The sequence below is a fragment of the Polyodon spathula genome, chromosome 2 (assembly GCF_017654505.1).
Source record: "Polyodon spathula isolate WHYD16114869_AA chromosome 2, ASM1765450v1, whole genome shotgun sequence".
Lineage (NCBI taxonomy): Eukaryota > Metazoa > Chordata > Actinopteri > Acipenseriformes > Polyodontidae > Polyodon > Polyodon spathula.
Genome location: NC_054535.1, coordinates 79,738,813 through 79,882,991, shown reverse-complemented (window position 1 = coordinate 79,882,991; position 144,179 = coordinate 79,738,813). Strand labels below are relative to the sequence as shown.

Genomic DNA, 144,179 nt, shown 5'->3' with positions numbered 1-144,179 from the left:
GTTTTTTGGTTTTTGGTTTTTGGTTTTTCATCTGCGGTACAGGGCTTCAGCATACACCATCAAAGTTTAGCTTTTTTTTTTTTGCTGGTGGCTTAGGTAAAGTTTACCATAGTGAAAGCACAGCAAAGTGCAAAACAGCATAGTAAAAACCTGGTAATAAATAGGTAAGCATTGTAAAGAATATGAGACTGACAGTCGGCAATTCACCTTTCAATTAATTAATTCGCAGGTCAATCGTGGAGCAATTGATTCACCCAGAAGCCCATCAAGCCTTTCGTATGGATGAATTGACTAATTAATTGATCAACTGCTGCACGAATTGATTAATTCATTGATGGATTGTCTAATTCATTTCTGAATTGATGGACGAATTAATGTCTGAATTGATGGAGGATTTGATGGATGCATTGATGAATGAATCTATTAATTTATGCATGAATTGATTAATTAATTAATGGATTAACAAATGAATTGATTAATTGTTTTGGCACAAATGGCGCTCCATACCAGACAATCCTTCTGTATCAGCAATGGAAAAATGTAGATGTTTTTTGTTTTCAGGCACTACTTATATACAAACCACCTCCTTCTTCTTCTTCTTCTTCTTCTTCTTCTTCTTCTCTGCATTTAAATTTTACTGTTTTAACTTTGTTATCAAAAAATTGAAAAATATATATGGTATCTTCCAAAAAATGTGCAGGGGTGCATATCATTTTGTTTGGGAGAATGACCTTGTCTGTTGTATGTTTTATTATTTCGATTTTATAGGCGCTGAAAGAGAAGCATGTATTTTCCCCTCCAATATTTTTTTTTTTTTACATACTCTTTGCTAACATCATAAGCTGGTTTTGGAATCAGAATCGTGTAATTATAAAAATTAGACACCTACTAACCTTAATAATGAGCAAATCTAAACACATGGCTTTCATGTACCAGTGTAACATCATTTTTTTGCTACTTTGTCATAATTTGCTACCTTGCAAAATCTGCTACCTGTACCAAAATTCTGTCTGTAGCTATAAACGTTATTTATTTATTTATTTATTTGGCCAAGTTAAAACAATTCATCTTGGTGGTTACGCAGACAGTAGGTTGAAAAGATAAAAAAAAAAAAAATAGCAGAACTAAAATAATTAATATTACTTATTTTTAAACTAATATCAACAAGATGATTGGAATCTACAACAGGAAATGTCTCTGTGAACCTCAGTTCTGGCAGGCAAGGGTTTCTCACAGGTGGAGGTGGGACCTGGGACCTCCTGCTATAAAGCATAACGCTGATACCGCCGTACAAAAGAGCTGGCTCGCTTGCAGGAGGTGGTATCGGGCCATGTCTTCATATTTGATTGAGACACCTACTGGCCCTGACCCCTACCCCCATGCACACTACAATATTAGTAGTAATAATACCAATAATATTAATAATACTACATTTGCAAAACAATTTTACAAAGGTGTACTTAAGGGTTACGTTTAGCGTCAAGAAAACGCTATGCTTCAATGTAAAAAAACTGGCGGTCGGCATATCGTTGCCTTTTTTATCTTTTGCTTTTTTTTATTTTATAGTACACTTTACTGTTCATTAACACCAGCTGTCTGTATTTAATATAAAACCAATTCTGTTACATGTAGAGTAAAATGTAACTTTACAAAACACATCGTTTCTCACCCAAAACAATAGGTAGCAGTTTTTGATGAGCTTTGTTGGTCTTAAGGAAAATAAAAAGTCTAGGCATGTGCAGTGCAGGCTGGAAATAGACTGGGCATGCGCAGTACACAAAGTAGGAATATTTGATAAGCAGCATAAATTGACATGACACCAGCACTGTAATATCAAAGCCAGACTGTTTTTGCTTCCAACTTTGAATTTGGGCAAACACAGAAACTTCCTTTATTTAGTTCCTCAGGAGAACGATAATTAGTAGACATTCCCTCCATTTAAGTATGCAGATTGCTAACACATAAAAGCAAATCTCAAAAAAATTAACAGGATCTGTTATTTACCTGAAATGTTTTGATACTCGCTCTATAAATATCCTTCTGTTACAACAAGTGTAATTAAGAAAGATTGCAGTTTTCTAAGAATCTTGTCCAAGAGCAAAAGCATAGCATTGGTATCTCTCAGTGACAAGATTTGTGTTTGAAGATTATATTCCGCACTAATAGTAATGAAAGGATTTCTCCTAAAATTTGTTGTCATGTTGTCAACTAATGTCTGCAACTCCAATATCTCCGAAGCAAATACATATTTTCTATTGATTCAGCTCATTAGTATCAATGCTTCCAGTATGTGTTTTCAGACTGATCTCTTCGTGACCACCCAGGGAGCCAATAAATAACGCAAGTGATGGCTGCTGATGTTCACACCTGCTTTTATAATGTTTATTTTACAGAGAATACCAGTGCTTGTGGTATGCACAAATGTGTTTCTATCACGTATTCATGATTCACAACTGGAGGAGAGGCATTTTTTATTTCTATTAAATACTTTAATATTGATTTTTCTTTATGGGTAAAACATAATTTAAATAATTAAATATGCATCAATGCATTTGCAGTCTTACCTTTAAAAAAAACGAAAAACGGCAGTTGGGAAAAACAATTGCTATCAATTATGGAACAACCCAGACTGATATTTTGTTTTTCTGTTTCTAACAATTGTCCCCTTGTGACTGACAGGATGCATGTTCGTTACCTTCTCCACAGGGTGCTTCTCTATTTCAGAGTTAATTACTTGGATGTGGGTTCATAGCAGGCAAGCAGTTTAATAATTTATTTGTTTGTTTAACCTTAGGAAACTCTATTCCAGGCCTGTTCAAATAACAGAGAATGAAGAGTGGAATTAACAGAGAACCAGACTGTCACCTGCCCAGTCTGAAATAATGAAAGTAAATGAGACCAATAACTGACCATGCCCAGACTGAAAGTAAATTACCTGACACCACAAACAAAGTATGTGCCAAATAAGAAATGTGTAGCAAGGCCACAACAGCTAGCACAAGAGGGGTTAAACTTTACGAATGTAGCGGGGGAAAGGGTTTGTGCTCTTTTTAAAATGCATCCCAGAAAGCCTTGGTAGTGAAACGTCAAGCTTGGCTTATCTGTAAGTCTTGCATATATTATTTTCAGTGTTATTTAAAAAGTCACAGGTTTTGATTTGTTCAAACAGGGCAACCACAAAACAATTTAAAGATTCCAGATGTCGGGGGAAAAAAAAAGTTGGTTATATTTAAAGCTGGTTCCATTTAAAGTGAGAATTTTCCTGTTTGTGTGAATGTTTCACTGTAACCCAGGAATAATTGCATTACAGTATTTGGGCTTCAATCCAGCACAATTTACATTCCTTTAAATCCTCTGGGACAATAAGCACACACACACACACACACACACACACACACACACACACACACACACACACACACACACACACACACACACACACACACACACACACACACACACAACACACACACACACACACACACACACACACACACACACACACACACACATACACACACAGACACACACACAAACACACACACAGACACACACACACACAGTTTCCCCAGTTTGGAGGAGTAAGTAGGGGAGAGGGGGAATCAGTGGACAGTGAAGCTGAGGTAAGTAACAAAGTGGGGGGCATACTTGCATAATGTTGTCATTCTAAGTTACCTCTTTTAAAGGCAGGGTCCACGTGGGGCAGAACTTCAGAGCTTTTCAGTTTTAATCAGTTGAAATGGAAACAGAGACCTCTGTTGACGACTGAGGACACTGCTATTGAGTGGCCAAAGATTAGATTTATAACGTCAATTAGCTATTTATCCTGAGAATTTGGATGAATGGCTGCTGATGATCACCCCGGTAATGTTAATATGTGCAGGTTAAACATTGGTGCAGTACACTGGGGTTCAGCAAGTGGAAGCCTGGATTAAACATTATACAAGGAGCTTCCAGGGGTACACTATAGACAGCATCCGTGATGCATGGCCATCTACAGCCAATTATATTAGCTCTGGTTGGGCTCATTTCTATCCACCCATGGGCACCCAACGAGTCCAGACGGAGACTTCTCAGACCAGTCCTTGCCTGAAGGATTCACTATCTTATTGACTAGCTAAGGAAGTTGGGGTTGCAATGCAAAGGTTATAAAACATTCTGCATTTCAAATGGGAAGAAATATAGTGGTAAAAAAAAAAAAAAAAAAGTCAAAAAACCATAGAACGTACAGTGTGCTCTTTTCAAGTGCCCACCCCCTCCCCAGGCCACACTTTTGCCATGTTTACTATATTCTGTATTGTGCACAAACACATAGGCCTTTTAGGTAATACTGATGCACAGTATATCAATACAGGGTTCCTGTGCAGAACAGCTGAATTTGAGCATGACTGTTCACATTTGATCATACTATTTTTGTCTGTATGACTGACTGCTCCCTTGAGGATCATAATCTGTAACTTGTTTTTCTGTGTATCTAAAAGAAATAAGGCTTTCAAGTGATTGAAAAAAATTATCATGATTAATCTTGCAATTAAAAAAAAAAATCTTTGTTAATCTCGGTTTTAAACTGATACAATTACTACATCTAATTTAAATGTGTTTTATTACTGTTAAATGTGTTTTATTACTGATGCTAGTATTATTATCCTTAACTGTAAATAAAATTGTTTAAGAAGTACATATTTATGTATTTATTTAACCAGGGCATTTATCCACTGAGACCATGACCAAAATTTACTAGGGGCAATGATTTAGAAATTCCAAATCCAACCAACACAATAAAACATGTGGTTCAAACTTCATCAGCAGCATACAGAGATCAGAAAACAGAATAAGTAGGATATCTATTTTTAAATGTGATTGTGGACTGAAATAAATATATTTTTTTTAAATAAAACTATAACTATGTAGCTACAGTAAGCACTTCTAGGAAAATAACTGTTAATTGTGAAGACACATAAAATAAAAACGTTTGTCATCATATCCAAAAATTGCAAACTAACAAGAAAATGGTAGATTTTATGAACTACGAGCAAAAAAAAAGTAAAAATAATAATAATAATAATAACAAATATCTAAATGTACTTAAACTTGGCATTCACATAGGCGCAGATTTGTTTGGGCCTATGTGCTAACTGGGTATGCCCCTGGCGTACTCTTTTAAAAAAAAAAAAAAAAAAAAACTCTTACAATACTTAGCTTGATTCATGGGTTTGCACTGATTCTGAATTTCTGTCAAAACTGGTGGGTTTAATTTGTTGTTATATTGTTGTCTGTAGCAGAAGAGCTGCTAGTGTATTTTGAAAAGTGAAGGAGTGTTCAGCATGCAGCAGACTAGATGTACTTGTGTGTGATACTGTGTGTGATACTGGAACTTACTTTGACTGTATATAAGTAAGCATCTTTCTGTCCAGTGAGCCGTCAGAACATTTAAAAAAAATAAAATAAACCTCCCATTCGTTTTTAGTGCTTTGCCTCATTACGCATTTCAGTGACTAACTTGCTATTTATACAATAACTGTACTCAGACATTCAGTCCAATGTTGCCACGGTCAGGATTAAAGTACGTTGTGCTGAAAGGCTGAAGACACAGCAATGCGATTAACGAACGTTAAAATAAAAAAATCTCCAAAAAGACGCTAACAGATGAAGAATGTGATTTTCGGGCACGCCTCAGGAGCTAGCTCGACCTGCTAGTAGCTCCGCAGGTCGAGGGATTTGAACCTAACAAAAGCCTGTAATACAATCCAGGGCCTCGGCAATCCTGGGAAGGGGGTATGAGTCTTTACAGGTCACTGCACTGAGCTTCCTGTAATCCACACTGAATCGCAGAGGCCCATCTTTCTCTTGCACCAGCACAGCAGCACATTTCCTGTATGACAGCCTCTGCCACGTCCCGTTTAGCAAAAGAGTCCTGCCTCTTCACGACCGATGAGCCCCGATGCGATGATGTTGGCTCACTTAGCCAGTTCTCCTCCCCTAATTCCCGGTCCATAGAGAGCCGAAGGCAGTCTTGGCCGATGAACACAGCCCCAACAGCCAGGTGGGAGGTTTCCTTGCTGAACTTTAAGGTGCTGCTGTCCCAGCATGGGGGCGACTTGCCCAGTTACTGTTTGGAGACGGGGGGGCCCTGTCGTGCTGTTGTCCGCTTCTGCCATCAGGAAGGACTCTATAATGCATGATGGAGATGGTGGAGCTGGTATCGACCTGGGCATTGCACTGGACCTCATTGAGGGAGCAGTGTGAGTGCAGGCTGTTACCTTGGCCTATGTGGCTCACCAGTGCCAACACATCGTTGTCTCGGGGGAAGGAGGGGAGATTGTGGAGCGGCTGTCTCCAGTCTATGTATCGCCACTTGTTTGATAGGTCACAAGAATCAAAGCCAGCAGACACAGGGGTCCTGCAGGACCAGGATTAGGAAACCCTGCCCTAATTACTGATATGACCTATTACATATTCCTCAACACTGTACCTACATGTGCACCAGTTAATTAGCAATGTGCTGAAGTAAAACTCAATACGTTTTATTGGTTTTCAGTCAGCGTAAACATAAAACTGCAGAACTAGAATACAGTGAGTAACACTGCAGCGACTTTTTTGTGATGACAAAATGGGTCTTATGCATGAGATGCTGGGAGTCAACATGTGCTGGTTCTTTATTTAGTAGAAAATGAAGATCACAATCTTTATCCAATAAAAAATGCCGAGCTACAGGAGAGATTAAAAACGATCAAATCATTCCCTGGATTGCTTATTTTGTTAAAGTATCCTGGCACTCAGTTTGCTTGCAAAACCTAATCCAAGAGTAATAAAGAACAATTTACAGCTTGTCATTAGAACAGTCCTGCTGACCTCAGACATGAGTCATAAAAATAAATAAAAAATAAACCTTCACGAACAGAAGTGTATTATGGAATTCAGAATGGCACAAGTACTGTGCTGAAACAAGTTTAATTTCCAAAGAACCGTATCTAACTTGATTTTCTTTTTTAAATATATTTTACTCATTGTAATGAACTTCCCATTGAGGTGTACAGAACCTGGGATTTACTTCATTGCAGCTCTGAAATAGCACATGTTATGTAAGACTGAGGGTCTAGCCAAAGCGTTTGTCTACTTGTCTTAGTTTCGTATAAGGTAATTTGTTTACAGGACTTATGTTTTTATCAGACTTTCAATCCAGTTGAGCTGCTTTTCTTTATAGTGTATTCATAACTATTTAACATGTGGACAATGGGGTAAATGTATTCTATTATCACTCCAGATAAAAACAGCGATGGTAAAATGACAGTCTGTTTATATGTTTGACTCGCATCGTAATGGCATAAACCAACATCAGCAGAGTGCCCTATGTGTTTCAGTTACCCGACACTCATTTAACAAGCATTTCAATTTGTAAAAATCTCAGACAGGTATCTCAGTAATGACTGTACCGGGTATGTAGTTGACATGTTACGTGGAGATATTAAACACCTTATTTAGGTTATTCTATTTATAGATTTCATAGAATGAAATTATTTTATCGGAAACTTCTGTTATATTCTGGGGGCAAGCGCGAGGGCTCCTCCCAATACTTCCTTCCTACCAATACCATCTCTTAAATCCCCTGTTGAAACCCCAAACTTTGAGTTACTCTCCATCTTGAATTTTCTGTTTCCACCATCACTCCCCTCCTCCCCTACTAAGCTTCCCCTTCATTCAGCTACACCACCTCTGCAAGTGCCATTCCACCTCTGCAAAGGGTATCCCTCTTGGGTGTTAGTGAAGCTCACTTCCTAACCTTGCCACTGGCTTTGTCCTCTGCGAGGAAGGTTCTCCGCGAGTCAAGGGGGACCCTAGGCAAAAATGTAGATATCACTGTCTTCTTCCCATTTCTCTCCTCTAGAACCCCTTTAGGGGAAGTATTGATTGCTTCCCAGTCTTGGAGACCGAAAGGTTCGGTCTCACCTCCATGAGGACGGCTCTCCGCGAGCCAAGGGGAATCTCCTTACTCTTCTCTGCTTAGGCACATATCTTCTATTATCAAATCCCGAGGTCTCTTCCTCTACGCAGCCCTCGATCATGCCTAGTTAATGTATTATAATGAAGTATGGTTTGTGGGACATTGAAGAAAGGGAGCCTAACACTATTTTTCGGATTTCTCACATTCATTTTTTAAAAGCAATATTAGCTTGTTCAAAGTAATATAGTTTCAGGGCATTATTATTAGAAGGTTTATCAGGGGCTATAAAAAACGACAGAGAAGAAAAATTATTCCTCAAGTGAAATGGGTAAACCCTATCTCTATATTTGTCCTGCATTGCTTCACTGAGAGGTATCACAAAGGTTATAGTAAAGTGAATACAAATAGGTCAAGAAGAGATAGAAAGCACATTTTTTATCTTTCTAATACTGGATTCCATGTGACATAGTTAGGCAGCCTACACTTATCGGCAAATGCAGCAACCTTGGCAAATGGAAAGATGATGGTATCCTTTCCAATGTTCCTCAGTATATAAATCAGATAAGCAGAATAAGGTTTCTGATTTATATTATGCTTCTGTTTCAGACTGGGCTAGTGATACTGTTGATAAAACATACCATAAACCTCATACATTATGTATAGATCTCATAAGTAAATGCATCCTGACTAAAGCAATTATGAATATAAAATAAACATTTATTTGAGATAATGGCAGAATAGTCAAAGAGATAAGAAAATGTGTCTCACATATATGAAGATTTCAAAATCCCCAAGCAGCGAATCAGATACAGATTTGTTGGTCGCGTGCCACAAAACATTAGGCGATAAACAAGAACCTTCGTACGGTCTGAAAAAAAGTGTGGTTTCTTAAAAAACTCAAAGGTGTTTTTGTGTTCTGACTCAAGATGCTTTTTTGTTTATTTTGCAAAATCAAATCAGGTAAATCAGCAGTTCCACTGAACAGAGTTGCTGTATGTTCTAGAAGGCTGACTTTCTGATAAGTAGATTGTGGAGAGATCTTTTGAAGTCATTATTTGTGTTGGCTTGGGTAATATTAGACAGCTCTTTCACATTCAACTCAACACTTCCTCTTTCAATTTGAATGCTTTGCTTACATGAGTTGTTCGATATGAAATAAAAGAAGAAAAAAAATTAACATGCTTTCTTCAAGTGTGGAGTTCATGTTAGCCCTAATTTACATGACTGAATAGGGAATGTAAGAAAATGGATGAACTGAATGAACTATAACAGAATAGACAACACAACAGAATGAAATATCTGTTCAAGCAGAGCAGAAATCCATTCATCGAAAATTATTTTATCAGTCATTTACAGAAAGCTCAGGGTCATAGGACTGTGTTTTGTTCTTTCGTGAATCTATTCAAAGACCCACAGTTGTCAGGTACTTGTTAGCATACTTAGTTAGACATATTAAATGGTGCTTGCTCAAGAAATTACCTGACTAAATCTGGATTTAGTGAAGTTGCCACATGCATATAGTAATTTGTCACAAACCACTTTCTTAATATTAATGCTCACGAAAATATCTCTCTTAATATTTATCACTCAAAAACCTTAACATGTGTCAAACAATAACTAATATCTTCTGATACACTTTCATTACCAGTTTGCCCATAGATTCCTAGTCCAGGGCCTGTGTTTATTTTGAGTTTTTATTACAAAACAGCAAAGTGTATATTAATAAGAAAAGGTCTTGTTCTCAATGTGGGATCATCCTTTAGAATCCAATTAGCCTCTTCAAGGCCCCAGTATACTTGTGGGGATGCTGTTTCATATTTTGGAGCCTTTAATCCTTCCTGGTTTATGACTGGCTTTATTCTATAGATTATGGATGTTGGCAAGGGTATCTTATTCCCACTTAATATACAACCCCTCTGTGTTTGCTATATTATCTTTTCCAGTTTATTTGCAGTCCAATGAGTTCAAATTCATTTTTACAAGGAAAGTCTTATTGAACAAAAACAGAAAGGAATAACTGCTTTAACGTTAACTTTTTTTGACACAATTATGCAATTAAAGTTGTCCTCCTAGAAAACGTGTACATTACCGTCATAAGGAGAGAAGGAATTTGCCAATCTACCTCTTGATCAGGAAGGGGGCGCTGGGTAAGGTTGGTGGTAGGTACAGATGGATCGACTTGATGGTAACTCTATTGTGATCAGCTGTGGTGTGGAAGTGATGATTGTTGCTGGTCCCTTGACATTTATACCAATGCTAGTTGCTGTATCTTGTTATTCTAAATATGCTAAATATAATAGAAAGGGATAATCATTGAACAAAGTAGATGCTAACACATTTAAATCTTTTAAAAATAATCAGTAAAGATTGAGACTGCTGGGAGGGTGGTTTGGTAGTAGAGGTGAAAAGAGTTCCCACAACTTTAAAAATAATGGTAAGCAATCCTTATCAGTACCTTTTTAACTATCTTTTTTTTTGTTTAATACACAAAAGTAAACATCAATTCTTCTATTTATATTTGATTTATTGGTGGCTGTCACTTCAATATACTTTTGAGTAGCTCCAAAACAGTCAGGCAAAACTCGTTGGCTGCTGATCCAACTACGCTCGCTGCTTGCAGGGCCTGGCTACAGCTCTGCGATGCTTGAAGATTTTAGCAGGATACAAGACGAGATCGCTACACTTCGTACTGAAATTCAACTAGCAATTGCTCCCATTCTAGCCATGTTGTCCGAATGCATCGAGAAAGTACGGGAGGACGAGGATTCCATGAATGCTTTTGAAACTCGCATTGCTGGGATTGAATCAACTTGCAGCTTGCTTTCCTCTGAGAATAACAAACTCTGTGAAAAGACTGATAATCTGGAAAACCAAAGTAGGAGAAACAACTTACGAGTTCTGGAGGGGATGGAGGAAGCCAGACCCACGAGTTTATGTGCCACTTCTTTAACAAATTGTTTGGGCAGAATGGCCTGGACTCCCCACCTGGCACACCGCATCGCCTTCAAAATCTTGGAATCCTTGACTATTCGTTCATATCTTGACACATATGGGGTTTCTGATCCATGGCGCTTTCTTTTTCCAACCACTTGGCAGTACTCATTTTTTTCACCTGTCCATCAGACATACTCTTGTATTGATCATTTTTTTTCTGGATAAAACATTGTTGTTCCCATTGTCTGCTCTTGTACTTAACCATAGTCTAGTTATATCAGATCATGCACCTTGTTTTTCCCAGACAGGCGGCATCTTGCCATTCTTGGAGACGCAACACCCCTCTTCCTCTCAGAGCATAACTTGATCCTGTTTATTTCTTCCCAAATAGACCTTTTTCTCGACACCAACTCGACTCCAGGGATATCATCAGCCACATTATGGGAAACCCTAAAAACATATTTACGTATACATTTGTTTTATTTGTATTTTGCTACACATTTTAGCATCACAATGGACCAGTCAGAAATAAGGTCAAAGGTAGTGGCTGTCAGTGTCTCGCTCATGCAGAGATTACCACAGAAATAAAAAAAAACAATGAGAATTTAACAATAAAAAGAAGGACGCTACATGTCAAGAAATAGCAGAACAATTGGAAATTTATGGTATGTCTATCTCTCTTTATTTCACCTTAATTTTAGTCAGAGTGATGAGGAGCACCACACACTGCTTTTGTGTATCTGTAAAATGAAGCTTCTTTGTTTTAATAATGTTGACAAATAATAATAATCACATTAGCTGTTTAACAAGCTGATGGTATTCCCTGAACTGTTTCCTTTTTTCAGTGTGTGGTGTACCCATGCTCTTTTGTGTTTTCTTATTTTTTATTTCATCTCCACAAAAGGAGAGAAGGGAGAAAGCCTTTTCTTTTCATGACTAGCTATATAATTTCTTTTGTACTTGTGCTGTATTCGTGTCTTTCACTTCGCTCCCGGTGTGCAAACCCAAGATTTAATTGCTGAACGATAATATTTTTCAGATTTATCTGTCAGGTAAAAGTATAAACAAACTAACAAAAAAAGATTTAAGTTACATTTAAGTGTATTTTTTTTTACTGATTTATTTGTTAGAAATCTTAGCTAAATGTTGACTTGCCAAGTGTAAACAAAATACTTAAATTCACTGATTAATTTGTTAGAAACTCAGGTTTAACATGTCAGCTAAATGTTCACTCACTAAGTGAAAAAAAAAAGATTTATAGACTGATTTTAAATGTTGAATTTGTGATACTCGTGTGTACAGTATTTAGCTAAATCTGGACATTTTGGGATTAAGGAAAAATATGCGATTTACATGGAATTGGGAAAAAAAACACCTGTTAAAATAAAAAGTTAAGGTTAAACGTTACACTGATCTACAGCACACAAATCAACAGACTCTGAGCGGGACGGCTCTCAGACTGAACTGACCTTATTTTATAGCTAGATCAGGAACATGCTAATTCTCCCACTCTGAAACAATGTATGACTTTACAAACTGAATTTGACCTTCTCTCCACTAAACAGGGGGTAATTAAGGATTAGATCACGGCATGCAATGTAGGAATACGGTGACAAAGCAAGCAAAGTTTTAGCACATTAGCTGCGTCAGTCTGCTACGTCACATTTGATCCCACAAATTAATCTGCCTACAACTGACTTGCCTAGTGTCCATTGACCCTATACCCCACTCATTGCACTTTTCGATACCTAACAATGTTCCCTTATCTAGGCTACAGTCAGACACCGTGGCCTTTGGAACCCTTCTGGCTAGATGCCTGATTTTGTTTGGATGGAAGCAAGCTGCCCCACCCTGTTATGTTTATTGGATCAGGGATCGCATGAATTCCCTGAAACTGGAAAAAATCAAGTTCACACCAAGGGGATGTACTGGAAAATTTTATAAAGCATAGCAACCCTTTCCTTCCCATGTTGACAAATTCAGATGGGTCCTCTCCTGTAATTTTCCTTAAAACAAAAATAGTGTAACAATTATTTGTTTGTAATTGTCTAACCTGTTAATTTGTAAACAAAAACAAACAAAAAAAAACAATAACAAAGTTTAAAAAATAAAAAAAAGAACTGCATTAATAAAAAATATAATTGTGTAAAAACAAACAAACAAAAAAAATAATCAATAAAACTCAATGGAAAGTTCTGTAGACCTCATCTATGGTATACACAGAAATGATGTACTGCAGTACTATGGGTTCAAGAAATGATGCATTTTACAGAACACATTTGAAACCATTTTCTTCTTGTAGGGACTGATAAGTAATTGTATTTTTAATCTGAAACAATTGTCAGTTTTAGCTCAAATTGGAGTCTTTAGATAGATAATCAATAAGGCTCTTTGTATTTGATGTTAGAGAACTCGATGGAATGTAAGTGTAGCTCTCTGCCTAAATAGATTTGTGGTGGACCCTCAGGCCAGTAGGAAGCCATTTACTGATAATGAAGTCAACCCCATACCCCCAGATAACCCAGTTATCCCGATGACAGACTCGTTAGCACCTTGTGGCGCCTTGGGGGCTGCAGTGGGAGGAAGGGGATATTCTACCTACATACCTTTATTAATATTTATTTCCATTTTTACATTGTCAGCCTGACTGAAAAAAAAAAATAATAATAATAAGGTAAAAGCTCTTTGAAAGTATGGTTGAGATAAAAGTGGTGCCAAACAACAGTTTAAAATGACACACTGTGGCAGGCTGGCGAGTGGATAGAGGCCCAGAGACAGTCTGCAGTTCAAAAAAATAACAATTTTATTATAAATAAACAAAAATAAAGTGCACAAGGGCAAAATAACAGATACTCAAACACAAATAAAGCAAAAACAAAACTCACAAAAATAAAATTTCCAGGCTGGGCAATGCCTTCACTGGATTTAGAAAATTCAAAAAACCACAAAACAAACACCAACCTGCTTCCTCAGCTCCCTTTTCCAAATGAGAAGCAGAGGCCTCCTTTTATATCAGGTGGCTGGGCGCTGATTGATCGTTAATCAACCTAATCAACTAATCAACCCCAGCCACCTGAACATAATAAACCCAGGCAGGTAGGGGAAGTTAACCCCATCCCTGCCAATTTAAAGGGCAGAGCTTTGCTCTGCCACACACCTCCCCCCATGTACAACGTACACTGGCCGCAATCGGCCAACTCCCCCCTTCACCCCACCCTCCCCACCCCCCTCCCCCCAAGAGTCCAATTATGTCCCTTGGGTGGGCTGTTATGGTGGGTGGTGGTGGGCGGGGTTGATGTCGGAGCCCCCAAGCCTTCTTTGGTTGAGGGGGCCCCGAATCTCCAAGGTAGCACGGCGACGGCGGCCCGGGTCCCTCTGGTGGGAGAGGCGGCGACGGCGGCCCGGCTCCCTCTGGTGGCGGAGGCGGCGACGGCGGCCCGGCTCCCTCTGGTGGCGGAGGCGGCGGCCCGGCTCCCTCTGGTGGCGGAGGCGGCGGCCCGGCTCCCTCTGGTGGCGGAGGCGGCGGCCCGGCTCCCTCTGGTGGCGGAGGCGGGCCCGGCTCCCTCTGGTGGCGGAGGCGGCTCCCTCTGGTGGCGGAGGCGGCGGCCCGGCTCCCTCTGGTGGCTGGGAGCGACGGCGGCCCGGCTCCCTCTGGTGGCGGCGACGGCGGCTCCTCCCTCTCTGGCTCTGGGAGCGACGGCAGCTCCTCTCCCTCTCTGGCTCTGGGAGCGACGGCAGCTCCTCACCCCTCTCTGGCTCTGGGAGCGACGGCAGCTCCTCCTCCCTCTCTGGCTCTGGGAGCGACGGAGGCTCCTCCTCCCTCTCTGGCCCTGGGAGCGACGGCGGATCCTCCTCCCTCTCTGGCCCTGGGAGCGACGGCGGCTCCTCACCCCTCTCTGGCTCTGGGAGCGACGGCGGCTCCTCACCCCTCTCTGGCTCTGGGAGCGACGGCGGCTCCTCACCCCTCTCTGGCTCTGGGAGCGACGGAGGCTCCTCACCCCTCTCTGGCTCTGGGAGCGACGGAGGCTCCTCACCCCTCTCTGGCTCTGGGAGCGACGGAGGCTCCTCACCCCTCTCTGGCTCTGGGAGCGACGGCGGCTCCTCACCCCTCTCTGGCTCTGGGAGCGACGGAGGCTCCTCACCCCTCTCTGGCTCTGGGAGCGACGGCGGCTCCTCACCCCTCTCTGGCTCTGGGAGCGACGGCGGCTCCTCACCCCTCTCTGGCTCTGGGAGCGACGACGGCGGCTCCTCTCCCTCTCTGGCTCTGGGAGCGACGGCGGCTCCTCACCCCTCTCTGGCTCTGGGAGCGACGGCGGCTCCTCCTCCCTCTCTGGCTCTGGGAGCGACGGCGGCTCCTCCTCCCTCTCTGGCTCTGGGAGCGACGGCGGCTCCTCCTCCCTCTCTGGCTCTGGGAGCGACGGCGGCTCCTCGCCCCTCTCTGGCTCCCGGGAAGGCGGCTCACCCCTCTCTGGCTCCCGGGAAGGCGGCTCACCCCTCTCTGGCTCTCGGGAAGGCGGCTCACCTCTCTTTATTGGAGTGACCGGTGGATCTCCCATGTCTACCGCCAGGTAATTAACCACCATGAGGGCAACCTCTGGGAAGGAGGCCGGGTGGTGTTGTTCCTCCCACTGTTCCCACCTCTCCCCATCTCGACGCCACAGCGTGTTGATAACTATGGGGAGATCGTGGACGAGGTCTGCCTCAGGGTGCATCAACCAGTCCCAGATCTCCTGGGACGGTGGTGAAGGTGGTGGTGCTGGAGGTAGTGGGGTGGCCCCTGATGCCCGGGGTGAACACGGCACCTCTTCCTGGGCCTGGTTGTAGGGGCATCCTGCCCAGTTGTGGCCGTCCTCCTCACACCGGCCACACCAGTTTGCCGGTGGCACGTCTGGGCAGGACCGCCAACGATGGTCCTCCTTCCCGCACCAGGAACACCAGGGGAAGAGGCTGGCCGGGTCCTCCAGCAGTGGCTGCAGCAGCTTACATTTCTTCAGCTGCTGCTGCTTCTCCTGCCTTTGCCGCTGTCTGCTCTTCTTTCCCATTTTTATTTTTTTTTTTTTTCAAAAAAAAAAAAAAATTATCCCAAAAATTCCACAAAACCAAAAATACTGCTCTGAGCCTCTAGGTGGCGCTATCCCACTTCTGACACCAAATGTGGCAGGCTGGCGAGTGGATAGAGGCCCAGAGACAGTCTGCAGTTCAAAAAAATAACAATTTTATTATAAATAAACAAAAATAAAGTGCACAAGGGCAAAATAACAGATACTCAAACACAAATAAAGCAAAAACAAAACTCACAAAAATAAAATTTCCAGGCTGGGCAATGCCTTCACTGGATTTAGAAAATTCAAAAAACCACAAAACAAACACCAACCTGCTTCCTCAGCTCCCTTTTCCAAATGAGAAGCAGAGGCCTCCTTTTATATCAGGTGGCTGGGCGCTGATTGATCGTTAATCAACCTAATCAACTAATCAACCCCAGCCACCTGAACATAATAAACCCAGGCAGGTAGGGGAAGTTAACCCCATCCCTGCCAATTTAAAGGGCAGAGCTTTGCTCTGCCACACACACTTTTTTTTTTTTTTTACTATAGTTAAAGAGTAAGTAGCAGGGTTCTGAAAAATATAGCATTATACATCCCCACGTGTTACTACAACCATTTAAATAACACACCTGTCATTTTTCTTTTCATTGTTAACATCCTGACAACTTTTATACTTGAACCATAACAAGACTGCAAGTAAAGTAGTTTATGTTTCTATATATGTTTTTTTTTTTTTATCAGCTTTGTACTAAGACACAAGTTAATATTGAAGCTTCTTTGGGCTGTGCACAGTAGCTGCATAGCACAGTTTCCATGGTTAGTGAGCTGTGTATACCTTTCCCGACCCTTCCCAGAAATGAGAGAGAGGAAGGAGAAGAAGGAGCTTGAAACACGTACGGCCTGCTTTAAAATACACAATCCCTCTTTTTATTTTCAGAGTTTTGGAATGTTCCAGAGGAATATTGGATTGGAAACACAGCTTCTCTTTCTCCCTTCAAAAGCTGTTTTAAAGAGTTAATATTAATATTGGTATGGTAATGCTTCAACCCTGCAGTGCTTAAGAAGAAAATAGATTTGTATGTGCTTCATCAAAAGACAACATGCCCTGTAGTTTTATGATTTCTTTCTTCATTTAAAAACTAAAAGAAAAACTGTTGACAGGAGCCCATCTTTTTCCATGCCTAACGACTTTTATATTTTACAAAGTGAGCTGGATTTATTTCATAAAATAATATTCAAAATGAAACATCAGTTGTCAGATCAGCAAAATGTATTATTGATCTAAATTTGTGATCATTCAAATTGGACTCTTTCTGAGTTTTTAAAAAAAAAAAAAATTACAGACAGAAATGCACTAATGTGATTTGTGTGCACTGTTAAATGTTTGCTTAAATTGACTTGGTACCCAAATATCCCTATTTTAATCAAACAAACAGTAATGGTATTTAACTGCCACCGATCATTCAAATAGTCACAGTTTAAGCAATAATATATGGTTGACGAGAGACAGATACTTGTCCATATTAAAATAATGTCAAAAAGCCTACATGGAATTTCTACCATTTTTGACAAAACATTCTATTTGAAAAAAAAAAACAAAAAAACATTTGACTTGTAGGCCTGGTAAATTACATATTTTAGATATCTTAGTAAAATGCCTGTCTTTATGTTTATGTCCTCATACAGTATTGAACATGTCCGATTTACTAGTGCTAATCATACAGTCTTGAACAAAGGTACAGCGTGCCTTCTACTGTATGTTTTGTTCACACAAATCTAAGACCTATTATCCCAGTAATATTAAAAGAGAGTCTCAAGATAGGTAACAAATTTTAACATAACTAGATGCACAAAATTAATTGTATTTTTCGATGGTTTTTTTTTTTTTAGCTTTTTTCGAGTTTTATGTAAATCATTTTTTCGGGGCTTTCGTGTTTGATATGCTGTACGAAATTAGTGTTTTTGGTTAGTTTCCAAAATGCTTGAGCGTTTTTTTTTTTTTTTTTTTTTTTTTTTTCCTGTCAAAATTATATAGTAGTAACTCGACAGTAGTTGTACATTTAAGTTGTACCTTCTTTCCTTTGCTGTCTTTCACAACTAAATCCTTATGGTCACGGGTACATTCTGGCATTTTTGTGTGGAGACATTTTCGTACATTTCACCACAATTCTGTTTTAAATCCTCCGTATCTCAACTGTAATACCGCTTTAAATTCCGCTAACAAGCCTCCATCCTGATTGTGATCTCGTTTTAAATCTCACAAGCGGAGTCTCCAATAGAAATGTAGGAATGGGCTGTCACTCACTCATTGGGGCTGGTTTAAAGTATTCAGAACGAATCAATGATAGATGCAAGTCAGGAAGGCGGGACATTGCCCAGCAGCTGAGAAATATATTTAATATTATTTTTGTAGTAGGTTTTATTTTTTAATGGATAACGGTAAAATCAACGTGAATTAATTAACTATTTCCACTGTTTTTCCGGTGTTTTCCAATGTTTATTGGCTATCCACCGATTTCAATTTTGTTTGATGTGTCTTACCGGGTTTTATCGGTTAAAACCTGAAATCAGAAGCCCTAGTTATAACGTAACAAAACAGCTATAAAATGGCTTCTATGGGATAGCTTAAAAATAGGCTGTGTTAACTAGTGATGATTATTAGTAGCATAACTTACTGTCTATTTTAAAACTGTATTTTAAACTGTTTATTCTCTGCCCTTAAAATCACAGTTGGAGTAGAATTTGCTATTGACATTCTTCAGACATTTACTCAGAGAGCTACAGAGGTGATAGTGCCACCCAGTGGATTAATGTATCAGCATTAACTCTCATAAGTGTATAATTTAGTCTTTAATGTAGAGACAAATGCTGTACTATAAAAAGCTCAAGAATGGGCTTCATGTGCTTGCCTGATTAGTTGACCCCAAGAGTACATCCTCTGGCTCCAAAAGACTGTGTGACATAATGAGAAACCCTCCCCCACCACTCCCTAATGGAGGGTCAGCTGTCAGGAAAGTGTTGAATTATTCAGGAGCCTTGCTGTACTTTATAACCCCATGGGTGCTGTAGGAAGAATCGCCCGAAGTGCATTAGTACAGTTTCACTAGAGCTAAGCCCTTCTTTACCAGAAGAATCAATAGCAGCTTTTGTGTTTCAAAATGTGGTGCATTCTGGTCCACTGGCACAAAAGATATCCTTACAATCCCTATGATAATTACAGTAACTGTGCTGTTTTTCTGTGAATATTCTTTTTATGAAATATATATGTAATGGAGAAGGAAACTTCAGAAACAAAGGTGCTTGTTTAGCACACCGTGTTTAGTTGTGGTTATACTCTGCATCCTACATAAAAGCGAGGCACTAATGATATCACATAAGAAACTACGTTACGATCCCGATGTCTGATGCCACTGCTTACAGCAGCTTTTTGTGCCTTCGACAGCTGAAAACATACCTGTGATCATCCACAACTAAAGGCCTCTACGCACCAGACACGCTGCGACAAGCGAATGTGTCATATGACACACCGCACCACGACAAAAAAAAAAAAGAAAACCTATTTTTTAAATCACATGGTTCACACTGCCTGCGATGTGATGGGTGGCACTGAAAAGTCACTGAAGCGATGGGGGAAAAAAAAATAGGATGGGTGTCTATTTTTGTGATTTTGTCGCACGGCTACTGGGGAACTGACCAATGAGGAACAACTTCCCTTGTGCAACTCCAGTAAACAGTGGCAGAAGAAAAGATCATTCTTGCAGTATAAAAATACAATAAAGGACATAATAATTATAAAGACATGGCAATGAGGGAGAACATCTGGCAGTCCATTTCCAGGGAACTGGATAAAGCTGGTGTGTATGTTTCATTTACCTTTACTGGTATTCAGAAAAGCTATTATGCATTCTACAATTTTATTAGCTGTATAACAGGACTATAATACGTGTGATTTTTTTCCAGCTGATGACACAATCAGAGGAGAGTAGCCTATCACATTGCTCGCGTTTGTCGCCACTGGTGTGAAAGGTAGTGTTGCAACGAAAGTAACATTTTGTTGCAGGACAAATCATATCACGTCCGGTGTGTAGAGCCCTTAAGGTTGTATTTTTTTCACGATAATAGCAGATTTCATGTTTTCCGATAATTGTACCCATTGCCATGTAATATATAGTTAACCATGAAAATTCCCATTTAAACATATTTTTGATCACTTCAAATAAATACAGCAAATGTTTGTCTTACTGACGCACTACCAGTTACACTGAATTTGTTAACCTGGCAGCTGGTTTAGTTTCCTTCAGCAAAAAAGACACCAGCTGCATCAAAGATCAGAAATATTTCTGCTGAAGGTCGCTCTATCCAGTATAAAAAGGGGACATTTCACTTGTCTGTTGTTATTTTTACATGTTTTTGTTTTGTTTGATAATTCACTGATGGGAAAAATATTCTGGAATTTAACATGTACTGTTTTTCAAGTAAGCATTTAAATATTTAGGAACATTTGTTGTGTAATTACGCCAGAGAGAGTTATACATTTTGTAACAATGCAATCTGACTCATTCTATAGATGTTATAAATGTTTTTTGGAACTTTTATGTTGCCACTGACATATGGCGTAAGTTTTATTTGGGAAAGATCTGAAAACGTACAATCCAGCATGCATAAAGGCTTCATGTACATTGTCAAAACCTGTATACTGCAGTTTACTAACAGGCTGTGCCTCTGTTTGGAAAACCAGTTGTGTTTGTGTCTGAACAGCAGAGTAAATTCTTTCAAGATCAAAGCAACTCTTTAGGTTTTCTCAAAACATTTCAATGCTGTTTTTTTCTTTTAAAGACATTGGGGAAAACATGAATTTTGTAATGTGGTTATTTATTTTTGTTTAACTTCGTGAGATGTGTTTGTTTGAAACAAAAGAGCATTCTCCAAATAATATTTTCATTTATTTAGAAACACTCCAGATCCGTTGCAATGAGCATCATACAGAACATTTGTATTATTTATAATTATAAGTGTTTCCTGCTGGGTACATTTTGGCTGAATTTTTCAGCACAGCAGGATGCTACATACTGTATGTACAGTACAGTTAATTTAACATTTGGGTGGTCTGCCAACTCATTGAGTTGTACTTCAACTCATTCTGTTGATATTCAGTTTTCTTGTACTCTTTGTTCCGGGCTTAGAAACAGCACAGTGATATCAATAATCTCACCTGCAAGGCCTCTGCTAGCCATTGCAACACCAAGCCAATTCTCCAGCATATCACAGAAGTCAATGACCATGTTGGTACAGCATTTGAAGCAGAGTTAGATCAAGGAGTGCTGGAGGCGCCACAAATACTGTAATGGAAAGTGATACAGGCCTTTCATTTCATTAAGAATAAAACAGTGTAGTGGATATGGATATCCTCTTCACATTAGTATAAGTGGTACCGGTGACATAAGTTAGTTTAATGAAATTAGAAATAGACCTGCAACAATCGTAAACATGTATGCTTGACAACTTCCAGCTGCTGGGGTGAAATCAAGTATGCTAAACACTACTGCTACTGCTGTAGTCCAGTGATGTTCTTAATGCATTTCAGTAACGGTAGCATATTGTTTCATAAAGACTTTTTTTCAAAATTATTATAGAAATGGGATCAGACTAATGTCAGGTCCCTTAATACTCATATTTAGTTACATGGCAGATGGCCTCTTAAAGGCACATGCTAATGACCATCTGCCAAAGGTCATTTTCTCTGTAAACTTAAAATGTATAAGACATTTGTTGTTGTGTTTTTGCCATTAATGAACATTTTCTAAAGTATTTTTCTTAACAATAATGGTGTGTTTTATGTAACGCAACTTCTTTGTATAGCAAACATTCAGAAATAAGTAATTATTATCACTCTGCAAAGAGGCAGATGGTTAGATAAAATACTCAAAAAGCCATATGCAATCTGAATGAAGAATGTTTGCCTTTGGTGTGTGAAACATTATATACAGTCTTCAAAATAGCCTGTATTACACGGATACAATGATGTGCTATTCTCTAGTCCTTCACCTCTGGGGACCTGGGTTCAAATGTCATGATTACATGAGTTTAGGGGTCTCCAGCCCAGGTTTATATTGAACCACATTACAAAATCACCACACAGTTAGGCACAATCTTTGTGTGAGAGTGATCCAGGTCTGAATGGCAAGGGATGTTTAGATTAGGAGTGGTAAACCCCCATAAAATTTAGTCTGCAAACAGAACTAGTAAATGAAATGTTAATAAACGTAAACTGTTACATGCCAGTCACATACAAGTAGGATTTAAATACCAAATAGGAGGTAAAGACATAGAACCAGCCAGCCACAAGAAAGATCTTTGTTTTGTAGTGGTTTAAACGCTTGGTCACATAGTCAAAAGTGTACAACTCAAGGGAGTTTATGATGGGGTTATATAATGCACTTGTGAATACTGTGTTCAGTTCTGGTCCCTGCATGACAAAAAGTAAATTGTGGCTTTGGACAGTGTCCAGTATAATTCCAGATATAAAATGAATGAGTTTTGAAGTGAACTGAACCTGTTTACCTTGAACAAAGGAGGGTTAGGAGAGACTTGAAAGATGTTTTTAAAATGGGCAAAGTTAATTAGCCAATATCTGAAGCACAACACGGAGACCTGGACCAAACAATACAGTTCCTGTATGGAAACAGACTGGTGCAGTAGGGGACACCTTTTACACAGAAAGTGGTGGTGAATCATTGGGATCAAACAGCTAGGAAAAGGATGAGCATTAATGGTCTCAAGAACCTCCTCTCATTCGCAACATATTTTTATTATATCTTATATCTTTAATATCTTATTTATTTGACAGGGACAACGTACAATTTTTAACATTTATTACATGTCATAAGATGTATTGCACCCAGATTTAGCTATGAACTAATTTTCATTGGCAGTCCCTGGACAAACACAAACAGAAAAAGAAAACAATACACATAAAGTAACATTTACAAAAGGGAACATGATCGCACATCAGATAAATAACCCAAACAGCAGCAACCTCACATCTCCAAAAAACTTCTTCCCTCCAAAAGATAATCTCATCACACTCCCAATCCAGGACCAGAAACACCCACGCCTCCATAATTCGGAATCACTATATACTATACAAAAATATATATTTCGATAAAATAAAATAAATCTTCTCCCAGTTATATATTTAAAAAAAAGATATATTAACTTAAATTAAACTAACATTCACATGCACACATTGCTACTGTGGCGGCCATTTTGATTGTATAAGAAGGAAAAAGAAAAATAAGAATACAGGGATGAAAAGACACAGCAGACATATAAAAGCAAATGAAGAATTATAAACATTTAAAATACACAACTAACTAATAAAATAACACAACACATAACAACACAGAAACACCCAGAACAGCTTGCGTCCTTTCCCGATGTCCTTGCATGTTTGCCGCACACGCTACCGTGAAGATGAATCAGTAGCAATCCTTAATCGGAGGCAGCAGAAACAGGTGTATAATTGACACAGGTGAAAACAACAAAGTCCAGTGATGCGCTATGACACGCAGAGACCACTTGCAAATACGTTGTTAGTGTTTTTCTGTTTTAATAAACAGAAAAACACAACTTTTGCTACCTGTCAGTACAGCTCCAAAACAGCCAGTGTCCTTTCCTGATTTCTTTATGTAAAGCATGCTCTCAGAGCAGTGATGAGAAGCTGTAGACAGTGCATCACCTTTCATTTGTAAAGTATTGCTGTTATTAGCTGCTTTATTGCATAACTAGTGCTGTTGAATAGCAGAGTGTTGATTTATTTGACAAAAAATGGCAATGCATTATGATGAAATCACTGTTCATTTTTGGTTTCCATAAAACTGTACGATTACTGATTGATCTAAAACAATCCTAAATCTCAGAAGTGAAACATGAATATCATGGAGATGAAAGAAGAGAGCGAGCTGCTTCCACTGCTGATGTATACGATTGCATCCTGGAAATTATAAAGTAAGTGATAGGGGCTTGTGTGGCTCTCATAAGTCTTGATACTAAATGCAGACTAATGCTGCTTATCCAGTAGAAATAACTAATTTGACCTAGAAAATAAACATAAACTCACCAGCTGCCCCAGGATTATGCTTCCTGTATGTGATTCATCATGTGATTTGTAGAGAAGCGTATCACTACAAATTAACTGTTGGATGATACCATAGCTACAGCTAGAGAGTATACCAAGTGACTCAGGGTTTTTAATAGTATGCGCTTATGTTATGTAATTAGAATTCCTGATATTAAGTTTACCAATGTCAATCACTGGCAGAGAAGAATGTCATAATTAGCATTCATGAACAACACCACCTGCATTCTGACTGACATTTCTCATTAATTGCCCGTGAAGAGTATAAAGTTTAATTACACAACCAAATATTTTGCTAAACATAAGACAATTTACAAGCATTTCAATCAACAGGCCTTTTTCATAAAAATCCAAATAATGGATAAGTCAGTAACTTCCACAGCCGTTGGTGCCAACCAGCTTCTGTACCAATATATTCCTACTGGCTGTCAGTTTAATGTGACGAGGACACCTGAGTGTGAGGCCCTTTAACTGGCTTGGAGTTCGCTTTCAAGCTGGTCTGGAGTACCGTCATTTTACATTACCAGTCTTCTTCAGCCACTCGAATCATGTGACAATATGACCTGTCATCTCTGCTAGCCTTACCATCGATCCCTGTCTTTAAATATAGCTGGCAAAGTGGAGGTCAAATTGCCTGTGTCATGTGATTTTAATGTTGTTCAGTTCCTTTACTTTGGATCATCCAGAGAAACTCAAATATATAAAAGCTCAATATTGGAGCAACAGAACCCATAACAAATCAGAATTATTGCAAAACACCATACAATAGTAGAATAATAATATTATTTTTTTTAAATACAATGATATCTGAAGTTACTTTCATTTGAATTATTTTATGCATGATTGAATTCATGGTTCTCCTTTGCCTGCATGAGTCTCACAATGAACCTGACGTGATGGTCAGTTAGCATTTTTGTAAAGTAGTCATTATTCACTTCTATGTAAACAATATTGTTTAAATAAAAAGGAAAGCAACGTCTATGAAGTCTGGTAGAGATTCACTTTAACAGACATGGTAGAAGTCTTGTGAAAAGGGTTCAGTCTAAAACTAGTACCAGACTACACTTGGTTATGTGAAAGTAAGTAAACACTGATATGAATTATTCCACAAATGTGGAAGTGCACAGAAAATAGGTTACACATGAGCCAGCTAGGGCCCTCATTTCCACGCAGACCTGGAAGTATAGAGAAGTACAGTAGCATACTTTTTTGTTTTTACTATACTCTTAACATGATCTAAAGGTCTAAGTATGCAGTTGATCCTGATAAGATTAAAGAAGGTTTTCTAAGAGCGGATGGCAGGTCTGTCTATAGACAGTTTATTCCTTTTCTGCAGCTATAAATATATTCTATTCACAGTTTTGTCCTAGAACAGTTTCAGTGAGCAAGCCTTTGTTCTCCTTATCAGTAATACTTACTTGACCATTGAAATGTCACGGCAGATTAGTCCGTGCCTGAAATCAATTAGCATCACGGGATAAGGATCATTACGAATCAGTGCAATTACATGCTTCAGTAGCTATGATGCTAAGCCTTTGTTTCGGTTTAGCCTCATCCATTATTAACGCGGCACATGCATCAGAACAGTCTAATGAAGGTCAGGACAAGTGTAGATTAATATTCTGTCTTTATGTGGCAACCCACATATGTGCAGACTCGACTACACCACCCTCTATCTGGTTACACTAGAGTATAGTGCACCATGTCCATTTTAAGAACAGTTCCCCTGTAATGAATGGCCAGCAACAAATGTGAGTTTCCACTCATTGAGATGTTATTACAAATTGAGCTATTTAAAGCTTTACAAGACATAAGTTAACTAGGAAAATAAAATTTACTAATCACAACTAACTTTTTGGGCCAGGAGACAAAGTACTGTTGCTCCTTCCCACGTCGGAACCAAAACTGTTTGTTAAATGGCAGGGGCCATATGAGGTGATTCAGGCTATAGGAAAGGTAAATTATGAAATGAAGCATCTCTGAAATGAATGAAAAATTTACCATGTTAATCTGCTGAAGCCCTGGCAGGCAAGGGAGACCTTTTTTATAGCCTCAGGCAAAGTAGAAGATGATTTAGGCCCCTGTCTAGAGGCTCCTAGCACCAGAGACATTCCAATGGAGGTATAGTTACTTACAGATCAGCAAAGGGAGCTGCGTAAGTTAATTGAGGAGTTAAATTATGTTTTTTCTGACTTGCCTGATAGAACTAACCTTGTTGAATATGCTATTATCACTCCTCCAGGTGTCACAGTATGAGAGAGACCTTATCGGATCCCAGAAAGTAGGCAAGGTGGCGTTAGCAAAGAGGTATGCTCAAACTTGGTTTGATTGAACCTTCCAAGAGAGAGTTGTGCAGTCCAGTTGTGATAGTCGCCAAAATGGATGGCACAAACCGATTCTGCGTTGATTTCAGTAAGGTAAACGCTATTGCCAAGTTCGATGCTTACCCCATGCCTTGTATTGCATTTCAACACTTGCATGTTAGCACTCACTCTGGACTTGTAATCTTGTGTGTGTTTTTATGTGTGTTATACCGTGTTTATTATTTCGGGACTGTAACCCGTTGTTTGAAACAGTGCAATACACATTGCTGTACATTGACTGGGATTATTCTTTGTGGTCACCAGACCAGGATTACAAAATAAACGTTTCTTTGGATCGTGAACTTTGTTGTCTGTCTTCTGGTTCGTAATCACATCACCTCTACACCTGCGCATTGGAAACCACTTTGCCACAGTGACACATGCACCACTGCCCACAGCAAACACCCTGGCACCTCTAGGACGGAGATGTGTTGGTAGATACTACTCAAGTCAGTATAGATAGAATTAAAGCTATATAATAATAATAGGTCAATGCTTAAAATACAATATATATATATATATATATATATATATATATATATATATATATATATATATCAATAATATATATTTTAATATCATAGTAATATATATGAGAATCAAAGCACACGCAGGGAAATGTTTAGTAATCACATACACTCTAAAAACAAAAGAAAACTAAGTTTAAAACCAACTGCTGCAAAATAGAAGGGAAAGAAAAAAACACATTGATCAGCGCCACAATGCTCAGTCAAGTCGTATCTTTATTTGTCAGCCCAAGTTAGAATCCACAGGGCTCACCCAGGGTCCCATCTTGTACTACAATGAGGCTCTCCTTTAAATCAATAAAAACAGCAACACGTGAAATTTCTCACTTTTCTTCCCTACATCTCACGCTGGGAAAACCTACCATCCCTCTGCTACCAGCCAGCTTAATACTATCAAGCTGCAGCTGTGTCTCTTTATACACCTGTCAATTTAGGTTAATAATTACCACATTAGATAACCCAATTAAAGAATTTATCTTTCCTAGCCTTTCATGGTCCCACCTGCTAAATTTATGTACCGGATAGTCACCACGTGAACAAAAGGTTTTTTCACCTCCAACAGGAGTTACCAAAAGCAGTGTATGACTGAAAAAGCCTGATCAAGCGTCCCATAAAAAAGCAAAAAACAGATTTTAAAAATCTTCACTATGATAATATTTTTTTGTATAGCACCTTTCATAGTGGACCGCCATCACAAAGCGCTTTACAAGATAAAAGACTAGGGTGTGTGAACTATGCATCACCTGACTTGTTGTTGGCTGATTCAATATTAGAGGAATTCTAGGAAGTCATTTATTAGAAATAATTAACAAGAAAACAAACATGGAAATCTGCTTTTGCCAACTTTAAATGAGATATTATGTTGCAACTTGCCTTGTTGAACTTCCCATGATATTATTCAAAACATTTAATTAAAAAATTATTTTGGTCATTAGACAATTTAATGAAAAAAAAAGACAAAATCTGAATGTTTGAAAAATGTTTGAAAATCATGTGGTTTCTAAGAAAACAAAGAGGGAAGTACAAGCACAATGTGTTCAGCATTGTTTTATAAGTGCTTTTTTGAAAGACGTGAGCACACAACCCAAAAATTCTAGTGAAAATTGCCCGTGGAGCCAAAGTAATCCACAATACAACACACTCCTTGATTTACTGTGGAGACGGCCACTTTTAACCCAAACTTTCTTTTTCAAAACAAACCCGAAGCTGTGAGGCTTGGACTGCGACTGTTCTACACAAAGCTGTAATTGATTGAGCTGGTCGTTATAAGAAGGGCGAGCTGTGGTAGGTGATTAATTGCGTTGACCTCCAACTGGACATAATAAAGAGTTTATATAAGTTATAGTTATTTCAAACACCCAGTCTCCTTGTAAATGAAGCACTAAACTCTGACAGTTTAATTTGGATGAGGCTATTTACCCATGGAGGTAACAAAATAATTTGAAAACTATTGACGTTTATGTCTGCTTTGAACTCAGAGTGGCAACTTTTGATTAATTGATATAGCTGTGACAGGGCAGAAGCCATGTATTTAAATAAGTGTAGATGTGTTCAATGTAAATAAAGATGTATTACTTCAAATTTAAGTTTGGTAGAGATTGAGTTGATTCCAGCCCTGCCAGATTCACGTGTGGAATGTGGCTGGGTCTTGATTGACTAATTGATGTCCAATCAAGCCGCAGCTACATGGTATACAGAGGGAGCCAGACCTATTGTTGGTTGGAGGTAGTTAGGACAACACACATGTTTCCTTGTGTATGCTGGATTTTTTAAGGATGAACCATGAAGAACCTAAACAAGTTACTGTATCCTTTTAACAAGAAGTCATGTAAAATGAATGTACAATTCATGTAAAATTCTGTAATACAGAGACTCATTATACACTTAAATGTTTAAACAAATAATAACAGAAACACAATAAGAGTGACTGGTTCATATATAGACCATAAAGAGATAGATGGGCACTTAATGACAACATAACAACTTTCTTGCTAGTGCAGCCTGAGGTATGATTGGTTGGATGCATTCTGGTGGGAATGTAGTTAATTTAATCAGGTACCTTTGTAGATTTGCAAAGCTAGAACATGAATTAAAATGATAGTCAGGTTGCCCACACTGTCATATATTACACAGACATTTTGAAAAGAGCTTTTAAAACAGACTTTTAAGTTCTAACTGTGTAAAAATGTCAGAATGTTAAGAATGAAAAGATAAATTCCAGGTACATTATTGAAACAGCTGTGTAAAGCTATCATTTTCAGAACTCCGCTACTTACTCTTTAAGGCATATTTATACTGTATTTCTTCAATTTGGCGTGGCTCTCAAATTAAAGACGCCCTCATATTGGCATCGCAGTCATATATCAACTTTATAATAGAGGCCACCTTCGAATAAACACCTCTATCAATAAAGAAACATTAAGGTGTTTTTTTCTCCCCCTACTAAAAAAAGACACACAGTAAACAAATAAACTCACAACACTGACTATGTACATGTAACATCCCCCGAAGAGACGGGAGCCTCAATCTAGCACGTCAATTACAAACTAATGTACACACACATAGTAAGCACATCTTATTTTATCGTAGTACAGTTCTGAAAGAAAATGCAAGATAAACTACGTACAGAACAGCAGTCCTTCTGAAGTTCTTATAGGTGGTTTCGTTAAGAACATGCCCCTTAGCAACCAATACACACTCCTGATTTGCTGGTACAGTACTGCCCTGACCGTCCATCTTCCACCTAATAGGCTCTCACCGATAATTGTACTGTAGTCAAAGTAGGTTAGCCACATATGCTGCTACATACAGGTAGGCTACCGTATTACAGAAAATAAGCAACCACGAAACTTCTGAAATGTCATAAATCATGTAATAAAATATTGCAGCGTTTGAAAATTGTAGTGTTCTTAATAAAGGTCTCCCTCGTATAAAGGTCATCCTCTTTTACGCGCCGCAGTCATTTTGATCAATTTAAAATAAATGCTGCAGTGCCAAATTGAAGTAATACGGTATATATATATATATATATATATATATATATATACGGTATAGCTATTTATATCTAATGATTACAAAATTTTTCTGTTGGTATAGATGTTTAATATAACAACTTTTATTCAAATAAAATAAAAAGTTAATGCTGGATATTGAGTTTGTGGCAATTGAATCCCTGTTTTGGTGTTTATTTGGTGGGTTGATTCTTAAAGTAAAAAGAACATATATATAACAGACTTTGCATTACTAAGAAATAGCTCTATATTATACCCTAAAATTATATTAAAAAAAAGATAGAACATAAAACTTCAATGTGTTAGTTCTTGTTGCTATATAGGTTTCATATAAATAAGCTTTATTTTGGGTCTAAAATGACCTGTAGTCCTGTAGTTTAGAATACAGCGAGCTCAGATTAGTACCCCGAGGGTTAACATAATGATAGGTACCACTCATCAAGTTGCTAATGCTAATAATACCTAAGGAAACCAGTAAAAAGATTATAAAGCCTTGGTTATCGCTATTTAAAGGAATACTTTTGTATTATTTTCTAGTTCATATTTTGAGGATTTAGATAAAAGCGAAGGGTAAGATCTGCTGCATATGAAACTGCCACAGGGTTAAAGTGACAGGCTGGCACAGCACTCATTTCAATAGCAATGCTTATTTACCACACAAGCCACACTGGAGATTATTGAAAGGGGTCTTTAAAGACTGCAAAGGGCAATTTTGTAACCTAGCATCTAAGAGTTTTATAAATAGTACATGTGGTTTTTAGATATGTATTTGTGGTTTCTTATTTCTGAAGACATGAAATATATTCACGTGGACTACATATTGCCTAATTTAAATATAATTTTAAATGGGCAGTTCTAATATGATGAAACTAACTCTAGGTGTTATGTTTCACATTACTGAAAATACAACTAGTTTGTAGAATTTTTTATATATACAGTATATATACATGTAATGTAGGTACACAAAAATGTGAATAATTAATAGAAAAATCAGTTATATCAGGATGTTTTTCTTCAGCTGGATGGAAAAAGGAGCATATTGTTATTTGTTATTGTAATTTTGTCAATATATAGTTAGAATCCAGGTTTACAGTCATGCCAAAAAACTAAAAATAATAACCTAGATCAACAAACTCAAGGGTTTGGGCTGTTGACAGAGGATATCCACCAATAAGAGACATTTTGTCCCATCTGCCAAACCCAGAAACAACAGGTATCAATTAGAAGAGCGAGCCCCATATAAAAGGTGCTGTATCCCTGCAGGACATTTTCCCAGCTGGTATTTTCTGGAATTGACAGTGTTGTTCTTTCAGCACCCTGCAGTTTAACAATGCTGCCTCCTCAGCTACAGTATGGGCACTTCACCATACTCTTGGGTGTGATAATGCCGCTAATACAAATACGCTATCTTCACTGGTTATACAGTACTAATCCTAACCTGCATTGTTTTATAATTAAGTACAGGCTCCAACAGTAAATGATACTTGTATTTTACAATTCTAACACCCATCAAGTAAACTCAGTGACTATGAGGCTTTAAACACCACCATGTTTTCAGTAATCACATTCTGCATTTCTGAATGTAGACAGTCACAGTTACCAGTCATTGTGAGGAAGGACAAAGAGGAGAGAAGCTAACTGAAGTGAGTCAACTTACAAAAACAGGTGTATCGTTAAACAAGGTTTTTATTTAGGTTTGTTTTGGTCATGTGCTGTAATTAGGCAACACCTAAAAAATATTGTCAGGTTTAGCTACTTACTTTAAGAGCAATAAGGATTTGCATTTAAGACAAAACAAGTATAGTATCTATTAGACCGGCTTTATCTAAGTTATATCCATTATGAGCTGTTTATTGCAGTCTTTTACATTTGCGTGGACCTTTTATGATTACAAATCGCTTTAAATATTTTTGAATATCTTGGCGCAATTCATATTGTGACTCTCATGTACAGTAACCTGGAAACTGAGATAAATAAAAGACAATGTATCCAATAATATTTCCCAATAATTGCTTTATTATGTCTAGAGTTAAGCAAAGACCATAATTTGACAGAAACATGGAGTCACACTTCCCAACTGTTATCTTCCACAATAGCCACATTAGTCTTCTTATCAATCAGGAAGACCAACCTATGCCTATCAAATCAGGTTTCCCATCTTGAATTAGTGTTTAGTCTAGTTTTGTTTGGTCCTTCTGTAAGTGCCAACTGCATTTCACACTTGACAGTGAAATCTGACCTGAGCAACTGGAATCCTTGGTATCTGTGTCTCTGGTATTGATTTCGTTCCTACCTTTTAGGGAATAGTCAGCAGACTTAAAAAATAAACATCAAAATAAACATCCCAAAAACAACATACTTCCTTACCTGTTGTCTATTATTAGCCCTTTGCGGTCTTATGTCGGACCAGGTTTGACATTACAATTTTCCCTTTCCAAAAAGAAATAAAGCACAGGTCTTTAGTCATTTTTTCTCTGGAAAAAGCCGAGAAAACCTTTCAATGGCCGAATGAGACTGATAGGAGCTGAATAAAGCCAAAAAAAGGGCGTATATGATAGCCCCATGCACCACAAGATAACACGGACAAAAACAAAGGAGATAGCTGCTTCTGCATCCAGCACTCAAACAATATCACGTACATTTGCAGAGTTTTTTGAGATGTTAAAATAAAAAATAAAATAATGACTTGGATCACATTATTGAGGAGTTTGATGATAAAACCAGCAATCAGGAGAGGATTTATCTGTATGCAAGTCTATAAAGAGGTATGTGAAAAATTCAGTGTACAAGGAGTGGGGCTTGGCTGGAGATGCAGTACTGAGTGTCCTTTTGCAATTCACTTCCTTTTAAACCTGTTTTACTCTGAAAAAAAAAAATGTAAACAGCGTGTGTAAAATAAACATTGTGTGTGAAAATAAATTGGACCCGACGCACCTGACAATCGCTGAATAAATGGATCACAAAAGGTTAGTTATTAATAGGAGTCAGTGAAACTGGGCTTTGAACGCTTACCTGTAGTATCCCTCTTTCTCATAATTGGAAAATCTCCACCGATGTAGCATATGTCCTACAGGAAGTCTTCCCAAGAAATTAAGCAAAGCGGTGTTCTGGCAGGGAACTCACCTTAACCTTAGCTTAAAGCTTAAATCATATAAACCTCAAATATATTTCATGTGCTTCCAATACAGATCAAATCTTCATTCGAATAGCTAATATCTTCTGTCCAACGATCGGCAAGGAAAAGATTTATGTCTCAATCCATTTCACCTCCTCCTCCCCAGCCTCCACCTGCTTTTTGGCTTCATCTAACAGGGAGGACAGCTACCCTGCCCCTGCCCATGGCTTCCGTATAACCAGCCTTTGCACTTACCTGCAAGCTAATTTATGGGCACTGGTACCTCTGACTTAAAGTGGGAGTAAATGAAGATAAAAGGTCCAGAAATGTTCATTTCTTTTTCACAGCCCATTGCAGTCCTTTTGTCAATATTGATGTCCTGTAGCTTAAAAGAACAGAATGTAATTTACTTTGAATGTATGTTTGCTGGTATTAATAAACTTTCTACTAAAATATTGATTATTTGAATATTTTTGCCATTATGCAAAAAACTGTGTAGTGTACCAGTTTCAGAAAAAAGGATGCATTGTTTGTGCTTTACATTTGCACAAATATGTTGCACTGTAAAATGACCTTGCTCCGACAATTAAGCACAAAAACAGTTTAAATCAGTAACAGCTTGATAGCTTTCTAGGACTCCTGCCAAGTGTGACTATGTTCTTAAACAAATACTGAATGGTTCAATTAACCTAACTATTTCCTGATTGATAACGCATGGCCTGCTTAATCTTTCCTGTTTTGCTGCTAAATTTAGTTAAAAGTTGCCTGGCAAACATCAGAGCACTCATTCCTGCCAGCCCAGCTGTCACTGAACTAGGAGATTTTAAAAGAAAAGTTAGAAAACTGTCATTCTTAAAATTCACAAAAGGGAACATATTGTATTAGTTTTTGTCAAAGTCGATGAAAATCATAGAAACTAACACTCTTAAAAGACATTTTAATGAATGTTCATATAGATGAGGCAATTTTGAAACTCCATTTTGTATCGTCAATAAAGGAAACTTAAAAACTTTGAAATCAGAGCCTGGTAAAACTACTGAAAAAGTGAAAAGTACCTAATACTGCAACTACAAAATAGTGCAGACTCAGCAAAACTGATACGGTAACGCCATACATATTTGCGAGTCTTTTATTATGTGTTTTTCGTGTCAGTGAAAAAAAAGCAAACATTTTTGGCACGAGTATCAAATTCCACTAACAATGCATACTTTGTATATTGCAACAGGTCGCCAACATTTCTGGAGCAAAATACGTTTTATGGGTGTGATTTGCCAAATATTTTGGTCGCAAATATTTTGGCTTTACACTATGTAGTGATATTGTTCATACAGTGTCTGGAACATATTCCTTCTTCTCATTTGGTGTTTTGCGTGCTTGTGTGCAATATACTCACAGTATATACTCAGTAGAACGGGACTCTCTTGTTCTGCTCTGTTTAAGACGTGATTCTGGTATCTGGCTATGGCACGTCTTTGCTGTATGTCCCTCCATCACCATCTTGCTTTTATTTATTTATTTATTTTTTAAATTTTCCTTTTATTTGCTTTCAGAGGATCCCATCTTTGTCGTCAGTATTACTGTGTCATATATTGCATGTTCAATGGGGACCCCCTGTGGCTGTTGGTTTTCATTCCAACTGAGTCTCAATCACTTAATTAGACCCTCACTTGAACTAACAATTTGCTTAATTAGACCTTTTTACTTGTTTTTAGCTCTTAAACAGTTGCAGAGTTCAAGTTACTTATAAGATGTTATAGCTAATTGGAAATATGCAACAGTTTAAGAGCTTTTGTTAATTTTTTCAAGATTAAATTCGTTAATTAAGTCAAGTCAAAACACAGATCAATTACAATCTAACTTAAGTCATTTGAGGCTTACTTTGTGGTCGTCTGTAGTCCCCCAGACGTCCTGGTCCGCAAGGCCCGGTTACGAAATCCCCTTTTGTTATGTTGGTCCTATGTGTACAAATTGACTTCTTTTTTCCTATGGAAAGGAACAATAATTGCATGTGAGTGAAAATCGTTTATACGTTATGATTGTGATGTGTGTGATTGTGTGTGTGTGTGTGTGTGTGTGTGTGTGTGTGTGTGTGTGTGTGTGTGTGTGTGTGTGTGTGTGTGTGTGAGCGTGTGTGTGTGTTTTTAAAGTTGTTTTTTGGTTAAAACCCAGCTGTTAGGTGACTTTCGTTTTGTATTTTTGTTTACCATCTTTTATCTTTAATAAAAGTGTGCACTCTGTTCTTAAAATATAATACTTTTTTATAATACCACCTAACAGGCCCATAACCATTCTCCTGGGGGTTGAAAGTGTACTGTAGTTTATTACTGAACGTTGGCGGTTTTCTGATAATCTCATTGAGATCAGCTTACTGTAGCTCATTTAAAGTGGTTGTCGCTAACAAAATAATTCCATGCTATTGTGCACTTCTATTCATTACAAAGGTCTCAGATGTGCAGCTTGAAAAAATGATACAATAAATGGGTTTCTTTCTATTCAAAACATGATATCTGCTAGACATTGCTTTTATCCACAGTAGCTGCACTACTGTGGATAAAAGCAATCTTTGCTTGCCAGCCTTACTTTCAAATAGTGTTGTACTTCCTAGGTAATTTCACCTGAAGTGAAATTGCCTCACCCCCTTCAACACCTTTTTGTTCTGTCACTAACCAACCAGCTGTTTCGCCTAATGACAGATATGCCTTGTAGCCAGTTGCAAGCTTTGATCCCAGCGATGCTGCTGTGGTGAAATGACCCAGGAAGTGTAAATAGTAACAGATTTCCTGAGAGGAAACTAAGAATTGTATTGAACCTAGAATAGTACCAGCTATCACATGCTGTTACTAAAATATTAGTTTGCAATGAGCCCTATGTAGCAAATGGAAGTGCATGACAGGTACATTGTATGACCTTGTTTTGAAAGCTACAACCTTTTTAATGTAGGTACCCAATAGGCAACATGTCAAACATATTTTTATAGATAAATGATCAAGGATGGAATTGAACTGTAAATGCTCAGATTGGTGACTTGTTTGAAGTAGTGATTTTGATAGGTGGAAATGCTTTCTGCAGTCTTTGTTTTATGATTACTTATATTTAATTAAAAAAATATTTAATATCCCTTTGAATACAACGTACAGTGACAGCTGTAAAAATGTTACACAGTCATTGCATACAGTAAATAATATACTGTACAGTATTTCTACAGTTCATATCAGCATGGATTTCATGATTTCATTATGATAGCATGGTTCAGATTGTGGGTCAGTGTGATCTATCAGGGTTCAGATTAGCCAGAAACATAAAAATATTAATTAACAAAAGATATAGTATATGGGCAGTTAATGTGATCCAAGCATAAGACAATGACTAGTACTGTATAATACAATAACATTGAATTAGTAAAGTAGGAACAAAAAAAAAAAAAACACATGGAAGAACTGTGAAGAGATCTGAATCATGTGACTCACCTAAAAAACTGAGACACAAGAATGTGACACAAGAAAAAGTTTGTGAATCCCAATGACAATTATGGAAATTCCATAGTTTTACCATGTTAGCCTTCTTGAATCAAAACCAGTCTTTTCTTAAATATCTAATAGGGTTTATATTAACCATGTCTTTTGAAACAAAATGGTGTTTGAATTAGACAAACAAAGAGTAATTAAGATTCAGGGTATGTCAAAAAGTAATTGAACCCCAGGTTTTATCAGCTCAATTAAGGGGATAATTAGAATCAGGTCTTTAAATAAGAACATAAGAAAGTTTACAAACGAGAGGAGGCCATTCGGCCCATCTTGCTCGTTTGGTTGTTAGTAGCTTATTGATCCCAAAATCTCATCAAGCAGCTTCTTGAAGGATCCCAGGGTGTCAGCTTCAACAACATTACTGGGGAGTTGATTCCAGACCCTCACAATTCTCTGTGTAAAAAAGTGTCTCCTATTTTCTGTTCTGAATGCCCCTTTTTCTAAACTCCATTTGTGACCCCTGGTCCTTGTTTCTTTTTTCAGGCTGAAAAAGTCCCTTGTGTCGACACTGTCAATACCTTTTAGAATTTTGAATGCTTGAATTAGGTCGCCACGTAGTCTTCTTTGTTCAAGACTGAACAGATTCAATTATTTTAGCCTGTCTGCATATGACATGCCTTTTAAGCCCGGAATAATTCTGGTCGCTCTTCTTTGCACTCTTTCTAGAGCAGCAATATCTTTTTTATAGCGAGGTGACCAGAACTGCACACAATATTCAAGATGAGGTCTTACTAGTGCATTGTAGAGTTTTAACATTACTTCCGTTGATTTAAATTCGACACTTTTCACAATGTATCCGAGCATCTTGTTAGCCTTTTTTATAGCTTCCCCACATTGTCTAGATGAAGACATTTCTGAGTCAACAAAAACTCCTAAGTCTTTTTCATAGATTCCTTCTCCAATTTCAATATCTCCCATATGATATTTATAATGTACATTTTTATTTCCTGCGTGCAGTAACCTTACACTTTTCTCTATTAAATGTCATTTGCCATGTGTCTGCCCAGTTCTGAATCTTGTCTAGATCATTTTGAATGATCCTTGCTGCTGCAACAGTGTTTGCCACTCCTCCTACTTTTGTGTCGTCTGCAAATTTAACAAGTTTGCTTACTATACCAGAATCTAAATCATTAATGTAGATTAGGAATAGCAGAGGACCTAATACTGATCCCTGTGGTACACCGCTGGTTACCACACTCCATTCTGAGGTTTTTCCTCTAATCAGTACTTTCTGTTTTCTACATGTTAACCACTCCCTAATCCATGTACATGTGTTTCCTTGAATCTCAACTGCGTTCAGTTTGAGAATTAATCTTTTGTGCGGGACTTTGTCAAAAGCTTTCTGGAAATCTAAATAAACCATGTCATATGCTTTGCAATTATCCATTATCGATGTTGCATCCTCAAAAAAATCAAGCAAGTTAGTTAGGCACGATCTCCCTTTCCTAAAACCATGTTGACTGTCTCCCAGTACCCTGTTACCATATAGGTAATTTTCCATTTTGGATCTTATTATAGTTTCCATAAGTTTGCATATAATAGAAGTCAGGCTTACTGGTCTGTAGTTACCTGGTTCAGTTTTGTTTCCCTTTTTGTGGATCGGTATTACGTTTGCAATTTTCCAGTCTGTCGGTACCACCCCTGTGTCAAGAGACTGCTGCATGATCTTGGTTAGCGGTTTGTAAATTACTTCTTTCATTTCTTTGAGTACTACTGGGAGGATCTCATCCGGCCCAGGGGATTTGTTTATTTTAAGAGCTCCTAGTCCCTTTAACACTTCTGCCTCAGTTATGCTAAAGTTATTTAAAACTGGATAGGAACTGGATGACATGTGGGGCATGTTGTCAGTATCTTCCTTTGTAAAAACTTGTGAAAAGTAATCATTTAACATATTTGCTATTTTTTTTTCTTCCTCTACGATTTTGCCATTTGTATCTCTTAAACATTTAATCTCCTCTTTGAATGTTCTCTTGCTGTTGTAATATTGGAAAAACATTTTGGAATTGGTTTTAGCTCCCTTAGCAATGTTCATTTCTATTTCTCTCTTGGCCTTTCTAACTTCCTTTTTGACTTGCGTTTGCAGTTCTGTGTACTCTTTCTGCATACTTTCTTTTTGGTCATTTTTTAATGCTCTGTAAAGTGCCTTTTTTCGCTGAATATTTTTTTTAATTGATCTATTAAACCATTTTGGCAATTTAGTTTTACATTTAGATTTGTCTACTTTAGGGATATAATTGTTTTGCGCCTCTAGTACTACATTTTTGAAGAACAACCATCCTTCTTCTGTGGGTGTTTTCTCTATTTTACTCCAATCTACTTCTGTTAGTCTTTGTTTCATACCTTCATAGTTTGCTTTTCTAAAATTGTAAACCTTAGCTTTAGTCATTTCTTTTGGGGATTTAAAAAACACTTCAAATGAGACCATGTTGTGGTCTGAGTTGGCCAGTGGTTCTCTGACCTCTGTTTTAGTTATTCTATCTTCGTTATTTGAAAAGACTAAATCAAGGCATGCCTCCCCTCTAGTGGGTGCCTTCACAAATTGTGTTAGGAAGCAGTCATTTGTCATTTCCACCATTTCTATTTCATCCTTCGCGCTACCCACCGGGTTTTCCCATTTTATTTGGGGGAAGTTGAAATCCCCCATTAGTATGGCTTCTCCTTTGCTACACACATTTCTAATGTCATTGTATAACAGATTATTGTGCTCACCGTCTGAATCTGGCGGTCTATAGCATGCTCCTATTATTATGCCTTTTGAATTTTTGTCTGTTATTCTGACCCATATTATTTTCTTTGTCCAGGTTTAACACCTGGGCTTCAAGACTGTTTCTTATGTATAGCGCTACCCCTCCTCCTCTTCTGTCCTGCCTGTCTTTCCTATACAGTGTATACCCACAAATATTATATTCGTCCCCATCACTCTCAGATAACCACGTTTCTGTAACACCTATCACATCATAGTTACCTGTTAGTGCAGTAGCTTCAAGTTCTAGAATTTTGTTTCTGATACTTCTAGCATTTAGATAAATACATTTAATGGTTGTCTTACCTGAGTTGTTGTTCTTGTTTTGATGCGGTCTCCCTTCTGTTTTTTTGTTGATTTCTCCCCCCTTCCTTTCTAGTTTAAATGCTTCCGAACCTGCTCGAGGATCTTTTCTCCGAGTAGACTAGTTCCCTTGTTATTTAAATGCAGTCCATCCCGTCTATACAGATAGTCCTCGTTGTAGAATGTGGTCCAATGATCAAGATAGGTGAAGCCTTCCCGTGTGCACCACGTCTTCAGCCATTCGTTTTGATTAATTATTTCCAGCTGTCCATATGGTCCTTTGCAAGGTGCGGGTAGTATACCAGAAAATACCACAGTTTTGGTTTTCTCTTTTAATTTCCTTCCTAGCTCTCTGAATTTGTTTTGCAGGGATTTTGGTCTGTCTCTTCCAATGTTGTTTGTACCGATGTGGACGACTACTACCGGGTCGTCTCCTGTTCGTTCTAGGAGCCTGTCCACGTTTTCAGTGATGTGCTTGACCGAGGCTCCACACTGTTGTAGTAAGGGGGTCCAAACTGCGAATTGAACTTGCTGTGTTTCTCAATATGGAGTCCCCAACAATCATGACCTCCCTTCTTTTTGCTGTCTGGTCACCACTGTCAATAGGGTCCTGGATGTTGTTCCTTTCATTCTCTTGTTGTTGGTTCTGCTCATCAAAATTCTGAAGTGACTCAAATCTGTTGGTTGTTTTGATTTCTGGTGGTTGTGTTTGACGAAGTTTCTTTTTTTCCCTGCTTCTGCCTACCTGAACCCAGCTGTTCTGACCTTCTATCTCCCTGGTGGCTTTCAGTCTGTTAGGGGTGATGCAGACTTCCATGAATTGTGGGTGTGCCAGTTCCTCAAGATCCTGTTGCTGTCTCACTTCTTCCAGCTCCATTTCTAGCATACTTACTAGTTTATGCAAATCCTGGATCGCGCGGCACTTTACGTACACTTGGTTTAGCTCCGCTGGGTTTTCTCGGATTTCCCACATCAAGCAGGTGTCACAGATTACTGGCTTGAAGACCATGTTGAGGTTTTTTTTTTTGAAGTTTAGTTTCTTCTGCAGCTGTCAACCTGCTTTCAAACTGCTTCGAAACTGCTCTGTACTTTTCCACGCCTGTACTTCACCCACTCGCTGTCGCTGGAAAGACTGCCTCGTTTAACTGCGTTGTTCTGCTGTGCTGTTGGCTCCTCCCCTCGCCCGTGTCTCAAAACGGCGCTGAATTTGAATCAGCTGCTCCGAGTTTCAGCTTGTTTGTTATCAGAAAAACACACGCGGCTGTTTGACTTTGAGCTGCTGCTGTGTTTCCCCAATGTCCTCTGTTTTCTGATTAAAGCAATTCAAGATGCAATTTCTCCTTTCTGCTTCGAAACTGCTCTGTACTTTTCCACGCCTGTACTTCTCCCACTCACTGTCGCTTCCACTCGCTGTCATTAAGTAGATCTTCAGGGGTGATTTTGGGAGGCCACAACCTATATAAAGATCAGAAACTTTGTATGTTTGGTCTTCACCATACAGGTGTGTGGAAACACTTCATGCCACGATCAAAAGAAATCTCTGAGGACCTCAGAAAAACAGTTATTGATGCTCATCAGTCTAGAAAGGGTTACAAAACCATTTCTAAGGATTTGGGACTCCACCAATCCACTGTCAGACAGATAGTCTACAAATGGAGAAAGTTCAAGGCCAGAATCACTCTACCCAGGAGCGGTCGTCCTACCAAAATCTCTCCAAAAACAAATTGGAAAATCATCAAGGAAGTCACAAAGAACCCCAGAGTAACATCCAAGGATCTTTAAGCCACTCTTGCCTTGGCTAATGTGAGTGTTCATGACTCAACTATCAGAAAAAGACTGAACAAGAATGGTGTTCATGGACGGATAGCCAGGAAGAAACCACGGCTCTCTAAAAAGAGCATTGCTGCCCATCTGAAGTTTGCCAAAGAACACATAGATGTTCTACAAGACTTCTGGAACAATGTTCTCTGGACAAACGAGTCAAAGGTAGAACGTTTTAAAACGTTATGTTTACCGAAAACCAAACACTGTATATGAACAGAAGAACCTCATTCCAACTGTCAAGCATGGTGGTGGAAGTGTGATGGTTTAGGGCTGCTTTACTGCCTCAGGACCTGGACGGCTTGCCATCATTGACACAACCATGAATTCTGCATTGTAAAAGAATATTTTAGAGGAGAATGTCAGACCATCTGTCCGTGAGCTGAAACTGAACCAAAAGTGTATCATGCAGCAAGACAATGATTCAAACATGCAAGCAGATCTACAAAAGAATGGCTGCAGAAGAAGAAATTCCATGTTTTAGAATGGACTAGTCAAAGTCTGGACCTAGACCCCACCGAAATGTTGTGGAAGGACCTGAAGCAAGCTGCCCATGCAAGGAAACCCTCAAATGTCACTGAGTTGAAACAGTTTTATAAGAAGAAATGGGCCAAAATTCTTCAAAACCAATGTGAGAGACTGACCAACAGTTACAGGAAAAGCTTAGTTGAAGTCATTGCTGCTCAAGGGGGTGCCAAAAGTTACTGAATCTAAAGGTTCACATACTTTTTCACACATGGATATTGACAGTTGAATCATTTGTGGATAAATAAATGTTGAAAAAGTATAATGTTTTTGTGTCATTTGTTAAATCAAGTTATCTTTAGGGGTTCACAAACTGTTTCTCGGCACTGTACATCATAGGGATTGAAATACTTATCCAATGTTAAACTGAGCTATTTGGAATGATTCCACGTCTCAGTGAAACAGACCTGTTCAGGTTACAACAGAAGTCTTTATTTCCTTCATCTGCCTTGGAGCTGTAAGGTCTGTAAAGTTCAGAACACACACCAGTTTTTTTTTTTTTTTTTTTTTTACAAGAACATCTATAAACTGTAAAGGTGAATGCTCCTGCATTTATTTACGCTAGAATTTCAGATTAACAGGATTCCTGAGGTTAGCCAACTGGACCCTCATTAGCTCATACAGCTGAGTTGGATCCTTTTTACATTGTTTCTGTAGAACAAAGTTTGTTTAAATGCAACTTTATTACGACAGAAAAGTAAACACTATTCTATCCCAGTTTTCTGTCTCCTCTGCCAGTTATAACAGGAGAGGACTCTGTTCATAGTGAATTAATTAAATGTTGGCTTGATGAATTACGAAAATTAGTATTCAGGTGAGTTTTACCAAACTAGAACAAGCTCATTTAAGATCCTGATACTCCAGCTGACTTGCCCCGTGCAGTGTGTGGAACTGCAGGCAATGTCATTCTTGGCTTTAAGTACAAATCAAGGGGTTATGATGAGGTTGTGTAAATGTTGTGCACTGCTGAGACCATTGCTTTCAATTTTGGTCCCCACATTATTAAAAAAAGCTTGTGGAGTGTCCAGCAAAGAGCAACTAACCTACGAGCAGCTAAGGGCACATGACCAGAGGACATAGTGCAGGAGGAATGCTGTACATGTACAAAGAAGGGAGTGGCTCAAGACCTGGATCAGGAAATAGTGAAAGTTCACAATTTAATTTAAAAGCTGACTACCTTTAAAGTTACAGGTGACTTGGTTGGCTGTATCCAGTTTTCAAAGTACAATACTTAAATGTTTTATTGGTATTTACTTTTGCAAATAAACACTGGCATTGTATAATATCGGGTAAACAATGGTTTGTTTGTAATTCTTTTTTAATTGGTTGCTCCTATATGATACTCTTTTAATGGCCTCCAATTATAATAAACATTGTTTGTTCATTTATTTATTTATTTATTTTTCAAATTTCAATTCAGCTTTTTTTTTAAAACTCTGTCCTCTTTGATGCCCAAGGCCATTTTCTTTTTCTGTGCTAATTGATAGCAGAGGAAGCAGCTGTTAAGAGCTATTGAACCTCTCCTTCAGGGACCCGCTTCACAAAATACAATCAAGAGATCATTCTACAAGTGCGCCAGCTAATGGACAATCTCCTTAGGGAGACCCCAACATTGTTTACTGTTTAGTAATAATTCTCTACTGCTGTGAATCCCTGTCAGCCTCCCAGCCATTGAGTTCCCATGAGGGTTCCAAGTAGTGTGTGTGTGTGTGTGTGTGTGTGGGGGGGGGGGGGGGGGTCTTTATTATAGTTTTTTGAAAATATTTAATTAAAGCTGAGAGGTACAGAAATGTATCCAGCTGAATTGGATAAGTGGCTGTAAAACCTTGTGACAGGAGATATTTTACTAACATATAACTAACATGGTCAAGGGACTCGTGGCAACATATTTTCAGACTTGTTACGAAATAATTAATTATTGTCCAGAGATTCTTTAAGCACTACATTTTTTGTTTCTCTCTGTCTTTATTGTAAGACAGTGATGATTTTTTTAAAATTAATTTGCTGCTTAGTGAATTAAAAGCACTTCAGATCAGAGAAGTGAAGTGAACTACTCTTAGACCTGGATGGATGTTTGATTGGTTCAATAAGAGCAACTAAATGCAGTCATACAGGGCATCTTTCCGTACTATAAACAAATTACATTGAACAACTTAACAGCCTGGATCGGAACCTGCCAGGACACCTGTAATATATTCTCTTGATAAAAACAGGCTTGGGGATGGGCTTGAGTCGGGTTTCCCTTTATTAGTTGACAGTGCTAGTGATTCATTAAGCAGAAGAATTTCCAGTTTTCACATAGTTGAGCGGTTCAGATTTCTATATCAAGAGCACGTTTTATCTGATTTAAAAAAGGGTGCTAAAGTCTTCTGGATTCCAAATTAATGGTTCTGTACTGAAAAATAGAAAAACAGATTCATACATTGTCTCTGATTTACAGTATTAGGAGTATTGTACAGCGCCCTGTGAAATACAATTTTTAAAAGAAAACATATTTGTAACTAGGAGAAATGTATTCCACCAGAGAAGAATCTAATGCGTATGCGTTGTTATATCTTAATAAATTGACAGATTAATAAAAAGGTATTTCACTCTCTCTATTTCACCATCATCAATGATTTGTATGTTCTGATTGTTATGATAATTTCTGAAAACAAACTACTTTTATTGCTATATTAGGTATTACAAGTTCTGTAGAATGCTTGGATGTTTACAGCTACATATCATTTGCATGATTTTTATAAATTATTATTATTATTATTATTATTATTATTATTATTATTATTATTATTATTATTATTTGTAATATTTTTCTTTTTAGCTTTAATATAAACTGACTGAATCCCTCTGAGTCATTACTTAACTGTCAGCTGGTCTAAGTTTGACAGCATGTGGAAATATAAAAAACTGAGTGTGTAGCTCCCTCTTCTGGTGTACACTATAACACATGAATATTAAATACATTTAAATATTTAGAATTCAAACATATAAAGACAACATTGTCTGTCTCTGCTGAACAGTTTGAGATTGCGAATTGACAATTCATATTGATGAATAAAAATAATAAAATGTACAATTGTTCATACTAGTGCTTTAATCTTTGAAGATTAAGAAGATTTGAAGACTTTTTTTTTTTTTTTAATTATAAAAACGTTCCAGATACTGTGCTGTATAACAATTAGGTACAATTCAGGCTCAACAGTTACAAGATTTGGAGGGGCCTCCTTGTGGTGCATCAGGTAAAGTGCAGGATGCACCCTATAACCTGGAGGTCACCGGTTCGAGTCCAGGCTATTCTACTGCCGACAGTGGGCGAGAGTTTCCAGGGGGCGGTGCAGAATTAGCCAAGCACCAACAACCCCTGTACACTCAACATGCACCAGTGATCCCTGTACACTCACCGCACACCAGCGACCCCTGTAGACTGGCCATGTTCCTGCAGGCCTGCGGGTGCGTGTGTGTAAGGGACTACTAGAATAAAGACAAAGTGCTTGTGACTTGATAACAGAATAGGGTTTCCCCTTGACTACTCAGAGAACCACCCTCGCTGAGGTAAGGCTGAACTGATCGATCTCTAAGGCCGGTAAGTGAGGACTTCTCCCAAGGGGAAACTAAGGAAGTGAGGCGAGAGAGGTCAGACTGAGCTGACGCTCCGAGGCCACATGGGGAGCCTTGTGATCTACGCAGGGAGAACAAAAGCGCTGAAAAGAGAATAAGAAATAAAAAGAAAGAGGGCCCCCCCCCCCCCCCCCCCCCCCCCCCCCCCCCGCCCCCCCAATGGGGGGGGTCTACCTAGATGTAAGAGCCACCTTTGACAGGTGAGTCAAATGACTAGCTCTAAAGTTGGGAGAAGCTTGATCTCTGAAGTGGGAGACTGGCACAGGTGCAAATGAATAGATTAGATTCGCTGCAATGTAGTTGGCCCCTAAAGTCAAGAGAGTGAGCTTATGAGAGAGAGAGAGAGAGAGAGAACAATTGTCTCTGTCGATTTCCGACAAACATAACGCGGTGTGGATGTGGCAGTTTTTTTAAATATATTTTTAAATGTTTGTTTAATAAAAATGAAATTAATTTTGGACTTCTGTATAGAGTAGATCATTAAGAAAAATTGCAATGTGTGTGACCAAGTTTTGACTCTACAGTCCTGAACCATAATAGAAAATAATAAGGTTTGTTTGATCATTCCCAGTTGGTTGGTGTGAATAGACAGAGACATTTGTTTATATTATGGACATTACCTTACATTGGTCAGCACCTCTGTGGGAACAGAAGCATTGCACTGCACGAAAGGGTTTTTTTTTTTTTTTTTTTTTTTTTTTTTTAATGCTGTATATATATAGCCTCGGCTTCTGCCCCCCAAAATACACTAAGGTTCTAGTAACACATGCTTTTTATAATGCAGACGTTTAAATGGCAAGTCTTCAAACTGATCATTTAAAGTGCAGAAATGAATGTAGGCACACAATATATTTTTAAACCGCAGTTAGTCATAAAGTAGACAAGTGAACCTTCATATATATATATATATATGTTAAGGATATTTAAGCTGCAGTTTAAGACCCTCTAGAATAGATTAGAATAGTCACATTGAAGTATGTTATAGCCGCAACAATGTCTTTTACATTTCTTTACATTATGGATTGGTCACATGACAAAAGGTTTACAAATCACCATCCTGAATGTTTCTTTGTTTGCAGTAGGTTTCTGGAAAGTTTTAGTTTGTGTCTATTTATTGTTTTAGAGCCAAAAGCCTTCTGCAACAGCTCAGTCAGAACAAGTTAACAGCACAGGTCTTTTTTGTTTGTTTGTTTGTTTGTTTTTTATTTTGTGCCCTAGTTTAATGTCTCTAAACTGTCATTTTCTAAAGAACATGAAACACAAACTAGCTGTCAGGCAATTATTTGCAAGCTTTAAGAAGCTAGTTATTAGTTCAATTTTACAAATTTGCTGAAATCAAGAATATGTAGATTGTTGCATTAACTGTACTGTTAATAAATAAATAAATAAATACATTAATCAATTAATTAATTAATTAGAACTAATAACAAGTTATGTCTGACCTGCCTGGCAGATGTCTTTGAGCATTCATGGGACAGCCTGCAAAAGTCTGCAAGTCTGAATCATTTATCTTTGGCTGGTTTTGTATCTCACTGCAATCAAACACTGAATAACATTTCCAGTCCATCACTAAACAGCCCAGCCTTGTTCAGACTCAAACACTTCATGTGCTTTATTTATTCTTAACAATACAATGTGCAAATTGTACTGGTGATTTTTTAAAAAACTGTTTATTTTATTTATCGATATATTAACTAGCTGTTACTGTTTTCACAAAGTCATTCAAGTGTTACAATTCAGTGTTTAAGCAAAACAACATACTATATCAGACTAAATGATATTGTGAGCTTGGTTCTGTATTGACAATGATAACATAGAGTACCTCTCTTGTTATAGATTCATTTCAGATCAAGTGGACACAGTTCTAAGGAGGTTATTCCACTCTTTGTGGTTGATGTTCCAGTGCACTGTGGGTAATGTGTGCATGCAAAAGAAGAGCTTTTGCAACTCATGATGAAGAACTGTCTGCAGAAATGTAATTCTGTTAAATTTTGACCTCAGTTTCCTTCTTGCGAGAGGTGACCTAGTCTAGGTGTGCCCAAGTCCTGACCAGGATGGTCATTCCATTCCAGTTTTAAATTAAAAAAAAAAAAAAAAATGAAGTGAACTACTCTTAGACCTGGATGGATGTTTGATTGGTTCAATTAAACAATTTAGAACATGGCTGGTGCAAAGATGTGTACTCCTGAAATAGACAAATAACGTTTGTATCTTTTGAAAGCTTGTTTCAAGTCTGTTAATTCATTGCTGTAAATAGCCCCTTTGATGTAAATATTGTATTATGTTTGTTTATATGTGGGTAGACAAAAGCCTTCCGCTATTTAGCATTGTTTAGTTTGGATTGACAGGGAGGGAGTTAAATCCCTCCCTGCCAAAATACATGTGAGAATGTGACTGGAGCCACAAACTATAAAAGCAAGGATAAATCATTTGTCTAGTTGGAGAGTAGGAGTATGTTTGAAGAGGCAAGCAGGTAGGCAGGCAGGCAGGCAGGCACGCACCTTTATTGTGAGACATGCAGGTACTTGTTTGTTTTGTTTTGGCCCTTGTGCCTTTTTTTGTGTTTGGAAAGTCTTTTTTTTGTTGCTATTGAATACGTAATAAATATACTGTGCAGCCACGCAGGTTATGCCCAATAGTCCTGCCTTTGTGTTGTGTACTGCTTCCTGGACGCTGACATCATCACCACCAGCCAGCCTGTCACAAACACCTTCCAACAACAACAACAACAAAAAAATAACCCAAGGGGAGAAATAACCCTCTTTGGTACACAAGGTCCATCCATACTAGCAAATATTTTTACACCTTTGATACCAAATATTAAAATATGAAAACATAACAAAGAAGTGAACAAGTTATGCATTGTGTTGTTTATAAAGGATCATACATCTCAAATATTAAGGAAAACAAAAGCAACATTTATTTGAACAGATATTTATATTTAAAATAGTATTATTCGTATATTTTGATGAAAAAATAAACACTAGTGTATAGTTTTAGAAAACGAAAGCATTGGCATGTATCATAGACAATATGTAGTGATATACTGTATGCAGTGCAAAAAAAAAGGTTTATACAGTGCCATCAGTTTTACACATACATGTTTAAAATGTTATGATACTGGTACACCCACTTACACTATACTTAAAACCAACAACACATACTTACAGATTTTCTTTGGCCCATTCATGATTCAAGCATTCTGTATACGGCTGGGGGTTCACAAATTTACAAATAAATTGAAAGTGGTGGCCTTAGTGCTGTAACTACTAATAAACATTTCACTGATGTGTTTTTTGCAACTTAGCGATTTTTTTTTAGGTGAATGACCATTGCTGAGTGTGAGCCTAGAACAGTTTAGGCATTAGTGTTACAAATAATGAAATGTATCTTATAAAGCATTTTAATAAACTTTGAATAAAAATGAAATGTTTGTGGTAATCGATAGTGAGCAATTATTACATTTAGACTGAAGTCTAACTTCAATCCTGCTCTTGAGCAGGTTTCATTGCTGCCTGCTGTCAATATGGTAGCTTAGAAAATCCCTCTTTTGTATTTCCTCTGGGTCTTCATTTTGATCCACTTTTTAATTGTCTTGATATCTGGATCCAAACACAGTTTTTTCCCATTCACATGGATTCTGTAACAGATCAAAAATAGCAGCTCAGTACTCTTTTTGTAACTGCTGGTTGATAACTAAATAATGTGTTTACCTGATTAAAAAAAGGTTTCATAACAGAGAAGGCTGTGCAGCATTGGATAGGTAGTACAGCAGACTACATATACTGTAAAAGTTGTTTGTTAAACAGCATGTTCAATTTATTTTTTTTAGGATTTGCAATGGAACACCTCAGACAAAATGATTGTTTATCATTGCCAGTTGTAATTGTTATAATGGCCTGCTTACAGAAATTCTACCTTGTTCTGGCTTTCTCAAAGCTTTCCCAAAATGTAAAATAGTTTATTAAACATGTTAAATATCCATCACAGCAGAATGATCAATGACACACACGTGTCACATTGCCTCTGGCGAGACAGCAGGCTAGGGGGACAAAACCAGCAGGGACTTTTTCCTCCTCATTGCGCTACAGCAGACCCTACTGGCCAGGTGCCAGGTTAGCTCAAGCAGAAACCTGCAGGGCTGGCCTTTGTCCTCCAGAGAGCGGTAGCTTGCAGACATGTGTTCTCTTCTTGGGTGTAAAAGGAAATTGGTTTGGACATGGGATTCCACTGGCCTTCAGTTTTCTGAGCTGTGTGGGGAATTACTGCAGTGAGGGAAAGCAATTGCACAGTCGAAACTAGGGAGAAAAATGGGGGGGAAATAATTGGGTACTCTAAATTTATAAATAAAATAAAAAAATTAAAAGAATATAAGTATCCCTATAATTATTGTGATTGTAATAATAAGGCTGTGCATGTTTAGCTGTACATATTAGTAACAGTTAAAGTTCAAGTAAAAAGGTATTAAGTAAAAAGGTTTACACACTTGTATGCATAATATTGTCCGCATTTAACTTGATCATTAATGCAGAAGTAGCCAGTGCAGCTGGTGGGTTAAACTTCTCTGTTGTATTATTAGTACACATCAGTCTTTGTGGGAACCAGATTTACAATTCAGAATATCCAGTGATGCATGCAGTACATTTACTGGCAAAATAATAAAGTCATTTTGCTTCAGGGGAAACATTCTCACAATAGTATGATTTGAATTGCAGCCAAACATGAGTAGGTTTGGCATGTTTAAACAGCTCGAACATATCTTTTCAGGGGCTTGTTTTTAAACAGTACTTATCATTTACTGATTTATTCTAGCATAGGGAAAGCTCAACAGGATCCAAGTTACTAATTAACAGACTAGTATATGCTTATGTATAAGTAATATAAATCATCATTCATTATCATCATAATAATTTAAAAACAAATAAGACAAAGAGAAGAATTGCTCTGGAAATTCTTGTAACTAAGTAAACGGTGTTATAGTGTAATGCAGGCTGTGCCCTTCAGAGATGAATAACTTGAACAGCCAACGAATCCAAACTTCTGAAACAACCTGCACTGCGCTTTCACCTCTTACTTACACTGCAGCTTTAATGTCACACAAGCCATCTTCTTTCTGCATTTCAATTCTGTTCACTTTTCTTAAAATACTCACTGGGATGTAGGATGCCGTCTCTGTACAACAGCTAATAAGTTTAGCTGAAAGAAGAAATTATTATTATTATTATTATTATTATTATTATTATTATTATTGATGTCTGAAAGCTGTGCATCTTACATGTCTAGTTTTATCTCTAAATTTATCTCTTGATGCTGCCATTCAGACTCTGTGCTCATGGTTATAACAGCAGTATCTCGAGAGCATGCGGGTACAGTCAGGGAGGGATCTGTTTAAATATGATGGGTTTTGACACAGCGCCTAATTAGAACATGAATCTGTATTATACTCAACATGTTAACAATACATATTTCAAAGGTTAAAACAAGAATGGAGATGCCAGGAGCAGAGCAATCAAAGAAAAACAAGAAACAGAACAAAAAATGTGTGAGAGATGGAGTTGTGGCAGGAAAGGATAGATAAATGATAATTTCAAACTAAATATCTTTCTGTTTTGGTTATAAAAAAAAAACAAAAAAAAAACAAAACCACAAACAACAGACATGAAAATCATCACATTTAAGGCTTAAAGTAAATACGCTGTTTTGTTTTGTTTTGTTTTGTTTAACACAAAAAGTAAATATCCTTTGATTCGACAACATCTCAAGCATTAAAATAATAATTGAGCAAAAATGTCTCCATTAGATCTCAGTGGTTCATTTTTAGTGCATGCCTACATTCAAATTGCTAACAGGTGTGTATCCAGCCTGCAATTAATATGACCTGTATAAGACATGTCAACCCATCAGTGTTCATACCATTGAGACCTCTGCTGAAAAACCTTGGGATTGAAAGAAAAACTTAATCTAGACCACTACATTTTGTTTGGGGGGGGGGGGGGGGACCACACACTACACAAATTACATTTAACAGTGAATGTTTGTATGTGTTCTGGTTTAACATGTAAATTACTCAAAAATAGTACATCTACACATATTCCTTTGTAAATACTGAGAAAACTAGTTTAATATACTTTTATTGATTTTCAGTTTTATAAAATCTTCTCAGTTAGTGTGTGAATGTGATTGTTATTATATGGTCAACATTATTGAAACAAAGAAGCATCATTTTACAGAAATACAAAACCAATGTGTGGCGCTCACCATCACTTTGACCAAAATTAAGGTGAAATAAAGAGAGACATACCATCAATTTCCAATTGTCCTGTTATTTCTTACCATATGGCATATTTCTTTTTATTGTCTTTAAACCACTGACACTGGCATCATAAAGAACATTCTGTTTTTTGACTTTACTAATTCAATTCTTATTGATGTCCATTTCTCTTTTATTTCTGCGATAATTTCTGTGTGAATGAGACAGTGACAGTCTGATAGCCTATCCTTCGACTCTGTCCAAGTAATGGCGTGTTGTGTACAGGAACATAGGGCTCGCGCAGACAAACCGTCAGTTTGCGACAACAAGGCAATTCTATCTTTTGAGTAAGGGGGGAGTTTGCATCGCAGCTACAGGAATATAGAATGGTAATGTACACCTCTTCATGGTGACCCCCCACTCCCTCAAAATGAAATAATACGCTTGGACAGTTGTATTGGATTTTGCGCTGTATCATGTATAAAGGGTTTCACAGCCTCACAAACAATAACAAGCTTATGCACAAACGTGAGAATCCATTGCACGGCCTTGAGACTCTCAAAATTGTTAAAAAAGTGGGTTTCACAGGTAAACTTTGAGACTTGATATCCATGCTATATGTTTGACGTGAAAACAATGTGGTAGTTACTCTGATTATTTTACTGGAAATTACATAACTTTTTTTTTTTTTTACTTGCAGTTTCATTATGAGTGTCAAATAAATAAACAGCGGCATTGCCTGCCGTGGGTCTCACTTTGTGTGTATGTGATGATTTCCATTCTGTATTTCTTCTCACTTTGTGTGTATGTGATGATTTCCATTCTGTATTTCTTCTCACTTTGTGTGTATGTGATGATTTCCATTCTGTGTTTATTTATTTTCAAATCCATTGTGTGTGCAAGTTCTGGAATGTCTTGCTTTTCTTTATTACATTGCCAATATACCGAAATACCGATTTCTTATGTTGTCTGGCAGTTCGTTGAGGTCATTGAAAAACAGAAAACAAACCTTTGTTATTTCAAGATCACAAGATAATGTATCTCAGGATCTGGAGAAAACCCTCTCGTGATCATAAGATCATTTATCATGGTCTCGAGAAAACCATCTTGTGATCACGGGATCATTTATCTCAGGATCTTGAGAAAACCATTTTGTTATCTCGGAATGGTGTTCTCGTGATCTCGACATCACTAACTTTGTTTTGTCTTTCTTCGATGGCCTCAATGAGCCACTGTAATGTTGTTTACTGCATATGGTTGTTAAAAATAAGTTCTAAAAAAGAACAACAATGTTTCTGATAAACCAAATACTTTTTTTATTAACTACAGTTTTCATATATATTTTGTATTCATTTTGTATTCATGAGAAAATGCAAAATGAAAAATTTGAAGCCGGAACCACAATTGTATGCAGTATGTCTCATCTTGTTGTGGATCAAGTGAAGCTAGAGGATCAATAAATACATAGACTAAAATAGAATCAGTCTGCACATGATACTAGTGTCTGAATTTTGATGCTAAATGATGCTGAATTTTGATGCTGTATAGCTGATCATGTTTACAGTAATGGTATTAGTTATGGAGACCACTCCTTTGCATGATTATATTACGGTCCCATTGGATCTTAATCAATTATGCTACAAGGTATAATGCATGTATTGTATTATTTTTAATGACTACAATATCCACATCTCTACAAATAGAAAATAATGCATTTATTATACAGTGCTATCCATATGCAGAATCCATAATGTCACTACATGTTAACACATTGGTAATATACAAAACACACAGATTTTTTAATTTTTTAAAAGAAATAATCATACCTTCAGAATTGACAGTGACAACACTCAGAATGATCAAAAGAACGGCTGTGGTTTTAAGGTTCATCATCTCTGAGAAGGGACTGTGACGTGCAGGTGTTAACTTGCTTGTCTAAAATATTACCGGTAATGTACTCTGTTTCAGGTAATATACAATACAGACAAGAAAGGCTCCACCCTGCAAATATGATGTGCCAATGATGAAAACCCACAAATTAATAATAATGTATTAGTAATTTAGAAAACAAGGGCATTACCTTTTATTCTATTCTGCATTTTGAGGTACTTGTCCCTTCTTTTTTCTGTATTAATTAAATCAAAAAACGAATCCTTTCATCATTCTTGGTACATTAAAGGGATATTTTCAAAGCATTTCCTCAAGGGTTTAATAACACATGAATCAGGGGTTTGATTAATTGATGACCACACCACCACAGAATGGATTTATCTCTGGGGTGGGGTTTGCCAGGCAAATTAATGTAATGATATCTCCAAAACGGCTTAATGGATTACCTTCAACCTTAGTTAAAGCACGTGCCCCACATGCCTTATAAATGTGTGCTGATTTGGTGGTAGATTAGATCAAAATAAAAATTAATGGCAGGTAGTAATATTTTTTCCCTTTTAAGTTCCTTTTACATTAAACCAAGGCTGTTAAACATTCGGCCCGCTGGCTGGACCCGGCCCCCCAAGCCCCTTCCTCCGGCCTGCCATATGTATTAATTTTTAAGACTTATTGAAATTGAAACGGGGGATTTGGCGCCCCCTGTCGCAAAAAAAAGCCTCATCATCTGTGAACTTGAGGCACGAAGCATAATTTTATCCAATTGCAATGCTGCTATCTTAACTTGTCACGAAAGGGGGTGCATCTTTTGATGCAATTGTAGCTACATTTTATTTTAAACGAGAGAGGAAACAAATAGCCCAGAGCCTGCGCATTCGGATTTTGATTAAATTTTCACAAGCTAGCAAGCTACTTACCTGTACAACATTGGATTTATATGTTTTTTGTTTTGTTTTTTGAAGTGTGTTATAATTTGAATACCCAAATTATGTTATCAAAAAAAAAGGAAGGTCGATAAGGAGTTGTCCAAGAAAAATGGAGGAATTAATATTTTTTTGTGGCGGTTAATGGAAAGCCAACATGCTTGATCTGCGCACAGCAAATAACTGTCTTCAAAGAGTACAACTTATGAAGGCATTATGAATCCAATCATGCTGAGAATTACAGCAAATACTCTGGGAAGATGCGTGATGACAAAGTTGATGAACTTGAGAAATCGTTGAAAAAGCAGCAGTCCCTCTTCACAAAAGCCCATCAAGTAAGTGTTAACATAAGCCTGTCCAGAAACACTGTAGCTAAGAGGGTCAGTCCACGGCCGGATTAAAAACTCACCGGGCTCTGGGCACAGACTAGACAAATTGACCTTTTGTTGAGCAGCTTCGAATGTAGTTAAGAGGTTGTTGCATTTATACCATATTTTCTTTTGCCTACAATTTCTCAACGTTACCATCTCCACGGGCTGACTTGCTCCTAGTCATTTTTTTTCAGCCACTTCACATCTGTTTTGAGTAGTGACGGTTGGCAGCCAAATCCATGATTTACTAATTAACACATCAACGGCAGTTAAAATACGCAAGCAGACAGTGGCAGTGCATTCATTTACATAGCTCCACTAAAAACAGGCAGGTTGTGTATCAAGAGAGAGGGGGATGTCAAGTGTTAATAAATATAAATTGTGAACAGCTTTTACTAGTCTTGCAGTGATGTACACGTGATACATATGCATTCTAAGGCTCTGTAAATAAAACAAATGGAAGATTAAATATGTAAGATCATAATTATGGGGCCTCTAGTTTTCTGGGGGCCTTGGGTCTGGGCCCTGTAGGCCCGCCCCTTAATACAGCCCTGGGTCTGTGATATATCGGAGAATCTTAATGAGCAGCTAGTGGACAGAGTGAAGTCATTTGATGCATTTTTGGTTGCCATTGATGTAACTGATATGGCGCAGCTTGTGGTTTTCATTCGTGCTGTTGATAAAAACATGCACGCTACAGAGAAGTTCCCATGAAAGACACCACAACAGCTGAAAATATATTCACCAGTTTGGTGGGTGCCCTGGACAAATTAGGTGTAGACTAATCAAAAGCTGTGAGTTTGGCCACAGACGGAGCACCATGTATGGTGGGTAAGAGAGCTGGTGTTACCACAAAGTTAAAGGAAAAATGACGTGCCATCAATCCCGACCATCAGCTTAGCAGTGTGCATTGCATTTTACACCAGGAAGCACTTTGTAGTAAAATGCTGAAAATGAGAAAAGTGCTGGACGTGGTTACAAAGACTATTAATTTCATTCGAGCCAGGGGCCTGAACCACAGGCAATTCAACTTCCTTCTTGAAGATGCCCAAAACCCCCGTGGACTGCCATATCACAAGGAGGTTCGTTGGATAAGCCGGGGAGCGGTATTGAAACGTTTCTATGAATTGCGTGGTAAAATATAGTTGTTCATGGGGCAGAAAGGGAGGGTTTTGCCTGAATTGCAAGACAATGAATGGATGCAGGATCTTTATTCATGGTCGATATTACAAAAAATCTCAACTGTCTTTACACCAAAATACAGGGGCACAATAAATTGGTGATGGGTGTTTATGACAGCATTCGTGCTTTTGAGATTAAGCTTCAGCTGTGGGAGATGCAACTTTCGGAGAGTAATACTGCACACTTTCCAACATTAAAATCACGACAAGCAGAAATGGCTCAGCGCCGTGACACACTCACAAAATTCAGCAGCAAAATCCCCAACTTGAGAATGGAATTCCAAGAAAGGTATTCAGACTTTAAAAGCCTTGAGAAAGACATTGCGATATTTCTTAACCCATTTTCTATCAGCGTCTAAGATCTTAGAAGAGCTACATATGGAAATAATCGACTTGCAGTGAGATACTCCTTTAAAGGAAAAATTCTCCAGTGTTGACATGGGATCATTCTTTCAGTGCATAGGACCAAATTACTCTAAGTTGAATGCTTTTGCTGCAAGAATTTTGTCCATGTTTGGCACAATATATGTGTACGAACAGCTGTTCTCCGTCATGAACGTGAACAAATCAAAACTGCATTCGCAACTTACCAATGCACACTTGAATTCTCTACTAAAGGTAACAACAGCCCAGTCACTTGTTCCAAACTTCGATGCAGTGGTCCAAACAAAGAGGTGTCAGGCATCAGGAAGCAAGCAGCCACAGCACTGAGTCAGTATACATATCATTTTATTCATTGATGTGTTTTGACATTACGTGGGTTGTTGACTTGAATTTACTCCCGTTTTTATACAGCCGATGTTCGGTAAATTCTTACCGTATTATTATGCTTTTCATTTTCATAGACCCAAACTGTGTAGCCCGCGGGATGTGCATTTTGACAACCCTGCAGTAGCCTAACTTAAATCACATTAAATAGGATTGGAAAAAGCCTGAAGAGATTCCATTGGCTGAACAATGACTTGTAGTAACATTGATTTATTTCAGGGCACATGCCGATTGACAGTCAAGGCAAGTTAGAACAGCTAAAAATCTAATGTCAACTGTAAATGTTTTATGATACTTGCACAATAATATTGAAAGTGATACTTCAATTCCAGAACACACATTGAATGTTTGAAGTGTCTGTGTTCACTTCTGCTTTTTATTTGAACCCCATGAAAAAGAATAAGTAACAGTGAGATTTTAGTTTTCAGTAATTCTCAGAAATGTCTAATTCTTTTTCATTTTCCAATATAGGATTTACCACAGGAGGCTAACCAAAAAGAACACACGGCATCTTAAAAAGCAACTTGGTAAGAGTGTGAAATATCCCATTGATCCTAGCTGCTATATTCTCCTTTTAATTTAGATTCTCTTTGTATATACTTTCCTGTTACAGTCATCACATGATCAGAGGCGCTTTTGCACATGATCTGTGAACAGTTAACCAGATGTAAAACAATGCAACAATGTAGGCCAGAAGCGAACAGGCAGAGGCAACAATGCCGCCATTAAAAAAAAAAAGAAGAAGAAATAACAATATAACCTTTAGTTTTCTGCATACAGTTAACTCTGTTTGAAATCTATTTTGTCTTTCATTTTCCCTAAACAAACAAGATTGTGAAAAAAAACAATAATGACATTGAAGATAAAAAAAAAAAAAATTGGAAAACTTATCCAGTACGGTGAAGATTGAAGCACTTCGCAGCATCAGTAGAGACTTAATTTTTCTTTTTTTCTGAATTTTTTTCACCCAAAAAGCTTTAGAATATGTCATTGAAAGCATCCATTTTTAAAGCGTTGAGGCAAATAAATACTGATATTAATTCGAATATAATACTGACATGGTCGATTCACATGGGACTACAAATACACACGACGAGTGAGTTTGAAATTTTACAGGAGGTCTTGCTACCCTGTAAAACAAGTAGAGGACTGCTGGAAAAACTAAACGGATGATTCACAAGGGACTGAATTTCACTGATGTCAGTAAAAATTCCAGAGGCCAATTGAAAATCTGGTGAGTTTTAGTCCTGTGCGAATAGAGCTTTAGAATGACATCTTTCAGGACCTGCAACATAGGGAGTACAAGCAAAGTCCTAATTGTTTTTCGCTGACCTTTCACATAGAAGCAACAGAAGAATGCTTTGAACTTGCGACTAAACTCTTAAATCCTTTTTTAAAATAATAATAATAATAATAATAATAATAATAATAATAATAATAATAATAATAACCTTATTCTGTTCTTCACTAGCTGCTGTTTGTCTATCTATGGTCATTGTTACAGTCTTCTGCCATTTTAACAGAAGCTGTGACGGTCAGATATTGGAAATATTGGACTTGCATTTGTTCCCTATCTTTTGCCGTTATATTCGGTGCTAATTTAGATTTCTATCCAGAGCTCACTGATGGCCTTACGACTCTCTCCATGGCTGAACTAAAGCTCGAACTGAAACCCTGCCACTCTTCTCACTATACAAACAGTGTGTATGTGCTCTAGTGACACGTACTGTGAAAACAGACAAATGTTTCAGTTTTTGTTTTTTTTGTTTTAACAAATTTAAAATTCTGTGGGAGAGAGCAGATTCCGTGATTTTTTCCCCAATTGCGGAATCGCGGAATCCTGGATGGACTAGTTGGAGCTGTTTAGAAAGAATACGTTGAGTCTCTAGTAACTTGGTTAGCCGTGGTGGTGTATTTCTGTCAATGTTATAATTGGTATTGCAGCTACAGTTACTAAAGTGGCAGTTACTGAAGACTCAGCTTGCACTTTCTAAACAGTATCAACTTCAGAAACGTGGTGACTGTGCTGGGGAATCTGACAGAGTGGCTCCCATTGTGATGTATTTCCGTTGTGAAATTGCTTCTGTTGTGTTGTGGGATTTTTGTATTTGTGTTTCCTGCTTTTGTGTTTGTTCTTCATGCGTTTATTTTTTTGTGTTTTCAGTTTTTTGTATTTGTGTTTTTCAATTTGCGTTTGTTTTTCAATTTGTATTTGTTTATTGATTTCTGTTTGTTTTTTGATTTGCATTTGTGTTTTTTGGTTTGTATTTGATTTTGATTTGCATTTGTGTTTTTTGATTTGCATTTGTGTTTTTTGTATTTGCATTTGTGTTTTTTGATTTGTAGTTTGTGTTTTTTGATTTGCATTTGTGTTTTTTATTTGTATTTGTGTTTTTATTTGTATTTTGTGTTTTTCAATTTGTAATTTGTGTTTTTTGATTTGTGTTTTTTTATTTGCATTTGTGTTTTTGATTTGTATTTGTGTTTTTGATTTGAAGTTGTGTTTATTGATTTGTATTTGTTTTTTGATTTGCATTTGTGTTTTTTTATTTGTATTTGTGTTTTTCAATTTGTATTTGTGTTTTTTGATGTGTATTTGTGTTTTTCGATTTATATTTGTGTTTTTCAATTTGTATTTTGTGTTTTACACTTCAGGGTCACCGCAGTTTCAGCATATAACTCGGATTTTTAATATGAACAATACTAGCATCCAACATCAGAGCAGACACAAAACTATTGTTTAAATGCAACCCTGTACCAAAAAACAACGCCCTAACTAAACAATATTCTTTGGCAAAAGCATGGTAAAGTATAGTAAAGCAAAATAAAAGCAATGTGAAATCATGGTAAAGCACAAGTAGGTTTGGTATATCACAGATGCGTATGGTGAAGTATTGTAAAAAAACATGTTAACCATAAATAATAACTGCATGGGAAATGTAAACCCCAGTGTATTGTGTAACACTTCTGTGGCAAACTTTTGGGTAGCACTTTATATTAAGGTACTGCTTATTAATGTTTTATAAATATATAATATATGCTTAATAACTATATTGTAGCGTGTTAATAAAGCATTACAGATGGTTTATAACCATGCAATAGCCATAGATGGAATTACGCTTAAACATCCCAAAGTACAATAGGTGCCTAAAAACTGTCCCCTTTATGAAAACGTAATTCCGTCTATGGCTATTGCATGGTTATAAACAACATATAATGCTTTATTAAACCTTAGTGGTCCATTTATTCAGTGCTCGTCAGGCACATCAGGTCCAACTTATTTTCACACACAGTTTATTTTTTTCAGAGTAAAACAGTTTCAAAAGGCATTGAATCGCAAAATAAAACACTCAGTACTGTATCTACAGCCAAGCCCACCCCTTATTCCCTGTGTTTTTCACATACCTCTATATAGACGTGCATACTGATAAATCCTCTCCTGATCACTCCTGAACTCCTCAATAATGTGATCCAAGTTATTAATTTATTACTATAACATCTCAAAAAGCTCCACAAATGTCCATGATATTCTTTGAGCCCTGGATGCAAAAGCAGCTACCTCCTTTGTTATGTCCATGCTATCTCTGTGGTGCATGGGGCTACGAGAAACACCCTTTTTTCAGTTTCATTCGGCTCCTATCGGTCTCACTCGGCCATTGAAAGGTTTTGTCGGCTTTTTCCATAGAAAAAATGACTAGAGACCTGTGCTTTACGTCTTTTTGATTAGGTACCGATAGTCATCTGTTAGGTCCCTGTTGGCGCAGGTTACTTCAGCACTTAACACTTTTATTACATTTAATAGCACTTCCTGAGCACTAGTACTTTTGTTTTCTCTATGCTCATCACAAACAGGATGTGCATCTGATTAACCTCATACAGTTAAAAGACTGGACCAGTATCTCCCACGATCAGACACCATTGTTAAGAAACCAGATGATGGCGCTGTCCTAGTCACATGTTGGTAAATTTAATCAAGAAAAAAGCAGCAAAATAATGTTATGCATGATACTGTATAAACAATCTATTTGGGCCACAATTATAATACCTTATGCTTTGTACCCATCAGACCAAAATTACAGAAATTAGTAGTTCATGTAATACATGTCGCCAGCGTACTGATATTGCAGATAGTTTGAAACAGTAGGTTGGCCACAGCCGTCCAACATTTTGGATTGTATGTATTGTTATAGTGTTTACTTTCTGAGCCATTACACAAGCAGAGGATGTTAATGCTGCCTACATTACATATACATGTCTAATACACACCAAAGGCCTTCAGTAATAATAAATAAACTGTAACACAGCTCTGCTTCCAGGGATGGGGCATTGCCAGTATCATAAATGAACAGATTAAGGAAGAAGGGCTGGTTGATCTATTTCCGGCAATCGAAACCTTGAGGAGCAGTCGACCTCAGTTAATTGAAAATAAAGTAATTCAACTTTTATAACAACTTTCAGAAAAGTTGTTTTATTTCTTCATTCATTTATTTATAGATCAAGTAGTTGCTGTCAAATGATTCTTGTTGTATTTGAAATAATGTAAAATAAATTATCAAGATAAACACATCATCATATTGTTAATCTAGGTATTTACTATATAAATGTTTTTTTTTTTTATCAACAATTCCTTCATGCACTTTTTTTTTGTTTTTTTTCTAGCAACAATGCCAAATTTTGTTACAAATTGGCTTTGTCCTTATTTTCATTTGTTGAAACCAATGGAAACTGAAAAAAAATGTGTGCAGTATAAATGGATAATATACAAAACAATAAATGTGCCAAAGACTGCATCTGGAATGCCCAATGACCAAAAGAAGCCATACATGTATTGCAAAACCTGCCCTTCAGAATATAGAAGAAAATCAGTTAAATAAAAGAGACTACTCTTGGCTCTTTGATTTTGAAAAGTTCATGCTGTGTATAGATGTTTGCTTTTAAAAATAAGACTTACAATAATAAAAAAAATATCCCTCTCCCAGACCCATGTGCAGCTTTGGTTAAAAAAAAATAACCTAAACAAAGCCAGACTTCTAATTGGTGGATTGTATTATCAAAGACAAGTGTGGTAGGACAACAAAATAAAAGACCCAGTACAGTTAAAACATCAATTAATTGTATATTTTAACTAATAATCTATATAAGTGCATTCTCTTTAATAAACAAACCTACTCTTGAAAACATTAGTTGGTGAGCCAAACTTTTGGATTTGGGTAAACTATCAATAATTCTGCCCATTAAATATGTTTGTCTTGATTTTTTTTCTTTCTTCATGAAAAGTAATTGTCAAGTTTGTTAAAAATATACTGTAAATTATTATTATTACTGCAGTAATTCAGTACTAAGCTGTACACTGTATTACACAGGAAGGTCTTTAGTTTAAATAGGTTACTAGACAACAACAGGGAACTTAAATTAAGAATGGCATTAATAGAGACCCAGTACCATTTAGATACAATCTAAAACAGTATTAAAGTTAATGGCAGCACCGTAGTGCAGTTTTTCTTTTACAGTGGCTATGGCAGCATTGAGGTAAGATATACACTGCTGTGCAAAAGTCTTAGACATGTTGCATTTTTCTACTCTGGTGCATTATGAGCATCAACAATTTACTCAAAGCCTCCACTAGTGTTTTCTACTACTATAACAACCTTGACTTGCATAAAGAAGGAAAAGCATTGAGTAAAATAACTCGCATCCCTTGATTTTCAAGGTGTGGTATCCGAAGCATAATCAACAAGTACAGAGAAACATCATCTGTAATTAACAAACCCAGGACTGGAAGACCCAAAAAGCTGTCTAATAAGGATGAGAAATACTTGAAGATAATATCCTTAAGGAATAGAAAGAAGACAAGCATTGAATTGACAACAGAACTGGCAAAAGGCACAGGTGTCATCCTTCAACAGTCCAAAACACCTTTGACCATTATTCCTTAGTCCCCTTTCTTAACAGTGGTATTCTTACTGCAACACATCCCTTAATTCCTGATTTCAAGAGTGACCTTCTGTGGAAGGGTGGTGGGTAATTCACTGACACAGGAGACAGACAGGTGAATTTGGCAACACCGCACAGGTGCCAAGTTTTATTTCAGGGTGCCATTTTTTCTTTAGTCCTGCAGATGGCGCTGTGGGTCCGTGGTCTGATTTACCAACGATGGTAAACAGAACCATGGGCATACCAAGCGATGGTACACAATACCGGCGCCCTTGCAGGTGCTTCGAAACAATAATTCAAAACAGAAGGCACAAAGAAACAGGGAAAATAAAACAGTAACAAAAACTACAAAGAAAAGGTGCTGCACTTTGCAGCAATATCCCGGACGCCGCTGCCCGTGCGACCCGGATCACCATCCTACACTGCCGGCTCACTAGCCTGCTCTGATATACTAATCAGGGGTCTGCCCAAGGGTTCCCCGCCCTCAATGTCTCGCTCTGAACCTCCATTTCTTTCTCTCCCACTGGTTCTCGGTCGTTGACCAGCGCTTCTGCACTCTCGACGCGTTTAACAGGGCAAATCTGAGGAAACAACAGAGCATTATTTTATAGGGCTAACAATCTCCCAAGACGTGCCTCTCAGCCATTCAGAGAGGGGGAAAGTCCACACACCCACTTTCCCACCTCCCCGTGTCACTGCCATGACTCACAGGCGGTTGTTGGATGACTGCTGCCCTCTTCCTGCAGCCCTGTGAACACGCCAGCAGAGTCAACACAGATCCGCCCCTGCTACAAGCACATTAACGATGTCTAATATTTAGTTCTATTTTTAGTAGATCTTTATGGTTCTGACAAAGCTGGCCCTTTCAAAAAAAGTTGTGAAGTTGTCATTCATGGCTCTCTACATAAGAGTCCTATGTTAACGTACCAGTATTCATTGTGATTTATAGTTTACACAATAGGTCAATTGTAGGGAGGTCAGTATATAGTCAATACTTTGTTGTTTTCTGATGAAAAATCACAGACTAAACAACAGAAGTATGAATTAAAAAAAACAAAAAACACTGAAATTATTAAATTAAAACCTCCAAATAACCTTCCAATTAAATTAAAAATTCCAAATAATTTCCTTTCAGAGCCATTCAGAGAGGGGGAAAGTCCACACACCCACTTTCCCACCTCCCCGTGTCACTGCCATGACTCACAGGTGGTTGTTGGATGACTGCCGCCCTCTTCCTGCAGCCCGTGAACACGCCAGCAGAGTCAGTACAGATCTATAGTTTACACAATAGGTCAATTGTAGGGAGGTCAGTATATAGTCAATACTGTTGATTTGATGGAAAACGACACCTGTGCCTTCTGCCAGTTCTGTTGTCAATTCAACACTGAAATTGGACAACGACACCTGTGCCTTCTGCCAGTTCTGTTGTCAATTCAACACTTGCCTTCTTTCTATTCCTTAAGGATATTATCTTCAAGTATTGTTCATCCTTGTTAGATATCTTTTTGGGTCTTCCAGTCCTGGGTTTGTTAATTACAGATGATGTTTCTCTGTACTTGTTGATTATGCTTCGGATACCACACCTTGAAAATAGAGTGATGTGAACATTTTTCACTCAAGGTTTTTCCTTCTTTATGCAAGTCAAGGTTGTTATAATAGCTCATAGAAAACACTAGTGGGTCTTCCAGGCTTTGAGTAAATTGTTGTACTTGTTGATTATGCTTCGGATACCACACCTTGAAAATAGAGTGATGTGAACATTTTTCACTCAAGGTTTTTCCTTCTTTATGCAAGTCATAATGCATCGATGTAGAAAAATGAAAGACGTCTAAGACTTTTGCACAGCAGTATATATTACCTAATTGTAATAAAGTATGCGGAAATGTGATTGATAATGTGTATGCCAGCCTAAGGTTGAAAAGAGCTGTGTTTTCTGAAAATGACTAATGAAATAACTGATATGTGTTAAGTAACCGTTGGGTGTCACTATCGAGCCAAATTGGTTTATCTCCTCTCTGAAACAAGATAACAGGGAACAGTTGTACATAATGCATTGCAATTAATCAATTAAATAATTACCCTCCAATATAAAAATTGTGGTGTGGTCGCCTCAGGGAAGGTGTGTAGGAGTCCAGGAAGCAGATGTGTGTGGTTGAAAGAGATAGAGATAGAGAGAGAGAGAGAGACAGAGAACAAGCAGACAGGGATTTATCCATTTGTTTCACCAAGAACAAGCAGAAGAAATGTGAGGAAAGTTAATAACAATCCAATATTGACTGCCAAAGATATTCAAAGTGAACTGGCTGCAAGTGGGACTGGGGTTTCTGTTTCAACCACAGGTGGAGTATTGCATGGTGAAGGTCTCAGTGGTCACAGGCCAAGGAAAAAGCCACTCTTAGGAAAATGTCACAAGGACAATCGCTTAAAAGTTTGCAAAACAGCATTTGAATGATGGATATGAGCTCGGTTCAGTTTTGTGGAGTCAGTTGAGGAGCTGTAGCTGGTCTTCTTGCTCTCAGACTCATGCAATTTGTTTCTTCCAGTTGGGTTTCTGATGGTGACTCCAGTTGTTATCTTCAGTGCCATATTGCGTAGGTATCGGCCATTTTCTGGTGTGGTTGACCTTCACCAACCCCTTCAGGATGTCTAGTGTTCAAACCTGTGGTTTGATAAGGTATCTACAATCTAGAAACAACAGAAAAGGGTCACACTGAATTCCTTAACTACACATCTTGGTGTATCCCAATTCCAATATTGGAACAGCTCTGGCAGTCTGGAGTTCAGTCAAAAATACATGCTTTTAAGAGGGGCATCCAGTGTAAAGTACATCTTAACAACTGGCGCAATTTCCACAAGAACCTGGTGAACGACGTAACCATTTTTTAAAAAGTATTTTCACAGTGTTATTTTGTTGTCACAATTAAGGTTGGCTCCTTTAAGTTTTTGAGTGCGGTGTTATACAGCAGGGGTCGGCAAGTGGCGGCCTGCGGGCCAATGGCGGCCCATTTGAGGTTTTTGTGGCTGCCCCTCTGAGTTTCTTTCTCAATGTATTCTATTTAAAAAAAAAAACATTAATTAGATCCGCTGACTTGGCACCAGCTTCTGTGGTGTTGTTGCCGGAGTAATTTTCTCACACCGCACACAGTCTGTCAGTGGTTGTTAGACAACAGTTCCAAGGCACGCAGCCAACGGTAGAAGTACGTAATCAATGCTTATGCAGTAAATGTAAATGAAACCCATTTAAATACTTATTTATCTTTGGTGTTGCACAGATAAGCACTGTTTGAATTCTGTGTGGTTTAAGATTGTTGACTGAAAAGACGATAGCAGCGGTATAGCAGTAATGTCTTTGTTCAAAGATTTCCATTGTTTTAAATAAATACAGTATAATTGTACTGTGTGCTTTACCCAATGTGTTACAGCCTGACAATTGACTTAAAAACTGTTCAGTTTTGTTGGTTGCGGCCCACAAGTCGTTTTGTGGGCCGCCCAAGCGGCCCCTGGTTACATTGAGGTTGCTGACCCCTGTTATACAACATTCACTATCCCCCAAGAAGTATTGAAATAACTTACCTCAACAGTATTGAGTATTTGTTTTGTTTTTTACAATACATGACCAGTATTTTTATTACACTGAAAAAAATATAAACGCAACAAGCAACAATTTCAAAGATTTTACTGAATTACAGTTCATATAAGGAAATCAGTCAATTGAAATAAATTCATTAGGCCCTAATCTATGGATTTCACATGACTGGGAATACAGATATGTATCTGTTGGTCACAGATACCTTAAAAAAAAAAAAAGGTAGGGGCGTGGATCAGAAAAGCAGTCAGTATCTGGTGTGACCACCATTTGCCTCATGCAGTGTGACACATCTCCTTCGCATAGAGTTGATCAGGCTGTTGATTGTGGCCTGTGGAATGTTGTCCCACTCCTCTTCAATGGCTGTGCGAAGTTGCTGGATATTGGCGGGAACATGCTGTCGTACATGTCGATCCAGAGCATCCCAAACATGCTCAATGGGTGACATATCTGGTGAGTATGCAGGCCATGGAAGAACTGGGACATTTTCAGGTTCCAGGAGTTGTGTACAGATCCTTGCGACATGGGGCCGTGCATTATCATGCTGAAACATGAGATGATGGCGGCAGATGAATGACACAACAATGGGCCTCAGGATCTCGTCACGGTATCTCTGTGCATTCAAATTGCCATCGATAAAATGCAATTGCGTTCGTTGTCCGTAGCTTATGCCTGCCCATACCAGAACCACACCGCCACCATGGGGCACTCTGTTCACAACGTTGACATCAGCAAACCTCTCACCCACATGACACCTTACACGCTGTCTGCCATTAGTCCGGTACAGTTGAAACAGGGGGTCATCCGTGAAGAGCACACTTCTCCAGCGTGCCAGTGGCCATCGAAGGTGAACATTTGCCCACTGAAGTAGGTTACGTCGCCGAATTGCAGTCAGGTCAAGACCCTGGTGAGGACGACGAGCACGCAGATGAGCTTCCCTGAGATGGTTTCTGACAGTTTGTGCAGAAATTCTTCGGTTGTGCAAACCCACAATTTCATCAGCTGTCCGAGTGGCTAGTCTGAGACGATCCCACAGGTGAAGAAGCCAGATGTGGAGGTCCTGGGCTGGCATGGTTACACGTAGTCTGCGGTTGTGAGGCCTGTTGGACGTACTGCCAAATTCTCTAAAATGACATTGGAGGCGGCTTATGGTAGAGAAATGAACATTCAATTCTCTGGCAACAAATCTAGTGGACATTCCTACAGTCAGCATGCCAAGTGCACGTTCCCTCAAAACTTAAGACATCTGTGGCATTGTGTTGTGTGACAAAACTTCATATTTGAGTGGCCTTTTATTGTCCCCAGCACAAGGTGCACCTGTGTAATGATCATGCTGTTTAATCAGCTTCTTGATATGCCACCCCTGTCAGGTAGATAGATATTCTTGGCAAATGAGAACTGCTCACTAAAGGGATGTAAACAAATTTGTGCACAAATATTGAGAGAAATAAGCTTTTCTGCGTATAGAAAATTTCTGGGATCTTTTATTTCAGCTCACAAAACATGGGACCCACTTTACATGTTGTGTTTATATTTTTGTTAAGTGTACAATGTTTTGTTTTGTATGAACACATATTTTTGAACATCAATTCAATATTACTACAGAATATATTCAAAAGTGAAATGCCTATTGTACATTTACTAAAGAATAAGAGTGCAGCTCACATGCTGATTGCACTGCTAGTATTCTCTTCATATTCCACAGCTTCATTTTGCATTATAAACTTACACACAATATAAACACATGCTACTGAACAGCTGACAAGGATATCCTGTTCCCAAAGTAATAAGATATTAAACAATATGACCACAAAAAAAATAAATGAAAAAAAATAAGTTAAACCAGGCCATTTTAATTCATTAATACACTTTATTTGACTTCCCAAGTTTAAAACACTTCCTCATTAAGAATATTACATTTAACAGTCCAGTAGGCCCTATTCACAAAAGTTTTAAGAAATGTTTTTAAAGAGTATACAAACATGATCTGGAGTTACACAGTTTAAAAGAAAATGAAAATAAACTATAAACAGATGGAAATGCAAACTTCAATCTTGATTGTATGATCAAAATGGATAAAAAAAACAATTTTGTGAATATATCCTAGTTATTTAAATTCTATTTTAATGGGAAATACATTTTCGTAAATTGTTTGACCACTCTAGAACAGTTTTGTGCATAGTAAACTTAATTAAATCCATTCAAGCAGGCTTCTTTAAATGACTCTATTTAAAGCTTTGTGAACAGATCCTTATATTACAAATGCCCAAACCTTGTGAAGCTGTAAAGACACTGCACATTGGCTTAGTAACCATGGAAATTTTAAAATATCAAATGTAACCCATCCTACTTTTCTTTAGGTTAAGTTGGGTAAGCATTTCAATATTGCTTCTAATCTCAGTAGAATGTGGCTTCTAGTTTTCTTTTTCCATTTCTCCTTCTGTTTTTCATTCCACGACGGTGCTTTCGGTTTACTCTTCCAGACTTGTGTCTGATCCACTTCTTTAGAGTGCTGTTTTCTGGGTCTGCACAGAATTTCTTCCTTCGATAGTGCAGACTGTAGTGAAGAATTGTTGAAGAAACAAAAAAACTATTAATAAGCTTGGTTTCATGGTTTTGACAGTCAGATGTCATTTTTATCCAAGAAAATCATGTAATTATTCCCAAGCTCAGCTATTTACTTGCTCTCTGAACCTCTGCCAATTCACCACTTCTGCCAAGGTCACCCAGGTACAACAGCTACTAATGTTTCCCTATACATTATTTTCAACCTGCATGCCTAAGAAGAATGTTAAAAGCAGTAGTTAATCTGGAATCAGCCAAAAAATCAAGCGTTCACTTGTATTCTAACTAAACAACAACCAGCGATTTTCCTGCATCATCCCATTTTTTCCCCTGCTGAAATAATTTTAAACAAATTGCAAAAATACACATAGTACATCTAACCTAAATATGTTCTGTAGCTTACATTGAAAATATAATATATTTTGTTAATCTACTATATATTACATACATAACAGCTTTGATGTCACAGATTCCATCGCTTTTCTGTATGTCAAACTTGTTAATTTTTTTTAACAGCCTCATGGGGATACTTGTCCCAGTTTGACTACAGCAACTGGCCAGCGAAGCTGAAACAAACAACATCACTTTAATTTCTTACATCAGTTTATCAAACAGAAACAGCTTTAATTTCCCCCCAAATGGAGTAGATAAACTTTGTTGTAAAATTCTTTCAAACAACCATTATTTTTGATTTTCTGTGTTTTATAAGGTTACTGTAAATGTCTCACTGACCCTCCCTGAAACAGTGTGTCAGGAGATCAAGACAAACACCCCAACATGTAGTTGAACATGATTTTATTGAACAATTTTGTAAAAGCAATGGTCAATTGAAGATATAAAAATGACAACAGTGTACTGACAAAACATGTGGCCTCTTGCCAGTTGGGTTTTGTGAGACGATCGCCTAATAGATATTTCAGGACAATCTGAGACCCCCACATATATAATATCTATATATATCAGCTGATGGGCAGTGGCAAAGGTTGAGGGCTGTCATCTCTCTAACTATGCTGAACAAACACCATGTCTGACTCACACCAAAGTCCCTCTGTGCACATTATCTAAAATCTGATTGTCAAACAACTGATATTACTTTATAAATATTACTGAATCTGTGGTTTAATCTGGATTTGGAAGAGTTTAATCTGAGCTATATCTTCACACTTTGGTAAACTGATGTCATGCTGAATGGTTTGCAAAATTTTAAATACTGGGCGTTTCCAGCTGAAGGTAACCAAATTTGTGAATATGTCTCATTCATGTACATGATATTATCCATAACTAAATCACTATATGGCGACATATGCAGAATCACTAACAGAAACTTACGAAATTGTCCGACAAAGTTTTGACTGAAATATCTTCCTGGGGAAAAGCTATGTAACTCAAACACGATGTGTTAAAGGTGGTTAAAAAAAAAAAAAAAAAGCCTTTTTGATAACCTTTTCTTTTTTTTTGGATGATCTATTCTAGACAAATAATGCTGGTATCATTTTAAAGCCTCTCGATCTTGCCAATCAAAACATTTTAGACATTGACGTAAGTAAGAGTCAAGTACTGCCCCCCCTCCCCACCCCTGATCCACTTGAGTTGGACTGACACATAAGCCTCTTTAAATAATGTTAGATACAGAGAGAGATGAGACAGGGAGAGAAGCACATAATGATTAAAAAACTAACTTACCTTCTGTTATCCCAACTGCACTAAAAAGAACAAGTAGAGCTAAAATCCTCAGATCCATTATGTGTCTGTGGTGGTGAGGCTTGTTTAAGCAATTAACATTCTCTTGTTACATCCAGCAGTGGAACTCAGTTCATTCTAACAAGCCACACCCACTGACTTTGTAAAAACGTGTGACCAATCTAAAATCCATGTAATAATTTTTTTTTTTGATGTCGAACTTCTACAGTACAATGAAAAAGTCAGTTACATACATTCACCCCACGTAACAGTAAATACAACAAAAAAGAGCAAAATGCTAGTTGCAAATATTTGAATACTGAATGCAGTCCTCAGAGCAAAGGATGGTATAGATTTTTCAATGCTAGTACATAATTTTGGACTTTAGTTAGATTTTTATGCATATTATCCAAAACATCTTAGTTTAATTGCAAATTATATAAGTGACGCCCAAATCAAACTTTAGCAAGGTAATTTACGATAAAATGCAAAATATCCAACAGCTCTGAATCTGCACAGAAATAATTAGCTAAAATGAGATTAGGAGCCGGTAGATACTGGAATAATACATACTTTAGGGCATTTTAAGCGATTGTAGATAACAAACTATGTCCATAACCTTTACAGTTTGTGTACTTCTGTTTGTACAAGTTTCACATGTACAGTTCTGAAAGAAACAAGTCAACAATTTTATTTTAAAGCATGATATGTTTGCAAGTCATGCTTTCATTTAGTGTTGCATATGATTACATATTTCCCCACCTCTTCAATTACTTATTTCCTGTCATTAACCAACCAGCTGCTTCCCTGACTTAACGGACATGCTTTCAGCCAATAACATGCTTCGACCCAGAAGACAAAATGACCCCAGGAAGTACAAACAGGAAATCAGGCCTAGAAACATAGAGCTTCCTTTAACCTGCAGTACTACCAGATATCCTGTTCTAAAAGGAATATACCTGTCTGCTATAAGAGGTGTTTTTTTTTTTTTTCAAAACTGATACAAGTCCTTAGTGGATGACCAAATTATGGAGTGTCACCCACATTCACCGAAACCAGCTATAGAATTAGCAAATGCTGGTGTACCAATAACACACCCACACATTCCACCTACACACGCCTTCAGATAAACGTTTTTTTCATCAAGAGCATAAAAAGGCTGTGGAGAAAAAAAGTGCCCAATCCATGTGTCTTTTCAGTCGACATCTCAACACATCTATACGCGGTGTCAAAGCGCTTGTTTCTTTCAATAGCCTCTGCAAGAATTGTGAAAATCTAAATCACGTTTTGTCATGCCATTCCGGGTTGCCAGTTTCAAGTTGTTTGTTTGTCACGACTATCAGGAGATGTATATAAACCGCAAGATCAGCAAGGTCTAATTTCAACAGGGTGTTTCAAGCTCAGGAGGGATAAGCAACCTTCTCCAAAGATTATGAGTCACATTTTTTCAGGTGTTGAAAGTAGAAAGCTGCTGCCAGGTCTGCGCTACAGAATTCCAAGTCTGTTGTACTGAATCGTCACATTTAAACCTCATTCTCCTCAGTACCGGAAACAATAGCCTGTCAACTGAGCATCTACAGCTATGGCCAAAAGTTTTGCACTCCCCCTAAAGAATGAACTAATTTTGCTTCATAAAGTCAAACGCTTTGTAGATTTCCATATACTTAACAAAAAAGTGCCAAACAAATATTTGACATTTCGAAATCGAACATGAAATACTGTACTGCCATTATGGCTTCTGGGCAGACTTCTGTGATATCATTTTGTACTTTCTTTGATTACATCATGATTAATAAAATATCTAAAATTATGGCCATATATTTTATTTTATTCAATTAATGTCTCAATCCTAACATTCTAGGTGTTCCAAAACTTTTGGCCATAGCTGTACAACTCAGACGCTATAAAAGTCTGTCAGATGTGCAGTGTTGCCGACTGTGACTGAAACAACAGGTAAATAAAGCCTTTCTGAATAACAGAAAACGTCAAAGGGATGGAAGCTCAAAAGCAGGTGCTTTTATGAAGACAAATAAATTCATGAATAAAAGCTGTATAATTGTTTCAAGGATGTTATATCTATTTAATAATCTGTGGAATGAATAGCAGTGTCAGCGCTTACAGCAGATCGCCTTATTCAAATGGAATAATCACTTCTACATTTGTATGAACACAATCTTTTATATGTGATGCACAGAATATGGAAAGGACAAGGGTCAATAAACCTAACCTTAGTTATTTTCTACAAGTGACTGTCAAAAATGTAGCCGTATGGGGTACGAGCTCATAGTGAAAGGTAGTGTAACATGTCCCTAATGGTTTACAGCTTATCAGCTGTTGAAGCAGGGATGCTTAATAAAAATACACAAATACTATTTAAAAAAAAAAATCTTTATTTTGTAACTTAATAAAAATATATACACAATTAAACTCAAATATGACGCAGTTATATACAGTTGCTACACATCAGTCTTTAATACAAATCATTCAAACCCATTAATATTCTAAAACACCATTCACTAAGTGTCTAATTCACTTACTAATAATGTAGACACCATTCAAGATATCCAGATTATTTTTAAAAATGTTGAATTATTTATCAATAAATAAATGTTCCCATCCTAATATTCCCCATCGTGTTCAGAAGTCTGATGCACTCTTCTTTGTCAAATTATTCTGAAACAGAAGAAAATGGTCATAAAAAAAAATACTGTTTATATACAAACAGTCCAAATAGGAACATTGCCTTTTCATTATTGTTTCACAAATGAAAATAGTGATGGAGGAACCATATCTAAAATTGCGATTTATTTATAAACAGTTTCATCTCAATTGAACCCGACTCAATAGATTTTTTTTCCTCCTTTAAATTAAAATGAATTAGAGTAATGTCTATGGATTACTTGGCCAATACATTTGAAACTATTTTCGCTTACCTTTATTTATTATTATGGAAAGCAGGTGATCCTGAATGCATGTCTTAATCCTTTGGACATTCTGAAAAGTGCTGTGGGAACATACATATTTCATTATAGTACAGCGTTTTCTAAATATCGTGGAAACAACCGAGGAGAAAAAAAAAAAAAAGGTAGTAGCTTAATTAATAAAAAAAATAAACCAGCTGCCAAATCTAATTTGTCATTTAAAAGTTTTCAATTTTTATAATTTATTTTTAATAAATATGATTCTGTCAAAGTGTTTGTTTAATTTGTGTAACAGCTGTGAAGGCCCTATGAAGGAAGCATGCATCATTAAGTGTTAGAACTAACTTATCCAACTCTTGACATGCCTTGCATTATACAGCACTAGTTTATTATTTGAGTGCTTTCTGTTCTGGGAGCAAGCTGCATGGGTTTATAAAAACAACAATATAAATTAATATCTCTATCTGCCAAATGCCTTTGGCATTAACTTACAAAAACATGACAAATACATCCAATACAAAAAAAAAGTGCTGGCGTGCACTAGCATGCCATTAATTTGAAGAAAAAAATCGGAGCACTACTTGCTGTGGGAGGGGTAATATGATCATGTACAGCGTATGTTCACTTTTACACTTATTTAGTGTTTTAAAAAGAAAAATGGGCCCATTCAAAAAGGCAAGTTATTAAAGGAAGGTCTATTTTCAATGAATAACAAACAGCTTTTTTTTTTTTTTACAAAAATCCCACATAGTGCAGCCATGGATGACAGGTCAAAGTGAAGAGTAATGTTAGATTTTTCTCAATAAGTTTCCAAAACTCTTAAACATGTAGTACAGAATTTCTGTCATCTTGAATATATCCATGCATTAGAAGGAAGCAGGATTCAAATGTAAAAAGGGTTCCTCACCTGCTGTACTTGCTGGATCTCCCTCATGGCTAAGCGTATGGAAGGGTAGAGCCGAGGGAAGTGCCGTCTGTTACTGCTCTCTTCATGATCCTCGGAACAGTTCCGCTGGGTCTCCTTTGCTTCTGTCTTTAGTTTCTTCTCAGAGATCTTTTTCAACACTGGTGGCACCTGTCTTTCTAGCGTCTGGTTCTGATCCGGAGGCGCAAAGAGTTTGAGAAGTTCTAGACGGACAGGAGGCTCAGAATCTTCTCCAGCAGCCAGGGATGAGGGAATCAGTAACAGGTTCTTGAGCTCTTCGTAATCCGGCTCCTCATTGCTTCTCTAAAATAGGATGCAGTGTACGGAAACAGTATGACATTAAATCATAAACACATATGGAAAATTTCTATTAATGAAACAACTACATTTTTTCATACACACAGGGGAAACATCACTTCTACCAGATCTCCTGCCTACCTGTCCACAGGGAGCTGTGAGAAGCTCCATGAAAGGTATGATGCCAACCTTCTTGTGATACTCTATCAAGTCAAGCAAGGAAGGATGGGCTCGGGCCTCTCCTAAAATGACATACTTGCCATTTGTTTGCATCTCAATCATGTAGTGTCGGCACCGGTCCTTACCCCTGCAGGGCACAGTGAATACATTTTTTAGGTCATGCAACATTTGTTAACATTCTTACACATTCTATTTTGTCTTAACTGACTTCTCATACAAGTACAAACATACAAAAACACGTGCACATACTGTATCGTTGTACACAGAGCAGGATATACACTTTCCTTTAAACTTAATAGTTGACACTGTCTGCTATGGTACGAAGGCCACGGTCTCACGTGCGATTCTGCCGATATACATACTATAGATTCACAGTCAAATTCGCTTCTTAAAGTGCTGTTATGCAACAAACTATCTGCCATCACATACCTGAATGTTAGTGTATAACCTTCTCTACTCTCGCTAACTCGAATCAAGAAACAGCCAAGGGGTTTATCAGTCATTAAATCTTCTGCTTGTCTGCAAAATGATTGAAAAAATACAGGTTTAGCAGGAAGTTAAATAGACAAAACTGAAGTGTGGGAACAGAAGACCTACCTTTATTTGCTAGATAACTTGTTTAAATCTTTAATAGGCTTATTGCCAAAAGTAATAAAAGCAATATAACAACCCCCCCCCCCCCCCCCCCCCCACCCCCCCCCCCCCCCACCCCCCCCCCCCCCCCCCCCCCCCCCCCCCCCCCCCCCCCCCCCCCCCCAATCCACAGTACAGGTCATCTCTGTGTAGTCTGATCAAGAAGAGCTCACTGAAATTGAAGAAACATGTTCTTAAAATTAGACTTTCTTAACCCAACAAAATAACTACCATGTAGATCTAGTTCAAGAAATTAAAGTTAAAAAATGTAGAAACTGTTTCTGATATACACACATTGCAATGGCATGCCATCCCCAGCACAGCCTGGACAACTAACCTGCGTGTGATCATGCCATGGAACCAGTTTGGAAAAGCACCATTTCTGACCACTTTCCTGGCCTGGGTCTCCCTAAACCAGCGGACAGTATTACACCTTTTATTCCAGCGCTGCTTAGCTTCAGCCTTCTCTTGAGCATTCATGTGCAGGACAGTCCCATTTTCCAAATCATTGTCAAATGGAGTGGCCTAAAAGCACACAGTATCAGTGCAAATTATAATAACCATTTTTGATGTCAGCTAATGGACAGCTCTGGTCCAGGTAAGGTGAAGTAAAATACATCTAATTGTTCTGATCTTGCACGGACTTATCTGAACTTAACACAAATACAAGGTATAAAAAGAAAGTCTTAAAGTGTGTTTTGCATACAGTATGGAGCACATGTTGTATGAGGTAGGCTAGGAACATGAAGAATGACAGAAAATAGTACTAGCTTACACAAAATAGAACTGTCTACATTATGAGCAATGAATTACACCTTTAAAAGAGATACATGCAAGTCGAAGGTATTTGTCACCTCCAGGAGTTTACTGCGTGGCCGTGGCACAGGGGGCAGAGGGTGGGGCTGCAAGGTCTCTACAGGTACAGAGCGGGGCCTCGGCTGAGGTTTTCTCTTTCTTGGAAAAGGAACAGGGGCTGTAGGGGGGCCTATAACATGGGTGGAAATATTACTTGGTTAATCAACGTTCTACAGCCATGATTATTTAACTTGCTTAAAAATCCATTGGAGAAGCACAATTTCCAAACTCCCCCCTACTTTTGGAGTTAACAATCAATGTCGACTCAAGTCACATCAGAGAAAAAAAAGACAAGTATGTAAGTAGGTTTAATAATGGGACTGTCTTCACTTTTACCATTTTGTTCGGCAGAAAAAAAAAGGTCCTACAAATCGTTTTAGTCGGGTCAGTAGTTTAAATGTCCAGTAGACAATAATAAAAGGTTATATCCGTACTATACCATTTTGACAATGAAAACTACATATCAATACATCATACAGTTAGACGATTCAGTAACCGCCAGTTAGAAGCCTCACTATGAAATAATACTTTACTGTTGTATTATTCAAATAAAAAGTGGATTTTACTGAATATTTGATTGTAACAAGAAGTGTATTAATCAAATTATATTCTTTACCCTGGTTCTCCTGCTCCATTTCCAGCTGCTCAATTTCCAGTTGTCTCCTCTTCTCTTCTTCCTCTTGTTCTTGTTTAAGCTTCCTCATCTCTTGCTCCCGTCTCAGCCTCATCTCAGCAACAAGTGCTACATACCTCTTTTTGCAACAGAACCCTCGATACACTTGAGGCAGAAAAAAAAAAAAAGATATTCAATTCACAGAACAGTAGTGATGGCTGTGAAGAGTAAGCCCTGGGTCTGGCAATATGATGTTCTTGTGACTTTAGGAAGATGACATGCTTTCCCCTTTGCTCACGGAGGTGAGACCGAACCGATAGGCCTCCAAGGCTGGTAAGCAAGTGCTACTTCCCCCAAGGGAAAAATGAAGGAGGACAGCGGATACATTTAAGAACACTAGAAGTCGCCCCGACTAACAAGGAACGCCTACGCTTTGGGAGATCGGTGTGGCCGGACATCCGAGACAGAGCCACGCGGGGCAACAACAATTCTGAAACGGAGAATGAAACGAACATGCAAAGGTGCTAGAGAGGAACACTGGCATAGGTGAAGCAAGTTGTTAGCAAAGAATACAGGGTTTCCCCCTGGCTCAGGGACAGCATGTATGCTGGCCCCAAGGGAAAAAGTTATAGAAAATGGAGATTTGAGAAAAGTGCAGGGCTGCCCCCTGGCTCAGGGAGATACTGTCCTCTCACAGGTGAGACCGCACTGATCGGCCTCTAAGACTGGGGAGCACGTATGCTGCCCCTGGGGGAACCTGGAATGATAAGAGAGATTGTTAAAGACAGATCTGGCCGGAGGTCCCCTCTGGCTCTCAGAGAACCTTTCTCTCGGCAGAGGCCAGCTCAGCTGGTCCTAAGTTTGAGAAGTGATCATCACTTGCCTCAGAGACAGACTATTGCAGAGGTGGAGCGGTGGAAGGTGGAAAACAGAAAAACAGACAAAGAAGGAGTGTTCAACCCAGGGCTTAAATAGTGAGGTTACTTGATAGATTGGCTTGATTAACGAGGGAGAAGCCCCTGCACCTGCTCCCCGAACTCCCAGCGGTTACAATTATTCTTTCTGCACTGTGCAATGAAGGGTCGCATTAAAATGGATTACTGTAAATAAATTTTTGCCTCTGCATTAAAACGGTACAAATGCAAAACTAAAATACACAACACAGGTATAGAAAGGTTTGCCACTGCTAATTTCTGATTTTCACATATCAAGTCAAGTACAATTCTCAGCAACAGGTTGTCCATCAGCACATGCTAGAACTTGTGTAGAATTCACCCTCCAGCACCAACATCAACCCCACCTCACTAACTACAAACAACAGAACATACATTTCTTGGCATTATTTGCTGGCCTAATAACAACCAACTGTGTTACACAGCGGCAACAAAAAATTAAATATAAATGACAATAACATTGTAATAAAAAATAATAAAATTAAAAGCACACTCTAAAATAAAACTAGATTTAGCAGTACATTTCTAAGAATACCATCGGCTAGCAACATCTTAAGATAGTTGTGTACATCAGGGACAGTAAATATAAAAATTAGACACCATGCTAAAGTCAGGATACTAAACCTTAAGAAATCACATAATTGTAACACTCATAATCAGGATTTGGTCAATCAAGCAGTGAAAAAAATAACCATTTCACAATTTGAGCATTTACAAATTATCAAAGAACGAAATTAAACGTTATTTCGGTCTTTGAGCAAATATTTTTTTTAGTCAAACTGCGAAATGGAAAGCATCAAACAAGCAAAGAGCGAAACGCAAAAAAGAGACAGCTTCTTCTGTCTTTGAGTAAAATGATATACTCAAATTGCTAAATGTGCTTTGAGCAAAATGCACAGTTCCAGAACAGATTTTAAAGATCTGCAATTAGCAATTAATTGTGGGGTGTTAAAAATGGGCATCAAGTGAAAGAGTTTTTAATACAATATTTTTTATTGAATGAACATAAAATCAGTAAATTATGTTTATAAGATACACATCATTGTTTCAATATTTATGTATTTATTATTTATGCAGGAAGTTAACCCAGTGAGACATCATTTGCAAGGGGGTCGTGATCAGCAATTTAGGAGGACAGTGACCTCAAACATTAAACTTCAAGCGAGCTTGAAATAACATTTGTAATGTTTTTGTCTTGCTATTTACAAAAATACAGTTTTTAGAGGAAAAAAACTAACTTAATTAAAAATGTATTGTTTTATTCATAAGACTACTGTATACACAGTATTTAAACTGCAAAATCAAATGTCAATCCATGTTTGTCTAATCATTGTTTTTTTAAGTGAAAGAAAGACAGAGAGAAAAAACAGGTTTCACAGACCCTGATCAGCACCAGACAGTGCTGCGCCTCTGGAATAAAGACAGAGTGCTTTTTAACAACAAGAAAACCTTCTTAAATGTTTTTATTTTTCAGTCTCATTTTAAAACACTGTTTAGATAAGAGTCAGGTAAAATGAAAGTAGTTCAATCAAATTAAATAAGTATATATCGGAAACAAAAACACATTAGAAATTAATTAACTTGCTGTTTTTTCACAAGTGCATTGCCATTTAACATGGAGATATCAAAAACACAAGCCAAGATTCAAGAAACCACTGGGGCAACCTTGCCCAGCACAAAGCAAATATGCACAACTGTAAAAGCGGTGGGGGTCAAGGTTAACCCTATTGTTTCCACTAACTTGGCTTGTGTTTTTGATGCAAGTTCGATCCGCTTTTATTTTGCCTGAAAAGCACAAGCCACATTATGGGAATAGCAAAACTGTTCAACCTATATTGAGGTAATGTACTGCCGTTTGGATAGGGTAAATGTAAACAGTAGCCCAGTCTGCTGAAAGGGTTAAGATGTGAATCTGTGTAATGTAGCGGTTATGTAGTTGGAGTGAAAGTATGACTAGTTAAAATCCTCTCTCTCAGCACTGTACATAGTAGAAAAAAAATAGCAAACCACAATACATTTGTATAGCATGTCACACATACAACTGCCACAGTCAGACCATTTAAATAACAGTATACGCATAATAATACAAAAGCAGCAATTTTAAAGTTACATTAAAACCCACTAAGATAAGAAAGCCATTTTATAAAAGTATGTTTTTAGTCTTGACTTGAAAACTGTAACGGTCCCAGCTTCCCTGACAAACGAAAGCAGAACATTCCGCAATTTAGGAGCTCACAAGAAAAAGCCCTACCTCCCGTGTTGCTTTTGTTGACCCTAGCTGCACATCTTGTGATCTCATAGTGCGGTTTGGAAATATGGGGTCAGTAACTCCTGCAAATAACTAGCTGCTAATCCATTCAGGGCCTTGTGAGTTAACAGCAAAACAGGGGTAATATGTTAACTTTTCCTGGTTTTAGTCAGAATTCCAGCGCCGGTATTCTGAACAAGCGGAATACCACATGTATTCGGTCACCAGAAAAAAGGGGAAATTATAACAATCATTTCTAGATGAAACAAAGGCATGCATTAGTTTCTCTGCATCAGATACGGAAACAAAAGATACTTTAGGAACCTCCCTAATACAAGTCTCAAATGACAGATCGGGATCAAAGATGACCCCAAACTCTTAATTTCTAGTTTAAAGTTTTGATGAGAGACTGCAAGAGTCGAGTTTATGTAATCCCACGTTTCCTTTTAGTTGGTTCTGTGATCCCACTAACATAACCTCCGTTTTATCTGAATTCAACATTCAAACATTCTGGTGACATTCAATGCTTGACATCTGTAATCCCACCCAGGCAGAATAAATTTCTGGCTTTAGGGACAAATATAGCAGGGTATCACCAGCATAGCAATGGAAGTTCACTCCTTGTCTGTGGATAACGTCACCTATCGGTAGCATATATAATGAAAACAGCAAGGGACCTAGAATGGAGCCCCGTGGAACACCACAGACAACTTCCGACAATGCCGATTTTAACCACCCCCCCCCATTAGAAATGAACTGAAACCTATCAGAAAGATAAGATTTGAACCAGGATAGGACAAGACCAGACAGTCCAACTTGCTTTCAAGACTATTCAGTAGGATGGAATGGTCTACGTATCATCAAGGACCAATTAGATACTAATATATGTATATCTGATATTGACTATTTATACACCCGGATATATATATATATATATAACTATATCTCATACAGGTTATATATATATATATATATAAAGAAATGTCATTTGTGCACTACGATGCTTGATTCTGATAAGGTGCTGACTAGTATAAGGTAATTACATATAGTAAAGGCAAAGTCTCTACGGCAATGCAGAAGTTCAAAATTCTTTCAGCCAAACTTTCAATTTAGATGGCTTACCAAAAGACTTTCCGTAAAGACATTCATGGTCGCACTCTCGTTATTTTGCTTCAAACGGATCAATTACATTACTCCTGCTCGTTTATTTTCTTCAAAAAAATCTCTTTACTAGTTAGAAAATGACTAGAAAAACAAACAAACAAAAAACACGTTTTGACACTACTGTGTCTTCATCAGGTTCACATTAATTAAAGAAAATAAACGAGCAGGAGTCATGCAATTGATCCGTTTGAAGCAAAATAACGAGAGTGCAACCATGAATGTCTTTACGGAAACTCTTTTGGTAAGCCATCTAAATTGAAAGTTTGGCTGAAAGAATTTTGAACTTCTGCATTGCCGTAGAGACTTTTTACTATCATATATATATATATATATAATATATATATATATATATATATATATATATATATATATTTAATATATATGTTGTGCCAATTTCAACACACACGTTTTTATACATACAAGTTACTTTCACAGTACTTAGTTGTGTGCAAAAGTATGTATGTTCAGTGAAAGTGTCATTCATATTAACTACATTTTTTTCACATAACAAAATGTGTTTTTTTTACACATAAATAAAATAATATATATATATATTTTTTTTTTAAAGTTTGCAATATAAACCCTGTGCGTGAATCGAACCCAAGACATGCTTCCAATTAGTCTTGGCACCTTCACTGGTCCCAGCTCACACACTCGTTCCCACCCAATGTTTCTCATTCAAGTTCAGCAGTGGACTGTTTCTTGTCCCCAGGCTCATGCACCCTCCTTATATAACCTCCCGTCGTTTCCCACCACTGTCCAGCTCAATCAGTCACATCCATGCAACCCCTGAAAAACAATAACACACATTCCCCCCACTCATTCACTCACTCCCCCTGCTAAGTAATGGCGTGACCCGTTCCCCTTACAATACATGTAACATAAAAGACAGACGACACAAACTGAACAGACAACAAGTCCTGCAACAAAGCAATTGTCTGCGACATTATAATATATTTTTACTTTCAAATTAAAAAAGATATGAAAGCATGACAACCTTTTTATACAAAAATCTTCACTAATATACAATTGAAGAACTCCTCCTGAGTATTTATGTTCATTTCATAAACTATTAAATGGCAGTGTTTATATATCAAGATAAAGAAAAAATGTCTATATATTGATTTATTTCAATATTTCTTAAATGTATTTATGTTTTATTTTTACCAAATATATAGGTTATCCTTCAACATAGCTATTTCTCAAAAATTAATGTTCCTTTTTGGCCAGTGTGGACCACAAATAGCGCTACTAATCAACCAGTATCAAGAGGAAACCGTACTTCCTTGCGCCAATAGGGATCATTACACCGACAGGAAAAGAACATTTTCAGAGACCAGGCCTCTTTTTTTTTTCCAAAATGTAAAAAGTAAGTCCAGAGAATTCTAAGCTGGCTGGCTTCATCTTTCAAAATACTACTTGTTTTCTCAACTAATTGTGTAGTGCTTTCCCTAGTGTATTTCCATGTTCACAAAACAAGCACATTCTCACTAAACTCAGATCTCCTGTAATAGACATATGCATGGATAAAAAAGCCTAGGGTCTGAAAAAATCAGCAAAAAGAAAAAAAAATGGAAGAATTACTTATCTTACTGTATGACAGGTATTGACTTTTTTTACTACATTTCACCTAAGAGTGTTGGGAACTACAAATTAAAAGTGAAATGGCGCTTTTGGCTGATTTACATTTGCTGTGCCAATACCCTGAAAACATGTACACCACCCTTGCTGTATACAGAGTCTCTGGCAGTTCTCGCTGATAACTTGGCGCGAGGAACTACCGTTCCTCTCAATAAAGAAATCATACGGAGAGCTCAGATTAAAAAAAAAAAAAAAAAAAAAAGAATCAAAAATAAAAATCACAGTTTAGATTTAGAAACATACAAATCACTGCTGAACGCCCTTAGGCACACAGGAGCACTTTTATGTTTGATAAAAATGAAGCCTTGCATAGCTCCAGAATCCGCTTCTGCTGCTCTACCAAGAGAAAGTTTGTTTTCTTTGGGTACTTTGTCCAAATTAGGAATAATCTGGACAATTCAACAGTAAAGGCACTCCAGACATCCTCCAGCAGACCAAAAGACCGAGGATGCTGTCTCTTCTTTTTATGTTTCGCTTGCCTATTTGGTATTCTACATTTCGCAATTTGATTATATTGATTTACTCAAAGACCGAAGAAGCTGTGTCTTTTGTTTCGTTCTTTGCTGGTTTGATATATTCCATTTCGCAATTTGATCAAAATAATTTGTTCCAAGACCAAAATAACATACATACATACATATATATAATATATATATATATATATATATATATATATATATATATATATATATATATATATATATACACATACATACATATACTGCATTTGAATATGATTATGTCTGTGATAATACTCACTCTTCTGAATAACTGTGGCAGCCCTCCCCAGTCTATCTATACATTTTGCCAACTGCTCCTGGTGCCAGTACTTGAAGAAAAATCGTGTGGATCTAAAAAGGTAGAAAAGGAAATTTAGGTTATTATCATAAGCCAACTAGAAATAGTATCGCTGGTAGCTTCATCTAAGGGGCACACTGCATCAGACTGAATGGTATGTCAACCAGAAACCAAAATGTCAGATGAACCCAATATGGCAGCCGTAGGTCACAGGTCAAAGTGAACAGTGCTGTTTTGCCTGTGGTTTCCACAAGTTGAAGTTACCAGATTCAATGGTTTCTGAGATATTAGCAGTCAATGGCAGCAGGTTGACAAATCATATAAAGCCCATATGGGGAATTCTTAGACATTTCCATTTGGTTATTATTTTAGTCCTTCGTCCCCTCCTGATTTTTTAATGAGATACAGCAGTGTATCACAAGCTTTACGAAATACCAGTTTCCCTTCTTTAATGCTTAAAATACACATATATAAATACAATAAAAGTGATCACAGGGAGTTATGCTTAGTCTGTGATAATGAAGAGCCCACTGTACAGTTTATAATACATACGGGGCTACACAGCTTTAAATAATATAGAAACTTTTTCATTAGGTTCGTGCAAGTTACGTCTAAGAATCTTTCTAGAACTCTTTGAACTTACCCACATTTCCAGTCTTTAAGGTCAGTGTTGTTCAGAATACACATGCAGCTACAAAAATTAAGAATCAACAGTTATCAGAAGAACCAAGTATAGCAAAAATGGACAAGTATGTGAAAACACCAGCTACTGAACACGTAATTAAAATGTGAATATAATAAATGACCCAAAAATACCCACTCTACCTTTTAATAATGAATATTTGAGAAAGGGCATAAACCTTTGAAGCCTTTACCGACTTATATGGCATTGGTGCAAATCAACATTTAATACTACTTCAGATTTTTTTTTTAATAATAATACTATCTATAACATGATCTCACATCATTCAGGAGAGTGACTAAAACAAAACCATAAATGCCACAGTGCATATCAAGAATCAAGTGAACATTGGGTATTTTCTAGGGCAATACATTATTTTGTATTGTTAAGCAGTGCTTGTTTGTAAAATGGTGGTATATTATCAGACATCATGAAAATGAAAGTGAAACCCATAAAATCAAGGGGATTTTTAAAGAGCAACTTAGTATGGTATGAAATATCAGTTGCCTTTATTGGTCTATTCTTCTTCTTTAGATTCACTGTGTACATAGTGATCAGCTTTAGTGGTCTCATCCTCATGACCTGGTGAGGTCAAGAGAACCCCTATGACCTCAGTAGCTGTCAAACACGTCTTCACTTTAGGTACATTAGCCGGTACACCAGAGTGTAACCAGCAACCTTACATTCTGCTGTGCTTAAAGAGAAGACATACACGAGAGCTCTATAGAGGTGATTTCACCATCATAAATTTTAAGAGTAATGAGGAAGGGTCTACTGAAACATGGCATATAAGTGATTCTAAACATTAATTAGAGGACATTAGTTCAGATAAGTTCATTGTGATATTATATACTTGTACCAAGATTGTCTTTAAGTGAGTGAGTTCACTATGCTTACCATTGTGTACTTGCAACATACAACACATTTTAAACCAGACTGGGCCAAATATTTACGTCCCTTGGAAAGACCTCAAAAGGAAAGGAAATGCATTTGCCAAGGCTCATAACGCCCACGTTTTGTGCAGATATATTGACACCCAGATTGGTTATTGTCAGCTTTTACAATTCCTCAACCTTTTATGATGTTTGCAGTCATTCTGGGTTTGCAGTCAGAATACTGAGTTATTGTTCTCTAGCGTTCTTTACCTGGCCTGGAGCTTGCCCAGGGAACCCTGACTGATGGCTCTCTCTTCTAATAAAATAGGGCTCTATGACTTTCCTGGTTAGCTACTTTCTATGCCACCATTACGTTTAATTTCTGTTTGACCCTTTCAAACATGGCAAACTCATACGGGAACAGATACAAAAAAAAGTTCACTTCTAGTCTTTACATGGGGAAATATGGAATATGAGGATGCCATTTCCACCACATATGGAAAAAATGTCATTGACAAATATTTGTATGTTTCCAAAACTACTTTTTTTCAGCCATGTTCAATATTTAATGCATGAAATGGTTGATATAAAAATCAAAAACAGTACTTTACACTTGTATTTCACAAAATCTGCGAATTGCCAGTCCACTGATTTAGCCATGATTTGACCCAGCCGAATGAAGAGATGCCATGACACTACATTACAATGGAGTGCTAACTAATTTAACCTTTGCTTGATACCCTGCAGGTCAGTCTCAAGTACTGTATTGGGTGTAGAGTTCACCTTCTGAGACCTGAAGAAGTTAACAAGCAAATGTTCCACAATCTCTGGCAGAAACACATCACTAGTAAGCTCTCATCAAGACACAGCTCATGTTTTTCAAAAGAACCGGGTGAAAACACCATTTTGTTTATTCTCCTACAGCACCATGCACACACACACACCTCAACTCCAATAGACCTTCAAACATCCTTTACATCCCTCGTAAGAAAATTCCTTCCCATGTTCAAACTAGCAAAAACTGGCTGTAAGTAAGAGTTTCACGTTGACTCACAAAACTGCCAGCATTCCACATATGTGAAATCATGTTTTCCTGTAATAGATTATGCAGTAAGCAATGTATCAGCCCTGAGCAGTATAAAAAACAGACAAAACACACATTACAAAAAAAATGTAAATTCAGTTAAGTTAAACTGGTTAATTAATATTTACCCTGGCACTCAATATACTTCAATCTCACCTCGAAATATTAATTTACCTTTCTTTGTTCAATGGAATATCAGGCTTAATCAGAAGAATCCGGTACCTATATCAAACGTTATAAAAAAAAAAATGTTATATCCCAGCTTTGTCGCTTTAAACAATAAAAACAAAATCTCAAATATCCAACAGTAAATGTGCTTAATCGTATTAAACCAAGTAACCTAAAATTGTAATATTACTAGACATTATACTGGACCAACATCAAAATGACATTTACGATGTGTTTATATATATATATATATATATATATATATATATATATATAGATATATATATATATATAATTTAAAAATAAATTAAAAAAAACTTAAGGTTTGGAATGGGCTTATTGATCCATATATAACAGTACTGGAACAGTTCTGAAAAAATAGATTGAACCAAGTGTGCACAACTAATCTAACTAGTGAAAGAAAAAAACTCTCTACACTCTCTTCTCTGCACTTCTGTTAAACAGTTTGACAAACCTTTGTGCAAATTCCTCAAACGAGGGTCTCCATGAAAATCCATCTCTGCGGATGCGAATAGTTTCCAGCAAGCCATTATATCTTAACTTAACAAAAAAAATAAAAAAATAAAAGAAGAAATGGTTGAAGATCTGTTTCTATAATGGTGCAACTTGAAATACTGATATTAGAGCTCATAATTGGTTTTAACACAAGCCATTTGGAAAGATGCAAAAACTTTTCTTACTAAAACAGCAACACTGCATGACAGTGGTTATGTTCAAAATAACTGAAACATGTGCAAGACATAAAATAGATTTCCACTGACCTGGTCCATTACAACCTTTCTGTCCAGTAAATCAGGTTGTTTGCTTGTATTGGGTTTAATACAGCGAATGAAGTGTGGGTTAGCAGCAAACATCTTTTCCATTAGCACTGCTAAAGAATGCTTTACAAAAAAAAAAAAAAAAAAAAAAAAAAAAAAGAAGATTGTTATTCTTAGAGAGAACAGATTGTATTCTACAGTACAGTGCCTTCAAAAGATATAGCAATTGTTATTTTGGAATGAAAAGGAAACCCAAGACTTAAATTACATGTATCAGAATTATTTGCACATCCTACACTTATGAATAAAAAGAAGCAATTTCAACTTGGAAAAAAAAAAAAAAAAAAAAAAAAAAAAAAAAGCAGCAATTTTACTTTCTTTTAGTCTTGTCCCATACTAAAGGGGTTTTGAAAGCATTTGTCAGAACTGGTGTTACTGCCATGTTATCTACACTGGGTTTGTACAATCACACATTTGTGTGCCTCCACGTTGGGGGTTCAGATTCATTTACAATCTATTCAAGCCCAAGGGCAAGATTATTTAACACTCTAAAAAAAATAGATCCTCAGGAAAGTATCTCATTTTCCCAGTGCTCTCAGTTTAGCAGCCTTGACACTATTTTCATGAAAGCTTTTTTGTTCTGTGTCTGCAGATGTTTTTTAATTGTATAATTATTTATAGGAAATCTAGCAAGTGTAAAATCATGCAAGATCAAATACCTGAGCAGATGGACGATGCAGAACTAACTGTAGATAGTGGGGTACTTTATTAAGATCAACAGTTGTTTGGACATTTAATGCTATATACTAATTCAGCTGGTGATTTTACCCATGACCTGTTTATTGATTGATGCACTAAAATAAAAGTGAAATGAGGGTCTGTGAAAAAAAACTTCGACTGATGCCATTGCTTTGCCGGATACTCCAGAATGCAAAGTGCAGTAAAACTAGACTTGAACATTCAGACTTGTGTTCTACCTAGTTCATTTATATAAATGTTCAACTAAACATGGACAAAAAGAAAAGCTATTAACCAAGTTGCTAACCAACATTAAAAAATGCATGTTAAAACTGGAGTCAGCGCACACAGCTTAGGGAATGTATTTATTTAATCTTTAGTGTTTATTGAAGTTGCTACCTCTATCAACACAGCAAAGGTATAGCTTCCCTTCAAGATCTGTATCTATATCTACTCCTGTCACGGAATTTAGCATGCTGTGTTGAGCATCACACCCACATCCTAAACAAAAATAATAATTTTCAGGCACCATTAAGAGTTTCAGATCTCATAGCATTAAAAAAAGAAAACAATTGTAATGCTGCATCTTTTAGTGCATAGCCTGCTTACCTTAAATTGCGCTCCCACCGACTGTTTTCTGGTTGAGTTGAAGTTGTCTTCAACAGCTTGTAAGAGCTTGAATGCATGAAAGGACGCAAAATCACTTTGGGGATAACCACTGCATACAATTTCAAACAAATACAGATGTAGGGGGAAACCTGTTTCCTACACCTTTTCAACCCAAACTGATGCTACCAAGTTTTGATTAAAAGCTCTATCAATATTATCATTGGTTTATGTCTTTTTATTATTTCATGTTTGACATTCCTTTAAAATGCCTTGAAGGCCTTTGGAAAGAGAGTTCCTTGTGAGAAAACGTCCCTACTTTTTAAATGGTTTTACAGATTCAATAAAATGCAATAGGATATAACCCTGTACCCAATTGTAGAAAAGTCTACCCAAATTTGATCATTGGTTCTATTGCTATCATAGAAACATTGAAAGCAGAATTAGCCTGGTATTCCTTGGCCTTTACCACGCTGTTGTGATTGAAAAAAAACAAAGTCAAATTAACTAGTTACCTTGGCTCTGCGTTGTGGCATTAACGTGCCTGTTCTGGATATTGTAGCTGAAATCCAAATTCAAACAAAAATTATTAATAGTAGCCACCAATGATTTATTACATCTCTAAACTCAAAAAGGATGAATTTACATTAAAATAAAACACACACACAATTAATATTTGGTACAGGTCATTGTTGGATCCCCTGCCCTCTCAGTTCCCCATTCCTCACTCCTTCTCTTTACCTGCAAACAGCACACTGAGCAGAGGGGTTACACTGTTGATGAATAACCCTCGGATATTAGCTGGGATTGTGTCCCTGTTCTTCTCCAAGAACCCACTGGCGTTGTACTGAACCTGAAATAAATAAATAAATAAATAAATTCAAATCTGATTCAAAACACAGAACAGATCTCAAGCAACCACACCTGCATCTCTGGAGACGAACTCTAGATTATGTGGCAGAGGCTTTTTTGTTGACAGGATAGAGAGATAACTCACCATGATATCAATGTAAAAAATAATAAAAAATCCATGACCATTGTTTTTTTATACTAAACAAAAATGTCTTTGTTAATGGATAAAAAAGAAAGAAAACACATTCCCATAAAACATATACTTATGGTTGAGTGGTTGACCAAATCAAAATATAAAGCTGGAACCTGTTCTGTTCTTTCCCAATTACTTTTGCTTTTAAATACGTTTCATAATTTGTATAAAAAAGCAATAGGGTCTATTCAATGTGTCTAAAATGTACATACAGTACTTTTATAGTCAAAATACAATTAAAAACACTAGTAGCCAACACTATCCTGATAACTAAGGGACCTGCACAGTCTTGAAATGCACTAGGTGGTTTAAAATGAAGTCAATGAAAGGGTCTTCATGATATTAAAGCCACGAAACAGAGCAAGATTTATAATGCAAATGCATTCCTGAGGCCACAAAAGGGTACCACTGTTGGTAGCTGCAGATGATCTGGTATCTGCAAAGGGGGATCCCTCACATTACTCATTCTCCAGTGTTACTCTTCTTGGAACCCGAGAATAGTTACAACCTTTTTTCTTTTTGTCTTTGCATATATTGTAATTTTGATGCCTGCAGTCACATACAAATAATTCATGCAAAATCGATGATAACCCATCCAGGCGCTACTATTTTGGAGATGGTGTATCAAAACACCACAATAGCAAAACTGAAGACATTTTTTAAAAACTGGTTCCTCTGCCATGTACAGTGCCTATAGTAAGCATTCACCCCCCTTGGACGTTTTCACAGTTTGCTGTGTTACAACCTGAAATCTTGATGCATTTAAATGGGATGAAAAAATAATCAATTAAAAATAAAAACCTTACAAGTTTTCTTTAGATAAGTATTCACCCCCTTTGCTAAGTAATCTCCTAAATAATTTCAGATGCAACCAATTGCCTACAGAATTTACACAATAAGTTAAATGGAGTCCATCTGTGTGCAATAAAAGTGGTTCACATGATTTCAGATTAAATACACCTATCTCTGTAAGGTCCCACAGTTGGGATTCAAAGCAAAGACACTACCATGAAGACCAAGAAGCTATCAAAACAACTCTGGGATAAAGCTGTGGAAAGGCACAGATCAGGGGAGGGGTATGAAAAGATTTCAAAGGCACTGAATATCCCTTGGAGCAAAGTCAAGTCGATCATTAAGAAATGAAAGGTATATGGAACCACCCAGAATATGCTTACAGCAGGCCGTCCTCACAAACTGAGCAGCCGGGTAAGAAGGGCATTGGTCAGAGAAGCCACCAAGAGGCCACCACCAATGACAACTCTGAAAGACCTACAGCGTTCCATGGCTGAGATGGGAGAAACTGTCGATGTGTCTATGGGGATGCTTTTCATAGGCAGGGACTGGGAAGCTTGTCAGGGTAGAGGGCAAAATGGATGGAGCTAAATACAGGCAAATCCTTGAGGAAAACCTGCTTCAGTCTGCAAAAGACCCAAGACTGAGACATAGCCCGGGCTTGAATCCAATTGAGAATCTGTGGCAAGACTTAAAGATTGCTGTCCACCAATGATCCCCATCCAACTTGATAGAGCTTGAACAACTTTGCTAAGAAGAATGGAAGAATATTGCACAATCAAGATGTGCAAACCTGGTAGAGACGTACCCCAAAAGAGCTGTAATTGCTGCCAAAGGTGGTTCTACCAAGTATTGACTCAGGGGGGTGAATACTTATCTAACCAAGCCATTTCAGGTTTTTTTTTTTTTTTTTTTTTTTAATTTTACATCAACTGTTGTTTCACAATAAAAATTCTCTTGCCTCTTCAAAGTGTTGAGTAGGTTGTGTTAATCAAAGGGAAAAAAATCCCATTTAAATGCATCAAGATTTCAGGTTGAAACACAACAAACTGTGAAAATCTCCAAGGGGGGGTGAATACTTACTATAGGCACTGTAATTGAACTCCCAAGTAATCAGTAACCTGTTACATGTATATCTTGCCATCTAGTGGTTAAACGTTGAAATTTGTTTACCTTTTTGTATCGAAAGCATTTGAATTTGTAATTTACATAGGACTAAAACTATAACAAACACATTCCCAGGTCATTGGCACAGTAAACATCCTTAAACTCACATGCAATATCAGTCAAAAGAAATACCGACCACAATGCTTGATGGCAGAACTAAGAACACATTTTTTAAAAATGTACACTTGTTTTTTGTTTTCTATGAAAAACAGACCATTTCACAGTCTCCTACTGCAGCTACCGCATCAGGAGTGGTCAGATCTACTGCAGCTACCGCATCAGGAGTGGTCAGATCTACTGCAGCTACCGCATCAGGAGTGGTCAAATCAAAATTGGCTTCACTCAAAGTGACAGAGTTTGGAAAATACATGTAAATCTGTAGCACAAGCTAAAACATTAGGGTGTAAATGAGAAAGATAATGTGAATTCTTATTAGCCTTGTTATTGCACCTTCTACTGCAAATATTACTGCTGTGGTCAAGAATTCTCTTCAAATCGTACCATTTAAGACAAATGGATACAGTAGTTTTACCTAATGAATGATTTTACATCAGTTGGTATAATAATATTATTATTTGTTTAAATTTAGCTTACTCCTTTATCCAAGGCGACTTATAGAGACCAGGGCGTGTGAACTACGCATGAGCTGCAGCGTCACTTACAACAACGTCTCACCCGAAAGACGAAGCACAAGGTGGTTACGTGATTTGCTCAAAGTCACACCGTGAGTCAGCGAGTGAGCAGAGATCTGAACCATGGACCTCCCGGTTACAAAATACGTGCTGTACCTTTAGATGGCTTTTATTACCTATCCAAGGATAACTGAATAAGATATACAAGAAACATTTATTTATTGATTCTCCACAACAACTATGACACTATTTATTTACTACATAGTGCAGCTGAATTTCTCAACACATTTTGATACTTCACTATTATGTGTCTGAAAGCATTGCAGTGGTTGCTGTCTGTACAGTACCTCTGGATAGTGGGTTACTAGCCAGGTCACCATGTTATACAGTACTGTTGGTTTGTGCACCACTAACTACATGTTATGACACTTGGAAACTGTACGCCTTATAATGCACCTACATAGCTCCAGGAAAAAAAATCTGATTGAATGTTACATCCACATTCCTGACCCTACCACACACAAGCATCAAAAATATCATGCTGCCTATCTGTCTCAGTAGAAGTACTTGCTTTGCTGAAGACACTTCCTTGGAAGAGAGTTGGACTCTCCAGTAAGCAGACACAGACTTTATTCACTCTGACAATGGTCAGGGAAAATAAATAACAGTAAGTGACCACTTGGAAGGTGTTTAAAAGGTACAACGGCATGAGAGAGTACACTGTGTCTAACTTCTGCAGCAGTATCATTCTACACAAACACTGCAGCCTGCACTTGTTGAAAGGTGGTTGCATGCATCCAATGATGAAATGTCAGCCCTGTTTGGCTGTCTGCTCCTGTACTGTACATTTTAAAAATGTTAAGAAAAACAAGCCTGTTTTAAGCTAGAAAACCACATGCCAGATGTTATTCCCGCAGCAAAATTAGCGCACAAGTGTGGTTATCTTTACTCATTTTAATCTTGAAGTTACTAAAGGGCACAACAGTATATTTAACAACCTAAGGAAAATGCAACTATATTGTCTTTGAGGTCTGCAAAGTTAACCACTGACAGAGCTTTCAAGCAGTCTTTGCAAACTAAGCTCAGTATACTACTTATTTTTGCAAAAAACTAAAAATAAAAGCAAAAGAAACACAAAACAGGCTACAAACTGCAAAATATATTTCATACTGGGTTGGATTTAATTTGAATAATGGCTGTATTAGTTCAATGCATCTGTAGTACCATAATTTGTAAAATGTTATCCTTATGAATATAATGCAGTTACTGGTATATCTGTATTTGACTGGTATATCATTATTTATAATCACTATGAAATGGTCGCTTGCCTTTGTACAGTATACAGACTTGAATAAGATATCTTAACTGAACCATTGAGTTTAGATGGCAGATGGGTAGCTCACATTTGACACACATGAATAAGGGAAGATACATACCTTTCCAGCATAATGTACAACAGTAAACATAGGGTTGTGACTCCTAACAATTTCAAAGTGTGGCTTTCCCTTAAAATTGCTGTTGAGTTTGTCAACAAAGTTAGTGTCAGTTGCCTACAAAAAAAAAAAAAAAAAAAAAAAAAAGTGTGGCGATTTCAGATTATAAAACAGTAACGCTAACATTTTGTATTCATTCACATGGTGCTCCTATGTTTTAGCCACATGGTGGCAATATAGTTTATAACAGTCAGTCCATGGGCCAGACCAGATATCGGTACCACCTGCACAATTTTTGCACCACATATACTTGAATAACAGCGGAATGGGATAAAATGAAAACAGCAAGTGTGACAGCTGTGTTTATGGTTGAAGTATAACAATAAATCCAATAGAGTTGGAAAAATGGAAAAAAAAAAAAAACTGTGCGATTTCATATTTAAATGACCACATCTCAGTTCCAAGACTATTTTGATGACATTTAATAGTTTGATCATGTCAATACATGTGTTCCCTTGGTCTAGCATATGTGCAATGATATTCAGAAAAGTCCAGACTGATCATTTCATACATTTTCATACATCATGTTGCCTATCCAGTCACTCTGAGGGGCGATATGTTCAGATGCTGTAAACTACCACTAAGCTGCCACTCTGCCATGGTTATCACATCAAAATATAATCCATGGAGACAGACCTTAACAAAAATCACAATGAGATTCTGCCACCTCAGGTGGTACCGATATGTGAAAATTCTGGTCTTGGCCCATGGACTATGTATACTTTCTTAAAATAAATTAAGCTCCGAATTGATAGGTATGTTATCGGCAAACAAATTACTGACCTATTTAGCATTTTGCGTCTATTGTTTTTAAGTATGATAATGCTGAACTGGAGTAAATAATAATAATAATAATAATAATAATAATAATAATAATAATAATCTTTATATAAAAAGTGGCAGTTAATTCACATTAACAATGGAATGGGTGAAAACACTTACTTTAGGAAATGCACTTTGCTCATCCAACAGTGAGAAGATTCCAAGAGGCTTGGCCAAGAAAAGGTCCTATGAATAAAGCAGTCCAGAAAGTACAGAGTTATTCAAATGTACTGTTACAGATCAAAGCCACAAATGCAACATACAGCTATTCACCAGGTGATGGGGCAATGTCTTACCAAGATGGGTTTGTTGTCCTTAAATGTAATTGTTTCCCATGTAATGCCCTCCTCTTTATATTCCTTTTGTTCCATCAAAAAGATGTGCTGCGGAAAAGTTAAAATATGCGTGTTATTATACAGAGAAAATTTTGCAGATGGGATCAATTGGGATCACAGTACACAATGTCTTTTCACGGACGGAATATTTTAATAGAGCCCCTTTCACACTGACATGCTCTACCCGGGTCGCGACCCAGGGTGACAGGCGGGTCGTCTACATGATTGCATACTGCTTTTTGCAGAAGCAGGGTCGGCCTGGGTGACAGAAGAACATACACAATGCACGAATGCAATGCCACGGAAGCAGCAACGCTCACATGAGCATCATTTCATTATTTTGGATGCCGTGCTTGTTACCGACGATTCCACCCAAGCTTCTCTGGACTGAATCTTCGGCCCAAATGTTGATTAGAGCAAATGTTTCTTCATCGCTCCACGCCAGCCCTGCAGCAATCTGGCCCATGGTGCATCTCAAATCAAAAGAAATTTGGCTAAAAAAAATTTTGGCCAGAAAATCCATAGGCCACTTGCGGAAGTGAAACCTTCCTACAGTCATGGGTGTTTGTTACTTCGTCTGCTTATGAACGCCCATCATGCATTTTGTCTCGCCTCGACCCGGGTCAAACACTACGCAGGACTGTGACGTGGGTAGCCAGAAGTGCCAGTGTGAAAGGGGATTAAGACACACGGAGCTAGTTACCTATACAATGTGGCTAATCAAGCTCATAGTAAAACCTGGAATGGATGAAGCTAATATGCAATAAGGAATCTTATTTCTATCTCCCCTATCCATAATAATCTGCGAATCAATAAACTACTTACGTGATGTTACACGGCACACTTGTCAAATTTATCAGTGGTGCCTTGAGCAAACATGATCAAAAAGAGTTATCCAAATTGTTAAAGATTTCTCATCATGTTGCTAAACATGTTGTTAAACGATCATGCCCTTTTTTTCTAATAGTACTGTAATTGCTAATAGTAAAATTCTAATATTTTTCGTTGCATCGAACTGGCAATGTCAATTGTTTTTTTTTTTTGCCTTGAGCAAACATGATGTATCCAAAGCTCTCTTTAATTGTTTTTTTTTTTTTTAATTTTAAAAAATTACTGGATTGCAAACTTTAAGTTATCTAGTCAAGCAGTCTGTGCAGGATTTCTTCTGAACTGCTGCTTGGAATTTTGATATTGTAGTTTATTTGAGGGTGGGATGAAAAGGAAAAAGAAACCGTCTGCCACAGAGAACTTTGGAAAATCATGTGAAATAACTTAAGTGTTCTTTTTATTCTTCACATTCAATTAAATAAGGTTATAATGTTTAATGTTTTTTTTTTTTATTATTATTATTCTTTAGTTTTTGCCAATTTTGTTTTTCTTGATTTTTCCCAATTTGATAAGTCCAATTATTATTTTTTAGGCTCAGTTCACGCTACCACCCCTACAACTCGGGAGCGGGGAAGACGAACACACGCTGTCCTCCGAAGCGTGTGCCGTCAGCCGACTGCTTTTTTTCACATTGCGGACTCACCATGCAGCCACTCAGGAGCTACAGCATCGGAGGACAACGCAGCTCTGGGCAGCTTATAGGCAAGCCCGCAGGCGCCTAGCCAGACTGCAGGGGTCGCTGGTGCACAGTGAGCCGAGGACACCCTGGCCATCAGGAGGCATCAAAAATCACACTGAACATTTTCATCAATGTGTTCCATAAGTTTACCAACTAAAGCATTGCCATTTTCTGTCAAATATTTGCGATTAAGATTGCAGTGTTTTAGCCAATGGACAGTACTGTCGCAAAAAGTCACCAATACATACCTCGGCTCTCTATAATAAACAGTGGCAGCAAAGCACAGTGCTCTGACAAACTCATTAGCACAGTCATTCTGCACTCTCTTTTTATTAAAGCACGTGTAAAAGCTACATAAATGGATTGCTCGTCTCTCAGTTGACTTTACTGTTTTAGTTTATATGTCACTTATTTTATTCAGTATGTTCTTATATTGTCAGCGCAAACATGTACCTCAATGCAGCAATGTTTGCAGCGCTATGCATCCTATGCATCACCTGACCCATTCTGCTATTTTTGCTTTTTGTATACTTCGGAACATTCATTTTCTTTTGAATATTTATAAACCTATTTGTGTTTTCTCCCCATTCCTCATCCACTAAAAATATTATATTTTCATGTAAGTATTTCAATTTAGTTTTGGATCAAGCTAGTAGTTACTTCGCCCAGCAATTATCACAATAATCAGACTTTGTTTGGCCAACATAATCAGGTGATAATGTGTTTGTGAATTGACAGAGAACCATGTTTGAATGTATTTGATGCTCTAAAGTCTAAACATCTGCTGATTCTGACTGCTTATTATGTCAGAATCAAAATAAAACAGCATTTAATCAAAATAGTGTATTTCCTAGAAAATAGTACTGGGAAAATATTGAATAATAGACAAAAATCAGGTATAAATCAGTAAAAACCAGACATCCTGTTAAAATAAATAAATAAATAAATCCTGTTATTTTTCGGTAATTTGGAATAAACCGGAACAGTACATGCAAACAACTACAGTTTTAATTTGCTGAAAAGGAAGAAAATCAGAGATGGATTCATGTCCATCAAGACATACAGAAAGCTAAACCCTGTATAAACATAGCTACCTCAGCTGTTTTGATCATTAAATTTGGCTGCAGCAAAATGGAATTTCACAGTTTCATAGAATGCTTTAACAGACTGTTACAATACTTACATGGTTGAAGAAATACTGCAGTTGTTCATTGGCAAGGTTTATACAGAGCTGTTCATATCTGTTCACAGTAAAATTCTCAAATCCAAAAATATCCAAAATACCTGTATAAAAACACACATTGTCAAAGCCCACAACAATGCCAAGGCAAACAGCATGGACTGTAATACCCAATAAAATGTCTTCTAAAATTAATTTCACATCCCCACCAATAATGAGGATTTAGTTTTGCCATGGCTTGAACTGGATTTCAACTAAATAGAGATGGACAAAACACTAATCAGTGCCTGTAGTCCATTGAAAGAAAGGACTAAGTTTGACTAACAACAGTATTAACAGGTTAATTCTAAATGCACAAGCGGTCACAGTTGAGACAAGTTAACAGAATCACACTTGAAAAAGAAATCTACATAAAAAGGCATCATATGTATTGCCTAGCTAATCTGCAGTTTAAATTTGTATTTATTTATTTATTTAAATAACAGCCCCACACATTGTCCAAAATATGTTAAACGAAATACATTTCCTGGAAGAAAGTAATTCACGGTTTATCAGAAATACAGCCACTACAGCCAGACCTTAAAAATTACCTCTAGAAACGGGTGTTTTTTTGGGGTCTTTTTTTATCCAAGTGATTTCATGTTTTGGGTAAAAACTAATTCCAACGGGGTAAATCAGAAATATAACTATCACCAGCCAGACCATACAAATATGTATAGAATATGGGTGTTTTTAATATATATATATATTATACATATACATATACATATATACATATATAATATATATATATATATATAATATATATATATATATATATATATATATATATATATAAGATTATCTATATAATATAATGTCCTTAACATGCTTGCTAATAAAATAGTACACATGGTACAGTCTCAATCCTCAGAATTACTTTTAAAAGACAAAAGATTTGCGATAATAAAAACATACCAATTTCTTGATGTTCTTCATTCAAGTTCACGTTGGGGGCGAGCAGTTCATTAATTTTGCTGACAATCCAACCGAACACTCTACCGTAGGCTACTTTTGCTATGGAGTCTCTTGCATCTGAAATATAATACATTAAAAAACATCACTATTAAATGGAATCAGTGATTTAAAAGTTTACGATGTGTACATTAGGGGCTCAAGGAATGAGTACAGTTATTACTGCAAAGTGGAGATGCATCTTATATTCTGCTGTGAACACAAAGAAAGGTACCCAATCGACAGCCCTCTCATAATTCCACTGCACCTTTGTGTAAAAACAGTGTCTCTCTTTCAGATTCCTAGATAGTTCCAGTGAAAATGAATTGTGTGGAGGTGTATATATTCAACCATCTTCTTATAAGGAGCACCACTTGAATTGAACCATGTGTTTGAAAAGGGGGTGGGAGCATCATATTCTTTTTACTTTTCACCTCAAATTGTTTTAAAAAAAGAAGAAATGTTTCTCAAAGAAATGATAATGACAATAGAGGATAAAGACCAGTTCTCCAGTAATGGACCTGGAGTTGGCTATTTGATCAATGTAATACTAAATGAAATGCTCCGAGGTATATTATTTGAAGTAAAAAGCTCTCGGAATCTATTACACAATCTATAATATATTACAACAGTGTTACTTATTCTTACCTTCTGCTTGCTGCTGACTATGGTTCCTCTTAATGGATTCACCTCGAGTCACCGATGTAGTACAAATTAAACATTTCACTAGCTCCTCCTCCTGTACACCAAACTGGCCCTACAGAAGAGAAAGGCAGAAGAAACCTACAAATGGGAATTTTTGTGAACAAAAACTAAACATACTTTATCAGAACAAATGGTTTTTAAATATGAAGTAAAGAGAAAAAATTGTGCCACCGATATGTCCGGAGGTTAAAAACAGCATGGCAGTGAAAAGGTTAATTTGCATTGCACATCATTTGTAATGAAACTCTGGGACAATCAAAGAAGAGAGCTTGTAAAGACAGCTGTCTGAAAGCAATTGGTCCGTTTAAAAAATATGGTCAGCGAGTAACAATAATGAGGAACTGAAACAGTTCATGTTCACTGGACATCACCTGAAAGGGAACTGTATTATAATAATATAACTAAGAATTTAATCTAACTGTGTACCAACTATACAGACCCAAAAGTCAAAGCATGGGGGGGGGGGGGGGGGGGGGGGGGGGGAGTGACACTGCCTCACAAATGGTAGGTTTACTGTTTATTTGCCTATTGTTTTCAGGTGAGGAGAATTCTTACTGTCTTGTGAAAAGTGAAAGCGACTGCACCTTGAAACGTCCTTCAATATTAAATACTGTATTCAGTTCCCCCAGAAGCTGAAACTTTTGCCACTATGCAAAGCTGCACTGCTGTAACCAGCTCTGCATTCTATTAATAATCACCTGCAGGGTCCTGGTGATGCTGCTTGGTAACTAGATCAGACAGCGCTGCAGCTCTACTGTATATATATACATGTATTGACAAAATACAGTATTTATTTGTGTGAACTACATTTTTACATGCATCTTAAAATGAATAGTTTCAAATTGAACAGCTTGCATTATATGGCACTGCCCTTCCACTCCCATTTCTGATACCTTTTTAAACACATTTCTCGTTCGTATATCATGTTGTGCAGCAGAAAGTAAAATCGGAACAGTCAGTTGTGTTTCCTCCAACCTACAGTGTCATTTCCATGATAAAAACAAATGAGTGTAGAAATGATACAAGAAGTTTCCTTTCACACTCACACGCGGTAACCTCAGCTATTCTATGACCACTACATAGCTAGCAAGAGATTAGCAAGGCAGGCAACATGTTATTTATGTTTAATAAACAATTGCTACTGCTACTGAAAGCTCATTACTGATTCCAAATATAGCACAAATTCCCTTCAGCAAACACATACAGCTTATCAACTGCCACCAGATGGAACTAAGCCTGGCCAAAAGATATTTAACAGTGATCAGCATCACGCCTGATATAAATGGGTTTAAAATATCCGCAACTAAAGCCAAGCACTAAAAACAGCGCCGAGGAACCCATCCCTGGGAGCTGCAGTCAAATCTTAAAGGTTAGCAGTAGATTGTCTTTTGTATCGTCATACAATGGGGCCAGTTCTTTTGTTGCATGTCTGAAGTTGATAACCCATTTTAAATCTATGTCTATGCATATTTTCTTCTGGGCTTGAAAGGGCAACTGCCTACATTACTTTAAAACTTACCACATGGGATTGCAGCAGTGATGACCGATTAAATCGACAAAATAGTTAATTTCCGATTATTAAACACCGAAACCGACTTTGAACGATTAATAAACTGCACAGTTTTGATTGATTATTATTATTATACTATAAAACCTTCCTTCCTTTAGGGTCACTCATCACACAAAAAAGTTACTTCCGCATCTCAGCCACTTTCAAATCCAGCAGTTCGCTTCAGGCAACTACTGAAGCTGCTCTCATTGAGATCTGTAGTGCAAGAACCTCAAGACACGCCCTCCTGTAAAGCTCCCATAATGCAGACAAAACAGCGTCACGAACACAAACATACAGGGAGCACAGCGTATCAGAACTCGTTATAAACACTTGTCGGGGGGGAAAAAGGTGCACGTGTTTAAACACTAAGTTCATAAATGCAAACTATTTGCTTTTTCTTTACACATTTATCAATCACCTTATTAATAACATTTCATTCCACAACAGAAAAGCAGAGGGTATTAAATTATAGAAATGTAGCGTCAGTCCATGTCAGATCAATAACCCTTGAAATCAAAGTGAAGGTTTTTGATATAAATATGTATTTATAAGTGAGCTACCCAAAGTTATTGTATTGTTTTACTGGGACTTTCATTTGTATCTGTTGTTGACTGGTTTTCTCATTTTAGTTTAGTCGGCAAAACAGGTTATTTATTTATTTATTTTATTTATTTTTAAATAATAAACACAATATTTCAAATTACTATTTCTTGCATGTTTCATTTAATATTATTAAATGAAACATAATACAACAAAGAATGGCAACTGAAACAAAAGATTATACAAATAATTGTAAATATTAATTACCAACAATTGTTTTTATAATATTTTGTTTCAGGTTGCCATTCTTTCTTGTATTAAGTTATATTTAACGAGTTAATAAACTTCCAGCCATGTATTATTATTATTATTATTATTTTCTGTTATGCAGCATTATCAAACCTAGAGTTAGGGATTCAAAAGAGCTGAAGAGAAGATTTCAGGAAGCTGAGGGGAAGAGAGTGCTTTGTCAGATTATGTGTGCTTTTCTTCTTTATTTAAAAATGGTTTCTGTAGTAGTATTGTTTATATATTGGTTATGCTGCTTTAGTAGTGACTTCAAAACAATACATACTGTATGTTTTGTAGGATTGAAAGTGCTGTTGAAAAAAGTTATTGAAGTTTTATTGTAGTTTTTAATTAGAAATAAAGAAAAACATTTAACCAGGAACCTTTTTGTGACTTTTTCCTCCCTAAGAATGATGTTATTAGACTAATCGATAATCTGGATTATTTTCAAATATTGAATCGATAATCAAAATCGACTTGTAAAAGTGATACTCGCTCATCACTAGATTACAGGTACAGCTGTATTTAGCATGGAGTCATCTGTTTAAATGTTAAGCACACAGTTTCCAATGGTTCTTGTTTCAAATTGGTAGATGTTTCAGATTAGTAAATTTAAGGAAAACACAAAACAGATTGGCCGAGCACAATACTCACTGCAGCAGCTTTGAGCCAGCCATTGGACTGCTCTGTTACTTTCAGGATCCCAGTTTCCTGTGGTTCAAACATAATATTCCCAAGGGACAGGATTCCAGCAAGGATTGTCTTCATGTCCACTTGCTCCTGAAAGACGTGTGAAAATACAAAGGGATGAATGCCTATCTGAAACAACTGTTCCCAGTATTCCCAGAAGTGAAGACAAAACCACGCACCTGTTCTTCAAATCCAACCATATCCATGGCATTGCACACCTCATTGTACTTGGTACTCCACTGGTTGACCATTTCAGGGGAACCATATTTGCCATTAATGTATCTGTAATAACAATGAGCATAGTAGTACTAGTTAGCAGGGTGTGTCGAAACTTGTATTTTCCAAGCAATTACCTTCAAGAAATAAAGTTTTTAGGTATTAATTAATTAATTAATTAAACAAAACAAAACATGTTAATTCCTCAACAAAAACAAGTCCCTCCATTTCCCTGGTTTACACAATTAAGTAACAATAACAATCAGTGTTATTTAAATGTAGAAGCTGTCATGATCAAACCAACTAAAAATGAATGTATACTTTGGGCGATTTGTCTAGTCTTTCACTAGTTACTTCACTTAGTAATGCATGAGCTCTGCAGTTAATTGAGGTATTGTAGTCCTGGGCAATGTGGTATTAAACTTTGTTTACACAATGAATCAGTTGCATTGGCTAGTTTTGCAAAATATTTTCCTTGTCACTTTACTGTACTGAGGTAAAACTGTCAGCACCCAGGATGGTAGGAAAATTGGCTTCCAACCAGCTTTTAAAACTCAGTCTGAAAGTGAATTGCCATTGACAGGTATTCAATTATACAGGGCAGTTTTTTAAAGGGCAGTTTTTTCTTGTTTTGAAATCAACGTATTAACAAATAGGTGTGTTTTGATTTATTTAATACCTTACAACAAATACTTAAAAGCAATTGCTCTGGAAATATGGCACCTAGTAGTTAATATTACAAATCAGAAGATAATTTAATTTATCAAAACATGATGCTCTGTTTCCATCAGGCTGGTTTTCTATTTAAATAAATATGAGGTAATACAATACTGTATGTTTTATTGAAGAGGAGGAAGAAAATAAGAAAAAAAGAGGTTACTCTGGACTTATTCAAGTTTATGACCATGTGCAAAATGTAGTAGCTTCATTTGCTTGGTGGATCTACAAATATATGCTTTCTCTACATATAAAAACCATGGCTACTTTGATAAGACTTCTAATTGAAAGACATTGTTCAAAAAGTAAGAAAACAGTTGGGGCGATTCAAGATGACAGATTTTGAAATTAGCCCATTCAACAATGCCAGCAATTACCTGTATAAGTCTGGATTCAGCAGCCCGTACATCTCCTTATCTTCAGCAGATATCCCAGCCAACATGCAGTAGAAAATGTGGAAATTCCTCTCCCCTTCATCTTGGCGCACAACTCGAGATTTCTCCAGCAGATACTCATTGATTTTAGCACCCTTCACTGTAAAAAAATATTTTATTTTAATTTAAAAAACAGTATAGTGTTGTCATCACAATTTGATATTAGGAAAAGTATGATGGTGCTGACATAACAGTGACCACCGAACATTATAGCCACTAGATATTTACAAGAAACGTATTGTGGTCATGGATGTACAACACAAACACCAATGTGTGAAGGCAGAAGTGAAGTAGCTGGAAGATGCCACAAAACTAAATATATAATAATAAATGAACTAAAAAGGTGCAAATTCAAAGCTCCCCATGTCTTCAAAAACAGAGTCATGGATTCAAGACAGATTGGGAACTAAACACACAAGGGCAGAGCAACTCTGATATCATTATGCCCACAATCACAACACAATAACTGTCGATATAGAAAATTGTGCTACAGAATCTCCAATCCAAGTTTTATTAAAATTTGATAAGATGATCTAGGTACAAATAGAAATGTGTATGGCGCCTTCACCATTTCTCTGTCACCAGAGATGTGCATCTCCAATGGATTAAAAATAAATAAATACAAATACATCCAATAAATAAATAAATACAAATACATCCATCAATTGGATGCACATGTAAAAGCTTAGTTTTCAAGTTTCACCTTCAAAGCTTAGTTTTCAAGTGCTTCTCTAGTATGTAATAAATAAGGCATGACGCATATCTCCAGAATCTACTAATGACTGATCTTTTGAAATGTCATCTCAGATAGATAACTGGTTCAATCAAAATATGTACTGAATGTAAGGCTGCCTGCTAACCCTCAAGATTTAGATGCACTCAAGAAAAGACCTTAAATGTGACAACTTTCAATGTCCGTTTTAGATCAGCTCAATTAAAACTGCCTGTCTAAGTAGACGAGACAAGCAATTCTGCAATTAGAATTGGGCTCATCAGCACAATGCTCTGATAGTTACACAACATAAGTGGCTCAAGTCTAACAAGCATATTTTATCAGAAAGTCATGTAGTGTTCAAGTCCAATCTTTCTGGCTTGCTATTAAACCTGAAGCAAAGCATCTGAAAGGTGTTGCACAATATACAGGTTTCATGAAGTTTCATTGAAGAACCTCAGTCATGATCAAAACAAATATGTTCCTTTAAAAAGGAGAGGGACCATAGTATGGGCTATAGTAAATTATTATACACACCATTAGAATCAAGCCCTATATACATACAAAACAGCCTTGCACTCAAGGGAATGGAATTTGTGTGTAACCCCTGGTAATTTAATGCGTACCTGAAGCGTTCTGGAATCGGAGTTGAATATATTTTCCAAACCTACTGCTGTTATCATTCATTACTGTTTGTGCATTTCCAAAAGCTTCTAGTAGGGGATTGACCTAAAAAAGAATGAAATGTAAAGCAAAGAATTGTTATTGAAGCTATTTATTTGATCATTTCTACATTGAACACAATACTGGACTTCAGTAGTGTCAACAGGCCCCATACAGAGCCAAGACCACAAAACACATACGAGGCAACTAAAAACGTTTCACGCCAGCTCCTCTTGGTATAATATTGCTATCTATAAAATGATAACCTCCCAGGTAAAAAAAAAAAAAAAAAAAAAAAAAAATACTAAAAAAAGTATGGCATGAATGATGTCACAGTAGTACTATGTCAAGAATGTCCCTCTCTCACAAAAAAAATATTTGCTCCGCAGACTTTGCAGAACTGTTGAAAGACTAGTTTGATTACTTGAGCAAGTTAAAAAGCATTTGTTTCTCCAGTTTCTGATTTATTGCCAGCCTAGGTTTTGCAATATTTATTTAATCGATTAAAATGCACAAATGATGTAGCCTGAAAAAAAAAACTGCAAAACACAACACTGTATGTAAGACAAAAACACTGGCTGATCATTTATGTTGCAGTTCCACCACTGAATGAAAATGTTATTTTTATTTATTTTTTGTCGCTGTCGTATTGTTGTCGTTTTTTCTAAAAGTACATTTTCACTATTGTCCTGTCACTGCAATCTGATACAAGCTGTCTGATACAAACTGTCTGCTGGGAAATGTATGATGGTGTTGGTTAACAGTGACCACTATACATTATAAGACTAGTGCATATATTATAACCTCTAGACATTTACAAGAAATGTATTGTGGTCACGGATATCAACACAAACACCAATGTGTAAAGGCAGAAGTGAAGTAGCTGTAGGATGCTACAAAACCAAATTAACATTTACAGAAAGAACTAAAGCTGCAAATGAAGAGCTCCCCCTCTCCTCAAAAACAGGGTAGTGGGCCCAAACACACAAGGGCAGAGCAACTTTGATACCATCATGCCCACACTCACAGCAAAGTAGCTGTGGACAGCTTTTCTTGCTGGTGCAGCACACCAGCTTCTTGAAATCTCTGAAAACATAGTTAACCAACATTAAAAGGGTGAGCACTCTGCACTGTAAATGTAACCCTAATATAATTCCACTTCACGACCAAGTAGGTTTTTCAGCAATGACTATAAATATATATATATATAAACCCACTTAAACCAAGCTTCAATCCAATGTGGTGTCAAAACACCTTATACTACTTCATTCAAGTGGCAACCGTTATTACATCTTGTGACTCACATCCTCCACTTTCTTTGAAAGGGAATCCGACATCAGTGCTCAGTTGCACTTCTTACACGCAAGTTTAAAGTCAGCTTAGTTATAGCGCAAGTGATTACTAACTTTGCCTTTGCACATTACCTTAGTAGGAGCTTTATGTTTTAACTTTTTAAAGCTAGTGCAACCCAGTTCAGGTGTATATTATTGTATGTTTTCAGGTATGAAGCCATGATGTAATATGCATAGACAAGCTCTCTTGGTTTGTCTCAGTGGCTAAAGGAACATTTTTGAAGCCTACTGTTGTGACAAATGCAATGTTTATATACGGCTTGCAAGAGTCATGTCCACAAGTGAGAAAGACGCCACAATGCTGCAGTGCATATCAGTAGGACAATTCCAGCTCTCTCGAATATGAAGCAAACTTCACTCATAAACCTTTTGATCCAGTCTTTCATAGCAAAAGTATTCCATTTAGAAAATGTGTAAAAACAGTTCAATATTTATAAAGGCAGGTCAATGCAGTACAATTTTGGATAGAAAAAAAGAAAGAAACAGGGGTTGTATTCATAAAGCAATTAGTTATTTTAATGTATGTGCTTGATAGTAAGATTTTTTTTTTAAGGACAGCCAGGAGATGTAATAGTTCATAAGAGGCCTAATAAAACTCATAATGTTCCTGTATTCAAAAATCTCCCTGGGTATAAATTCTGTTCATGAAAAGTTTACAGCCATTTGAGTGAAACTTGAAAATCACTCTGTCACAAAGAAGGCTGGAGTGGGGGACGTCAGACCAGAAACAGGAACTAGGAAATAAACAACAGAGAGGTGGAGTTTTGGGGAAGCTGAGCACTTCCTTGCGCTCAGCGTTTAATAAATGAACAGACAGTCAGAAAATAAAAGGTTGCAAGACAAACAAAAACACACAGGACACGGCACTTTTGCCAAAACAAAAAGATAAACGAAACGGACTATACAGACAAAACACGGTGAGCTGATATTTTTAACTGCTACAATTACTATTATTACCTCCGTCTCCAATCCCGTTCTCCACTCACCGAACACACAACCCCGACTGAGTCAAAACATGCAGCTTTTATGCAGCTGTACCGAGACTCGATTGCTAATCAATCATTCAACTGGAGTCGCGGTACAACTGCACGTGAATTAATAAAATGCAATTCCCTGTACTTATTATTACTTTTTACTTGCACGTGAAGTGCTGTGCAATCCTCGTGCCTAAATACAAATATACATTTTAAACACTCGTGTTACACAGACCCGTTTATATCCCGTGTACCAATGACTACACACCAACATTAACACACAACATTCAACACAAAATACACACAGGGGCAGGCACTTTGCCACACACCCATTTTCATTTTGGGGAGTACCACTAATTTTTGCATTCTTTTTGGACCACCAACTTAAACATCTTCCCATGCAAAATGTTATTTTTAACTCAGAGATGCAGCTCCAACAGTAGGGATTCTGACTTGCAGGTCTTTAAATTTAGATCAACTACAGTAAGTGTTAGGAACGCCTTGAGGCTATGGTGCAGATGTTTAGGGAACCACAGCTTCAGAAACATATGTTGAGAAACATTATGTGAGAGGAAGACAACACAAAAAGGAGTGTTAGAAGTAATAGTTTAAAAATTATACTTAATAAATTAACAAACAGACACGCACACACATTGGAAATAAAATGTGCATGCAAAGTTTAATCCAATTATGGGGAGCAGTTCTGAAAATATAAGAAAGCAAAATGTCTGTAAAGTGTTGGTAAAAATCAGTCATCAAATTACCGTAAGATTGTTAAAGTGAATTACTGTAAGATTGTTAAAGTCCCAATCAAGAAACAATATTGCACAGTAAATGCAAAATGCAGAGGTCTGGTTTCTATTGTGCAACGTGAGAGACACATACAGAGTGACAGGTTAAAAATCAAAGTTCAGGTCTAAAAAAGGGGGTTTACTGTACTACATGGTGAATAGGAAATTCATGGATTACATCCGGGTATTAAGTTAGAAAATCGCCAAAAGCATTTGATCTCCCAGAAAACAACTCACAAAGCCACTTGCAGTTAAAAACGTGGTGTTTAGTTTTTCTTTATTATTTAGTTACAGTTATCAACTGCTCTTTTCTGACTTGTTTAAATCAAACACTCTCTCTGCCCATGTCTATTAAACTTTTTTTTTTGGCATGAACTTGGTAACAACAGAGAAACCACAAGAGGGAGAAAAGGAAATGAAAAAGCAAAAGCCTTGGGTATGGAAAAACTTGTGTCTTCCCTGCTAAGGCTCAGCACTTTTCCCAGCTCAGCAGAGGTACCATATTCCTTTCTGTACTCTTCAGATTCTCTTTTCTCACAAGCTGTGCTTATTCTTTCCAACAACCTATATTCAGATTTACAGATCTGTTTCATGGCTACTGCCACTAACTTTTATTTTTCTAACCATCTTTGTTGATACACAGATTAACATGGACTCATTTTAGAAGGAAAACAAAAAGACGTGTTCTGCTGTTTATGGATGACACAGACCAGCATGCGTTTCTCCCAAGGCTAAAATGGCAACACCACCTAGCCTAGTAGAAACCAGGCACATTTACTCTAGGTTGTATTCAAAGTCAAACTTGTACAACTGGCTGAACTGCTGACGTAGACCTTCCCCAGTAAAGCATACAGATGAGCCAAAAACAGTATCGGTCTGCTTGACTCATTCACTAGATCTACTTCTTGGTCTATATAAAAACTAGAACTATTCAAGAATTACACTCCCTGTTATTGAAGGCTAATTGCTGTATCACCTGACACATGACAGCTCGCTAGGTACAGAGTTAGATTGCACCAAGTCACAGTTGTTTATAAAAAGGATAAGCAGCCTGTGCAATTATTACACGTATTGTACACAGAGCCCCACCTCAGCAGCCAGTGGTGCTGGTGGCTGGCTTGAATTAAATGTTCTGGATTTTATGTGGAAATAATTTTGCAGCGCTTATATACTTTCAATGTGTTCAACAGCTCTTTCAACAGCTTGTTCAACAGCTTGGCAGCTTCCAGAGACCATAGCATAGTGCATAACAGCAGGAAAAAAACAAATAAATAAATACAACAGCTCGGAAGATGAGGCAGTGGATGGGGGGAGGCAAGCAGGCAGCAACCTACATAACTCATTGCAGTATACTTAATTGCACTGCCTGAGACTGAATGAGACTGAACTCAAAAAGGGCTTATACTAAACACAGCAAAGCATAGATAATTGCAGAAACAGTGTATCGGTTCAATATTTTAGAAGCCTTTTAATAGCACCAAGATAACATAACTGTTTCTTTATGTACAGTATACACTTGTGAACAATAATAATAAGAGTCAGGAAACAAACCAATAAAAAAGGGGGGATTAGTCTATAAGAATTATCAATTAAAAAAACACACACATTGGGCTTTTAAATACTGTGTATTTCCAACAATTTCCAGATAATACACATATTAGCACTTAGTCATTAATACAAAGGTCAAAGCTGAATAAGAAGTTTATGAAGGTTCACCAGTTATGAGTGACCTAACAAACCTTCCTATGAAGCGAAAACCTGCTTCTTTTTATTGTAGTCACTTAACTGACCAAGTGGCTATGCACTATTTCAGAAGTAACATTTTGGCAATTATGGTCCTACCATTATTTACCAAAACTCTTGTGTTTTGTTAAAAAGAACAAAGAAAGCTATTGTATGCAAGCATCATACAAACTGCAATACCCAGTAACTGTTGTACTCAACAACTTGATGGATCTTTTTGGTATGTCTGGAGTAAGCATCAAATACAAAAGAATCTTCCATTTGAGAAGTCAAATACCATGGGACAGCAGCACTAAACAGCACGCTCAAATACCACATCCTCTATAGAAGTAACACAACAAAGGCATGTTTTCACAGAGTAAAACTGTTTCCAAGGCATTGCCAGACCCCCTTTATTTGAGGCATTATAACAAGGGACTTGTCTGAAAGGATAACAAGCTATTATTTCAATTACCCTAATCTGCACAACTTTACATATCAAAAAAAGGAGATAATGGCAACCAATTTCAATACTTTTAAGGCAGAATTCTAAAAGGCAAAAGGGTAGATAATTATTTTTTTACACGTTTGACCTCCAAGATAAATGGGTTGTTACAATTTATAGCCAACTTGCAGTGTCTCATCCATACTGTACATATATATCCAGATACTGAATTTAAATTCTAAAACTACCAGTATATGTAGATTACATTTTACTCACTTACACTTTTGTACTGCGATCTCAACTGGCTTACAATGCTGATGTTGCTAATGTATGCAAAGCAGTGGTTTATCAGTCACCACTTTCATGAACCTCACTTGCTGTCTTTTATGGGAGGATTTCCTCAATGACTGAAATGTTATCATTATCTACTAATGTATGTGCTGCATAAACCTAATGTTTACTTTATAAGCACTCCCCTCCCACTCTTCATTTCCTTTTCTTTTTTTGTTTTAAATAATTTTCTTCAATTTTAAAATGCTACACCTTATCCTTGTGATCAGGGTGCAGCAAAACAGACATTCCTTATGAATTGTTTATAATTATACAGCAGGTCATGAGTTTTTGGCTGGATTTCAGATACAGTGAGGTTATGCTAGAGCATGACCTACAGTACATAACATGATTTTGATCACATACAACATGTCCAGATGGAAAGAGTGAAATCATTATCTCTGGATGAAGATTAAATTCTTGCTTACAATCTCTTTTTGTATTTCATCATGCATTCTAAGGTCCCCCAAGTAATTTTCCGCCACTTTGGGTTACTGTTTGGGCTAAATGAAAGTAAACCAGGATTTTTAGGATGCTGTGGCTCCTACGCCTTTGGAATTCTGTGCTTAGTGTTTTCAAAAAGAAAAATGTATACCTTTACTATAAACATGATTCTGCTCAATACTGACCTGCAGAATCTGCTGTTCAAGTTGAGAGTTTGCTTTACACAGCTCCATGATCTGTCGTAGCAGCAGTTTTGTGCTCTCCGTCTTCCCAGCACCACTTTCTCCACTAGAAGAGGAGAATGATTAAGGAGAACCATCGAGTTATGTTGGTATTGACAATTTTAATAAAAAATGCAAGATAGGATCTCAGATCTCAGTTGCATCTAAAAGAATAGTCACCCTGCATGTGTTGGTGGATAGAGGGTGTCATTTAAACCTGGGGCCTTCTGGTACAGAGGCAGATATAAAATGTAGTGTACATTCATTTAGGAAGCACTCAAATCTACTACAGTCCACAACAGAAACAGCATGAAAAGGAACAGAAAACTTATCAAAACCCAGTAGTAGCTGCCATTACCTGAACAAAAACTAGTTCACATTTAAAAACAAACTCTGGAAACACGTGAAACATTTGCCCACAGGAAACCGATATCAATAATAATGCGGTTTACATTTGCATTTTGGGAGAACACCCCTCCCAAAATAATTTCCTTTAACACGTTGCTACTGTACTTGCTTCCCAAAAATGTGGTACAATTTCACATACCTGCAAAATGCTCCTGGATAATATTACTACTAAATGTACATTTAGATTTATAAGAATACACTCAAAAAAGGTATTGTCAAAGAATAAGTGTGCTACTGTCACAGTTCTTTAAAGATTAGAAAAACAAGCCAAAATATAGAGTGGCCAAAATGAATTATAATATTGGGTTTAGAAATGTATCAGCTGATTTACCAAAACATACACCATTTAATATGGGGCTAAATTCTGGCAAATCCTTGAGGAAAACCTGCTTCAGTCCGCAAAAGACCTAAGGCTGGGACATATATCTATATAAAACAAACAAACATACAGGGTAGCTATCTATTTTGAATACTGTCCTTTTCCTCCACATCAATCCTGTTGGGTTGTTTAATTAATCCTCCTATTAATTATATAGAAATATGTAATGGAATTGTACAGGTGGGACAGATTTAGAGCAAGCAGGGGTATTCACATATTGCTGCTATCGAGATCACGAAAATGCCCTTTTGTCTCCTATTAAAACTTCACAAGTCATGAAATGTTTTAACTGCCACCTGCTTAAACCAGATATGATGAAGGGCGTGTTGCTTAGCCCTTATCTTTACATAAACAAATAATGCTTTTTGTAACATTGCAGATAAACGTTGCCTCCTAATTCAGAATCTACTTTAGAGAATTTCTGTTGATTAATAGATATTTTTTTCTTTTTTTAATGTGCCTTTCCTCCATGCGTCAGCCCTACCCTTTCAATCGTTATTCACAAACATGGTATCAATATGGTGACGTATGTTCCAGTATTTATACCTTACACAATACACCCATGACACAAATTACCCAAAATAAAGTTGAACAGCCTGACTGCTGAAAGGACAGAATGAATCAACTCCTGCTATGGTTTATAGCCCCCGATAATAAAAAGAAATTGTGAATTAAACAGGGATGGGTTATTTATGGCCAGTGGTTAGTCAGTACAATACAATGCAGGAATGAAATCCAGTCCTCACCAATCTAGGAGTGATGATTCACACTGACGGTGCTGTCTAAAACAGCACAACAGTTTGTTATGTTATACAAAAGAGATGATCTCATTATATACATGTTTTCTGTGATAATACAAATAACAGTGAAAATACAGGTGCATGAATCATGGTGTTGAGATCATTTACTATTCCATTTGAAACAGATTCTCTAATTTGTGCAGCAATAGAAATATTTCAATCAGATTTGTTTATTATCCCAATCAACACTATTAACCCTCACCTGGGTGTCATCGCCTGTCCTAGTCTACTTTTACTGCTGTGCTAATTGACATTTTTCTCTTTTTTTTTTATTTACAGAAGGAAGAATATATACCACACATTCTATTTAAAGTCAGCAGTTTAACAGAAAAACAGGCTGGTCAATATGGAAACATCCTTACCTGATAACAATGCACTGATTGCTGGGCCCAGTTGCTAACCTTCCTAGCATGGACTGGTAAGCTCTGTCAGCAACAGCAAAAATATGGGGAGGTAGATCGCCTTTTTCATGACATTTATACTTTTCAGATACCTAAAAAAAAAAAAAAAAAAAAAAAGTTATTTGTGTTAGAAGATATGATTTGAGGGATGGTTGTGTTCCCTCAGGATTAAAAAACAAAACTAAAACTAAAACTAAAACACAGTCACGATGTCAGTTCATCTCTTTGTACACTTAACCACCTCTAAAGTAACTGCTTTCCCAATCCTCCCTGCATTTCAATCAGATGTCCAGTTCAGGAGATTTCGGCTCTTTCTATGCCTTCCCTGCTAGCCTTGCACAAGAGCTTTTCATCAAATCATACTTTGACAGGAAATCATTGCTGCTGGGGGTCCACTTTCACAGCAGAGGCAGACAAACAGTACAAGTCACGTGACTGTGCCAAGGCAAAACCAATCTTTCTTTGACATATACAAGATAATGCTGCATCCTTTTAAACAAAATGCCTGCTACAGTTAATTTTTAAAAGGAGTATTGGACACTTACTGGTTTTTCATACAGGTGCAGGTATTTAAATGGATTTATGGCCACAAGAATATCCCCAATGTATGTCTGAGAAAAAAAGAAAAGTTTGATACAGATTATACATAACATTAAAAGAAGAATACCAAACTGGCAAGACACTAGTAATGATCCCCTTTGAGCGACACGGACCGAAATTATAGCACTGGTCAACCCATTCTAACCCTAACCCTCATTCCTCAATATGCAACATATGGAGTATCCCCATCGATACAATATGCGTTCACTTTTCTGATAACCTCCCCCCCCCCCCGGTTCCCGTCATGGGCTGCTTATTGAAGGGGTGCTTTGTACAGGTATATCATTTTCACTTGTTTTACCCTTTTCCCTTCACTTTGACTAATTGATGTGCAATTACCTTCATAATAGAAGTATTTTTAGTAGTGTTTAACAGCTAAGGATAAAGAAAGCAAAGCAGTGATGGTTACAGATTAATTAATACATTGTTGCCTCAATTACCAAATCCTGAAGTTCACTGGTTACCTGTCTCTCTGGTCTTTACGTATTTTATATCGCAGCAGGGAACTACCATAGTATTATATGCTGTGCACTTCTCAGTGGTTAACTCTATAGTAGGCAGGTTTTACCAGCCTATCCAAATCTTATCAATACCACCAAGCTTGTCACATTTTCAGCCACGGTTCAGTATACACAGGGAAAGCAACATGAACACCAGAACCAAGTACCTTGGAAGTATGCGAATGTGAACAGTAGCGAGTCTGGCCCTAGGGCACACTGTACACTGTTATATACAACAGTATTGTATGAAAACTGTAGTAGAGACCTGGATGTTGTAAATTCTCCGTTCTGAAGATGCATTTTTACCTTGTGGCCGAAAGTGTTATTCTGCTTATATGCAATAGTAACACTTTGTGTTCCTTAATGCAAATTAGGAAGAAAAGGGCAGGGTATAGAACTTAGTGGCCATTTATCAAAGGATGTTGACACATTACCAACCACCACTAGATTCTGGAAATCACACTGCTTTCCTGAACAGGTCTTTCTTTAATTCTGGCACCTTACGACATTCCGAGTAATCCTAACAGGTCGAAATTAGAATTTGTCCTCTTAATAAAATAAAACATACATACATAACAGCAACAACAACAACAAGATGAATGACCTATTTATTCATGTCAAGTTCATGCATATTTTATAAATATGAACACTAAGAGGGCCGCGTCACTTTATCCATAGAAGTGGTACCACAGTCAACTCGTTGATAAACATGGGTCAACCAAATTCTATATTTGACCAAAATATAAAGCACAGGTGTGTCTTATTAAACTCATAGTAAATCCTGCAGTAAATCAAAACGGCTATGTAATGGGAGTCTTCTTCCCATCCCTGGCATGTACTTTAATAGTATAATTATACAGTGATAATATCAGACTAAATGTCAATTATGCACCTGTTCAAGTATAAATGCTTGGGTGTGTACATGGATTACACATAGCTTGAATGAAAACAATGAATATATCTTCAATGTAAGTCACACATAATAAAAAAAAAAAAAAAATCAGCAGTACAGTAATAGATGAAGAATCCGACTGCATGACAATTTAAGGCATTCTAGCTTTTACTCTAAGCTTAATTAGAAAAAGCAGCCATGGTCACAACCTCTTTAGAAATTTGGACCATTGCTCCCGCCCCTTTGTTCCAATATTTCTTTTTGCTTTATAGGAAATTACTGTATAGTGGTTTATTCAAACAACCTTGTGAAAATACACTTGGGGAAGACACATTTCCATTTGCCCATATTGAGCAGTTGCTGTGCTTTGACTTCTAAAATACTGTGAATGTAGAAGCCTTTTGGCAACTTGCACACAATTTGATTGGCTCTTGTAATGCTTATATTTGCATATCTGATTACCTATTTATAACTCTATATAGTTACTGCTTTCTACCACCTTAACTCGAAAGCTACTTGTCATTTTATATATACAGTATGGTACTGTATTATATATATATATATATATATATATATATATATATACACACACACACACACACACATACACACACACAGTACCAGTCAAAAGATTGAGTACACTTGCTGGAAACAAGATTTCTTTCATAATTGACAATGTTTTACGTCGTATACTTTTCTGTAAATACTTGAAAATGAAAACACATGTTACAATATACAAAATAAAACATAAGGAGTATCAAAGCAATGTTCAAGATAATTGAAAATTGTCTCTAAATCTTGGATTCCTCAAAATAGCCACCCTTTGGTGGCTATTTTTGGAATGCCTCACAAACACGAGGCATTCGGTTTCAGCAGGAAATCACCAGACATGTCTTCCCAGCTCTTCTGCAGCAATTCCCAGAGATGTAGGGCACTTGTGGGTAGCTTTGCTTTGACTCTTCTGTCCAGTTCGTCCCATACAAGTTCTATGGGATTGAGGTCTGGAGACTGGGCAGTCCAGGTCATTAGACTGAGTTGTCATTCGCTTTCCTTCTTCGCCAGATAGTTCTTGCACAACTTTGAGGTATGTTTCAGGTCACTATCTTGCTGAAGAATGAAGGACTGCCCAACTAGCCGTAATCCTGATGGAATGGCATGCCTCTGAAGTATGCTATGATAGCCATGCTGGTTGAGCTTGCCATGGACTTGGTAAAGATCACCAACTCTGTCACCAGCAAAGCAACCCCAAGCCATGACACTGCCTCCTCCATGCTTGACAGTGGGAACCACACATGCAGAACTCATGTGCTCACCCTCTCTGCATCTTACAAATACTCAGCGGTTGGACCCAAACGTCCTCAAACGTCCAGTTTCTGTGTTTTTTAGCCCAGACAAGTCTCTTCCTCTTATTCTGCATTCTTAACAATGGTTTCTTTGCAGCAATTCTTCCAGTTAGGCCAGCAGCATGCAATCTCCTCTGAACAGTTGATGTTGAAACATCTGTACTTCTAGTAGCATGTAGCTAAGTTTATATTTCAGGGGCAGTTAATCACCAGTTTTGCAGAATTGTGACGCGAATGAACTTGTTCTCCGATTCTGAGGTCACCCTTGGCCTGCCTGACCTTGTTCGGTCCTCACGAGTGCCAGTTTCTTCAAATCGTTTGATGGTCTTGGCCACAGCAGTTACAGACACTTGCAAAGTTCTTGCGATTTGTCTTAAAGATTGTCCTTCATTTCTTAAAGTAATTACAGATTTTTAATTTTTCTTTGCTTAACTGAGCGTACTTTGCCATTCTCTGCTCCCTTACATACAGGAATGACAAACTTGTGCCTATGCTACCAATATTTATAGTAATCATGGACCCTCTCCTGTTAACAATAATTGGTGACAAAAGGTTAATTAGGAAACATGCTAGTTAACTCAGAGCACATCTAACAAAGACACTTGTATACTTATTCCAGTGTTCTAACACCGTGTTATACACATTTCAGACTTTTAACTGACCATTTCATTGAAATTGACAAGATTTACATTTACATTTAAAAATGTAAGTACACGTATCATATAATGAAATATTAAGTGTTTATAAACAAGTTTACACAGTTAAAAGCATAGATAATCATGAAAAACCTGGTTTCAAGCAGGTGTACTCAAACTTTTGACTGGTACTGTGTGTGTGTGCGCCGAGTCAATGCCCAGGGGGCATAGAATTGACATTAAGGCAAAAGTGGGGGAGGGGCGTTTACTCAAGATAGGGGTGAAATAACAAGCAATATTACTGTAATATTTCTAACATGAGCTAGACAGATTACGTTTAGAATTAGACATGTTTAAAATTCAAAAGTCAAAGCACAAAGCTATGTTAAAGCTTTATTAAATGGTGAAATACAAAGTAAACAGTTTGCCTGAGTATGTTCATAAAACACACATTAACCTTTAAAGCTGAAGTCTATTGGAAAATAAATAAATAAATAATAAATAAATACAATTAAAATAATGGATTTTAGCTTAAAAGGAAAACTGTAATCAATCAGACTCAGTCTGTGTTGTCGGATCGGAAACAAAAAGTGCTTACAATTTATTCAATCAATGCACAGAGCAACTACTGTTCTGCACAGCCTGTTCTACTCACTTGAAGCATGAGATCTGAAATCTCAGCCATTACTTGCACATGGTTATTTATTTTTATGTGCATGGTTATTAGAAACAGTGAAAAATTCATCTAAAAGTGGGGGTGGGGCAATAGTTCAAACCTTGGCGTTGACTCGGAAGAATCCGGTATATTTAATACTGTACTCCCACCTCCCCAGGGATGTAATAATGCCTACATGATGTACTCTTAAGACATCATTTCAGCATCACAACAATCAAAATAAGATTGTTACTCTGCCACTTCAGTTAAAACTATTCTTTAATCCAGTCACATAGAGACATTAGAAGATTATGTTGCATACTTGCAGCATGTTAAATAATTTAGCTACTCATAAACATTACAGAAAACTGGAAAGGCCCAGCAGACATTGCTGTGAGAGACGGAGCTGCATAAAACATTTCCACTTTTTCCACAGGGAACTTGACTGCACGTTAGGATTAGTGTGTGATTTCACCTGCTCCAATGAGGTTAGACCTGTGGAAATACTGTACTGAAACTGCTTTCAACTTCCTGTCGGTGGAGGGTCATAAGCAATGCTCTAGTAGTCCCAATAATCACTTAGGATCAACCCACTCAATTTTTAATTACCATCAGACAACAGCAGGGGCTGCGTACAACAGGTCTTGCAGAACTTGGCTCATTCCGCTACTGTACTCATGTTTCCAAATGTAATTGAGTTCAGTGCACATGGAAGTCCAATGAAATCCCACATACATTTATTTCAGGAATAAAATGATAAATAGGCTATATTTTAGAATGAACTATTTGTGAAAGTCAAGTCGAAGCAGCGCAAACCAGTTTCTGCTATTTAAACCATGTGAAGGAAAGAATGCATCAGCTGTACAGTATAAACACTGCACTGTCTATTCACAATCACTGTTGCATGTAACTTCACGTGAAAGGCACAAAATACAATACAGTAGCATAAAATATTAGTAGCTTATTTTAGACAGAAAAGAAAATGCATTATACTACTGATCATTGTTACTTATGAGTCAAAATGAAACTTTCCATCAAAACCCACTTTCAAGTCATGCATACAGTACCGCAGACTTCTCTATCTCTGCAATCAAGGCTTTTTGTATCTAGTCTTAGTTCTTCATGACATGCCCCCATCATAACTGAGCAAATGTGGAACCACATTTATACTGTAATGTCCCTGAAAGACCAGAATTTGATAAGCATAGCAGAACTAGTAAATTAATATCTCTCCCAGTTGCTTCAGTATATATTCAGCCATAAATACAGCAACAAACAAAGGGTTTTTTGTTAACCTTTTAGGTGGGATCAGCTGGATATATAAAATACACAAGCTCTTGAGAACACAGAGTTCTGTTCTTCATGTGAAACATGAAAACATAAGGTAATGAAAGTTCCCCTAACAGGTCAGTTTCGCCTCAGAAAAGGCAAAGTCTACAGTGTTGTATTCTGTACATATTTAGCTGATCCTATCAAGACGATACCACCCAAAAATAAATAAATAATTCGAAACATTCTTGCTCTTTTCCTTTGATGACCAGCACAGCTTATTCTGCTCTACGGCTTTCAGTCCCAAATGGGAATGCCGAGCTTTAACCGTCCCACATCTTAAAACTGCTGCCGCTGGTTATTCACCTGCAGCCCCGCAAAGCAAAGCACAGTGTACTAAAATACTTCCTTCTGTCCTTCACGCTCCGAATCCCAGGACCACTCTCCTGTTTTCAGCATTTCCACGATTCTAATGGGGGTACTTGTTCTGTAAAGTTATGAGTACTAACTTAGTTCTTATGTGTTTAAATTAACCCGCAACAGAAATGGATCATGGCAGTACCTGGCTCTTCGAATGACCGAGTATGGCTCTCTTAGTCATTTTTTTAAGACGTGCTAGTATCATCCACAAAAATGTACTGCTGCTCCACTCAGTCATCACATACTACCTTACTGTTCTTTTAGGCCCACCTACCCCCTGCTCTTACTGGTGTTTCTACTCCTGGAGTCTGTTTTACCATGCATAGGTTTTGATTGGTTTGCTCTTTGCAAACCACTTGCTCCAAGTGGTTTAGAGCAAGTGGATCTGACTTTGTACTATTATAATGCACAGGTACTGTATGCATAAACTGGTTCCTATTAGTTTTCAAGTAAGTTTGTTAAATGGAGGTAGGTCCTGTCAGCCATTGTTTTGTAAGGCACAGTGCAGATCCTCTGACACTGTTGTCTGTGCAAGTAAACGGCTTCCTTAGCAGAAAACATGATTCTGTACTGACTTATCATAGATAACATGGTTGATTTACACAAGCATTCAGACACAAGTCAAATTTTACTTCATGTGATCTGTCAAACAAATATATGCAAAGTTATTTAAACAGGCGTTATGAAATGTGATTAAAAAAAACAAAACAAAACATTGCTTCCAATGCAGTTTACTGTGCAATGGTAGATTTCAATACCTAGTATCTACTTGTGCAATACAGTCTTTATTGTAAACATTTACCAACTACAATTTGACCTGCTGGATCGCCACAGAAACAACCACTGACAATGGCACCTCGCAAATATGGTGAAGCTACCCACTGCTGCCTGTACATTGTGAAATGCCTGGATGATGACTGGTGACATTTCTCCAGTTTTTTGTTTTTTTTCCCCCCTCACAGAAAATGCGCCTTGCTTTTGAAAGTTACGTTTTAGTGGTGTTTTTTTTGTTTTGTTACCTAAAATTACTAAAATAAATTTTAAAAAATTAACTTTTCATCCTTACATGTAAAAAATATTAAATAAAACAAATACTAGCTATTCGTGTTTATTATTATTATGAATGTTACGGAGAACATTTTTTTTTGTTTGTTTTTGTTTTGTTTTTTAATCACCTACATATAAGTACGTGGTTATGTACACTCTTTTAATGATTAAACGGCATAATTACACTGAATCCAGCAAGAAAAATGAAAATATCATGTATTTAATAAAAACTGGTTTACATATGTACTGGCAGGGCTGCACAGACGTTTTGTTCTGATTTTAAATCTTCCGGTAAGCATATTCATAAAGAACAAAAACATTTAAATTACACTATCACGGTTATCCGCTCACAACCATTTGTGGTCAACATCTATTTATTCAACTTTTGAAAACTTGTACTTTTTTTTTTTTTTTTAATGTACTTACATATATTTGGTTTTGTTGAAATCTGTTGCTGAGTGATTCCAGTAAACTTTTTTCATCCAGTTCAGAAAGGGTTGCCAAATCTTCTTGGGTTCTAACTGCCATTGTTCTTAAATAATAACCCTAAAAAGTTTTTAATGATAACCAGCGCCTTGGAAAATCTCGTTGTAAAACCAATTACGAGACCAACCACGTCTCCTGATTCTTCTTCCTGCCCACCAAAACTTAACAAAGATTTTAAGATGTGATTATCATTCACGAGCTCTCTCGAACCCACAGAATAGAGATATTACCGATAGCGTATTTTCTCAGGTATTGCCACAAACATACTTTTTTTATATATGTAAATAAATGAAAGTACTCTTTCTGAGTATTAATGGCAAGTAACAACTTGTACTACCGTGTTATTCACGCTGAAATGAAAAACGCTTTTAATGTTGCGTGTTTAAAGCTCTGCAACGCCCCCTGCGATTTCTGACAGTGCAAAACAAATTAAGGTGGTTCGCTCAAATTAGCGCCTTGTCATTTTCGGATACAGACTCGTCTTAATGGCAATACTACAACACAGAGAAAAATTATGACTTTAAAAATTGTAATCGATTGTTTGTTATAGTTGTTCGGAGTATAAATTGATCTCATAAATCCCAAACAACCTTACATCTTACGCGTTACAAGGCGAGGTTATTTAGATATATTAACGAGGAAACATTTGAGGTTAATTACACCTCTGTTAAAATGTTAAACGTTTTCAAAATACGATTAATAATACCTACCTCTATAATAAAATGTTCACGTGTATACGATAATAACACTGGCCACAACATATTCATAAACCACCTTAAAAAATTCCCTAGAACATAGTTGTGATAACACGTGTGAAAGCTTTCAATAGACCAACCCTTAGCCAAATAAATCTTAGAAATGCTTACCCCAATATTGTCAATGTATTTATTTATTTATTTATTTTAGTAAACATGCAGCAAAAGATTCTGACTGTTCAGGTTAACTTTGGATGAATTAAAAACCTACCTAGTTAGTACAGTCTGTGTGTAGAAAAATAACATTATAGGTCTATTTTAAAACTGTAGAAAATAGTAGTTAACAAAATAAAGGTTACAGCAGACTGGACAAGCGGCGTAACTCGTGGCCACCTTTACCCTGAGTCGGCTGCAAGGTACAGACAGGGTTAATACCTGAAAGGGTTAATACCTCTAGGGGGGGAAAAAAATAATTAAGAATGAGGGCTCAAGTTCCTGTTTTTCTAATTGTAAACACAAGCAGTTAGGCTGGTGAAGTGTCCAATATCTACTGACTTTATTAAAATACACTGAAATCCAACTTTAAATAATTCCAGAAGCACATCCTGTTAAGTCTTATTACAGTAGATTGTTGTTAATTGCATAGCCCATGTGCCTACTGTTTTATGCAATTACCAGCATATGCAATTATCAGTAACATATACTGTGTAATACATGTAATTGTTTGCCTTATAATTGCATATAATTGTGAAGCACATTTCTTTTGAAAATGTGTTTTCCTTATAAACTGTTAGACACACAGGATATGAATTTCACAGGAATCTACAGCATGTGCATTTTCATAGGAAATGTGCTTTACTATTTTTAAAGTTAACAGGGTTATTCAATTATCATGTATGCAATTCATTGGAAGGCACTTCCATTTAATTCTTAAATCTTAAACCTACAGTAAAATTATATTGGAACACCATCAGGCCAGATTAACCTATATGCAAATTAGACATAAAAGTGCTTTTGGTTTGAAACTGGAAAATGAATGGTTACCATGCACAGGCATGATGAAAAATACTGTAAAATGACTGCATCTGTATTTGTCACCTTTGTTTTTTTTTAATTTTCTGTGCAAACTCCATGGCCGAACATGTATTTAAGAAAAATAAAATCGCGCTCAGTTCTTCTCAGTGCTGTGAAAGAGCGGGCTGGAAATGTCCATTCCCTCGCTCCTTATACAGCTAGCTCACTCCACTCGCACTCTCTGTCCCCAATGCAGGGCCTGATAAACAAATATGCACCATTCGGCATAATAAGCACAGGGCCCCCAAAATATGGGTTAGCGTCAGGCCCCACGTCCTTTAATCCAGCCATGCACACAATGACTACATTGTAAAAAAATAAATAAAAAATACAAATTCTGTAAATCTAGTTGTTTTCTTCATTTTTCAAGAATATATTTTCACTGACTGGCACAACACTTAAACACTGCTCTTACAACTAGATGTTTTTCTTCTGCTACAAGTACTAGCAGAGTCATAAAAGTAGGGCTATCTTATTCAGGAAATCGTTTTTTAAGTAGGTATAAAGTGGCATGGGGTACATCTACAGTACATGTTGTGGATTAACTAGCTCACATGAAGGGTAGAATTTTGGTGCTAGCACAGAGCAAGCGAAGGAGAATACAATGACACAATGATAAAAAGATTGTGAGGCCTGTATTTTGATTTATGCACAATGTGCAGTGTAGAGTGAAAAACCTACAAAAGACCGCACACCTACAGGAAGTCCAATATTTATGCCAATTAAATAACAGCTACTGTCATGTAATAAACATTATATAACAGGACACCACTTGTCGTATTGATGGTTTGTATAAAACGTATTTTATTGAAAGCCTTTACAGTAAATAATCTTCTCAAACAATCAAAAACATTAGGATAGATTCTCACATTACTAATTATCACATTATTATAATCAGAAATAGACAATGACACATGGATTTGTAATTGACGTTTTCACCAGAAGAAAATACATTGTGCTGTTTATAACAATTTGAGAATCTTGAGAATCTTGCCCGTTATGTACAGCATTCATTTTATTTATTTATTTATTTATTTATTTATTTATTTTTTACTGAAAATGCACTTTGATTCCTGATCCAACGTGTATTTTTGCTGTTGTTTTTCTTTTCACTTCATCTCTACTTCAGTGCTTCTTCTTTTACTGTGGCTCTTCCTAAAGACAAACACAGGGCATTAATGGAGAGAGAGAGCATCACATACAGTACATTATCTTCACGTTCACAGATTCGTCCAGTTTCGGTAGCTGGTTAAACACAACAAACAAAATAGTCACACATCACAATCTGCACAACTCTGGCATTTATTTATTTATTTATTTTTTTACTGGGAAGTTTGGAAAAAATATGCACACTGGTATCTAAAACCTGGAGCACCTGGACCACAGGACAACCCAAACATATTTCATGCTGCCCCGTACATGCATAGTCAATGCAACTTCAATAGCTCATGATATGTTTCTTCATAAATGTTGTCAAATAGGGGGTATGTTTATATGATATTTGTGGAGGTGTGAGACAAATTCTAATTCTAAAAGATTACAAGTAACAGATGGCAATACTGTATCTCCATAAGAAAAGTGAATACTAAAATCAGTTTTATAGAACAAAAAGAAGGTTGTACAGTCAGAAATCAAATTTGTTTTGCACAAAAGTGGAAGCACCTTGAGTAATGGAAGGACCCAAACAACAGAAATGGTTTTTCTTTGTTTTATTACAGAACCAGTTTGTTCAAGTTCCCTTAACAAGTGGGCAGTAACACTTGCCAAAATACCTTCTCTCTACACACAGGTAGTTAGATACAGTAGTTCCCTTTCTCACCTTTGGGTGACAAAAACGACAATTGCAGCAACAACTGCAACGACAAATATGCAGCCTCCCACAATCCCCACTATTAGACCTGAAATCAAAACATCAAAATAAATCATTAAGGTTAGGTAACAAGGGTGTGGTTTAATCGCATGCTTCCACAAATCCATAGATTATATTAACAAAAGACATAATGAACCAGTAAGGTTCTCACTTCAGGTAAACACTTTGTATGGTTTCTAGACAAACAAAGCTGTCAGATGTATTATCTAGGATTAGGATGCAATAACACAGTAAGTGTCCCATGCGGCACCATCACAGTTCATGATCAATTAATAAAGGGACCCATATTTGTACACAATATATTACAGAAATTCCCTATAAACACTGTGACCCTTTTGGTTCCTTTGCTTGACTTGCATACTTCAATTTGAAATACGCAGATATTTCAAATGGAAGTTTACAATACCAGCTACAGATGGAATGCTGCTCCAACTGCTGCCTGCTACCTAATCTCTTTATGTATTGAAACTCAAACCCTCTACAATGGTCCAGCTGCAATGAGGCCATGTGACCTACAAACCAACCTAGATCCAACACTCGGTCTGACATTTATTCATTTATTTATTTTTACAAAATTTCAATAATAATTTATACAAAATCAATTAAATAATGTTCTCATACAATATGCAGTATAGAGACACTAATACTATTCCTAAAGCAAATACACTGTACAAAAGTTGATTTTAAACCATCGATTAACATCTCTTCAAAGCAATACTATCCACCTTTGCTTTATGTAAGAATCATTGCCATAAATAAAATCTGTAATAAAAAGCTGTCCATTTTACCTTCATCTACTGCAGATTCTTCAGGGTTTTCTTCCACTGCCTGATTTCCAATTGCTCTAACAGATTTTCCTAAAGAAAAATATCAGTTATAATTGGCTTGCATGCAGGGGGGCTATTTATAATAGTTACACTTCATGCTAGAAACAAAAACTGACATAATTCAATATCTTTTAGCTTTTGCAAGTTATTTTTCTCTCAGCTTTGTAACTTGTGACTTTTCTCCAAAAATAGGAGTTATAAAGACATGAGGAAATGTTTTGAACATGCAGACTGCAGTGTGATTTTTTTTACAAATCTTTAAAGGGATTGAATATAAGAGCAGTTGAGGTTCAATCAGGTTTGTAGGAAACACTCGATGATGTATTTACAGTAAGGTCAAAACCATGGCACCCTAGTGGCGGCACCTTGTAACTACAGCTGAATTCTGTGCCGTCAATAAAACCTGTGCACGTGTATAGCATGTCAAGAGCAATTTCTGTGTCTGCTGCTTAATACAATGAACCCACACCTCCCAGTTACAAGGTAGTTCACTGAAAGGTGACCCTGCTTCTTTATTACACCTGTCTAGTAAATTATTAAGCTTTTCCGCAAGCTGCACAACTAGCCCAGCCTTAGTCAAACAGGGCTGTAATCTCATTTTAGTAATGCTAAGTGTTAAGCTTATGTTAAGGTGAGCAGTATACAAAAAAACATTAAAATACATTAGTCCAACTGCATGTATGTTTGGGACAAATATGTAGATATTTTATTGGCACTCGCATGGGCCACTTGTGATTTGCAGGGTAAAGGTACCTGGTGTAGAACAGGCACGGGAGTTTATGCAACACATAGCTATTCAAAAAGCAAGGTGACCAAGGCAGTAATGTGCAACTACCATGACCCCGTCTAATAAGGCTCACCAAAACCCAGGTGCACAGAACTGAAGCACAAATCAAGAAACACATCTATTCTTTTTAATCTTCTAGCCAAGGTTGTGACATAATTTTAACATGTATGTGCTATGTAAAAGGTTCTAATACAAAACTGTCACCAGATTACATTTTTTAAAAATGAAAACCATACTGTAAAACTTTTTTTAAAAAAAAAGGAAATGCTATTTTCATAGTGTGCATGCAAGCAGCTTTGGCTTGAACAATTCTAAGGCTGCAACTTCAAGTAAAATTATTTTATCTGAATACATACATTGCATTTTACAAACTAAAATTATAACACTGATTAATATTCATGAATTCTGTGATGTGATGTTTTTTTTAAATAGCAACTGCATAAAATCATTCAGCAATGTAAGCTATGTATTTACAGGGAGAGTAACATCATCCAAAACTCTTTTTCTTCTACCAGTGTTGTCCAATCAGAAACTAGTGTTGATGTTTACCTCTGCAGAACTCCAAGCATTCCACCCTTGTGGAAAATCTGTTTGCATTCCCGTGGCAGCCGCTGTAAATGAAGGTTCTGCAGGTTGAAGCCGTGCTGTTAAAGTACCACATAAGAATCCTACCATAGCAGCTGCCTGTCACTGATGGCATGTCGCACAACGTTTTTCCTAAAAAGAGCAGAAAACATTCATGTAAGGATAGGCATGGCTGGATTTTGCAAACTTTATTTAAAAAAAGGATGAGAAAAATCCTGTATATGTAAACACTATTCTGAGAATAAAACATTGTACAAATTAAACGTTAACTGTTTGTTTTGCAGAAACAATAAAACACATTTAGCTATACTGAAGCATGAGAAATTACACATGAACAGTTTAAAATGCCCTGTCCTTGTAGTCCTGAAACCTAGTACAGCCAAAACCAGACACCAGAGACCAAGGTCAAGGCTGGCACCAAGGTTGAAGATTGGCCTAGGGTACTCCAAGTCTGGTAATAGTAACAGTCTCAGAGCCTCAGGTTTTTTATACTGTGTTTACTGAACAAGATTAATTCAATGAGTGAGTAATGTTATTCTTAGATAAATACTACAATATTAAATAAACTATGACACATTTTGAAGTCAGTAACGTTAGTTTACCTACAGTAAACCTGGTTCCCTGGCCACCAAACATTGTTTATGGGATATACGCCTGCCTATTGTTGGGTCTCACGAGCTCTTACCATCAAAGCTGCCGATAGGCCTACCTGAACCCTTCCCAAATGATCTACCCCGCACTGGACCAGGGGGAGGGAGCAACGAGGCCACCTGCCTAGACGCCTCGTGTTCTTGGAGAGACCGCTGCAGGATCTCCTACACTGCTGGACCGAAGATATGGCCTGGCGATAGAGGCGCTTCAAAAAGCGCAGCCTTATCCGTATCAGGCGCCTGTGCCTGCAACAGCCACAGCTAACTATGTGTGACCACTAGGCCAGCCAGGCTCCAGCCCAGGGCCTGCCCCTGCAGGCCAGAGATCTGTGTGCAACAGCAAGCGCAACTCCATGGCCACCGGCTCTGGGAGCAGGGTGTCATACAATATACCATCCATGTATACGACCAGCATACTGGATGTATTTGCCAAATGAGTACTCTGAGCATTTGCTACGTGTGCCCTACAGACATATGTCTCTGTAATCCTGCATTGCAGGTTCGGGCACATAGGGTCCTTGGGCAGAACACCTACCAGTGGAGCCTTCACCAAGGCTGCAATGGTGGAGTCTACAGGGGGAAACCCCACCAGGCCCAGCTTCTCCGCCTCTTCCAACAAAGCCAGTTGAGAAGCGTGCCTCAACTGTCTAGGCGCTGTGGCTGGGCGGTCCCACCTCCTTCACATGTCAGGGAAGGCGGGTAAGGGCTGAGGCCAAGGAGCAACGTCATGCGGCCGAAAAACAGAGCGACGTGGCGCACTAGTAACCAAGGACACCTCGGAACTAAGGACTGCTTTGGTCAGGAACTCGGGCTCCGCCTCAACCTCCATCTCCGCTGGGAAGACGGACTCCCCCCCATGAGGCCGCGATGGAAAGGGCGTCCTCATCGGAACATAGCGCTCAGTGTTCCTGCTCGCCCTGTTCTCCCACAGGGAGATCAGGGGGCAGTACAGCGACCCTCAGTGGCACTGGCGGCGAGGGCGGAGCCTCAAGCGGGGCCACAGCCGGAGCCACCGGGGCCTGCTGCCTCTATGAGCAATCTGGGCTTTCATGTCCATAACGTCCCTCGCCTGCCGAGACTTCTTCACCCGTTTCGCCATAGGCGACGAGGAGCGGCTGCGGGTGGACACAGTCGCCTGCAAACAAGGAATCCCCCCCAGAGGGGCTCAGTGACTGCATCAGAGGCATGGCTGGGAAGGACTTAATACGGGGGGTGAAGAACGGCCCTGTGTAACTCTCTCCGGGCGACTGGCGAGCACTCGGGGCTGAAAAGCCATGCAGGTGCTACAGGAGCCTTGTAGATGCTGCAGGAGCCTTGCAGTGGTGTGTTTGGCGCCTAAGCACCAAGCACACAGGGTATGTCTTCCTGCGGGATGTTAGTCCCACAGGCCTTGCAGTCATGAAACCCAGCCCTACCAGTCATCGCTGGGTCCCGTGCAGCGCCAGACACCGTGCGCACAGAGTACCGCGTGCACCGAGTACTGTGAAGCGTCGCCGCACTGCCTATATCGGGTACTGTTTGTCAATGAGCACCATGAGCACTGTAGTACCGAAGTAGCATGGACCAAGCATGCACGTGGTGGTGGGCCAACGCAGCCGGCAAGAGATTTTTCAACTCAGCAACTGGGCTGGCCCTGGTGAGGAATACATGGCTGGTTCAAGCTGTAAGCAGCCACGCTGCAGCTAGTGATCTGCACAACCCAGCGCAAGGATGCACAGCACAATCAAAACAACAAGGCCCTGACCGGCAACCTGAAGGCAGCTGGTGGACTAACTCAACAAGGGGACAAGGCAAGCCTAGCCCTGGTGGAGTAACAGCGCTCTACCAAGTAAAAAATGGTGAAAGACACACACTCACTCCTTTAAAATTAATACTGCACAGGCAGTCGACTCACAGATGACAGACAGTAAAGACAAAGCAGCCTGCAACGCAAGCGAGCAGGTGCTGAAGGTACAGTATTAGAAACAGAAAAGGGCTATGATTTAGGAGCTACTGATTCTGTGAAAGTGGCAAGCCAGCTTTCAGCAGGAAGAGCAAGGGAACTAGCAGCAAGCTCAACACAGTGCTTTTCAGTAATAAAAAGGGCACAATGCAACACAGGTGGTCTTACCTGAGAAGCGAAAAGAGGTCGATCCTTCCATGACGGTTTTATTCCCTCAGTAGGCAGGACCGAGGAGGTCACTGAGGGAAGGGGGGGGGTCTATCGGCAGCTTTGATAGTAAGAGCTCAGTGACACCTACCAATAGGCAAGCATATATCCCATAAACTATATTTGGTGGCCATCTTCTAATTGAAAGGGAACTGTTAGTGTTGTTTTCTTTTTTTATTTTATATATTAACTCTTGATGAATTAAAATTGTTGAAAGTGTACGTCAAAAGAAAACTTATACCGGTATACAGTATGATAAAATATCCACTATACCAAATAAGAAATAGAATAAAGTCCTTAGTAGTGCAGTTTTGGTGTGATTTAAAACAAAAGTAATGGGAGGACACCTCTTTAACAACAGGAGTGTATTGTATGTTAAGTCCTGTGTCACAGAAGACAGTACCTGTTGCAGAGCCACCAACATAACTTCTTGCATGGCCTGGTGTTGAAAGAATTAAGGCTCACCTGCTGGTCAGACATCTGATGTTAAACAATCAATACGCTAAAGGATTGACATGTTCCTAATGTTTACAAATCTGTTTAATATGCTATCATGTGTGTTCTAGGTGATTCTCTATTGTTATTTCCAATTGGATCATTATTCGACAAGTATCACTTCAAAGCAGTATGGTTGCAAGCCATAAATAAAATCAAACTTTTCAACAACACTTTATTCACTTGAGTCAGACTATACTTACGGTCATCGGGATAAAGAAGATCAGGTGTGGCAGAACAGTTCTTCATGCATTCTTTCTCCTTGGCAAAACGATTTGCATTTCCCCCCTCTCCTTTGTAGATGAATGGCTGGCATAAGTTTTTTATTTTGTCATAATGAAATTGGATTCGATTTTGAGATCCAGTACCTGCGTCTGGGGAGAGACTGCAATCTGACAGAAAAAAAAATCAATGTCAGGAGCTGAGTAGTTCTAATTAGTATGATATTTTGCCAAAGTAGTCTTTACCAATGTCAAACATGTCAATGATAAAAACTAATTTTCTATATTCTTTTAGTTATGGATTATTGCACAAAGTATTCTAGACTAGAGAGTCCATTATTCTGTATTTTATAACTAGGCACAGCATGTGTGTGTGTGTGTGTGTATGTAAATGGAAGACCAATTACAAAATATATTTGGCTGTTAAATTATTCTTTGAATATTCAGCTTATTAGTATGTGTCACAGACTGAGGGAGTGTGGGGTGCGCTACCGAAAGAAACCACTTCAGGCAGTATTGAGTTTCTAGAAAGTTCCTTTTTACAGTTTATTAGCTTTCAAAAAATCTTAAACCTAATAGAACTGCTAACCAAGGAGCTAAAAATTAACAAAATAAAAGAAGATGGTTTTTCAGTTTTTAAAGTTTGGATGGCTTCACCTCATGGGAAGAGTTAGTGTACTGAGTTCTCTCTCTCACTCTCTTTGGGTCTGTTTTATAAAAAGGTCCACACAGAATGTTAGCATCCTTTTACCAGGGATCTCTTTTAATAAATGTCTGTGCAAACAGTGTGTTTTTCTTTTTCCAAAACAAAAACCAGCAAATCAAAAACGAGCAAGCACAACCATTAGCTTGCTTCCTCAGCTCCCTCCTCTCCCTAATTGAAAGCCGAGGACTCCTTATGTCAGGTGGTTGAGTGCTGATTGACCGTTAATTACTCCAATCAACCCCACCCACCTGAACACAATAAACCCAGGCAGGTAGGATAATTTAACCCCATCCCTGCCAATCTATACAGGGCTGTGCTCTGCTCTGTCACAGTATGGTTTTAACATATTTACATTTATATGATTGCATTGATTGCATGATTGATCATTTCGTTGTATTTATGACGATCATTTAACTAGCTAGTTATAAAAATGCTTGTCCAGTTTGATCATCACAGCTTGAAATAAGAGAAATGCAGAAAAAGGAAAAACTTCTTTCAATTTCTGGAAAACAATGACTATTTGAAAGAGAAAGCTATGGGTTCCATTATTAGCCTATTCTTTCATGTATTTGGTTGTTTTATATTATAACAATTGAATAAATAACTGAAAATAATACATCATCCACAACTATAAAACAATAATGGTACATGCAGTAATATTTAAATAAAGTTAAACACAATTCTAATACATAAACAAATACAGATGTGAGATATCGCAAATGATGGCGGCATGAGCAACTTTATATACTACTTTATATACTGTACTTTACATACTATATTCATTTATATTTATATATGATCACAGGAGTTAACCAACACAGCAGACAGAACACAGCAGACAGAACTCTGCCTATTTTTTACCCTGGTTTTTCTCACCAATTTTGTATGCACACTTATTATCTGTATCGTCAAAAATTGTACTTACCTTTTTCACTAAGTAAAGCAGCAAGTGAAATTCCAATAAAATACACTCCAAGGAAAATAATGGCCTTCATCATGAAAATGTTAAAGTGTAGTGTATCTCAGGCTTTACAAAGGATGACTGTGTGGAACAAGTCCACACACCTTCAAATGGTGGCACTTCTTCTCTATTTCTGACAGAAGGCTGTCCTTTAGACTGACTCAAGTTTTTATGACATGGGAGTTTCAGTCAATGAAGCCCTTTGGAACCATCAAATCAATAACATTGATGACGGATGACTGTGTCAATGTAATACAAGTAAAAGATTAACCATTATAACGTATTATTAGGATCCTACCATGGTTCATACTTGCTTATAGTTACATATGTGTCAGCCTTCCACACCAACATTAGCTTTGCTTCCTTGAAATAGGAAGCAAGTGCCATTCATCAGCTTAAAATACATTTTAAAAAGAAAAATTACAGCTGTGTAAATTAATCACAAAGACAATATTACAAACCATCAGGGATACAGTATTTTATTATTTATTTATTTTTGCCAATGGCATTCCATCTGACCCAATATTTTCTTAAAACTGTCTAACTCAAACTGAACCACACATTACTAGTCACCATTTTGAATGTAATGGTCACCAATTACAAAATTGTCAACATGTTGACTAATGCTGCTTGTGTCTTTTTTCCTATTGTTGTTTTTGATGTTTCATAAAACAAGTTCTGTTTGTAAGGTGTAAAGATGTATCTACTTGTGTATGAGGTATATTGACAATATTGTAGGGAATACATGACACATCTTGTATGCTCACTCCATCACAGTTTCCACATCAGTACCAGAGTTATTTACTTTGTACAGTGTATTGGGGTTATGAAAGAAAAAAATATTGGAAAAAAAAGTACACAAATGAAGGTCAAAGTGCTTCTCAACAATGTGAGTGTTCCTGCAGCATTTTCATACTTACAACTCACACAATTCGATTGCATCCCCACTTTCACCGACTAAGGTGTTATACTTTTTGAAGGCCATAATTACCAGATTTACTGTTTTACAGTTTTAAAGAGCCACTCAAATTTCTGCAAACTGAATTGCGGAAGTCTAGCATTTGCACAGAAACATTTTAAAATGTGTTTGTGTCCCACCCCTATCATTTCTGGTTGGCTAGCTGATCTTCTACGGTTATAAAGAAACCCAGAATGGCTGCCAAGCGAGCCTCTGGCAAGGCACAGACTAATCATTCAAACTTAAGGTATTATTTATGTTTTTTGTAAATTAGCAAGTAAAGTGAAACTGCTTTCTCAATACATGAACCTGATATTTAAATGAAGCAGTCTAGTAAAGTTACAAAAAAACACCATAGTACGCTATTAGCGGATTAGAAACTTTGTAGTCAAGCGTGAATTCAAATGTGTAAAACAAACGTGAAGTTTACTGTTAGGAATATTTGAAGAAAAACTTTCCCTGCTTAAAATGTTCTGATTTTTTTAAATTTCGATTTTAGTGTTACTAACCTAGTTTGCTGCTAACAACATTTACATATTATATTGATTTAAACACTATAATAAAAAACAAACCAAAAAAAACTAAACTTGTTTTTGTTTTACTAGATTTGAACAGAAGCAATATTAGTTATTTATTGGACACACTACATCGCACAATCCATCGATTTGTGAAACTATTAAAACATGAAGATTGACATATATGTTTGTAATGAAAGAAATTAAATGTTTATATATGTGATTATATGTACAATATTTTATTATTATTTAAAAATAAAATTCAGATTGTAAATCTCATGGCAATGTGTTTATGTATTAATTAATTTATGTATTTATTTTTCAGTGAGTACAGGGAAAGAATGCTGCCCTCCCAAAAAACATTTCCTTTCTGCCTACTGTACGTTATAAATTTGTTGAGATGGGGTCACATGGAACCTTTTGTGTATCTTGAAGAATTTAGTGAACTAGTCAAACTACAAGGCTAGATCCGGCCCTGTTAATCACTAATTGATTTTCTTGTGTCCATGTGGCAAAGTGGTAATTAGTGTCCAGCTGTAGAGCAGGTGAAGAGCAGGTGCAATGAAAAAAACAGACAACAAAGTACAAGTGAAATAGTTTGTTTTATTTTATGATTTAAAGGTCTAATGACCAGGCAGTAAATAATAAAGAGCTTTTAATACAGTACTGCACAGTAATGATAAAGGGTTTCAGTCCCGTAAATAATAAGCACAGTACATTGTGTCATTGTGAACACCCACAGAAACTAGATGTTTAATATGACTGAGGTTTCACCTGACCTATTAGCACAGTTACAGCTTGATGAATAATAAAAACGTACATATTTAAATGAAAACAAACACAGCGATACCACAGTCTTTATAGCAGGGGCTGAACTGATAGCTTCTGCTTCGCTCATAAACTTGTAGGTTTCTGTATGGTATCAAGGTGTGTTTATGATGCCTCATACAGATACAGTCACAGACAAACATATTGGCATCCTACACTTAATAGAGGATCATTAAAGAAAACATGTTAAATACAATAGTTTAGTGAACATTGGCCACTAATTAATATGACACAAATACACTATTTCTGTTAGTTTAACAATCTTTATTTAAAAAAAAACAAAAAAACAAAAGCACTTACCACAAACAAAAGTAGACAAAAGTATGAGCACTGTTACGTAAAAAAATCTGTAAAAATGTATTAGAAATAATTAAAAATAAATATTAATTGATTATAAACCATTACACAGTAACTAAGCTGCATTATAATGTCAATAGCCAGGAAAAGAGGTAAGTATTTCCATCTGTTGAAGAGGATCGTTTTGGTAACACAGTAGATGATGGTCAAGACAATGGAGTTAGATTCACATTTGAGAAAAGCATGCAGCAAGCTGTAACAAAGGAAATGGATACAGAACAGTATCATAGAAATACCAAAGTCCACAATCAGAACAATAATCAAGAAGTACCAAAGAGCAAATTCAACCGAAACACGAAAGAAGTGGACCGCCAAAGAAAATTAAGGGTACAGAATCGTCCGAGCAGCTAAAGAAATTCAGGATTAATTCAAGATTAATAACCAAGCACTTAGAGGCATTAGGCATAATAGTACATGAACGAACTGTACAAAGCACCTGAACACAGAAGAGCTGTATGCATGAGGACATCATTGCAAACTACTTAGAAAGACAATTCATGAAACAAACCATCTCAAATTTGCCAAGATATCTGGAATCTGAAGCATTGTTCAACAATATTCTCTGGTCCAAGACTAAAATATTGCTTTTCTCCAAAAATGGACCACAGTATGTTTAGAGAAAAAAAAAGGAAAACCTTCAATGAAAAACAACTTGTACCCACAGAAAAACAAATAATTGTTACAGTAATAATTAGAGGAGAGATAACAGTAATAAGAAGAGAGGAGAGCGAAAAAAGAAAGGGAGAGAGAAAGAGAGAGGGAGTAAGATGCTTGGTTTCTTTAAAGGAAAATTATGGAAGAGAGTGAGTTTGTCAACATTGGAAAGAAAGGGTTGCCATACATCATTACATTTCCCATGCTTTCTCCTAGTGTGAAATCTATTTATTCTAATTTAAGGAAAGGCATAATATCCCTAATTCAATAGACATTAGAGGGTACGGTACGATGTTTTTTTTTTTTTTTTTTGTTATCTATTTATTATGTTTTCTGTGTTTTGCTACACAGGAAACTGTGCTACATTTTCTATACTAAATACTCAAAAAAATAATAGCTATTAATATGCACAGTATAAAAATTGTATTAAAAAAAACAAAAAAAACATTAAGGATAGCTGTCGATTTTCTCTATGTAAGCAAGTTGACAGCACCCAACAATAGCCATGTTAGGGTATTATTCTTGATCTTCTTGTACTGAAAGATGTTTACCTGTTCACACGCTCCCTCTGCTGGCCATTAAAATTATACAATTTCAATTCTTATTTTATAAGACAAGATGCACATGTACTCAGACTTCAGTTGGTTTTAGGGCTTTGCTTTTGCACTTGAACCCTTTGCGGTTTTATATATTGTGCGTATGAGTAGAGATATCATCCACTTTAGTTGGTTTAAACGAGGGGAGACACAGTACTGTACCAGGTAGTCATTTTAGTATTTAAATATACAGCTATGGCCAAATTTTTTGCATCACCCTATATAATGAACTTATTTTTCTTCAGAATGTCGAATGAAACCTGCTGAATAATGTTACGTTAACTTATTGAATTACATACAGGGCCGTAGCCAGTCATGAATAATCAGAGGCACTTACACATAGTAAGTTCCTGTGTCTTTCGGGGGCAACCCTTACCTAAAATGATGTCATAATATTCACAACCTGTGTCCTCTACACCAGTGGTTCCCAACCCTGGTCCTGGGGACCCCGTGTCTGCTGGTTTTCATTCAAACTGAGCTCTAAATTACTTAACTAGACCCTTAATTGAACTGATAATTTGCTTAATTAGACCTTTTTAATTGTTGTCAGCTCTTAAACGGTTAAGAACATAAGAAAGTTTACAAATGAGAGGAGGCCATTCGGCCCATCTTGCTCATTTGGTTGTTTGTAGCTTATTGATCCCAGAACCTCATCAACCAACTTCTTGAAGGATCCCAACAGCATTAATGGGGAGTTGGTGCCAGACTCCCACAATTGTGTGTAAAAAATCTGCCTCCTATTTTCTGTTCTGAATGTCCCTTTATCTAATCTCCATTTATGACCCTGGTCCTTGTTTCTTTTTTCAGGTCGAAAAAGTCCCTTGGGTCGACATTGTCAATACATTTTACAATTTTGCATGCTTGAATCAGATTGCCGCAGTCTTCTTTGTTCAAGACTGAATAGATTCAACTCTTTCAGCCTGTCTGCATATCACAGTTAACCTGAAATCTGCAAATGCTTAAGAGCTGAAAACAATTTTAAAAAGTCTAATTAAGCAAATTAAGGGTCTAGTTAAGTAACTGGGTCCGCTAAACTGCAGTTTACAAGCTGCTTCTACTAGCGGTTTTGAATTTGAATATTAATAAAATGGGTTAGCTAAACTCCAGACTACAAAGGGGATGTATTATGCCTTATTATTAGGCTGATATGTACTTCTTTCTAATCAACATTATTACTTTTCCTCACCTTGTAAGTCGATAATACGACTTGCCTGTTTCGAAACCCTTTCCACTACGTTTAACTGCTATGGTGGTGTGAACTGAGAGGTGTTGCTGCAGTCTGCAAAGACAGTAAGATTTTGAAGAGCAGAGGCTGTAGATATCAGCAGGACTTGGAAATTAATGCATGCACACAACAAGGGATGGAATGCATTTTATTTTGCGGCAAAGCAACATGTAACATAGCCTGAATAATGATTATTTTTGGTATGATTTTAACCGAGGGTCGTGCCTCATATCTGGCTTCGGCCTTGACATGCAGCTTTGTAGTTTTCTATATACTTATCCAAAAAACAGGGCAAAAATGATAAATTGTGACATTTTGAAATCTAACACGAAATACTGTACTACTGTTATAGCTTCCAGTAGACTTTTGCGATATCATTTTGTAGTTTCTTTGATTACATAATGTTAAATACAAGATCTAAATTCTGTTCATTGTGAAGTATGGTTCACCGAAGGTGGCAAGGCTTTTGCTTGCATCAGCCGTTCCAGGTTTCCAGTAATTGATTTGAAAGCAGAGTCATCTCCCTCCCTGCCAGTCAAGACAGCATTTCGCAGGTTTGGCATTTCAGCAAAGGGCAAATATGCCTCCCCTGAAAAGGCAAAGAACATTAGGTATATGTGTACATAAACTGACCTTGTGAAAGAGGGCATTGGGAAATATTAAAAAACAACAACTTTAGGTGCACATGCATTTTTTAAGTGCATTCCATCTTTCTTCTTATTTATATTAGGCCTGAGGTCATTGTCATGGTCACTACAAAATAGGTACAGTATGATATTAAGACTGTTCTGCTGTCTTACCGTATGGAAGGCCAGATTTCTTTCTGGAGTCCTCTGTGTCAAAAAATGTTTCATGTTGTTCCCAATGCCTGTCACAAGAGGCACAGACAAAGCTGGATTCAAAAAGTTGACATCGACAACCTGTGAAGAGAGACATCAGACTTTATTGTATATAAATCAATGCTTACATATACTTTCTTAAAATATTCTCAATATCATGTTTGGTATTTGCCGATAATATGAAAAAGTTCAATAATAAGCTATAGAAATGTAATTTCACAAACATACAGCAATGAATTGCAAATAAAATCAACAGTTTTACACACTAGAAAAATACTATTACATTATTGTGCGTTAATGATAGCCACCACCATCTGCTGCTGACAGAGGAAATTAGTGCACTTTGGCAGAAATGTATTCTCACAGACACTTGACATTGCTGTCAGTTACAGAAATGATACCACAAAACGAATATGGTGGAAAATAGACGAAGGGGTCAATACTTGCCTGGGGTGGGATTCTCCAAATTTGTTTCCACTATTTGTGTATTAAAGATGCAGTAATAAACAATGCAGTAATCATATTCTTTCATGATTACAAACACTCAGGCCTAAAGTAAAAAGTAACACTGAAATAAACTTGGTTTGTAAACAAATGTTTTGACAGAGTCTTCGGTGTATCCACACATCAGATAATGTTAGCACTTATCCATGCTGTATCTGTATCGGGAAAGTCCCTCTCTATCTCACATGGAATTGCAAATCATCATACAATGAGTGGAGCACAGTAACAGAATGCTGCCTTATTTCTGGGTCAAAAACAAAATACACCATTTTGTTTTCCTAAAAACCCTCCTGCCTGGACCTCTGGTTATTACCGGTATTTCTCATCTTCATCAATTCAATTTCCTATCATTTCTGTCACATCTATGTCCGCCGCTGGTAATTATAGGAAGTTAACAACAAAACCGTACAGTACTGACCTTTTTTCTTGCAAGCATGGCTATTTGTTGGGTCGTGTTCCTCGTGAGAATGTTTACATCTGCACATTGCCCTCCAAGCAGCTGGGTCGAAGCCTGGTCTTTTCTTTAACCAGAATTCTCCAGCTTCCTCTGGTCGAGAAGGGATGAAGGCGAAGGCTTTGCATTTACACGACAGGGCAGCGCAGGGCACCCGCACACTGATGCCTAGATTAAAGACCAGATATACGCATTCATGGTAAAGGTCTTTATGGGCAGTATGTACTGTCCATGGTGATTCATCAGCGTGGTAACCCAAATCTGATGACCCTTGCGTTCGTGGATTGTTAAGTAAAATAATTCAGCACACCTGAGTAACTCTTGTGTTCATTCAGTAGGTGTCCACAGAAACACTTGGACGCATCTCCAACTCGGAAGCAATCCCAGGAGTACTCGGGAGATCTCCATCCAATGTAAATACCTGTCAAATACGGAATTGTAAAAATAAAAAAATACAAAAATTCTTATTTTTTAGTTGATTCAAATGTTCTAATTATGTTTGTTCACGTTTTTAGAAAAATATTCAGTTAATGCACTAATGTTCAGTAACAGTTTATGATTAAATATAGACAATTAGTAATAAAAAAGTAGTTACATAAATGAATATTTGATAACAATTCATATTATGTTAGATTGCATGCATATTATGCAGATTAATAACGATAGGCAGCTACAGCATAGTGAAGTTAAGTTATTGTGCAGGTATAAATCTAGGAACTAAGTGAAAATGAAACAGTCCTCTTTGACCAATATTTAACAGAACCATCATTCATCTTCCTGAGACGTCAAGCAGCAGAGAAAAAAACAATGCAAGTAACATATGTTGTTTGCTATCGGGAAATTGAATAAAATAACCAGTTAGGATTATAATATAAGTGAGTAATATACAGACAGAAATGTGCAATGTATTTCTATAAAGCACCCTGTTAAGATACAAAACAAATTAGTACAAAAGTAAAATGTTTAACCGTGAGTTAATATCAGTTATTATTATTATTTATATATGTACTTATTTAAATATTAACTAGGAGATGTACCCATTTATATAGGGTCCTGGAGAACAGTACAACAGCTGAAAACCTAGAATTCTCAAGATACTGAACCAGTCTGCTATGTTATATACAGGATGTATCACATACAATCCAGCACCCTGAGACATTATAACATGATCACTAAAGAAGCACACTTTAGTAGCTGTTCTAAAACGTTTGTTTCAGGATGTGCATATTGCAATAACAGCCGACTCACAATATTATCAGTTATGCACTCTGAAATACAACGTCTAGACATGCATTAAGGGTTAGGGGTGCTGAACCAAACTACTGTGAAGTATGGCGTAACCCGGATTGAGAGAATAGCTCCGACATTTTCAATTATTTTAATGTTTTTCTGCTGTGTGTCAGCATACTGGACCTGTCTGTATTGCCATCAGTGCAGCATCCCTCTCTGGATCAAACAGTTCTTTCACTCTCTCTCCAAATTTCTCTCTGTGCATGGCTTTGGCAACTGACAGAACATCGCTCTTCTTTGCAGGGACAATTGGTTTGATTGTAAACCCTGTAAATAAAATATGCCCTTGTGTCATTGCATGACTACATAGGCTGTAGAAACGCAACTCTTGTTCTATACATTATAGTACCCAAATAGGGGCTGGACACAAATCATACCTACCATTTCATAGGACTGTAAATACTGTGTATGCTTAGTCAGTTTCTCAGGTTAACTTTAGGGAGTTCCTTTTTGTGACATAAGGTTAGGGTTAGGGTTAGGGCTATGGTTAGGGTTAGGGTTAGGATTAGGACTAAGGTTAGGGGTAGTAACAGGACCTGATAAATATGTAAACTGTTCAGTTATTTTGTTCTTGAGAAATACATGGGATTCCACAATGATTAGGTCTGTAATCCAGAGGGTTACATCTCTTGAAACCATGCTCCATGTGAAACATCAGTAATGTATGCAGCATTGGACACAGAAGCACCTGTCAATACTTATTAAATTTATAACTAGTTTTGCTGAACATATGCCATGGTCACCTAGGTTACTTTACCTTTAAGTAGTCTGAGATGCAGATTGTATTACAAGAATACAATCAGGGATCCCTCATCCCAGTTACACAACGCATGACATATAACAATAGTTTATATTTGCTGTCCCACACGTTATACAGTATATTTCATAAATAACTGCAAGCTACTTATCAGATAAAACAGGTCATTGCATATCTTAACACTAGTTGTTCTAGGCAAAAAACAGGAATTTGTAAACATAAATCTTGGTGGTTTAAAGATGAACTAATGAAATGTAATCAGATGCAACCATTGTTGCTTCTGGTTTTTTTTTTTTGTTTGTTTGTTTGTTTTTTTAACAAGAAAACATTTCTATTCGGTTTACAAAAAGATGCAAACAAATATTTTTTCGAGTAAGTTAAGTTTTGCCTAACATTGCCTTTATAGAAATAGTAATTTGATTCGTAATCAATTGTAAAATAAACAAAACAGTCATAATAAGCTAAAGTATGTAGTAACACCAAAAAGAAACGTACCACGTAGTAAACGTGTCAATTTTTTAAATATAAAAATTAAGACTGAAAATGCCTTCTCGTTCCTTTTTAATACAAAAAAAAAAATGAAATAATAACAACAGGCTTTCTTTTATCATTGTAAATACGATTTTTAAATACAACAAACATTCAGACCGACATTTTAGGCAACTGCATCTTAGCGGTATAAAGATTTAGCTCTAAATCTGACGTATACACCTGCAGTTTGCTGTAAAACAGGTTACAACAGATGCCGTGGTTATTTATTTATTTATTTAGTTTACCTTTAGTAACAACTTGTCGTCCTTCCTTTGGACACAATGCAGATACTGTTTGGGTTCCATCCAGATTGTTCCGTTTTTCCTTTCTTTTAGCTGCTGTGGCGTCCACAGATGCCTTCTCCCCAGAAACAGGAAACGGGTTGTGACTTGCAGCTTCAGTAACAGCTTCCCTCACTGCTCTCTCTGACTTTTGTTGAGAACGAATCTGGTTTGTACGCTTTTTCATTTCAATGCTATGAAACACCACCAGAGAATATATTTACATCTTCATTTCTTGCCAGATCAGTGTAAATGGGAATTAAATATTGAGCCAAATGAACACTGGCTAAACACTATAAGCCAAGAAATCCTACACAAACGTTTTGCTGTCAGCTGTTCCGTACCGGTGTGTTCACTCTGTCCGTTTCCAAGAAACAGATCCATTGCCGTAAACAGCTGACAGTCAATACATGGTGGGAGGGGTTTCATGTGATGAGGCAGAAAGGAAGGATGACCAGCAAACCCAATCAAAAGCCTGTTTTTTGTGCTCTAAGAACAAACGCCCAGGTCCCAATGTACACTGTTGCCCCAGGCAACAAAGCTTTCTGCACCATCACAATGGCTCAAATTAAAAACAAAACAAAACAAAACAAAAAAACAGAGCGCTCCTACAATTAACCTAAATGAATACACCGTGATGCTTAACAACCACAAGTGCCTTATCCCCTCTCCTACAATACAGTACTTTTTCTTTTTTTTTTTGTAATTTGTGTTATAAATCTACCTTATGGAATGTGCAGGAAATCTTTTATCTGTTATTTTATTATAATTAGTTTTAACAGCCACAATATGCTTGTATTGTCTTTATCTCTGTCGATACCAGTCCTGCATGATTCACAAAGCAACCACAAGGCTTTGTTAAATAATAATATTGTGTGAGTCACATACACTAAACACCACATATGTAAATGGAGTGCGACGGGGCGACACCGAAGCAATGGGGAAAAAAAACAGGATTTCTGTCTACTGTGATTTTGTCACACCGGCAGCTAGACAATTGACCAATGGCCAATCGTAGTAGATTTGCCTATCACATTGAGCGTGCCAGTCACCACTGGTGTGAAAGATAGTGTCGCATCACGTCTGGTGTTAATAGGCTTTTAGGGTTAGGGTTAGGGCTAGGGTTAGGGTTACAGTTAAGGTTAATTTTAGTGTTAGACTTAGAGGTGACCATGCATCTTCACACCGAAGTTCTTCATCAGCAAAGGATGAACATGGTCAGTCAGTGGTATTGTTAGCTGATGAATGAACATGCATTGCTCTAGTTGAACAAACATGTATACAGTGTTTAATATTGACATGAATTTGCATTTTAGTCGTGTTTCACTTCTAGAAACACGACTAAACAGAATAAATGTAAACCGTTTATATAATCCTTACTGGCCAAGACAGAGGTTATGCTATTGGGTTCTCCGCACCAGCAATGTAAAGTATAGTTTTATTGTGGCCATTGATGGGCTTGAGATTAGTCCTACGTCTGAAGTAAAAAAAATCTAGGTGTTAATTAGACTCTACATGGTCTTTTGAGGCCCACGTTAGAGATATCTGTAGAGCATATTTTTTCATCTATGTAATATCGCTCTCCTTAGATCATCTTTGTCAATGTTTGATGCAGAGACGCTGATACATGCCTTCATTTCATCGAGCATTGACTAGTGTAATGCCTTGTTTGCGGGTGTTTCCACTAATGTTCTTAATAGGTTGCAATACATTCAAAATTCTGCTGCTCGAGTTTTGACAAGAAAAAGAAAGCATGACCATATAACACCAGTTTTAGCATCGCTCCACTGGTTACCAGTT

The 144,179-nt window shown here is 37.3% G+C and overlaps 3 protein-coding genes across 5 annotated transcripts; all 3 read right to left on the bottom strand.

Moving 5' to 3' along the window:
• Positions 1-68,364: 68,364 nt before the first annotated feature.
• Positions 68,365-70,907, bottom strand: LOC121301797 (C-C motif chemokine 28-like). Its single transcript, XM_041231409.1, has 3 exons — positions 70,757-70,907; positions 69,522-69,639; positions 68,365-69,065 (listed from the first exon to the last, which is right to left on the bottom strand). Exons 1-3 carry the CDS (start codon positions 70,812-70,814, stop codon positions 68,906-68,908), a joined length of 336 nt encoding a protein of 111 aa, XP_041087343.1. The 5' UTR covers positions 70,815-70,907; the 3' UTR covers positions 68,365-68,905.
• Positions 70,908-73,147: 2,240 nt separating this feature from the next.
• On the bottom strand, positions 73,148-121,924 carry LOC121301659 (myosin-IIIb-like). Its single transcript, XM_041231238.1, has 30 exons — positions 121,511-121,924; positions 114,269-114,334; positions 113,685-113,815; positions 111,700-111,802; positions 105,420-105,522; positions 104,025-104,181; positions 102,894-102,996; positions 102,679-102,804; positions 99,588-99,696; positions 98,904-99,020; positions 97,950-98,050; positions 95,161-95,247; positions 94,985-95,050; positions 93,986-94,099; positions 89,655-89,766; positions 89,429-89,475; positions 88,917-88,982; positions 87,573-87,692; positions 87,266-87,351; positions 86,797-86,844; positions 84,625-84,672; positions 83,943-84,034; positions 77,181-77,342; positions 76,564-76,694; positions 76,047-76,234; positions 75,506-75,595; positions 75,038-75,203; positions 74,582-74,902; positions 73,687-73,757; positions 73,148-73,426 (listed from the first exon to the last, which is right to left on the bottom strand). The coding sequence occupies exons 1-29, from the start codon at positions 121,610-121,612 to the stop codon at positions 73,731-73,733; spliced, it is 3,189 nt and encodes a 1,062-aa protein (XP_041087172.1). The 5' UTR covers positions 121,613-121,924; the 3' UTR covers positions 73,148-73,426; positions 73,687-73,730.
• A 2,219-nt stretch (positions 121,925-124,143) lies between these two features.
• On the bottom strand, positions 124,144-142,761 carry LOC121301691 (protein FAM221B-like). 3 transcript variants are annotated; one of them, XM_041231274.1, is made up of 8 exons: positions 142,344-142,761; positions 140,934-141,077; positions 139,831-139,941; positions 130,906-131,094; positions 127,373-127,540; positions 125,998-126,066; positions 125,159-125,237; positions 124,145-124,494 (listed from the first exon to the last, which is right to left on the bottom strand). In XM_041231274.1, exons 1-8 carry the CDS (start codon positions 142,564-142,566, stop codon positions 124,449-124,451), a joined length of 1,029 nt encoding a protein of 342 aa, XP_041087208.1. In that variant the 5' UTR covers positions 142,567-142,761; the 3' UTR covers positions 124,145-124,448. The 3 variants fall into 3 exon arrangements, with proteins under 3 accessions (XP_041087224.1, XP_041087208.1, XP_041087215.1); XM_041231290.1 differs by lacking the exon at positions 140,934-141,077 and having other exon boundaries at positions 124,144-124,494; XM_041231281.1 differs by lacking the exons at positions 124,145-124,494; positions 125,159-125,237; positions 125,998-126,066; positions 127,373-127,540; positions 130,906-131,094 and adding exons at positions 137,858-138,312; positions 138,524-138,643; positions 139,485-139,688.
• Positions 142,762-144,179: the final 1,418 nt, after the last annotated feature.

What these genes read in the sequence shown, in the direction of transcription:
- LOC121301797 (XM_041231409.1), bottom strand. Translation starts at nt 70,814, where the DNA reads ATGGATCTGAGGATTTTAGCTCTACTTGTTCTTTTTAGTGCAGTTGGG. An exon ending in TGCAGTTGGGATAACAGAAG is followed by an intron (nt 69,640 to 70,756) that starts GTAAGTTAGTTT and finishes TGTTTGTTTCAG; the next exon opens with CTTCGCTGGCCAGTTGCTGT. An exon ending in TGTGACATCAAAGCTGTTAT is followed by an intron (nt 69,066 to 69,521) that starts GTATGTAATATA and finishes TCTTCACTACAG; the next exon opens with TCTGCACTATCGAAGGAAGA.
- LOC121301659 (XM_041231238.1), bottom strand. Translation starts at nt 121,612, where the DNA reads ATGGCAGTTAGAACCCAAGAAGATTTGGCAACCCTTTCTGAACTGGAT. An exon ending in TGAAGAACATCAAGAAATTG is followed by an intron (nt 98,051 to 98,903) that starts GTATGTTTTTAT and finishes GTTTTTATACAG; the next exon opens with GTATTTTGGATATTTTTGGA. An exon ending in CTTAAAGACTGGAAATGTGG is followed by an intron (nt 84,035 to 84,624) that starts GTAAGTTCAAAG and finishes CTACCTTTTTAG; the next exon opens with ATCCACACGATTTTTCTTCA.
- LOC121301691 (XM_041231274.1), bottom strand. Translation starts at nt 142,566, where the DNA reads ATGAAAAAGCGTACAAACCAGATTCGTTCTCAACAAAAGTCAGAGAGA. An exon ending in TGAACACAAGAGTTACTCAG is followed by an intron (nt 131,095 to 139,830) that starts GTGTGCTGAATT and finishes TTTTTCTGTCAG; the next exon opens with ATTGCAGTCTCTCCCCAGAC. An exon ending in GTCGTTTTTGTCACCCAAAG is followed by an intron (nt 124,495 to 125,158) that starts GTGAGAAAGGGA and finishes GTTTGTCTTTAG; the next exon opens with GAAGAGCCACAGTAAAAGAA.